General features: G+C 39.2%; 5 protein-coding genes and 1 non-coding gene across 10 annotated transcripts; 2 read left to right on the top strand and 4 right to left on the bottom strand.

Annotated features, from left to right (window-relative positions):
* Positions 1-3,683: 3,683 nt before the first annotated feature.
* Positions 3,684-23,654, top strand: GINM1 (glycosylated integral membrane protein 1). The gene is made up of 8 exons (XM_054399110.1): positions 3,684-3,776; positions 13,659-13,718; positions 13,877-13,973; positions 17,107-17,255; positions 19,170-19,326; positions 20,096-20,226; positions 21,648-21,811; positions 23,546-23,654. The coding sequence occupies exons 1-8, from the start codon at positions 3,684-3,686 to the stop codon at positions 23,652-23,654; spliced, it is 960 nt and encodes a 319-aa protein (XP_054255085.1).
* A 4,401-nt stretch (positions 23,655-28,055) lies between these two features.
* KATNA1 (katanin catalytic subunit A1) lies at positions 28,056-47,167 on the bottom strand. Of its 2 annotated transcripts, none has more exons than XM_054399299.1 (11): positions 47,103-47,167; positions 42,379-42,553; positions 40,944-41,101; positions 38,415-38,598; positions 36,793-36,914; positions 35,526-35,631; positions 35,024-35,182; positions 33,791-33,917; positions 32,117-32,251; positions 31,725-31,851; positions 28,056-28,364 (listed from the first exon to the last, which is right to left on the bottom strand). In XM_054399299.1, exons 2-11 carry the CDS (start codon positions 42,547-42,549, stop codon positions 28,166-28,168), a joined length of 1,488 nt encoding a protein of 495 aa, XP_054255274.1. In that variant the 5' UTR covers positions 42,550-42,553; positions 47,103-47,167; the 3' UTR covers positions 28,056-28,165. The 2 variants fall into 2 exon arrangements, with proteins under 2 accessions (XP_054255274.1, XP_054255273.1); XM_054399298.1 differs by having other exon boundaries at positions 47,107-47,116.
* A 318-nt stretch (positions 47,168-47,485) lies between these two features.
* Positions 47,486-47,556, bottom strand: TRNAG-GCC (transfer RNA glycine (anticodon GCC)). The gene has a single exon. It is a non-coding gene; the product is annotated as a tRNA-Gly (tRNA).
* Positions 47,557-52,789: 5,233 nt separating this feature from the next.
* Positions 52,790-67,179, bottom strand: LATS1 (large tumor suppressor kinase 1). 2 transcript variants are annotated; one of them, XM_054399309.1, is made up of 7 exons: positions 66,798-67,179; positions 62,599-62,749; positions 59,333-60,858; positions 56,310-56,892; positions 55,111-55,293; positions 54,760-54,866; positions 52,790-53,406 (listed from the first exon to the last, which is right to left on the bottom strand). In XM_054399309.1, exons 1-7 carry the CDS (start codon positions 67,146-67,148, stop codon positions 52,894-52,896), a joined length of 3,414 nt encoding a protein of 1,137 aa, XP_054255284.1. In that variant the 5' UTR covers positions 67,149-67,179; the 3' UTR covers positions 52,790-52,893. The 2 variants fall into 2 exon arrangements, with proteins under 2 accessions (XP_054255284.1, XP_054255286.1); XM_054399311.1 differs by having other exon boundaries at positions 59,333-60,855.
* Positions 67,180-74,549: 7,370 nt separating this feature from the next.
* On the bottom strand, positions 74,550-84,176 carry NUP43 (nucleoporin 43). The gene is made up of 8 exons (XM_054399066.1): positions 84,057-84,176; positions 83,504-83,626; positions 83,189-83,266; positions 82,121-82,298; positions 78,187-78,322; positions 76,906-77,057; positions 76,123-76,245; positions 74,550-74,815 (listed from the first exon to the last, which is right to left on the bottom strand). The coding sequence occupies exons 1-8, from the start codon at positions 84,174-84,176 to the stop codon at positions 74,601-74,603; spliced, it is 1,125 nt and encodes a 374-aa protein (XP_054255041.1). The 3' UTR covers positions 74,550-74,600.
* A 6,344-nt stretch (positions 84,177-90,520) lies between these two features.
* PCMT1 (protein-L-isoaspartate (D-aspartate) O-methyltransferase) lies at positions 90,521-116,452 on the top strand. 3 transcript variants are annotated; one of them, XM_054393841.1, is made up of 7 exons: positions 90,521-90,782; positions 102,993-103,097; positions 104,235-104,266; positions 106,117-106,221; positions 109,569-109,689; positions 114,318-114,403; positions 116,241-116,452. In XM_054393841.1, the coding sequence occupies exons 1-7, from the start codon at positions 90,521-90,523 to the stop codon at positions 116,418-116,420; spliced, it is 891 nt and encodes a 296-aa protein (XP_054249816.1). In that variant the 3' UTR covers positions 116,421-116,452. The 3 variants fall into 3 exon arrangements, with proteins under 3 accessions (XP_054249816.1, XP_054249832.1, XP_054249824.1); XM_054393857.1 differs by lacking the exon at positions 102,993-103,097 and having other exon boundaries at positions 90,686-90,782; XM_054393849.1 differs by lacking the exon at positions 106,117-106,221 and having other exon boundaries at positions 90,686-90,782.
* Positions 116,453-131,644: the final 15,192 nt, after the last annotated feature.

Genomic DNA, 131,644 nt, shown 5'->3' with positions numbered 1-131,644 from the left:
GAACTCTTCATTTGCACTCTAGTAAGAAAGCATAACACTAACATAGGCCAGGCTTTTATGATTAATTTTAGTAATTAAATAAATTAAATAATAATTCCCTTAGTCTATGTATTGGCTTTTGAGTTCTAATAACCCATGCCTATAATGAAGGTTCAAAATAAAAATCATAGAACCATAGAATAGTTTGTGTTAGAAGGGACTTTAAAGATCATTTAGTGCCATACCTCCCCTCTCCTCCCCTACCATAGGCAGGAACCTTTCACTAAACCAGGTTGTTCAAGGCCCTGTTCAACTTGGCCTTGAACAGCTTCAGGGGGAAGACATCCACAACTTCCCTAGGCAACCTGTTTCAGAGTCTCACTACCCTCACTGTAATGAATTTCTTCCTAATATCTAGTCTAACTCTACCTCCTCAAGCTTAAATCCATTCCCTCTCATCCTATCACAACAAGCTCTCGTGAAAAGTCCCTCCCCAGATTTCTCCTAGGCACTCTTCAGGTACTGGAAGGCCACTATAAGGTCTTCCGGAGTCCTTCTTGTTACCCATGTGCAATACTCATGTCCCTCTGCACAGTCCTCTCCTGTAACCAGTCCCCTCCCTTTCATGCAGATCTTCACATGACCTGCACACATCCTATTTCAAATCTTCTTAGACTTATTTAATGACTGCATATGTGCATTGAACTTTTGGCAGTTGGCAAACTTCTGATTTCTTTACAATTCAAATAGGAAAATCAAGCATTCTCACCCTAGCCCACCTTCTCTTGATACTTATCATATCAAGTGACACAATCCAACTCTCCCTAAATCAAGGTAGAAGGAATTAAAGACCATGATCCAATCCAGCTCTTCCTAAGTGAAGCTAGAAGGATTCAGAGATCATGATCTTGACTTTCACAGCCTCTGCTCATGGGACTTGAGAAGAATGACTCAGTATATCAAACAAGAAGTCCTGATGCCAAAGTACTAAGCAATCTGTCTGCACACAACACACAACATCTTGGCCTATGTTCTGTCAGCAGGCAAGGACTAGTGTGATAGAAGGTGGTCAAGGCAACATGAGGTTTGTGCTTAATGAAAACAACAAAACAGAGATTTACAGTTCTCACAAAATGACTGTTCATGGTCACTTTAAAAGTCAGGAACATAATTTCCACTTTTAATACAAACCCACTGAAATACAGCATATCAGGCACATTCAAGCAGTAGTCAACCTCAGTACAAAATACTTTAAAATGTTACATCATTTAATAATTACAAATGTCAGGGCATCTTCACCACTGTCTGAGCTGAAAGAGAAAGCTCTCATGCTCCCAGCCTGTCCCAGCACTGAGTAGCTATTGAATCATCCAAGGACTGAACACTTGTGAAACTGATCACAAGTTATTTTATTATTGTGGGGAATTTTATGATTTACATCAAATGAAACTGTTATGATATGTTGTGCTGTTAGACTAATGAAAGTGCTGAAATTTGGGGAAAAAAATTATGCTGAAAGAATTTTTATTGCACAACTTTTGCAATTTTAATTAGAATAGGATTGAAGAAAAGGGGGTGTGAAGACTGGGGCAAAATGAAAGAATGACAGAAACAAAAAATGGAAAGAAAACATTGCTTTGTAGGTAGTTTACTAGGTAGCTTACAAAAAGAAAGTTGACAAGGAATTGGCATTCATGTCGATTCATTGGCTGAATTCCTTGAGATCGTCTGGGAAATCACCCTAAATTTTGCTCAGTTTATAAATTCTGTGGTTCAGCAGTCCTTGCTTCCCTGTGTATTTATACACTCTGATACCATTATTTATTATGCCTCAGGTACATTTTGTAGACATTTTAATAATAAATCTAACACAAAAAACACTGTAGTATTGCAGTTTGTGTTTGCTCATCTAGGATTTAACCATCCTGTTGGGAGGTAACCCCCACTGATTTACATACAGAGTACAACTTTATAGTTAGGGATTTAGGTAATTTAAACTTCCACCACCACATGTAAATGACTACAAGTACTGACACAAACTATAATTTTGTAATGGCAACTCCATCCCTGAAGACTCTTATGTGCTTAGGAGATTCTTCAAAACATCTGTTGGAGACCTGATGTACCATGCAGTTTTCTGCCTCATGCGGCAGCACCATGAGCAAATCGTTTACCTATGTCAATTTACCAAACACAACACATTAAAAAAAACAAACAAACACACACCAATTTTAAGGACAGGTGTAAGAGAAACTAGGTAAACTATGTGATGGTAACGAGAGGTGGTAGAAATTAAGACATCAGAGTTTTTATCCTTTCTTCCATTACTTATTTTTCTGATCATAGAAAAGACAGTTAAACAGCTTTATTTTTTCTAATCTTTAAAACAGTACTAACTACTGAGAATAAATGTGTTTATAGATGAGATATTTAAAATTTTTACATAATGAAATTCACTTCACAATGTACGATTTTCTTAGGTCTCATTTTCTAATGCCTTGTGTCTTGTACCAGAGGTTTATGACAGTGTCTTGTGAATGCAAACTGCATATAAAATACTAGTTTTCCATGGGTTTTATGATTTCTGTTCACTATCAACCAAGTAGAAGTCATAGAGCAATATAAAGTCAGGCTACAGAATGCTTCAACAAGACATCTAATACATTGCCTTGCCCTGGCTGTTGTTAAGATGTTTGCCACTGTTACCTTTAGATTTTTTTTTTTCTTGCTAACAGATAGAGGCAATCTTTCTTGTTACAAACAAAGTGCTTCTATCTTCGTATCCACCACGGACTTGGAGATCCAGGTTGTTTCCTTTCTCTTTCATGGTTTTGACTGCTGATTGTCTCCCTCCATTTTCTCTCCATCTCTTTAAAACTTTATTATGTGCTTTCTTCCTTTCTGACGACTCTTTCTGCTCTCCCCTAGAGTACGCTGCCTTTGCTTTCAGGAAACCTATCTTGCCATGCGATGCTCAAAACTTAGTCTGGAATGACTCCCGCAGGTGATCCTTTACACACACACAACAGGTGAACAACTGCAAGCGTCTTATGGGCGTGAGCGAAGTAGGTTGGTTTGAGGAATGTACGTTGGCCGTCTCATATATACCAGTAATTACTGACATTAGCTATGGAGATAATTGTCTTATTATGCAAAGTGCTTTCGAAGGTTGTCATCCTCTATTAACGGTACCGGCATTTGTAGGAGAGGCGCGTGTCCGCTCGTTACTCTGCAGCGCCCAACTTGGGATCTGCCCGCGGCGGCGGGACAGGGACAGGGGCAGGGGCAGGGGCAGGGGCAGGGGCGGGGACACGGCCGGGCAGGGGCAGGGGCAGGGAGGGGGCCAGCCCCGCCGCTGTCGCTCCCGGCAGCGGTCGCAGCAGGATACAAATGTAGCTGTTTCTTTCGCTAAACTTTTGCTCATCTTCCGAAAAAAAGGTCATTCCCGAGCCGACACCCGCCCTCAGCGGGTTGCTGGCAAGGTGGCCTGGACCAGGGGAAAAGCCGGTGCAACGGCCGAAAGGCTGTGCTTTACCCTCGGCCGGCGGTTGTAGCGGGGAGGAAGGAAGCGATTTGGCACAGACCAGCGCGGGGCTGGTCGGCGCAGCCCTTTCCCACCCCCGCTTCCTCCCAGCCCCGCCCAGCCCTCTGCCGCCTCCGCCGCTTGTTGATGTTTCACTTTGTGTTAATTCCCGGGTCGCAAGATGGAGACGGCGCTGGGACAGCGAGAGCTGTTGCTGCTGCTGACGCTGGCCGCCGCGCTGCTGGGCCCGGCCGCGCCGCTGCAGCTGGGCCAGGTACCGACGGGGCCGGGGCGCGGTGGGGCCAGTTCCAGTCCCGTGCCTCTCCCTCCGAAGGGTGAGCAGGACGTTGCCGGGGCGCTGGACGACGGCGCGGGCATCTCCTGGCAAGCAGGGGCGGCGGGGCGGTCGTGATTGCCTCGGCCGCAGGCTGGCACGGCCGGGCGGGCGGCATCACCGGCGGGAGCCGCTGGCGCAGCTAGAGAAAGCGGGCGAAGCCGGTAGCACCGAAGCAGGGTGTCCCGGGTATGAGGGCTTTTTCCCAGCTGCAGTGCTTGGCAGCCTAATATGCAACTACTCCTCCGTACAGTGCACTTGACCAGCTGCTCGCGTCCATTTTAATCTAAAATGTAGAGAAACGGTACAGAAGGACAAAACCATGCATCTGCCACAAACTCGGATACCATGCACGTAATATTTGTTCCCTCACTTTAATGATTAAGTTAGATAGGATTCGGTATGCAGATAAATATCTGACAGGTTGAGAGGGTGATAGTTACTTCTATCCAGGTAGATGTATTTGTATTAGAACAGGCTGTTCACGGAGGTGGTGGAGTCACCATCCCTGGAGGTGTTAAAAAAACGTGTAGGCATGGCACTTCAGGGCATGGTTTAATGGGCATGGTGTTGTTGGGTTGATAGTTAGACTTGGTCTTAAGAAGGCTTTTCCAACCTTTGTGACTGTATGATTCTATATTGTATCTTTAGGCTTGTCTACCCACACCTTGACAGATCAGTGCTATAGAAGTACACAATGCATTAGGTCCATGTTTTCTCCTAGTGATTTCTGTACTCTTGAATGGATCCAAGAAAAGGATTCTTCATCTATTTGCTATCTTACAGGGCATCGTGCTGTCATTTTTTTTTTTGTCTGTTCCAGTACCTATGCTGTATCTTGGTTTTAAATTAAATGTGATTTTTTTTAAAGAGTGGAAGGAGGTTTTTTGGTTATGTCTTAGGAGATCATCTCAGTGGGAATAAAAAGAATGTGCTGTGGTACTGCAGAGCTTTGACCTCTAGAATTACAGAAGAGAACTGGGTACTTCTATCAGTACTTGAATCATGAAAAATACATTCTCTAATTGTAATCATGAACTCTAAAGTGTGAGACTGCAAAGAGAGAAGAGCTATGTTGAGTTTTGTAGTCAGGTGTCTAGTAAATGTGAAGTTGCTGTCACGTGAATAAATTTATTATGGCTTTTTTTTTTCCTCCAGAGTTGTTTTCATTTAAGTAAAATGTTTCCAAGAAAGCCTGACAGAGGCTTTGCACTGGCACATCCTGTATTGCAAAGCAGGATTCCTGGGGTTGCTTCCTGGTTTCTGCTTCTCTGCGTGAGCATTTGAAGGAAGATCTGCTTTGCTCTGATTTCAGAATGTGGATCCCTATCTTCAGACATCTATAAAAGTGTATGAGTGCTTGAAGTCAGGTGTACTAAAGAGAGCAGAGAGAGCTTAATCCTCAGATAATTCATTCCTCTGAGAAAGGGAGTGCTAGCCTGAATTTGTCTAAAGACACATGAAGTGACAAGGGAATTGTTTACATTCTACCTGGAAACTGTCAGGCTTTCACACCAAAACCTTAACTCAAGAGCATTACAGTTGTTCATCAGAGCTGGCAGCTGTACAAGATGTGGGGGTACATCTGCACCTGCTATCTTTGGATGTGAAAGCAGGAATGAGCATTACACAGAGGCACCATAGTGGTTCTGTGGAAGCCAGCTTAGGCTCAGAAATACAGTTGGTATATTTCAGTAACTGGGGTGTAATGCCTTGTGGACACAGATATACTGTTTGTGGGGTTGAGTTTGTTCACTTGTGCCGTACTGCTGAGGTGGTCTGTCAGCTCAGTTTTTGCTAGTTGGAAGCATCTGCACTTTTTTAGATTTATACTGGTGTGGTGGCATAAATATATGCCAAAAAGCTCCTTTAAGAGTTAAAAAGGGAACATACACATTTTAACTTACTATTTTTTCTTTTTAAACCTCACTTAAAAAAATAAATGCTTTTCCTCCTGCACTGTTTCTTTTTGTATATACAGGTTCGTTTTTGATGTAGAAGGAACAATGCATCTTGAGAAGGTTTGAGTAGAAGAATTGCTGGGTTTTGAGCATGAGCTGCTTTATGGTGGCCTAGTAGGAACAGAAGTGCCTAGGCAGTGGAAATAGGCAGAGCAGTAATGCCACACTCACAAGCTGGCTTCAGAAGCCATGACCTTGATGACAGCGGGCGGTGGGGTCAGAATCATGCTATTTCCTTTCCTTTTCTTTAGCTAGATGCCACAGCTGTGCCATCTACAATTCTGTGAGCCCACTGGCAGCACCATACTGAGAGTTTCACGTTTGGCAATTCCTCTGTGTGGTATTAAAGTTTCCCTCAAAGCTCATGGCCACAATGTTACAGGCACCATACAAGACTGTGGAAAAGCCTCGAAACACTGGAAAAATGTTTTGTAAGGCTGAAACAGATTTGTTCAGTTCCAGAATGTGAATGTCTGCATTGTTTCACAATAAATAAACTGGTTTGAAATCTAGACTTTTATTTTTATTTTATTTTAAACATTAGCATGTGTGTTTTGATTTTTTCCTTTCTCCTCCTGAAATTCTGCTAAACAAAGCTGGGATACAGATTGATTAATATTGGACAAAGTTGTTTTATTAAAAAAAAAAATTAAAAAGGCAGGGTATGATGCAATAAGACAACTAATTTTCACATTAAAGTACCTCGTTTTCCTGGTGCAAGGTCAGGATTTAGGGTTTGTATTTTAAAGTATTTTTTTTAATGTGCTGATAGGAGCTGGCTAAAAGCACAGTAGGCTGAATGTGAATGCTGTGTTGTTTGCTTACTCTGCCACTTGATAATTTAGGTTTAGCAGTGTTCTTTCTAATTGTCTACCAGACAAGAAGTCTACCAGACTTCTTTTGGGTTTTTTTTGGTTTAGTTGCCTGGAATACATTGTTTTCAGCTTGTTTGCTACCACAATAATCCATCTGTGTGGATGGATTATTTCACAATGGAAGAAAGTAATTATTACATCAGCATTTGAGCACTTAGGCAGTCAGAGCAATGTAGTTTAATCAAAGGAGAAACTTGTCAGTAGTGACATAGTTGCTTTCATCGTTTTATGCTGGTTTCTCTTTTAAGAGCCTGGCACATGCTTTGAACTTTATGCCCACAAGACCTGACATCGTCTTTTCATGTATATTTGATTAAAGCTGTATGGTGCAACCGTATCCCAGTGAGGAACACTAAATATTCGCCTTTAAAAATCATGATCAAATAATCATAGCTTGAGTTGATTTAACAGGGAGAAAGCAACGTCAATTAATTCCAGCAACATATGTAGGGCAAAGGAAAGGTTAAGCAGTATTGTACTAAGCATCATCATAAGGCAGGGAAGAAATATGTGTGCTTGTTCAGAAAATAAAAGTAAAGCAAAACCATTGTGTTAGATTTTTATATTAACAAAGATGGTTCAGCTTTAGATACTTAAGGATTTCATTTTCTTACCCTAAGTATCGTCATGCAGTTTAATAATACCAAACCTTATTGGAGGTTTTATACTAAAATTTTGTAAAGTGGGAGGGACTAATTGTCACCCTGCAAACTTATTTCAAACTCGTACCAAGATTGTCTTAACTCAGTCATGCCTGATTGCAGTTAAGATTCATCCTACAACATATCTTGGTGTCAAGTCTGATGAAAGAATCACGGGAAGCACAGGCCACAGAGCCCTGGATTGCAAATACACTATTTGGAGCCAGTTGGCCATCTAAGTGCCAGGACTCAAGTGTCTGGGTGGTAGTTTTGTTTTGTCTGTTCACATGCTTTTCCCCCATAATCTCTCTTTGGATCTAGAAACTAGTTATTAGTTTTTTGTCTATTTCTTATATGTTTGGCAGCCTTCATTGGGCTTTATATTTTCCTATCACAAACAGGATATCCCAATAGTGCCTGTGTAATAACTTCGAGGGGATTGTCTGTCTTTCAAGTCTCTGTACAGCTGGCCATCTTGCAAGGCACTATGCCATCTGTTCCTAGTGCTGCCTGCTCTGCTTCCCACAGACCTTCCAGTGCAGAAAGAGCCTTGTTTGCAAGACATCAATAGAGAACAGCTGTGCTTTGAGTGGGCTGGAGGCTAGCAGCCAGAACTAATGTGACTAATGCAGTCGTGTAGGACTTATCCTGTACTGAGAGAAACTACATGGTGCACCCTGTCTTGGGTACCCACTGCCCAGGGAAAAAAAAATTCTGTGATTCTGTAATCAGATCAGTTTGAAGCTCCTGCATGATAAGATCCAATAGCTTTGTCTTATGGAGCATTTTTCACGAAAGGCTAGTATTAGGTGAAATGTGCTTTGTGGATTGTGTGGCATTGGTATGGAGAGTCTTTAAGAATTAATGACTATTCCCTTATGACAGATGCTTTATGTTCTTTGCTGCTATCTTTTCCCCATCTTGCTCTTCTGTTACTACTGCGATTATACTTCCCAAGTTAACAGTCCTGGGTTCTGTTTCAACACATGGTGAAATAGAAAGGATTAGAAAATAATCACTACCTACTTATCTCTGTAGATCCAAGTTCACAAAAATTTATTAGTTCACTGTGTCACCACACTTTTGGTGACAGCTGATGCTGTCCTTGTACAGAATGACATACATTTCTGCCAGAAGTGCTGTCCTCTTTACAGTAGCCATTACCATTTTAAATACTACTGCCGGAGCACTAAAACAGTGGTAACAAATCATGGGAAAGCTCCGAAGAGACATCTACATCCTATAACAGCATTAAGAATGATAGGGCCATTTTCAGTGTAAATTGGAGAGTTTTCCATGAAGGCATTCACCAGCACAGCAAGGGATAAGGTGCTGTGAAAGATGAAAGGGGTATCAATGGCAAGCTGAAAACACAGCCTGATTTCTAGAGACCTGAATTTTTTTTTGGGGCTGGCCTTTGATCTTGACTGTTTCAAAGTGCACCTTTTAAATTACAGGACTGACTGAAATGTATGTGGACTTTCATGATATTGTTAATAGTGAAAAGCGTAATGTAAGTCACAGAAACAAGTTTTACGCTAGTAGTTCAGGCTTCTCCAGAACTTGACTGAGGTCTTGCTCTCAGTGACTTTGTTATTACAGACTTGGCTTACTGTGCTTTTGATACAGGAAATCAGTATGAAGGTTTATTTACTTCTCTTTGTACTAAAGCACATAGCCACAAGATGTATTGATGAAACTACAACCACTTCTCCACCCCCCTTCCCACAAAAGTAACAAGTTTTATTGTGGTAACACAAAATAAGTTTTTCTCTGTGGAAATTAAAGGATGTTTTTTAAGTCTCTGAATCTTCAGCCCTAGGATTGTAAAGGTAGATATCTATCACTGGACCCTTTCTAGCAAGTAGGGCTTGTCATTTTGTCATGAAAACATGGTACCAGAGTGATTTGCCTCCCAGTTTAGTAGGAATGAACATTTTAAGGCTCTTGAGCACTTACGAGCAGATATCAAAGGGGTGCCAACTGGGATTGTATTAACAGGGAGAATGCTGTGCCTCACCCACTCCCTGGTGTGGGTGAAAGTGGGTCAGCTGGGATGATGCTCTGCTCTCCTGTGAGCTGCTTACAGTAGTCCCTTCCCCTTTCCCTTATCCCTCCCGCACGACTTTTCATTGTGTTTGGCATGCAGCCTGTGGTTCTTGCCCTCATGTAGATTTTGGTATGGAGTGTGCAGGGTCAGTAAGATTGGCCACAGAAGGACTTCTTGAGTTTTGGGAGTGGCACTGCAGGAAAGACTAATAGGAAGCCAAAGGAACTCACCTCCAAGGAAGGATTAAATTACCTGAGAGCATTAGCATAAAATTAGGGAGAGAGAGCTGGAGGACTCTTATTTTCCATGGGAAGATATTATGAAGAGTAATAAATGACTTGATCATAAATTACTGCAAGGAAGCTCCAGGTTTGACACTAGCAAAATTTTAAAGGTAGCTGAGTACCAGAGTAAATAGCTGAGGAGAGTGTGACACTTTTTGGAATTCACTGGAGAGCTTTAAGAGTAAATGCTAGGCATTATATCAATGTAGTTGATTTGACTGGAAAAGTTGCTCATCCCCTCAGATGATTCTATATCAGTTCAGGAATGTTTGGAGCAAGAATAATTGAACAGTAATTTTTTTTTTTTTTTAGCACCAGAACTTTGAGATCTATTTGAAATATTTCTTAGCGAGGCTGGTATCAAGTCTTGTGAGCCTGCTTAGTGAAGAGGCAAAACAAGAACATGAGACAACTCAGGAGAATGGATGTACAAAATATGGGAAGTTAACAGGAAAATTTGTTGGATCTGAATCATGAGGTGCAACAAGACCAAGTGCAAGGTCCTGCATCTGGGTTGGGCCAAGCCCAAGCACCAATACAGGCTGGGCAGTGACTGGCTTGAGAGCAGCCCTGAAGAAAAGGACTTGGGGGTGCTGGTGGATGAGAAGCTCAACATGAGCCACCGGTGTGCACTTGCAGCCCGGAAAGCCAATCACATCCTGGGCTGCACCAAGAGAAGGGTAGCCAGCAGGTCGAGGGAGGTGATTCTCCCCCTTACTCCGCTCTGGTGAGACTCCACGTGGAGTACTGCATTCAGTTCTGGAGCCCCTATTACAAGGAAAGATCTGGACGTGCTGGAACATGTCCAGAGAAGGGCCACAAGGATGATGAGAGGGCTGGAGCACCTCTCCTATGACAGACTGAAAGAGTTGGGGCTGTTCAGTCTGGAGAAGAGAAGGCTCTGAGGAGACCTTTCAGTATCTTAAGGGGGCCTACAACAAAGATGGTGAGGGACTTTTTAGGGTGTCAGTAGTGATAGGACTAGGGGGAATGGAAAAAACCTAGAAATGGGTAGATTCAGACTGGAATTTTTTTTCACCATGAGGGTGGTAAGACACTGGAACAGGTTGCCCAGGGAGGTGGTAGAATCCTCATCCCTGGAGGTTTTTAAGGCCAGGCTGGATGTGGCTCTGGGCAACCTGATCTAATATGAGGTGTCCCTGCCCATGGCAGGGAGGTTGGAACTTGGTGATCCTTGAGGTCCCTTCCAACCCTAACAATGCTATGATTCTATGAATGTGAACAGACTGGTCATGGGAATGGCAAGGACATGGGTTCTCCATTTCATGTGGACACAAAATTGCAAGGGTCATGGTGCAGCTGCTGTAGTGGAGTATTAATCATTGTTCTAAGTTAATGAGTAGCTTTATGAGCCTTTGCCATTCAAGACGTACCACCACCTTCTGAGATGGTGGTGAGGATGGGCATCTCCTAAGGAAGTGCTGCAAGTGCAGGCAGACCATACAGCAGAGCCAGTCCAACAGCCTGTGGCCATCAGATCAAGTTGCTTTCTTGCGACTCTCATGCTTGTCTAGCTCCTCCTTACTTGTTCAACTGATGGAAAAAGTCTGGCAAGAAGGGGGAATTTTCCTGCTACTTTAATGAGCTAAATTAGCTCAGTGTCTCGGGCATAAATGAGGAGGAAGGATGATGTGTGGGAGAGAGGCAGCAAGCAGTTAAGCTTCTTATTTGTCTGTGTGCTGTGATCTGTTTTTGTAAGTTTGACAGCATGGAAGTGATCCACTGAAATATTTTAATTTCTTAAAGATGTAGTATACTCTTCAGTTGCAAATTTTAAGTATGTATCAGAATTCACGACAGTGCTTATGGATACCACATCAGCAGAATTGACTTGAAGAAAATTAATCATCAGGTGTATTGCTTACTTTGTACATCTGATGTTCAATTGTTTAGCATAGCTGTCTTGTCCTAGGCCTTTCATTTTCAAATAAAGCATTTGATTTAAACAATGAATATAAGAATTTTTAAAAGTAGGGGGGATTTTCCTTTTTTTCAGCAGTCGTTTCCTTTTTCTTGTAATCTCAGTGAGTCACTATGTAGATGTTGAATAAAGGTTGCAAAATACTTTCAGTGTAAAAGATGTCATCTGAGGCTTAAAATCTGAAAGACTCTTAAGACTGCCAGGAAAAATCCATCTCTTGTGACCTTTGAATTTCCAGAAACCAGAAAAACCCAGGAAGTGAAGATGCAAGGTTTTGGAAATCTGTTAAACTACTTGCTCTGCCTGGGGGGTTGGACCTGATGATCTCTTGAGGTCCCTTCCAACCTCTGATACACTGTGATACTGTGAGAGTGTAAAAAAACCCACACGGCTCTGACTGGTAGAACTAAAAAAGCTAGCAGTTTGTTGAGCTTTAAAAATTATTTTTTAATATACATAATTCTTAAAACAAGAGAAGAAAATAAGTGGTTTGAGGAAATTACAGGATGGCAGAATAGATTATATCTTATGATTGCATTATTAATCTGGTTTATATTTTCAACCATAGAGTTCCAGTTGTCTAAGTAAATTGGTAATTTTCATTTACTTTGAACAGCTGGGATGTAAATGTTGAAGAACAGTCAGTCTGAACGCCTGGTTCCTGGAATGGGCATGGAGAAAAAAGATTTCTCTTTGGTCTCAGTGGCCAGAGAGTTTTCTCACCGATTAGACAAAAGTGTCTGAAACATCAGTAACGAGTCATTTCCAACCAAAAATTTCTGCTAGATTTTAAAGCATGCTTCTCATGATAGCAGTTTTCTGATGAATTGGATTTGCATGTTGGTTTTCAGTTTTTGGCAGTCCTGTCTACCTGCATATACTGATTAACACCCATTGTTTTAAGGACTTTATTACGTTATAGTCACACTTCAGAAGCTCTCTTCCTGAACTGGGACTGTGCTGTGCTATGTTCTGTATATTTCAGGTATTTTCTGTCTGACAATCTAGTGTTTCATAAAAACCCAAACAAAAAGCCTTTTCATGTATTTAGATTTTTATTTTCTTATTTTTAATTTGGAGTAAGTTCAGTTTTTTACTGGGACGTGGCTCACTTCTTAGCTGTTAGTTGTAAAACCATGACTCCAACATTAGAGCTAAAGAAGATACTGAAGGTATGGCAACATTTTCCAGAGGAAAATGAAATGCTATTAGAATAATTTAATGCTCCCCTGTGGCAAATAGGGAAGAGGTCACCCAGGAAAGCAGTGTGGCAATCATTACTTTTGCCGATGTGCAAGAGACATTTGGGGTTTTTAGGTAGACTCATAGAATTGTTAAGGTTGGAAAAGACCTCCAAGATCATCAAGTCCAACCATAACATAAGGGCGGGCCCAGGGGATTTAGGGTCCCATCTGCAAAACAAGGGGAAAATGAGAGGACAGAATGAGTGAGTTGATAAATTACAGGGTTTGAAAGACAGACACTAATCCCCATTAGCTATCAATTTGTAGGTTTCCCATGTGGCATAATTTGGGAATGATAACCAAAGAGAAGAAACAGGATTACTGCTGACACTGACAAAACAGTGTTCTTTAGTATAGGCTAAGATATATTATATTTTACTTCACCTTGAAGACTAAGCGGAGTGCTTAAAAACAGATTTACAGAGAATCTGATTTTTTACCTTGTAGTGTCTATTATTTTTCAGCTAAAATGAGAGATTTCTTTTCAATTATATCCAAGTGACACTAGTTCTCCTGAGATGTTAGCTTGATTATTATTACCTTTAATTAAATAATAACAAATCTATACATAAGGAGATGCAGCTGTCAGTCTTTCTCATCAATCCTCTTTAATAAAAAAGAGGAAAACCTTAAACAAATCCTTACATGATAAAAAGTAAGTATATTCTTCCTTCCTTAGTCTGCTGGGTAGAAATCCTGGAAATGTGCTCTGGAGATTGTACATTTGTCATTCTGCTGGGACAGTGTGTGAAAGCTGCCTGTGGCCTGGAGTGGCTTATGAGTTTCCTCAGAAACTTACATCTATTCCCACTGTTTTTTTTCCAGGAAACAATTAGAGTCAATGTTCTGCTGTTGAAAACCAATGGAGAGTTGCACAAAGGACAGGTTTGTCCAGTTTTGCTATTTATTCAGTGAATTAATATGCAGTGAAACAAAGTCTGCATGTGGATACTGATGTCAGTCAGTATGAAATGTGTTCCTCTGGGAACAACTGTAGCATAGAGCCAGGAACCATATACTTACACTGTCTGATTTTCTTTCAGGTTGTTTTTAACATCAGCTATGTTAATGGACAGGTGTATCTAAATGATTTTCCTATGAAAAGCGGGGTTGCCCACATAACATGTCAAACAGTCATATGTGAGTATGCTCTTTTTTCCCCTGCCCTCCACCCCTCGGGTGTTTGGCTTCCCTGTTATCTAGTAACTAAAGCTTACAAAGACTATATGTTCCCATACTCTGAAAACCTGAGTATTGCAGAAGCAAATAATTTCCAAAGGTAGGATAATTTTGCTACTAAAATGGGTGGGAAAAAGAAAATCTTACTACCCTGTTCTCAAGTTGCATTCATATTCAAATGGTCTGATATGAAATCCAGAGTCTGCCTATCTTTTCAAAAGAATGTTTTGCACTACAAGCTAGACAATGTAAACAGAAGGATGCAACTCCACCCTGCTAATGGCTGAGTCCCTAGGTTGGTTGGCATATATCCAGAAGGATATTCAATAACAGATGTATGAATTAGTGTTAGGAAGATCTTTTCATTATCTTACTTCTGCATCTATTGGACAAGTAAGGTTTTGCCAGATAGGATATTATAGCAAAAATATTCCAGTTTTGCTAGCATCCAGCAGTGGTTAATGACTTTGATTTATCTTGAAACTGCTATTTTTATCTTCTTTTTTATATTTTTAAAAAGACCAGATAGTACTGTGATTTTTTTTTTTAAAGATACACAGAATATACTGTATAATTAATTAAACAAAGACCATTATGCTTATTTAAGTTTCTGTTGTATTCAGAATGATCTCTTGATGGATTGGGTGCAATCAGTTTCTAGCTTGCTTTTTGAGGTCATTGTCTCCTTACAATCAGACACCTACTTAAAAAGTACTAATGCTTTTTCTAAATTGTTTCTCTGAGCCGTGACCTTAACCCTTCCTTCCCAAGCATGCTCAGTCATAAATTTGACACCATTTCTTTTTTGGAGAGGGAGGGCACTAATTAACTTCTCTTTTCCTGGGATTGTTACATTCCTATTGTTTCTATTTTTAATATCCTAGGGAAGAAAAACATGGCAAAATGTGATTTATCTGCAAGATAGTTGACGCCAGATAAACAGACACTGTTTTATTGACTAATTCTGAGAGATATTGAGTACTCTACTGTACTTCCTATTAATTTCCCAAAGCAGAGTTGTATAGCTTGCAGTGATTACAAACATGAACCTGAAACAGTGAGAAAAATACTGACTTGACCTGAGAGCTAGGAACCTTAAACTTGCTATTTTGGTGTTTGGATCTGAATCCTTAGCACAGTACCTTTCTCTGTTACCAGTAAACTAATGTTTGTACTATTTACTTACTAAATCATCAAAAACAGATTCAGATCATGTTTGTAAAATGCTGAGGGAATATCAAGATACTTGTTACATGTTAACAGAAGGGGAAAGCCACTCCTGAATGTATTGAAAAACCAAACTTGAGCCAAATTTGCATGCTCTTGAGTAAAGACCAAATTTCTTGAACAGTATTGTCATGGCACTTTTGTCAGATCATGCCTAGCACCTATATCCGCACTTGAAGTTCCCAACAAATGGAAAGTGTATCTGAATGTAGTGGGGACTGAGCAGCCTGATACAATGAAAGGTTGGGACCACAGGGAGTTTCAGCTACTTGGCATCTTAGTAGCTTTGGTCCTTTAATGTATGCTTGCTGCTGTAAGTCAGAAAACATTCATGAAACAGGTTGGAGCCCTGGCTCATCCCTATAGGGAAGGTATGCAAAAAAAAAATTAAAAAAGTTCTAAAATAAGAAAAATAGCTTTAATGAGGAAAGGAAACCTAACACAAAAGTAATTGAGCACCTAAAAAAACCCACTGGTCCAGCCTTCCCCTGGGTCACCTCTTAGGCTCAGCATTGCAAGTGACACAGCACTAATGGCTTAGAAACAGGGGCTGGTTCAGTCTCAGTTCATGTACCTTGCTGTCTGCATGCTAGAGAGATCTGACACCTCCACTCTTGCACTTCTAGTGTGCTATCACCTGTAGCAAAGGTATGGTAGTTGGGAGAAGGATACTGAGTGTGGGCAGAAACAGCAAGGGTAGAAAGGCAGTTCTCTGTGTGCTTGTGGAATATTAGCTTGTTGAAATAGCTGAAAGTTTTTGGGTAGGATGAGAGTGTGAGGTGTTACTGGTCACATAAAAACGGAGCAGGGAGGTCAGAAAACATATGAGCAGACACACCTTGAGTAGCATATGCAGCGTGTATGGAAAAGAGCATATTTGTATTGAGAAGATAGGGAGTGTGGTGCAAATCAAGGTGTTTACACAGATGGCTGGCTGAGCTGTCACATTACTCTGAGGAACTCTTTTGGACAACTTAAATAAGAGTGCAGCAATAGTGAAGCCAAAGAGTGCTGCTTAGAGTGCTTAAATGCAGACTTCAAAGGCAGGGATGCAACATTGTTTGCAAGGTCCCACAGTGTGGGCGTAGTACAGCAAGCTGCTGTCTACTGTGTTACAGCATGAGACCTGCTCCAAGTTTGATTTGGTGATATACTGATTAAAAAATCATAGCATCTGTTTTACCAGTTGTCCAGATTACTGTCACTTATAACAGCAGTTATTGAAGTGTTAAGGACATCAACATAGACAAAGCTGGTCTAAAGAACAGGTCCTGTGAGGAGTAGCTGAGGGAACTAGGTTTATTTAGTCAGGAGGAAAGCAGGCTGAGGGGAGACCTTGTTGCTCTCTGTAAGGACCTGAAAGGAGGATGTAGTGGGGCAGGCGTTGGTCTGTTCTCCCAAGCAGCAAGTGAAAAGATAAAAGGAAACTGCCTCAGGATGCACCAGGAGAGGTTTTGAGTTGGAGATTAGGAAAAACTTCTTAAATGAAAGGGATGTTAGGCACTGGAGAACACGCTGCCCAGGGAAGTAGTTGAATTATCATCCCTGGAAGTATTTAAAAGACACATAGATGTGGTGCTTAATGACACGATAGAGACTTGATAGAGTCAGGTTAATGATTGGATTCAATGATCTTAAAGATCTCTTCCAGCCTAAAGAAATCCATAATTCTATGATTCCGTAACACAGACTTCTGTAGAACTGTTCAGGCATCTCTGGTTTGATGTTAGTAGCTGTAACAACTTTTCCACACACTAAGTGTGCAAAAGTATCTATGTCAGAGTTGTGACTGTTTTCCCCATGCTTTTATACTGCTTTCTGATTGGGGTGGTTTCTCTTTGAAAACTGTGACATTGTGTGTTAACAGTGGAGAATGGAGACTGGGATAGCTTACCAGATCAGCGTCTGGGAACCGTCAGTGTTCGCATCATGGTTCATGAGTGGCCTTTGGCATCCAGTTCTGATTTACAGTTGATTGTCATTCAGGAAGAAGTGACAGAAATCGATGGAAAACAGGTAAAAAAAAAAATCCAAACACTTTGCTTGTTTGTGATTTAGGAGAGGTTTATATATGTCTGGCTGGTGATTAAAGCACCAAGTATTTGTGCTAACCAGCACAGTACTGAGGGAGACAATACCAACCTAAGTTGTGTGTACAGCAGCAGGGGTGTTTCATGAGGCAGCTTCAATTTTTAATGTTTCTATTCTTCTTTTAATAATTGTTGGATGACTTTCCTGTATGCTTGTTAAAATATCTTTGTCACATGCTCTTTCAACACATGCATTTATACAAGTGAAGTCAGACTCACAAGCAATACTTAATCTACAAACTAATGTACAAAATAAGTAAAATGGCATGGGCTAGTTCCAAGTCCTAAGGTTTCCCCCCATTGTTTATTCCTAGCTAACAAAGCATTTCTGGCATGTAGCAGGGGGAATAACTTGCAGCAGGCAAGCTCTTGAAAGCAGGTGGGCTTGTTGTGAAAACATGTAAGATAATAAAATAATTTGAATAAATCTCGATAGTGAACATGGATTTTGAGATGAACAGGAAAAAAACCCCACCAAATTCTAACTGTATTTTCACAAATACCAGTGAATGTGAGGGGTTACAATTCTAGCTGAGATTGAACTGTGCAGAACTGAGTTCTCAAAATCACCTATAAGGTAGAGTTGTTTTTCCAACTGGAGAGGTTCTGCAGAGGAAATACAGCTGCTGAAATATAGCAGCAGAAGTGTCAAATTTTTGTTTCAGTACATGTTTGCCTCTTACATGTGGCCAGGCTCTTTTGAAGCTGGCTTATGTTCTGCTGCCCGCATTCCCCCTGCCCCCCCACTTTTTTTTTTTAATAAGGAGAATGACAATAATACCCTTGATCTCCAATTAATTGTATGCTTTAGCTTATAGTATGACATGCATCTGCATCATGTCAAGATTTTACTCTGTCAATGAAAAATCGCACTGAGAAGTTTGAAGCTTTTCTATGGAGGTGCTTTTCCCACTCTTAGGAGGCTAATGTGTCCTGGTTTGAAGCACAACAGTTGTCACACAACAGCATTGTTGTACTTCAGATTTCAAACTAGACAGCAAAATCAATTTCAGATTTTCACAGGGAATTGGTAGGAACAACCAGAAAGCTAATGCTGTTTCCTTAGCTGTTCCTTTAAGACAAAATCATTCAATCTTTCTCATTAGCTACCAGCTGAGAGTAACGATCATCTCTTTCAGTGCATTGTTCTGTGCATCTTCAAAGCAAAATGAAACCATTGGCCTATGACTCTGAAAGCATGACTGAAACTGTATCAGATGCTGCATTGCTCTTTTCTTGGTTCTATTTCTATGCAGCAGTTACAGTTATGGTCACAAACACTCTGGATTTCTGTCAGTTCTTGGCCTCACAATGCAGTTACTGATGTTATGTGACATAGGGGTTATGCCGAATGCATTCGCTGTAAGTGATGAAGTGATTTTTAAGTGAAATGGGTCCAGTGCATTGCTAGTAGAAGAGGAAGAAGAAAACTGTTACTTCAGTTGTTGAAAAAAAAGCCACATTATTGCAAAAGCAGAAGTGTCAGTCTATTTTCAGCAACACTTCCAGTGTTTGCAAGTGTACTTTCACTATGTACTTGGGTTTTCCATGCCCTAAAAATGCTTCCATGAAGGCAAATCATAATGAACTATGCAAGACTTGGTTAAAAGCCCATGGAGTGACTGCCACATGCTTTTGCACGGAGAGGGAGTCTGTTCAACGTGTTCTAACGTGGCATAGTCTATAGAGCTGTGGTATGTAAAATCAAAGAATACTAAATTTATGTTAAAACATCCCTGTGCGTGGGTTGGAGTTTTCTGTGATGCATTCATTTTGTCTGCCAGCCTGCTTTGCTCTTACCTTAAATTTAGTAATATCAATGTGTTTGCATCTCTTGTAGGTTCAGCAGGAAGAAGTAACAGAAATAGATATTTTAGTAAAGGACATGAGAGTACTTAGACATTTAAACTACACTGTTCCTTTGAAAGAGAGCATGCTGTATTCCATCCCAAGAGACAATGACATCTTATTCACACTTCCCAGCCCCTCAGGAAAAGGTATCTCTCTTAGCTGTTACATAACATTTTTATGCATGGTTGATGCATTGCTTTACAAGGGTGAAAAAGCATCATTATTCCTGTTTTACATAGTGAAACAGTTTATTCATTAACAGGGGAGTGTTTTATATGATTTTTTGTTGCTTGTTTTTTTTTTTAACACCTAAATTCAACTTTTCTACATTTAGGTATCTTGTTTGTTTGTTTCCAAATCTCTTCTCCTTCGAAGCACCTGGTACTTGTCAATCTGCAGCCCAGGCATCTCACAGGAATAAATTGTGCTCTCAGTGCTATGCTGGAAGTTTTTCTCAAGTTCCAGTTTTCCCTCAGAATGAAAGAAAACTAGAGAGGAAATACCTGTCTGGGTTACTTCCAAACTAAAAAATAGTTTTATGTTCTTAAACTTGGCATAACTTAAATAAAGAGAAGTTATTTGAGGTCTGAATCTTATTTCAGTTTTGTTTAATCAGAAACTCTCAGGGGGATGTCATAGGATATTGATATTTTGACCTAGTTCATCATGTTTTGATCTGGAGACAGCTGAAATTTACAGCTAAGGGCACAGCTGAAGGCTACACTGAAACACTGCTTCTCGCTAAGTTCATTAGTCAATTAAAAAACCAAACCCAAATCCAACCAAAACTCAGCCTTCTGCTTCTTTATGTAAATGTGCAAGAGGTGTACTGTAAGTATAGAAATGCAACCTGTCTTTGTTTTCCTGAATAGCAAGTCAAATAAAAAGCAAAAACTAAATATAGCTTTTCTTCAGATAATCAAGATCCACTGCAAACTACTAGTCAGTACCTCATCCAGCAAGCAGAAACTACAGTAGATGAAGAGACATTACCTGGGAAGTTACCAGAGACCCCTCTTAGGATAGAACCTCCATCTTCTTACAAGGTAGTTTGGTTGTTTGGTTGTTTTAATTATTAGTATATAACTTTTAAGATTGGTTTAAAGCTAAGAACTTCAAAGACAATTTTTCCCTTGTTTTCCCAGAGATGAAATGCTTACAGTTTGGTGACACTTCTAGAAGGAAAAGTTGTAGTAACATACTGCAGATAAACTGTAATACTGAATAACATTCAGCTCTGAGGGAACAAACATCCTTCCCCATTTTTAGTATTGCCTACAGAAACATATACAAATACTGTATCTTCCTCCTTTGTGGATGTTTACAGAATAAAAGAAACCCAGCATTGTTAGGATTTAGGTAGTGGGTTCTCCTCATGTAAAGACCAAATGCATCCATTTAAAGATGTTAAGAAAGTATATTAACATTCCTAGGCCTTTGTCTTTGGTCCTTTAATTTGACCAAAAAAAGCAACATAGTGTGTAATAATTCATTTCTAGATGAGAGAACTGCCATTCCTACTTAGCCTGCAACTGACTTCTCAGAGTACTGTTTTGAGGCTTTATATTTGTTAAAGACTGAGATTTTCTGTTGTGCAGCGAATCTGATTGTGACTTCCACAGAAGTCTTAAGAAATCCCCATAGCCAGCCACTAAACCCAAGACTTTTACAGACATGCTCCAGGAGATTTACAAAAAAACTTTCTAAATTACCCCTTAGCATTGAGAAATTATTTTTGGGTTGGTATTTTTACTTTATTAGGAATCAAATGGGTTTCTAAATCTTCCAGTGTTCTGACCTTGCAGATACTTCAGGAGAGCAAGTTGTAATATTTACATTATACCACGCTGAGCATTTATAACAATTTCAAATACCATTTAGCTTTGTATGGCATAATTTTTTCCTGATTGCTTGAGTGCTTACCCCTCTGGGATATGGGCCAGTAGTCTCACCCCCTGTAAGAAAAACAGTAACAGCTTGAGAAGTTTCAGTTCCAGATATATAACGATGGTCTTGATGGCCTCCTCTTCTGTGCATGAAAGAAACACTATAACCTACTGTTGAGACAGAAGGGCAAAAATAGTAAGCTGAAAGCTACAGCTAGGCTAGAGAAGGTGCTCCTGGGCCCTTTCCCTGCTGTATACTACCATGATATCATATCTATGCCTAGGCTGAATAGCTTACCCTTCACCTGCTCTGTTCAAGTGTCCTTCTATTTTCCAAAGCAGCCTTTTTTTTAAGGGAGCTCTGCTAGGACAACCAGAAACCCAAACCATCACCTCTTCCAAACTTTGTATAAGGAAGAGGTCTAAGTCACCAGTCACTTCCACCCTGCCTTTATGTATGTTTAAGCATACATAAACTGAAGTAAAACTGTCACCATGTAACATGATTCACCAGCAGCTACAAAAACTGCACTTACTGTATTTTGCAACCTACCTTTTAATTTTTACCTGTTTGGTTGCAGGTGATGTGCCAGTGGGTGGAAGACTTGAGAAAAGGGTTGTGCAAATTCTGGTTTCGATCTTTACCTATTTTCTTTAGTTTGATGGAAGTCACTGTAGTTGGAGTTGTTGGAGCAGCTTTTATTCTACAAGCCTTAAAGGTGATTTTCCCTTCCTGTGAAAACAAGTAAGTAATTTTTGCTATTTTTAATCCTATGATTAAGGCAAAACATTTAAGTTAAAAAAAAAATCTTTCAAGAAGCAGCCCCATTCTGTAGGAAGACGGTGGCAACAATTCAGTGAAAAGGCTGCCAGTAACTTTCTATTCCAAGTGACCTTTTGATGCATAAGCATTTCAGAGGAGTGTGGGAAAATCTTTCATTCAAAGTGTCTTTAGCTTGGCTGTCAGACAGAGAAATTTTTATCAAGTCTTCTAAGGGCTACATTGTGAGACAACCATTAACAGAGCTCCATTAGAGAAGGAAGGGAAGGGTAGAACTAGAGCTAAAAAATTCTAGGAATTCTAGATCTTTTCATACTTGTACTGTGTTGGAGGTTGTATAGTAGTTATGAAAGGCCTCAGATTTGTCTTTGCAGATTTGTATGGGAATTCTCCAAGAATGAGCTAGCTCTATAAGCAGCTTCCAAGCCATAGTGATTAGTGCCAGCATTGGTGGGAGGTCATAAATAAAGCTGATCGCCTGCAGATGACTTTATCCACTCAACTGGTGTGTTACCAGCCACACCAGTAATTTTTTGGAGAAGCAAGCTTTCAAAACAAGGGGTGGAAAGATGAATTAGTAACTGCAGCTAAGAAATATGTATAGATAGAGTGCTGGAATAGGAAAGTGTGTACATTTTAAAAGCAACCCAAGTCAGTTCTGGAAGATCTAACCCCTAGAGAAATGACTTCTGTACATCCACCCAGGGCGACTAGTGGCCTTAGTCCTTCTGACAGAGCTAGAAAAATGGAGGGTTGGAAGATCAGGAAGTTTGGAAACTGTGTGTACAGTTCCCTGGGTATTTCACAAAGTGTGCTGTCAGATTGGAATACTTCTTGTAACTAACTTGTCAGAGTGGAAAAAAGGAAGAAATGCTTCGTACCACTCACACCAGTAAATAGTTTAACACTGCCACATGTGAAACTTTGAAACAAGCACTAGGAAAGATGTGAAACTTTGAAATAAGCACTAGGAAAAAAGTTCTAATCCCCATAAACTGTTCTGCTGTCTGATGACCTGTCCATGGCAGAGGTCAGTACAGAGGGACCACCTTGCAGTAAATTCTCTTCAAATTGGAGAAAATGGAGCTTGTGCATGGTTTGTCAGAGCATTTCAAGAAATTTTAACACTGGAAGGGCAGTTCTCTCCTTTTTTAAAAAATAAAAACAAAACCAAAACCCACACAGTAGTTTTCTTGCAGCCTGTATAAAGTGGTCCTGTGAAAAGTGGTGAAAGTTTAATTCGTGATCATAAACCATTAAGGACGAGTTGAAGGTCTCATTTGGTGAATGACACAGATGCAAGTAAGAATCAGGACCTCATCCCAAGTCATTAATGCCACTCTGCAGTACACTGGTAAAACTAGAGATTTAGTAAGTCTTAGAGAATTAGGTGCAAGAGCCTGACAAAGTAGCTCTTGTTGACGGACAGGTTTAAGTTTCTATGAGAGCGAGCATATAGATCCTACACTGCTGATATTTCAGATGCAGAAACTGACTGAAAGCACCCTCTGAAACCACAGCTAGCACAATTTGGAACCAGCTTTCCAACAAGTTTTCATTCTAGCCTCATAAAAGAGGTATTATGACAGTAATACATACTTGATGCGTCAATTTAAACTAAATTTGAGAAGTTTTATTTTTAGAGTGTGGAATGGTTTTGTATATTGTTTTCTAATGCATGGTAATTTTACCTTTCAGAGGCATCCTTCTCCTGGATCAAGTCAGCTTTGTACCTGTAGTTACCATCAGCTTGCCTTCAGACCTTCCAGACAGGAAAAATAATTTAAATGAGAAAGTATGTACTTAATACTGTGTTTACTTTGGAATTCCTGTTTTTTAAAAACAAATTTTGAGTTGACCTGAAATTTGGCACTTGATCTTAATACCTTGGTTGTTTTCTCCTAAGAAAACTAAGTCAGTTGATTAATTGGTAAAGGCACACTTAGGCCGAAGCCCAAAGCGGATATCCCTGTGCCTCTCAATAAACATGCAGCCTTTTCAGAAGCTTCAAAATAAAACAGCTTCCCACCTTGAGGGCTACCATTGGTTTTAACTTCTGTGAAGTCACTTTTCCACACTTCAGACAGGATGCTGACTGCTTTCACCCCCACAGACAAACCAAGTTGGCTATCCTGAATAGCAAGATGATGAAATTCAGAGTATCCTGAAGTCTCCCAATAGAATTCTTCAGAAAAGGATGAAGGAGTATCACAGACATCAGCTGTGCCTGCAAGCCTGAACAAGGCTGCCCAACCTGGTTTCAGGTCTTTTAGGGTTGAGTGTGCCTTGCAAGGAAAATACTTCTACCAAACATTTGGTTTACTCAAGTAATTCGACATTTTATATATGCAAAACAAAAGTGAAAAAGGCAGATTTATATTTCAAGCACTTTAAACTTTTATGGCCCCTTCCACTCATAAAAATTGTTAGCACTTGTAAACAATGTGCTTTTTGTATCTGTGACAGCAGTACCATGTGAAGTTTCAAAAAAAAAAAATTTTACAAAAGTATTGGCTTACTGTTGCTAAGTAGGCCCAGACTGCCCATCCTGATTTGTACTGGTAATATTTTTCAAATAAACATTTAAATTGTTTATATTAGACTGCATTCACGTCTGCATCTGTATCCAGCACTTTGCCAAATGAGTTAGATGCAAGGTACTTAGCTTTTTGATATTTATTTATGAAAACTGTCAAAAGAATGACTAGGAAAAAAGAAAGATCCTTAACTATGCTAGGATCACCTTTAGGATCAATTATGATTAAATTTAATGAGGCCTCATAAGGTATTCAGATACTTGTCCTTACTTGTTCCTGTCACAGACAGGAACAATTGTCTCACTAAATTAAGAGCACTACAGTAGTAGAAGAAACATTTCTAACACTGGCTTCCATTAACAAACCAAACAAATCTCAAAAGAACCCACCAAAACATCACCCAGCAGCACAGTGTGGTATACCTCAGCCCAAGGTAACACAGACACTGCTGAAACTTTTTAAAAGTAATTTTATTCTACGGCCTTCTGGGTTTGTACTTTGCATTTACTTCCTCAAGCTTAGTGTCATTAGAGTGTAGGATCCCAAACATCTGCCAAATACCTAGCTGAGTAAGGATGATGTGTCACAACTGGCTGCATGCTTCAGGCACGTGTGGAGCAGCTGCTCTGCTGATCTGGAATGAATGACTTGCATCCCTGGAGCCCCTGGCAGTGCTTTCCAGACCATACCACAGGAGAGACACCATAATGATAACAACCACGTAAGACAGAGGTGATGCTAGAGCTACAAAAGCATCTCAATTAAGAACATCATGTAGTGAAAAAACACGTGGCAGAGGGGGTCCTTGTCATCCCTGGCTAAAGGAGGAACAGCTAAGACTGTAGCACAGGCAAAGTGACTGCACAGACAAGAGCAAGTCTTCAACCAGTTGTAGACAAATTCTCCTTCCCTGTATGTGGAAATTAACGTTCTTGTGACTTTATGAACATAACCCTGGCCCCTTCACTAACACAGAACTAATGCTTTAATGCACAAGGCTGAGGTTTAGTTTCTTTGGGAAAAAAAAAAAAAGTAGAATGGACATGAAACACAACAGTCCTTTCTTACTGCACAAGCACAGCGTGAATTGAATCACAGACAGAAATGTGGCAGTTGTCAGCATGTGCTCTTTGCATCCCTACTTATGAAACTGTAAACCAAGCACCTGTACAGCAACAAGGAGATTTAAGTCTAAACAGCTGCAACATAAGTGAGTGGTTAAGCCTGAAAACTGCTAGTACTGCTCTACAACTTGGCTGATTTCCATAAGCTAAACAATCCTCTTCTTACTGCATTCTACAAAGTTAAAAATCACAAGCAAAGAAATCTTACCATCAGGTTAGCAAAATTAAATGAAAAAAATAGTACAAATTTTGAACACAGTAACTGACGTTCAACATTGCTGTGCTATGGTGCTGGAGCTATCAAACCTCAAAAAGTTAAAGCACTTATGTTTTGCTGTAGAGTGCACATGGTTTTCCCAAGTTCTAAGTCTCATGACTTTCAGCTGGGACCACTCTGAATCATTTCAAAAGCCAATTAAAAAACTTTTACAACAGCTAACAGAGTTGGGAAAGAGCAACTGTCCTGCATGCCAGTTATAGTAGGTCCCCTTTTCCCAAGACATGAGCTGACACAGATACAGGTGCCAGCTGGGAGGAAGAAAAGGTGGGGGAGAGTCACTAAAAAAAACCCAACAAACACCATACCCCACCTGAAAAAAAACCCCAAACAAACAAAAAACTCAAACAACAGAAAAAAAGGGGGGAAAAAAAGAACAAAAGGCAAACCCACAAAGCCTGAAAAACCCCACCTCTCAACATACCCCAAAACCCTGACTCTGTAGGATGACATTAAGATTTTAGGAAAGGCAACATCTCTTAGCTACTCATGAACTGTGGCTCTCACCATAGCCTTTCTGGTTCTGTTGCACCCTTGGAATGTCTCTCTGCCTTTACAGAGTTAAGCAGTGCTGGCCCTTGCCTTGATACAGGAACTCCACTGGAGGGGGAATATCATCATGCTCTGTGGTTCAAAACAAAAATTCCTGAGCCATGAATTTGTTGCCTCCCACTTTTTCCCCTCTACCATGTATTACATAGGTGTTCACTTCATTTAGAGTAAGCATGGCTAGTTGAGCTAAACTAAAACTACTGCTGTTAAAGCAAGGTTTACTTTAGAAAGTCTCAAATTATATCACACTTTTGGTCTAATTATTCCTACTGAACTGCTTCCAAGGACTAAAGCTTACCTAGTTTCCCTTCTTATTCAGGTGACAGACAGGGGTATTTTGGTTTGCTGCAATTGATTTATGAGAAGAAATCTGCAAAAGCCATACACTTAACAAGCAAACAGAAAAATAAACATTAAGAGTACCCACTTCTTCAAAATACTGCATATTTTTATTAACTCTTGACACATATATGGCTATCCTTTTGAAAAAAAAGAAGTACATTTGTTGTCCATTTTGGGGAAGTCTATAAATGCACACACAGGCATACTCACCTGAATTTCTTCCCGATTCCTGGATTCATCATGCCAGGTCCACCTAGGGATTTAGGAGCTCTCAACACTGTCTGCACGTTGGTGTCCTACTAGCATGTCTTATCATGAGCACTGCTTAAAGTCCGTTTTCAGCATGTTCAGCTGTCACTCATTGCATAATGGTGAATTTTAAGTGGATAAACAAGATATTCACGATAACAGTATTTACACAAATGTGTACTTGGGAAACATTTGCCTTCTACTCAGACTACAACTTTTCATTAGCATTTGTCCTTCCCATCTGCCTTGCAGCACCTGAAGAGACACATGAACAGGAATTCCACAGCAAGTTTTGTACTTGTATCTGCCATCTGAGACAAGTCTAGACATACTTGATTTGTGGTAAAGCATGAAGTTGAGCTGTAAGCAAAGCTACAGCCAGCTGCTCTGAGATGAGCTAGCAGAAAGAAGTGTTTCCAAAATAATAGATGGACAGAAATGATAGATGTTGTAATTACAATGACTACTGTTGATCAAAATCTAAAATTATGACTTAAATGGTTCCTGTAGAACCATTCTCAGAAAACAGCTTCTACATTCCACTTGTCAAGTATGTAAAAAGAAAATTTACATCTTATAACCATCACTGCTGGCTGCACAGAATTAGTTTACACTGGTTGGATGTATTTTGACATTCGTTAATAAAGAAGTGATGATCTTGCCCTTTGCTTAAACTTCACTTGAATCTATTGACTGTTAGCAGTCCCAGGGTTGCTGTTCCAAATCTCAGCTTTTGTACAGGTTGTATTAATACCTCAGAAACAGGCTAAGGGTAGAATTCTCTAGATGTACAGAAGTGGCTGGAACGTTTTGAATGTTTACTGATACAAATAGGAATCCCACTTCAAAGAGAGGGGTCAACAGTACCTACAGCTCCAACCTATACATTCACAACTAAATGTTAACCTACAAAATATGATCAGCTCCTCAAACTTCTGGCCTCAATAACATTCAAGTGTCTTGTAATAGCGCTTTTCAAGGGTAAACCTTTTGATGCAAGAGTTCGATTATTAGGTAATTTTAAAATCTTGAAGCTCAAAGCAGCTATCTTTCACATCTGAGAAAAATTAGTAACTTTTGAGTTAGTTCAAAGAGAGCTAGAGAAAATTTGCATTTTAAAAAAAAGATTTATTTAGACATCTGTTGCTCTTAAATTACAAAAGTAATTGCACTGACACTAGTTATTACTTGTAAAGCTGTTTTAAGATGTAAAGTGGCTTCTTCAAGATAAGACAGCTCAGCAAGATCCAAATTCAACTATCCACTTCTCATATTTCTCAATGTCCGCAGCAGATACAGATTTAGAAACTTTCTTCAAAGCTATTTCAAAGTCTTCCATCGTTGTTGGCATGTGCATTTCATCTCGGGAAAGATTTCTTATTTCTTCCGGTGTCAAGCCTTCAATGCGCCTTCTCATAGCCATCAATGATGCATCTCTGCCAAGCATGGAAAAAAACCCAACAGTTACTCAATACAGGATGGTGAGTTCCGTTGTTTGAAAGGCTCAACACAGCATTCCAGTTAGGCTGTTGCATTCAAACAGATACAGTGAAGAAAGGAAGATCTCCAATCGCTTGTACAACCTACAATACCATGCTATCAAACATGGATTTACCCTCACTGGATTGCTGAATAGCTACTATTCATAGGCAAAACTGGTGAAGACTGACTGGTTTATCTGATGCCACTGTGTGCCTGTGATGCAGCTGCTGCTTATGGTAGTTTTAAAAAGGAACCAGGCAAAGTAATGGCTTCACTCCTCTGACATACAGACAAAGCGGCTGGTTGGTTTTAATTGTTTCCTGGTCCAACTTCAAAAGACAGAGGGTTGGTCAACAGTACTTAGTTCCAACCTAAACATGCCCAGCTAAACATTAGCCTACAAAACGTGTCCAGCCCATAGCTCCTCAAACTTCTGTATTGTCTTTACAAATGTGTCTTTCGCTTGCTGCACCAAGTTTGACTGCATTTGGATTTCAACAGGAATAGCAGGAGGTGATGAGCTGGCAAGGTGACAAACTGGTAACAGTGAGAAGACTAAAGTTCCTGACAATTCTTTGGTATGCAGCTTGTATCTTATTTTGCTACTTATTCTGTCTAGTGGTAAAAGAGATAGGAGGATAATCCTGGCAATATCACAACAGTGTATTAAAGGGTGAGAATTCAAAGAGGAAAAAAAAAACCCAAAACTTATACATTGTTTCCTAGGAAGATTTAGAAAGCTGGTTTCAACATGTTCTGTTTCCATTCTACAGCCTCCTGGTAAAAGAAACCATAACAGACAAGAATCATGAGTTTACTAAGTAACTGTTAACAATTAGAATTTCAAAACAAGCAAAATAAAGTTGCTTTGGTGAGCTGCATGTTCATCAAATATCACCATGCTTTGCTGTTACATTATCATTTGTGAACTAAGAGACAGCATTACACAATGGGGTGTGGGAGCATCTAGTTTGCTTCCAGAAAGCAGTTTACAAAAACCAAACCAACCAACCAACCAAAAACACACAAAACCAACCCACCCACCCAAATAACCACCATACCCAAAAAATTCAGTAACAGCTGCCACCACTGTCTCTTTGAAGAGTCATTTTAGTGAGTCATTCCAACATCAACTCTCAGTGCTTTCTCAAAAGCCTAGAGAAGCAGCAACACTATATTCAAAAAGTAAGAAGCCACCCACTGGAACCCAGAGGAGAGTCCGTTCCCTTACAAAAGCCTTTCAACCTTCACAACCCACTCAAAGCAAAGTCAGATCATACACACATCTAATGTGCAGCTTCCATTTCCTGCATATATTTTAAAAATAAATTTTCACCTTAATTTCCCACAGTTAGTATGCCAACTGTTAGGAAGTGTACTGTTATCTCTGACTGGTTTTCACTTTGGCTCAACAAACTTTGGATTTCACCTCAGATTCTTCAAGAAAGGAGTACAATTTGAGGAAACTGCAGTGCTTAATTTTTTTTCTTAAGTTATGCTTGTGTCACTAGCAAGGACTACTGAAGAGTCTACAAATTTGAATTTTACTATGCTTTTATAATGTGAGTCTGAAAACGCAAAAACATTTTAGAATCAGCCATGTGTCTTTTTTTCTGAATGTAAATGAAACGATCATGTCTAAGATCTGTTTTACCCAACACCATTAACAAAGTGCAAATACACAGGCTCATCTGAGTACTTAGTAATTTCAAATCACGGACATCCAAACCCCAGTTACTATTCCTGGTTGCTGCCACCTCAGTCGTCTTTAAGGAAATTGCCACAAATGAAAGACTCCTATGTTTCTTTGTGGGCTTTTGCATTTGTTTGCTTGCTTACTTTTGTTTGAAGGGGCTTTTTTAAATATTATTTGTACAAATGGACTTTGATTAAAAACCAAAAAGTAATCCTCTGTGTGTGTAAACCTATATAAAATTTATTGAACAAAATTACAATTATTCTGACTTTAACACGTGTACTGCTATCCAGGATAAAATTAATTAAAAACGACACATACTGAACAGAGGAGACAAATTGCAGCTCATGTGCACAAAGTAGAAAGCCAAATAAATTCTTGTTCATTTAACATGAACATATTACCACAAACTCCTTTCAGAGCACAACAAACACCAAGACTGAGCAAAAGAACACCACAAATTCATCTCACAAACCTACAAATGAAACAAAGTCTGCACAACACTGATTCAGAGCAACTAACATACCATTATTTTCCCAGACACCGTGTAAGGATGGTTCAGGAAATAGTACTGAGGCTTCAAACTCTTGGTTCAGCCTTAAGCAACTCTGCTGACAGAGCCTTTGGTGGCAGTTTTATGTACAGACTACTTGGCATTCATCCCTGCAGCACAGCATACTGTCCTCTCAGCTATGCTGACAAGTGTTTGCAGAGCTGTATTAGGAATCAAGGCAAGAAATGAATCTGCATTTAAGGAAAGTAATGAGGAGGTTGTTTTAATCCAAAATGGTTCTCTTATCCTGTTCAAAGTACAGCCCCACAACAGTGGCAGTGGCACAATCAGGAGCTCAAGCCTTGCACTGCCACACATTTTGGTGCTACCTCCAAAGCCTGAAAGCAGTTACAGAGGTGCTTATCAGATGACAACAGCATCTTATTAGTCTCTTAAAAAAATCAGTCCTTTCCTTCCCCCTTTTCAAGTTTTGAAAGAAAAGAAAGATTGGGGGAAGGTTTAGAATGTATTTTTAGTTGATTTTTTCAAGAATCTATAGAATATGTCTGCAAAGGACTGTATACAAACAATATTGAGGAGCTGGAAGTAAACAAGTCAGCCTCATCACTAAAGCCAATGTGCTGAGTACAAAGCTCTCCTCCTGTCACACAATACAGCTTACCTTTTCTGTGTCATGAGGGAAGAACATGCCACATTTTCCCTTTAATTGTCCTGGCCTCTGCCACTATCACCTCATACACATAGATGTTCTGCTGAAGTAGTGTAACCTCAATGCAATGACTTGCAACTCTACAAGTTAAAACCTACCAACCTGTGGATATTCCTCATGCAAGGAATTTGGTGTATATGAAAGAACACTGAATTTTACCTAAATCATACCTTGCTTAGATTACTGTGTTGCAGCTGCTCTTTATCATCATCATTATTTGAAAATATCAAATGGAAACGTAGGTAAACATTAATGAAGTACTTCACCTTTTAGCCATACATAGAAGTTACAGTCTGGTTTTATCCAACAACTTCAATTATGTAAGTTAGTTACTTTACGAATAGTTCTCAAGTGTTTGTAGCAGTAGTAACACAAATGATGTACTTTTAACATACCTGCACACATTGGTAATGTCTGCACCTGAATAACCTTCCATTTTCTCAGCTATATTTGCAAGGTCAACATCATCAGCCAGTTCCAACTCTCGCAGATTTATTCTTAGGAGCTCCTCTCTACCTTTTGCTAATCAGAAAATAGAAAATTGAGTCTATACCATTTGCTTTTGGAAGACAAATAATAAACTGAAAGATAAGAGGGAAGAAAAAGGACAGTTCTTGCTGCAAAGGTAAATGTTCAATATTTAGATTTAACCTGGTCCTGAATTAATAAATTAATTTGCACACATGTATCAATTGGATTTTTAAATCAGATGATCAAAACTAAAGGAATATTGATAAAGTTTAGATTTTAGTCTTTTCAAATCAACCCTCTCCCCACATCTTCATACCTGATGGTAAAGGAATGTAAATTCTCTTTTCTAGTCTCCGTCTTAGGGCTTCATCAATATCCCAAGGAAAATTAGTAGCAGCAAGTACCATGACCATCTTGGAAGGATCATCATTTTCGGTAGCTCCTCCAACACCTACATTGGAGAAAAGTAAAAACGTATGTATGTTTAGTCAAATCTCATCTATAGAGAGAACAACATCCATAACTGTATACAATAACAAAGCTACTCTGTTGCAGTTTAGTGAGCCCATATGCAATAGAATTGTTAAGTACAACAGAGCTCAGCTTTTAATCTACACAACAGCCTGCAAGTGAAAAGATCGGGAAGTTCCCCTCTATCATGGCTGGAACAGTTTTACAACAGTTTTTTATATTTCTGACATCACAATGTTTGAATTTTCACATCAACATCTTGTAACAACACATGAGGAAAAAAAACAACCCCCCAAAATACAAACCCAAGCACCACACCAAAACCCAAACATATCGCCCCCTCAACAGTATTCACTAACAGCCATGAGAAAGCAGCATTTACTCCCCTGCAAAGTTGCTTCACTTCTGAATTCAGGCTAAATGTTTCACATGTCAGGTGAATTTTTACAAACTACTAAGAGAAATGTTTAAATTTGGTGGACTGAATCACAACTTCTCAGAGGCAGAGAGAATACCTCAGTCTCTAAAGTACTGTGAAAGAGCTGCTGTATGAAGAAGTTAATTTCATTAAACTTGCTGTTCTTTGCATTTACTATTTTTTGCTTGTAGGATTGGGCTGTGGAATAGCCATTGTACCTAGTCTGCCTGAAAATCTGCATATGACACACCTTTTATGAACACTCAACTACAAGGACTTCAAACAGTTGCTACTAATAAAATTAGTTTAGGTACATACTTGAGTTATGAGAACAGTATTACAGCTCTGCTACTATTTAGAGACAAACATAAAAGGGTATCAACATCAGAGAAGCAGAAATAAATACACAAATCTTCTGACTCATGGAATTCTATCACATATTATTCCAGAAATTAGCACTTCTTAGTCACTCCTTTGCCTCTCCCTGCTCCACAGCGTATAAAAGGGATGCCTTTATAGTAGCTTTGCATGGTGTTACCTATTTTTAAACACTGCAGGTTAATGAAATACTGACCAAATAGCTGTAATGAACTCGGTGTTTTAAAAACAAAACCCAACTCTCCCAAACACTTCAGTGCCTCCATTTTCCATTTGTACCTTTACAAGAGAAAAAAAAAGAGACCCTAAAGTGTAATGATTGCCTTTGAAGTTTAAATTGGAACAGGTGACAGCTCTTTTGAACCACTTTTTACTTGATTTTGGAGAAGTGAGAGATATCAAGATAAAGATTGAAAAAAAAAAAAAAGGCAATTAATACAAGATTTTGGAACTGAAGAAGAGAAAAAGGTATTTTCCACTGAATCTTAATTATTCTGGGTCAGTAATAAAAGGTCATTACTCAGATGCTAAATGATTGCTAAATAATTGGTATCTTTTTTCCTTCCACACTGGCAGTTGCAATAGTATACTTGTATCTTTTCACCCCAATTTTAGGTAAGGTTTTCCAAAAATTTCTTCCGAAGAATGAAGTTTTGATCTATTTTTTTTCCCCTCTCACAAGCTTCCTCCAGTCCAGTAGTGCCCAGCAATCAGGTTATTTACCATCCATTTGAACTAGCAGTTCTGCCTTCACACGTCGACTAGCTTCGTGCTCCTCTGACGTTCCCCTGCGACTACAGATAGAGTCTATCTCATCAATAAATATAGTTGTTGGAGCATAAAATCGAGCCTAAAGAAAGCAAATGATCAAGCAGAAACTGAAATGGCAGCATATTCACATTTAAGAAACAGCAGCATATTCAGAACTGAATAATGGTATGTTTACCCCAATCAATCAGCTCCTAATTATCAAACAATACCTAACCTTCCCCCTCTTTGACTATTGCATACAACTATAGAGCAGATGTGCATTCATTAGTAGTATCTGAGCACGTCAGTTTTTGGAAAAGTATCGTAGTTGTTCATGCTATAAACAAATATTTAATAAGCTAAGTGCAGTTTTACACATTTGGAGCAACATTTATAGGTGTGGAAGTCATCACAGAATGCTTGAATAAGAACTCAAAGCTAGGATAAACATTAAGCTAGTGCACTGAAATAAGGAACCTGTTCAAGAGGCAGGTCAAAAGCAAAGTAACTCTAACCTTTCTGAAAACGAGAGATCAAATAATAACAGCTATTTTCCTACAGCAGTTAAGATGCTGTGCACTGTGCACATGCAATTTTGATTGACACTGCATGATATCAACTCATTTAATGTGATCAAACTATATTGTAAATGACATTTTCTGACTTTTCTGACTTCTGTAATCACAGCTCTACTGCCCCCTTCAGTACCGGCCACCCTAGGTAACACCGCATGTATATTTGGTAACACCTGAAAAAAAGACTATGTATTCTGAGCCATTTTCAAGTTTTACGTGCTCTGAAGCCAACTACAGTTTGGAAGTCCACTTATTTTACGAACGAACAAAAAAACCCACCCACAACAAGAAAACATGCACAGCCTAAGTAAACTTTCCATCCAGAAAGTAATTAAATTCCATCTCCAGTTTACATGAAAGTATGTTCTACAGCATTCATCAGCTTATAATGAGCTATGCCTAATGTAACAAGCCAACCCTGAAAATAGCAACAACCTGATTTTTCAGTATTTATAAAGCTATTTAGGAATAACCAGATCTTGAATGTACATGTCCGGATCAAAAAGCCCTGAAGTGTTAGAAGCCTGGAAAGCTGTTTATGTATGCTATGAATTCTAAACTATGGCAAGGCTTCACTGTTGCAGAAGCAATTCTACTTATCTCACTATCTATGCTCAGAAACTCCAATCACCATTTCAAACAGTAGACGAACGAGTTTCTCAGATTCTCCCCTGTATTTTGAGGTAAGTGTGGAAGAAGAAACATTGAAAAAAGTTGTCTTGCATTCTGTGGCTACAGCTTTTGCCAGGAGGGTCTTTCCAGTACCAGGAGGACCAACCATCAGCACACCCTATTGAAATGAAGAAGAACCATTTTTAGTAGAAGTATCAAAACACAGACAACCACATTATCAAAACAATTCTAAAATATTAAAATGCTATAGAGAAACTTCTCCTTAAAAAGTTATTCAAAGCTAAGCAATTAATTACTATTGCTTATTTGCAACAACATAGCTGAAGACAGAGTGTATTTATCTGAATAACAACTTTATTTTGTTAGTACTTTTACCGTAAATAGTGTCATTACAAAGTGGAAAGAATTTAAATAAACTCTAAAACACCTGAAATTTCCTGTGCCATCACGACCCAGTCTCAGAATCCTACACATGATCAAATTATTAGATTTTTTCATACCTTCCACGGTCTTCTAATTCCCTTAAAAAACTCCGGCATCCACATCGGTAAAACTACAGCCTCCTTAAGCAACTTTTTGGCTTCCACCAAATCAGCAATGTCATCCCTGGCAAGAATGGAAAGTTATTTGACAGTTTCAGACAGGCTGGAAAAGAATCAGTCCACAGCTGAAAACAATATGCAATTAAACTTACTGTTATGTTAACAGCTCTTTCATAATTCAGGGAAATTAGTTGGATTTATTTATGTTCTAGTGGCAAAAGGTTATGACAACTACACTGACATACAGCTAGTAGATTCCAGTTGGATGCAAAAGCAATGAGAGACATTAACTATTTCTCTAGAAATTGCTGTTCTTATTCACAGATAGAATAAGCAGAACATGGCAAGTTGGTTAAACTTCTGCTAGTTACAGATGACGCTTTCTTCTTTTGCAGAGATTTCAAAACATATCTATATAACTAATTTCAAAGCTGAAGTTATAATTTAAGATTCAATATAAAAACTGAAACATGTATTTGCATACTGAACTGAAACACATGATAGTTGTAAGCATATAGTTGTTTGTTCAGCTTGGGGTTCTGTTGTTTCATTTGGGTTTGTTTGGGTTTTTTTTAAGCATGCTTCATTTGCCAGGAGATTTTTCCTCAAGTAATCCTCATAAAACCACCTAAGCTTGGAAATATTTGGAATACAAAGTAATATTTGTATAAGGTTTAATATTTAACACATTTATGTAAAGGTACTGACACATGGCTACATTTCATACTGGCAGTCCCATCACATCCAGCAAGATTTCAAAGGGTTCCTATACTGACATAACTTCTTTGTTAATCATTTTTTTATCTTGGTATGCTCCTGGGTAGCAAAACATTTTTTTAAATGAAGAGACACTGGCAGACACTAGAACCTTACATCTTGCAAAAGAGTACCTCAAAAAATTATTTCAGGACTCTTAGAAAAGTTTGAAAAGCTTTGCATAGTCAGGTTTGAGCAATCTGATCTAGGGAAAGACATCCCTGCCCATGATAGGGGATCGGACTAACTGATCTTTAAAGGTCTCTTCCAACCTTATGATTCTATGAATCTATGGGAGGAAAAAAATACTCTAAAAATATTCAATGACAAAAGAAGTTTACTTGCCTATTTAATGAGTGAAGAAAACCTGTAGGTACTATTTGTATGTAAGCATATGCTAAAAAACTTCATTCTTGTCATACTTGGTAAGGGAAAAAAACAAACAACTGGAAGCACTATTCAAACTTACCATCGAATGTTTGGGTTCTGAGAAATTATATCTCTTTCCAAGGCTTCTACTAAGTCTTTATCATATCCAGTACTATCAAATTTCTTTGGTTCAGGCTCTGAAATCTCAGATGTGGATTTGTTCTGCATATAAAGGATATAACAATGTAAATACATAACAATGGCTACACTACTAGTGGATTTTTACAAGTCCACAGCAGCATCATATTTCTAGAAAGTAACAACATAAACCAGCAAGAAAATTACAAAGCATCCATAATTACTGCTACACTGCAGGATCAATGTAGGTAATCAAAACTGCATACACCTATCCCAGTGTAACAGTGCTCACCTCTTCTCCCACAGAAATCAAAAACTGAGACAACAGCTGGACAGGGGAAAATGACACATGAGGCTGGATCAGAAAATGTCATACTGAGCTAGAGCATCTCAAATCCGGTGTCGTAAATATACCATATATATGGGACAAAAGGCAAAGCATATGTAGGATGCACAAAGGTGGTCTGTTGGAAAACCACAGAAGTAAAAAAATAGCTAATTAACTGATAAAGAAACATGGAGAAGATCAGCATAGAAGCAGCTCTGCAGCAGAGCAGACACGAAGAAGCTAGACAGTTCAAAGGGTGCAAACAGCAAAGACCACACAATTGAAATGAAATAAAATGCACTAGACACACTCCATGTTTGTTGTTTGTTTGTTGTTGTTTTTTAATATACTTAACAGCAACCACTGGTGATGACAGAACTGTAAAAAAGAAAAAAGACATATCCCATCTGTGTGCGTGTATGTCCTTAGGCAGACAGGATTATCACTCAAACACAATGTAATTTAGCTCCTAGTAAAAGTAGTACCTTACATAAGTAAACAATTCCACCTTGTAGTTTATGCTATACCCACAGGCCATGACATCTTGCCACAACACAGGGTTGCTGAAACTAACAAACTATTACATAGATATTTGATTAATTCAGTGTCTTCAGTATGATCTCTTACTCTGATCATCAGCTAAATTTTTGGAGATCAGAGCACAAGCAAAAAATAAAGCACTCTGACTGCAAAGAACAGATCACAAGATGACAAATAATTCTATGTTGGGGTTTTGTTTGTTTTAAACTGAAAAGAATTTGAAGCTAATACCAGATCTCAACAAACTAATAAGTAAAGGTCTCTCTTTAAGATTTATTTAGTCTTGAAATGCTTCAAACAGGTGAGTCAATCTCAGTCTAAAATACGTGAAAGCAATTGAAGGACCAAGCATACCCCATTTGAATGAGCTCCATCAGGGTCTATTTCAGTAATTCAGTGGTATAATTTTAAACAACTATTTGCAAGTTTCAGTAAACAAGCCCACATTTACCAGCTCACTCCCAGTTGTTTGTTTGTTTGGATTTTTCTAATTAATTCATAATAGTAAAGCAAAGATACCTTATAAGGTGAAATACAAATCATCATGCTGACTTGAACAAAATAAATACTTTATAGCTATCTAATTTTATAATACTGACTCACAGAGTGGTAGGGGTTGGAAGGGACCTCCAGAGATCATCTGGTCTGACCTTCCATTCAATATTAAGAAAGTAAGACTGAGTTTCTTAATTTCATCAATTAATTTGCAAGCTTACCTTTTCCTCTCTTCCTTTATTTTGTTGATCCTTTTTCTCCCGGCTGCGGACTGCCTTCCCTTTATCATTGGGATTTCGAGAGGATGGACGGTGAGGGCCTCTGACAGCTGCACTTATACGATTATTGTGACCTCTGCAATCATTGCACTGAGCAGACTGACGTTTTCTGGGTCCTGGTGAAGTTCTAATTAGTTGTAACACATGAAAAAACCTTAGCATAAAGTCACTGGTAAGTACTACATAGCCAAATCAAGTAGTTACAAACTGAAAAATGATTTTGCTCAAGATAGAAAATTTATACATCAGAAACAAGACAGATATTTTTAGATAGTCATTAAAAATTCATTTTCCCTTTGCTAGAAGCTCAGGGATCCTTTGCTTAACAAGTCCTTTGCTTTGCATATTTCCTAACTAAAATTAATCCTAGCATTATGGAGCTTAGAAACAAACAAAAAAAAAACAGAATAAAAAACCAAACCAAAACAAAAACAAAAAACAAACTCCCCCTCCCCAGAAAAAACCCCAACCAACCCCCCAAAAAAATAAACAGAAATAAACAGAAGTCCCATCCCAGTATACTTGCTCCTTAGTCACAACGATTCTTGCTTTCCTAGCCAAAGAAATTTAAAGGTGTTTGGGAATGACAGTTGTATTTTCACTTCATTTTCACTTCTTGGGGAAGAAAATATGTATGAGGCCTCTAGTTGTTTGAAACTAGACTACTTTTAGAAGCACAAATAAATAAATCAGTATCATGACTGTATTATGGATTTACTTTTTTATTTAATTCAATTTCTTCTGCAAAGAAATCCATTACTTTCAAGGAGTATACTCCATATGCTTTCTGAATGGGCCTTCGTAAAAATCCAAAATTAGTAATTTATCAGTCAAATTTAAGTTCAGGGATATCTCTAGAGAACAGAAAATGGAACACTGATTTGGAAAGTATTTACTTGAGCTAGAAGATTCATTTTGACATATCATTCAAGTTAACAGGATCCAATACCTTCACAAAAGTTGTCTTTGATTCATGGCAGCAAATTTGTCAGAACTGTACACACCCCTTCAGGGTGAAATGCATACTGAGCAACATAAATATGATAAGACCATAAGTATTAAAGTCCTTTCACTCTCCAGGTGGAGTACCAACCTATAGTTGTGTTTCTGCACACCTAGCTACCTCTGAATTCCACCCTAAAGCTCAATATAGAGGAATAGTGTGATTAGACATCAAATTTCCACCTAAATTTGTGAGTTCTCTTATTTCCATATAGGTATTCATAGCGGTTTTCCCAATTCAACATGGCCCGAGCTTTTACTGTGGCTTTTCCATGCTACCACTACTCAGTACTTCACCATCTGGCAAGATAACAGAAACAGTTCTCTCAAGCCTTGCATGTTTTTGGAGACATGAAATCTTCTCTAGAAAGTTTCAAAACATTAGAAAAGCTCTACTTCCCAGACTATTCTTCCAGAAGTTTTGAATGAAATGGGCTAGCAGCGTTCCAAAGTCATCAAACGTGAGAAACAGAAACTGTGTCCTCACACAAGGCCCATGTCTTTCAGAAGACAGGCTTAAAATAAATCAGTTAAAACAAAACATAAAAAAGTACCCAAAAAGACTGAAGTTATCCTTCTGCAAGAAACAGCTTGTAAGTTCAAAACCTCAAAGAACAGTTTGACAGCACAGTTAAGCTGATCTAATCGGCACTTTCTGTCAAATTGCACACTCCCATGCCTGCTTTGCATGCATTCCTGTTCCCTCCTTCCTGCTACCACTGGCATGTATTAGAATTTCCAATTAACCAGTTCAGAGAGCTAATCTCAGGAAAACCAAACCAACAACAAAAGCCAAACACAAACACTAGCCCCACATAACAATGTCTATTTTCACCAGTCTAGCATTCTGAAGCAGCTAACAATGCCAACAAAGACAAAAGTGAAAAATAGTCAGGCCAGTGTGGAGGGTAAGACCGTCCTTTTTAGCAGTGGTTACACTGTCAAACCACACTGCAAGGTGTTGAGTTCACAGACATGAACCCAGCACAACTCAAAATTACTTCTGAAGTAAGACTTGGCTGCAGTTGCTTCTTCCTACCCCACCCCTTCATCTTGTGCTAGCCTAACTGGTCAGTTCATGAAGGACATCAGGGAATCGCCTTGCTACACAAAAGGAACTGAACATGGGACATTTCCAGGTTTTACTGTTACTCTGATAATATGTGTTCATCCTTTTCATATCAGCTACATGCAGAATAATTTTAAAGTTGATGAGAAGACCAACTCAGGAATAGAGGCTTCCACAGAATGGCAAGTTTATCTTAAGTCAGGAAAAAAAACAAAACCAAAAAACACAAGATAAAAGCTCCAGAACATTCTGACGTAGGCTGCCTCCTCCACCGCAAATAGTAGCAAGCTGCTGGTATATTACACACCTAAGTTCTAGAAAAAAATTACACACGAACATGTTGAAGTCAATGCACATTTGCCTTGATAGACATTATTTTCAGTCTGCAGGTTTCCTCTTACCTTCGTTCAGCAGGTACTGGCAAAGACCAGACCTCTGCATCATGAGCAGGTAATTCTTGCTGTGAAGCTTTCAATGGAGTACTGTCTAGTTTAAAACTCTCTAGTGTTTTCATTATATCTTTCACATGCTTAGCTTCCACACTTATCTCCTGCCAAACCTGATAAAAAAAAGTGAAAAGAAAAAAAAAGAAAAAGGCAAGTAAGTTTGTAACAGTCCTCTGTTCAAGCCCGTGTAATGGCTGGATGGATTCCATAAGGTCCCACAAGCTACCTGATTCTACTTCAATGGACAATAATGCACATTGGATTTTAAGACAGGTTTTCTGCCTTCCTTATCACATTTGAAGAACAAACACAGGGATTTTGGATTTAACACCAAAGGGATTTTTGATAATTTTCCATATTAAACACGCATGACAAAAAAAGCACAACTTAAGATGGAAGGTCAATGAAAAAAAATGATGGTTTGTGTTAAAGATAAATTGACATAGTAGCCACAATTCAGTTTTTATTAAGGATCTATGTCACACTGATAAAACATTGAGAGGGAAATAAGATTAAGCAAAATGACACCAGCTTAAAAAACTTCAACATAAGAGCAGCACTGACTAGCAGGAAGCTGACAAGGCAGAGTATACTGGCTTTCCAGGGCTGTGTTCCATTGCCTGTTTTGTCATTGTCATAAAGACTTAAGTCTATATAATAACAAAAAAGCCTATAAGAATGTCCTGGTTTGAGTTAGAACAGAACTGATTCTGTTCAGCAATTTTACTTTTTCAGCTTAGCCTCCCCTCAGTAACTGCACTTTCTGATATGAACATATTTTTGCACGGTGTCTGCTTCTTTGAGTGGTAATACTGATGTTTCTAGTTAGAAGCAAGGATTGGTAAGCTCACTGCTAAATCTCATGTATTATGTTAGGGGTGCAGAGATTGCACCTCAGCTGATAAACTGACCAATGAGGTATTCCATTCCGTATATATAATTTTTGGTTTAAAACTGAGGGATTGCAAAGGTCAAAGTTTCCTTCTTCCTCTTCATCAATGGCTGGTGTCCAAGCAGGGCTCTGTCTGTTCTGCCTACAATCATGATCCATGAATTTCAGAATCCAGTTCCTGAATCTGGATCCCATCTGACACTTAGTTGAAACTTCTGTCATCTGAGGGGTCGGGATTTTTTTTTTTTTTGTCATTAAAGTAGATTTAGTTTTCCCATTCATAAGTCTCTCTCCCTTAGTCCTTTCCTCTTCCCTTTAGGAAGGGAGAGGGATTAATAACAGAACATTTGTCACCCATTTAGTGGCTAGCCCAGTCATAACCCTTGACAAAGAGTTCATCAGAGAACAGTGTTTTCATACTTTTGCTTACTGTAAGACAGGCAAGTTTTGCTACTTAAATGCTTTTGCCTCAAAATGTCACAGAAAAGTACTATTTACCTGTTGCCATTTCTGCTGCAAATAGGTATCTCTGACAGTGTAGAGGTACTTATTCATTTGGTCAAGAACTCCCTGGTAGTAGACCATCGCAGAATCGTAATTTCCCAATAAAGCATATTCACGAGCCAGCTTTACATTCTCACTGATCATAACAAGACTCATGTTCAACATGAAGCTGAAAAAAAAGATAAAGGAAATACTGAGGAAAAAAATAACCCCCAGATCAGAAGAAATTTTTGCAGCTCTTTTCATATGATTGTTACTTCATTTGGCATATCAGAATTTGGAAACAAATTGGTTAGGAAAAGGTCCTAGAACAATTGTTATCCACATAAAACCATAATTGTTTCTCTACTACTGGAAATGAAACTCTTCACTTCACAGAATTGTTTCATGCAATGAAGATTCTGCTGAAAAGCACATACGCAGGTTTAAGCGGACTGTTACAAGCCTTCTATGGCCAGCTTGCACCTTCCTAACATCTTCATTTTTATACTTAAAAGGAAACTCCTTAAAACATGTTGAAGCTGCTAAATTATCACTGAGAGATAAGCAAAGGCCACAATCAAATATTTAATTTTATTTAACATATTGTTAAAACCACACTACTTTTCTCCACTGCTAGCTTGCTTTATTTTTTTTTAGCAAACATCATGGACTGCAACCACTTCCACTTTGTAGCATTATCAGAATCTGTGCTTTTTGATTATTTACATAAATATAGTAATAAGTGGAAACAGTAGATTTATTTTTTTAGAGTCATCACTGCCCATGGAGCAGTCAACCTATATTCTTATCTGTTACTTATATATCCCTTCCCTTTCTTCTCCAAGATATCTACACTGCATCCACTTGCATACCAAGAATTTCCCCACTCTCCTCCTAATTTACTAGAATCAAGCACAAACCCCATTAAAATAAGCAAATAAACATGCCTGCAAGAAAGCTGTCTTGCTCTCATTTTGGTACCTGTACCCAGCACCAGTAAGAAGCAACTGCAGACATGCAATTACAGCTAAGCCCTGGGATGAAGCATACTTGGTACAGATCAACTATTTAAGGAATGTAAGAGGTACTAAATTCACATGCGCAATAAACAGACTTAAGACTGAACACATTTCAAGACCAGGTCAGGGTCAAATTCAGACACATTATCAGAGGTTTCAGAAGCCACACTCTGCACACGCCAGACAATCCATTGCTAAAATAGATATCTAGAATAGGCTAAAATAGATCAACCCCTCATTGTGGAGCGGCTGGTAAGCACAAACTTTCCACTCCTTTTTCTGTCTTTTTCCTAAGTAGTTTTATATGCATGAACACACAGCTGATCCATTCCTAAGCCAACATCACCTGCTTTTTGCCTGCTTCCTCTTCCTTCCCCAGTAACCCTTGAAGCAGATAGTTGCTGTGAAAAATTTCAGCCCAAACAGCAAACCACTATCAGCTACAAAGCTGAAGACAGGCCTCTGACAGCCCACACCCATCCACGCAGAAGGGGCCTGTGGGGTTGAGTCTGGAAACCTGCACTATATAATCTCACTCTGGCCAGTCTTGCTGAGCTGGCCACAATGTCTACAAGCTGATAGAGTTAATGTGACCAGTGCCTACAAAGACTGCCTTATCCCAGGCTAATTAGGCTTTGGAGACAGGGTTTGACATGTGAGTTTTGTTGGATTTTACCTCAGGGGAAAAAAGCCTGAAGATGTTTGTCAAATGCCATATGGATCATCACAGAGATATTACCAAAGTTTCCCCTGTTATATTTAGGAGCAAGCTTTTCCACTCCTGCTCATCCTACCAGATACACCTGTTTGCCTCTCCTGAGAATTAAAACTGATGACTAACACTACTGAAATCACAAGTTGAGCAAGATGCTAATAAAATCAAGTAATAGCAAGTTACTAAAGCCAAACTAGACTTTCAAATAGAGAAATAAATAATTCTATTTTTTTACACTAAATGCTGTAAAACAATCGAAGCAAAACAACAATTCTGTTTAAGTATCCGGGGGGGGGGGGGGGGGGGGGGGGAAACAAGCTTGTAAAAGTAACTTAGATCTGGAAATATGTATATAGCAAGAATAATAAAAAAAAGTCCTAGTCCTGCAAAGGCTAAGTCAGAAAGGTATGAAAAGCTCAGGACCAAAATAGCAGTATTGCACATACAAAAGTAAATGTGATTTTTCAGGTGACAAAAGAAAGAGAAACTAAGGACAAAAATAAGAAATGCCAGGAGTCTATCCATTTCATCAGTGGCACAGAAAATGCAAGAGAATTTAGCTTAAACTAGAAAAACAAATTCATTTGTTGCTTCATGGTGAGTCATAAAAGCTTGAAGTGGCTTCTGAACACAAAACTCTCATGTACAAGTGGGGCAGAAAAAGCTGCTGGCTCTGCTTATGTCTGGACATGCCACTGCTGCTGCCACCTGAATGCTGGCAGGGTTGGAGTTGATACATTAATGCAGTTCCAAGACAAGGGGAAAAAAACGGAGTTAGGAGTACTAATTTGAAGCCAGTTTAAAATTTGCAGCAGAAAGTCGTCATAGACTGTGGCAGCTCAAAGTAGGGTGCAACACTCATGTGGGAGAGGTGTGAATATGCACAAATCCAGAATTAAACCATACCTGAAGGAATTAAAATCCCACAAAACTAATCCTGTACTACTTAATTTTGAAAGTATTTACAAATGCTCAGTACTATCACGTAACAGGCTGTCAAAGCAGCAAGACTGCACTTATCAGCTACGACCTTTCCATGAATCATGCTCAGTGAAGTTATCAAAGTTCTAACAGCAACTGAAATAGCAACAAGCTCATAAAGTTTACAGTGAACAGGATATAGGGAAACTAACCCAAACACTTTGCCTTTCTAGTTTAATTCCACACTGTGTACAGACACACTTCACAATAAGAACACTCTGTACCAGCTGTGAGTATATATAGATTCTCTGAAATTAACACAATCGAAAACCACCAAATTAACTCACTGCTAATAACAGAATGCACTTTATCATTTGCTTCCAAACACCTAAAAATACTTCCAGAAACTGGAACAGACCAGAAGGGCACTGGGGGCTGAAATCTAACAAAAGTTCCAGATATCTACAACTTTTGAGTAGGAGGCTTTGTAACTTATTTTTATATTTTATTTTTAATATAACAGCCTGGTAATCATCAAGAAAACTCTGGGGATATGTCATGTTTTCCACAATGACTTTAAGGAATTATCATAAGGAACAACTGTAAGTAATTCTGCTTGTATTCATACGTTAGAATTTGGGAAGCTATAACTGAACATATCTGAAACTAAATCAAATTTCATAAAGAAATCCCCCAGGACTTTAAAAAAATAAAAGAAGAGCTCAATGTGCAGATGTTGAGGGGGCAGCTATTCTGAGGAACCCATCAGGTACTCTGCTGACTGAGAACAGCACAGGCCATACAAAGAAAACACTTTCAAAGAGTCCTTCAGTCCAAACTTAATGTCTGAACTAAGCCAAAACTTTAATTCTGGCAGGGTATGCACGTTTCCATTATTTCAGCCTGCTATACAGGCTCTGACATTAAAGCAACCACACAAAATTTGGAAAGTCCTCTCAGCAAGCCAGAAGAGGAAAAAAAAAAAAAAAAGTAAAAAAGTAACAGCTTTGAGGAACCAATTTCTACTGATTACATGATGGCCTGTATCACCTCCAACCTCCGCTGCAGCTTTAATACCCTTTTTCATAACATCCACTCATAGCAACATTTGGTATCAACAAGTGCTGTGTTAATTACTTGGAAAAGAGAAGAGTTACCAGACTTTACTGGATGCTAAACAAACTGGTTCTCACTCATTTACTGTATTTAACTGTAACGGTAGCAAAAGAAAAAGCACCAACAACCACAAACATAATCATATCTAGCTGTTGATAAAAAAAAGATTAAAAAAACCCATTAGATACACTGTTAGCAGATGATTTTCTGTTTTCAAAGCTAAATCTTTCTAAAGACTTCAAAAAAAATCATATTGCTTACTCTCTATTATATAAGAGCTGCATTCTTTTAGATGGGTAATGTTTAATTAACACATTTCTCAGAAAATTTAGAAGGCTCTGCAGCAGACTGGACACCCAGAATTGATACCTACTACTTCTCTCTGAAGAGAAAACTATAAAAGCCTACTTCAATATGAAAAAAGCAAAGCAAAACAAACCAACAAAAAAACCCCAACTAACCCACAAAAAAAAAAAAAAAGAGTAGAAGGAAAAGGGAGAAGTACGAACCAAAGCGCTCTTTAACTAGCGCCACCAGTGCTACAATACGGCAGCCCACCTAGTCTGACTCCCCAGTGGCAGGGTGCTGAGCAGCCAAACACCTGCAAGCCTTGCGATGAGTCTTGGGACACCATGGCGATACCCTGTACGGCTCCGAGCACGTGTAAGCTACAGCAGGGGCCTGAGAGCGACGAACACGGTGCAATGGTCACAGGTGTCATGCCAGCAACGACTACGGCAACTCACTCTCCAAAGCAGCGCCGGGTCCCTGCGCTCTCCTCCCACCCAGCCGGACTAAGAAGTAGCAGACTCCCCTCAGGGGTGCCCACGCCAGGCGGGGCACAGGCGTCGCCCCTCGCCTCAGGCCGAGCAGGGGAAGCACGCAGCCCCGCGAGGAGGGTGAGGCGCCCCACAACTGCCACGATGTGGGGCGGCCTCCGGGCGGAGGGGAGCCCGCTTACTCACTTACTCCTCCTCAGAGCTCGGCCCCACGGCAGCGGCGGCAGCTCCCCGCAGCCACGACCCCTCCGCTTCTTCTTCTTCTTCCTCCTCCTCCTCCTCCTCCTCCCGCAGCGCTAACACTAACTCCACCTCCACCCTTACCCGCCTCCCCTTGCTGCCGCCGGCAGTTTAAAAGCAAATCCGGCTGCGTCACTTCCAGGCTAGCAAGGCTGTAGTGTGTGTAGGTCTCCACAACCGGGCTGAGAAAATGTTGGGGGGGTGTGTGGGTTTTTTCGCATTATCACTGACAGCGATGAGCCTTTTTATTATTATTATTTACGTATTAGGAAAAAAAAAAAAAAAAGTCAGAGAGAACGATGGACTTAGCGATAAAAATGTAAGTCCTTTGCATTGGCCGGGAATCGAACCCGGGCCTCCCGCGTGGCAGGCGAGAATTCTACCACTGAACCACCAATGCTGACAATACATCCAGTTTCCACCTTCATCAGTCGAACCTGAGAGAAGGGGGGCCTCCCCTACACGACCGCGAGCGTTCAAAGGGCCCGCCCCGCCACGACCGTTTGAAAGCTCGCAGTCTAAGGTATCCGCCCTGCCGAACGGAGCAGAACTAGGATCGATTCAGCCATTACTTTCCATAATTCACAAATACGAGTTTTGCCTAATGAACAGTACGTTATCTGTTTTTATCAGCGTATCCGATGCTTTGCGAGCGTCTTCAGCCTTAAACTGTTACAAAGGGTGTTGCTCTATGACAGAAAAACCTCACATACTACCAGGACTAGGAAAACCAGATGCCAGGCTCAGGAAGCTACAGAAAGCTGTCCTTGAATATAGTGCCCCTGATGGAGCAGCAACTTAGCGCCCAGTCTTAAATCGATTCAGCTGCTTAGCAACAAATAGGATGTAAAGACTAGGCACAATGCAGCTCATTTACGATGGTCCCTTAGGGTGAACTCGAGAATCCCTGCAGCATTAGGCTCACCTAATAGGGTCTTTTAATTAAACACACGGATTCTTATCCTTTTGCTCTTATATTTTTACCCGTTTAAAATGTTAAACTGACAGTTCCAGTCTATTCCTTTAATGACCGATCAGAATCATTCTGGTTGGTAAAGACGTTCCATTAAGTTCAAACATTAACTACCATGTCTGGTGCTAAAATGTAATTTAAAATAACCGTTTCTACATTAAGAAAGCTGTGAATGAGTGTCTCATGCTCTGCCACATTACTTGGTTGAGAGCTGGAGGGACTCCTCGAACAATGGCACTCTATTTCAAACCTGTTCCCCTATAAACCCAACCTAGAAAAATTAGGATATAATGCAGCCTCTGCAGGAAGACCTGGTTCCTGCAGCAGCAGTTTCAGATGCGCAGTTAAAGAAGCAACTTTCTCGAAGACAGTTTTCCCTACTAAGGAGCATGAAAGCTGTGACATGTTGTCATATCTCTCTTAAAGGAGAGCTTGATGATGCATACTTTATGTATTATAACTAAGATTTAATGCTTTTGATTAAAGAGGCAGCAAAGGACAGAGAAAGAGCACCAAGAAACTGAAGCCCACATTTTCATGTTCTATACTTTGAGAACAGGTTACAAATAGTTGTCATCTCATAAGTACAATATATTTATGATATTAAATATATGGAAATTTTAAAATAATCAGTAGTACTGTTGCAGCATAAAGGAGACTTGGAGTAAAGGGGTGTGAAGGGAGGAAAAAAAATTTAAAAAGGCATTTTGGCAACTTATGTTTACATTTTGTATCTGATTAGCCAAAACAATTCAAATTTGAATTTCTCAAAGATTTTTGGTTTTTTTTAAATTACCCTAGCAGGTGTTACACTACAGAAACTGATTCTGAGAAAACAAGAACAGTTTCTAGAACTCAGGAAAGCCACCAATTACCAGTACCGGGTAATTCAGTTAGGCTGTTCTGGTACAGACTGGAAAAGTCCAACTGTAGTACCGGGGTACTGACTGGAACACTCAGCATAAAAAATCCACATTTTTTTTCCCATGAATATCAGGGGATTTAGAGATTATGATCCAAGCCACTATCACATAACCCTATAAAACCCAAACATACCAATAATCAGAGATCACATACCACACGTGTAGCTGGATTACAGGTATACAGACACCTGGCAAAAAGGGATGCCCATGTCATGACAGATATGAAATACAAGTACAGAATACTAATGCAACATTAAGTTTACTACCTAGGTATGTAATAAATGAGTAATTTGCTTAAGTGGAATTGTGCAGTGGTTTATGTATTTAATTGGAGGATCCAGAAGAAATGACAGTCAGAAGGGTATTATAATACAAAAAACACCACATAATATGTACATATACACACATGGAATATCTATATAGGTATATAAATCCATAAACTTGAGTACTGCCTTGATCAAGCGCGTCTTAAGGCATTCAAAGATTTTACTACAACATTGACCAAATTAATTATCTTTTTGCTTTGGCTGAATTAAAGCAAATGTTAAAGATCTGACCTGAAACACAAAAGACAACTGAAACCAAAGCTTAATAGTATCTCAATAGTATCTGTGACAGCAGCCTCATCTAAGAACCCACCACTGCACTGCCAACTAGCCAAACAATATTAAAGGGAGTCTAAATAAATCATTCCCACCCATAGCTTTGCAACAGCAGAAGATACATGTCTTAAAGAGACTTTCTAGCTATAGATTCTATTACAAATGAAGTATAGAAAAGATACAGCAAGAGGGCCTGCCCTATGATAGAATGCCACTGAGTATCAAATAGTATTTACAGTACAGTTATAGGATTATAGAACATTTTATAAATACAATTAATATGTATACAAGGGCACATAAAAGAGAAATTTGTTTTCATGCTTTACACAGTAACCTGAAAACTCACTGCAGTATTCCACAGCTGCTGGTTAAGAGCCTCTCTTCTCTACTGCCTGTACAAACCAATCCCTATCATAGGTCACCATTGAAACACCCATGTTTTAAGCAGCAGCTATGAAGAATCTCAGCAGACTGGATCTATATATGAAAAATCAAGTTTCAAAACATGGGTAAGGCATAGCACGTTGGAGAATTGTGACAACGTTCATGTCTAACTTTCTTGGACTTGAACACACTGCATTTTTGCAAAGAAATACATAATACTGCAGCATATAGGTGGCAAAATTCAAACAAGGTATATTACAACTTCTAACACAAAGTAACAGAAAATGCCAGAAGCATCTACCAAATTCTACAGATATGAGCTCTTCCAGTATTTGTTTTAAAATAATAATATTAAATATTTCAGTACTTGCACTTGTCCTTGAAAGACTCAGTAATTTCCTCTAATAAAAACAACTGGGTTTCCTTGTATAAAACTACAGTACCTTTACAGGTAAACACATTGGCTAAAGATCAATTATAGTGTTAAACAGGAATATACTGTAAGATAATGCAGGCAAAGAAGAAATATTCAGATAAAAAGGCAATTTTAACAGTCAGTTTAATGAAGAACTCACAATTTTCTCTGCACACTTCACAAATGATAAGGCAGGCTTGATTAAATTACTTTTAACCAGTAATATATTATACTTTACTCCAAAACAAGTAGACCAGTTTTACTGGAATACTTACTATGACAGAGAATAATCTTTAAAGTTTATTTACATGGAAAATCATCTTTTTTACATAATATATAAAATGGAGTAGTTATACACTGCACCCATTTTATAGTATTTAAGCTAAATGAAATCTTAAACTATCTCAACAACTGCAGAACAGGCAGACAGAACAGGAATTATTTTTATTAAGCTACAAACCCATTTTCAATATAGAAAATAACTATCTGCTTGAGAGAAAAAAAAAAGTTTCATAACCATCTTCTAACCATGATAAGAACTTTACATAGAGGAGTGAACTTTCACAAACATTTTCTCCTGTGACCAAATCCATTTAAGAAGTTTCCCTGCTGCCAACTCTCTTCACTGCAATTCATTCCTCCTCCAACTATGCCAAAATAAATAATTTTTTGAACCATACTGGAATCTGGATCACTCAAGTGAACATGCTTACAAAGAAGAAGCCTCCAAATGCTAAACACCAAGCAGTTTTTTCACTGATCTGGTACTTAGCACAGTATAACTGACAGTTGCACTGGCACAAAGAGAGGCACTGAACTGGAGCACAGGAAGGGGACAAATAGCCAGAAGTACATGAGAATTTCTTAAGCCAGTTTGATGGGAAAAGTAAACTCGTAACTGGCGTTTGCTGCAATAACTCCCATTAACACCGAATTACTGAGTTTTCGATAGTCACAATGCCAGTGCAATGGCACAAGTAATATTTTAAGAAAGCTATAATGCTTACAGACATCATTAGATTATCCATTGGAATTCAGTTCCAAGGAAAAAGGAAATGTTTCAAAAGACATGAAGTTCAGTAATATAGTGCATTTTCTTTACTACTGTATTAGCCCTCAGGAGAAAGGTGGAAAGAGATAATGTAATTCTGCCACTTTTAACTCCTGGTCTTGTCTCACAGAAGCTGCTTGGAGGGTTGCCACCCTGCCTGTTCTCACCACGAGACCCAAAAGGCTGAATCCTCATCTGCTGCAGTAAATTCTGAAAACAGTAATGCAGAATGCAGCAGACAGCCATAAGTTTCTAATTGTGTTCTGGTTTGGACTGTGAAAGATGGACCATTGATGGCTCAGATGGATTAGTGTGTGACATTTCTCCTCACTGTTTGTAACTATAAGGGGAAATTTAAAGCCCAGTGAAATTGGTCTACACAATAGTCTAAAAAGCCGTAATTTATAATCTTTTCCCATTACTATCTCAAACATAATAAAGAAACTATTCTAAAATTTATTTTTCAAACTAAAAATTACCATCTAAAGCAAAACTGTACACTTTACAGTTTGGTTGTACTCAGAAAAATCAAACCAGATTTCAGAAAATGTTTCTCCTAAAACTTTTTTCTCATCACTACAGAAATGATGACAGGAGACAAGTTGTTTCCAAGTGAGCGGTCCTGCTTTGAGAGTACGAGTCATATGTTACAGCATCACTAATGTAAAATTAAATTATTATTTAATAAAAAACTAGTTCTAATGCTTTATCACTTTACAATCATTATAATAAAGATGGAAGCTTTCTCATACCAAAGCTGAGACCTACCACAGCAGTTGGAAACAGTAACCAGATAAATGGTTCAGTTTTTCCAACACTATGAAGAATTTGCCTAAATACAGTAAGAAGTGAAGGTACAGCAGCTTTTTTTTTTTTCTCTCTTTAGAAATGTATCAGAGAGCTTTATTGGTGTAAAGTAGGTTTTACATTTGGTCAATGCAAAGAATAACTGGCATTAAGAATTCTGAAGCAGAACTTTGTTTTCTAAACTTATTCAGTATATGTACAAATAGAAACCAGGCATCATCAGAGGAAAAAAAGAAAAAGAACACTATTTCCTATTTTGAGTACTTAGAGTACAGAACACTAATAGTAAAATTCAAGTGATTTTCTTTTTTCATCTAACATCAAATCTCTTCAAAATTAAACAATTATCAATGCTGGAATAAATTAATAATTGAGAAGGATTTCCCTGTATTCTGGGGAAAACAAAATGTACAGAGAGGGAAACAGAAGATGCAGTTTTCTCAGTGTTTAAAAAAAAAAAAACAAAACACAAACCTGCATGCACATACTTATTCTAGCAATCTTCTCTCAATTCTCTTACAGACTTCTCAAAAATTGCAGCTGCAAAATATGTCTATTTGGGCTTCAATATTTATTCCTCTACTAAACATAAACTAGGTCACGATTTTGAACTCCTCTACCTGCCTGTTCTTCATCATCATCATCTGACTGCAGTTCTGAGTTTTGGGAACTACCATACTCATACTCAATGGGCTTTGGATTGTTGTATGGGTAGCCATTGTCATCAAAAAACCTTCGGAAGGTAAACTCATAAAAAGCATGTTCAGGATGTTTTCCATTTTTGTACCACCCATTAAGTGTATCATTTCTGTTCCCTTCCTTATCATCATCACTCCACAATTTATCTGGATCAACTGGGTCAAAGTTTGATGTGTCCGTAGGATGAGCAATTTTGGGGATGTAGAAAGCAGCCTGTCGCCGCAGATCGCTTGAAAAGTCAATTGTTTTAAAAAATGGATGAGCTTTTATTTCATCTGCACCATTTTTGCCTAAACGATCCTCTGGTCCTCGGCAGAGTTTAATAATAAGGTCGGAGGCTTCTGGAGTCAGTTTAGCTTGAGGTGGAATATGAAGTGCAGTTTGCCAGTTGATAACCTTTAAAGCAAAAAGAGGTATTACTCTATGTACAATTTCATAAAACGGAAAAAACACAGTGAAAATGTAAACAAGACAATAAAAAGCCTCCAATAGTCACAATGCAATTATTCAACAGGTTTAAGTTTTCACACTAGAGGAAAAAATCATGAACCACAGAATGCCAAATTGGAAGACACCCCAGGAATCATCTGGGTCCAACCTTTCTAGATGATAGTGTAATTTAAATTACATGGCCCAGTACCCTGTCAAGCCTAATCTTAAAACTGACCAATGTAGAGGAATCCACTGCTTCTCTTGGGAGATTATTCCAATGTCTAACTGTTCTCATTTTGAAAATTTTTCTTCTGAATTGGAATCCCCTCAGGAGTAACTTGTGCCTACTAGCCCGTGTCTTTTCCATGTGACTGCTCATAAAAAGCCAGTTTCCATCATCCTGGTAGTCACCCTTTATGTACTGGTGAAAGCTGTTCTTTCAGAAACATGAAATATTTTGTCCAGAAATCTGGCAAAATCCAGGTAAAATTCATTCACATTCCAAATCTAAACTAGAGCCTGGTACTTCTAGAACTCTCCTGCTATAAACCAGCAAAGACACCATAAAATTCAGCATCTGGCACTTGAGATTTGGTACACAGATTACAATCCTGAAAAGAAGTGGAGGGAAATGGATTTTGATTTATTTTATAGTTCGGGAAGATTAACAGATTTAAAATTACTAAAAAATGAAATAAAAAAAAATATTAAAAAAAAAATCAATACTACACTACATTTGAGCCAACTACTATTTTGCAAATTGAATGCAGCTTTGCAGAAATAACCCCTTCAGAAGACTGCTCTGGTGGTTTCTCTGAAACAATTGGGTTTCAGCAAGGAAGGGACCAATGGCTCTGAGCTGCTAGTAATCCTGAGCAGCCACAGTCATCTGCTGCTTCTCTACCTTTATATGCTGAGAACCTGCAGATATATCACTAAAGGGAATCCTCTGCAGGTAAGCAGGCACAGAAGTTAAATAGTGGACAAGGAACATTCAGATGCTAGAAGAGAAGAAAAGAAAGTGAAAATAGTAACTGAGACATGCAAGAATTGAAAGGGAATGGCTAAGATCTGAAATGTGATTTTTTTTTTTTAGTTAGCATGTTTACTGCATGATCAAATAAAAGTTATGAACTTGACTTTTGATTTTGCTTTACTGCTTAAGTACACTGCTACAGTGAAGTTCAAAATTTTGTGTTTTTATGACACGTCTGGATAGAGTAGCACTCTCAGAAAACACCTTTGATTCAATTACAAAGACTGTGTAGATTTCAAGCTTGTGTTTTCACACTGTTAATATCAGACTTTTAAAGTTACCTTCATTTGTGTTTCCAGCGGTGTCTGTGCCAGGAAGGGAGGTTGTCCCACTAACATTTCAAAGAGAATTACTCCAACACTCCACCAGTCACACAACTGTGTGTAACCTGAAATTAAGTCAAAAAGAGGTATTCAAAGCTTAAGTATAATTTTAATCTTGTATTTCTAAGAATAAAAAAGGTCCACAAGAGAATTCTACCCAATACTTGTTTAAGATTTCCACATTAACAACTACTTATTTTTTATCAAAATAGTATATACTTGGGAAAAGTGGCAGTGTAAGAAAGTTGAAGCAAGCTACCAGAGTTATCAGTTACTTTGCAGTAAGGGTGCAGTACAAAAATGCATTACCTGTTCGTAACAATACCTCTGGTGCAATATAATTGGGTGTGCCGACAAGGGAATGGGCCAGACAGCGCTGATGCTGACGTGCAGCCCTACGCTCAAGCGGCTTCAGCCGATCTCCACATCTGCAATTTGCTGGATCACCCCACTCACTGCTGAAATCCATACTGTCTTGACGTACATGATCACCTATAATTGAGCAAGAAAGATACCAAAATTGGGGAAGATTACTTTAGTTCTTATCTAGTCTGAAATTTTGTGTTAACATTTTTTGTTACTACACAGACTCTTCCAGCACTCAGTTTGTGAGCTAAAATGATCATCAACATCAGCATTTTGGCTTTTGGCGTATGGATTTTAGCTAATTTTTGGGGACATTGGGTTTGTAAGTTAATTTTTGGCATAAAGATAAAGTATCAAGTTTAATCTTGTCTTGGTTTTTCCTTAATATAACCAAATTGTGGATAGAAAGGTGTTATATTGTTATTGCTGCTATGTAAACAGACCCCCCGCCCAGTATTTAAAGCTTCAGAAAATCAAATCAGATTTTAAACCTTCAACTTTTCTCCAGAGACTGTGTCACTATCTGGCCTAAGGTAAAGGCCATTTTGATAAAACAAGTCAAAATTAACTTCAAAATTGTTTTTGAAAGTATGTTCTTATTTTTTAAAATTAAGACCAGGTTATTAGAAAAATCTGTATTTTATCACTCTCAGATGTGTGAATTTTTTTTTCCCTTTTTTTAGCTGCTGTTTTAAGTAATCAAGTAGGATTTTTTAAAGCCTACTTAAATATTTCTCAGAATTCAGTAGGTTGCACTGAAAGGAAGCACATAAGACACTCAGACCTTTCAGCAAGATTTTCAACTACAATTACATTTAAAATACCTGTCCTATCTTCAAAATAGAGTTAGGGCTTTTGTCTATGTAATTCTCTCCAGTGCTGTGATTTTCTCTCTCCAAATTTCAGAAACCACTAATAGAACAAGCTTACAGCTCAACTCATTCCTTTTCCCTTAAGAAATCAATTCTCACACCTACAAACTTGCTCTAACTGAATGTTACTTTCTGTAATGTGAGTGGTGTACAGACATAGTTAGATTCAAGAAGGAAAGCAGCACAGTCATCTTTCTACTCATCTATTAGTTTCTGTCAAAGAGTGAGACACCAACAAAGTAACAAAGAAACCTTTCATATTTCTCTTACCACTCTGGTAATATTTTGAATCGTGGGTCCATCGAAAACCTGTACAGAGCCCAAAGTCAGTCAATTTAATATGTCCATCCCGGTCTATCAAGATATTATCAGGTTTAATATCTCTGTGGATGAAGCCCATTTTATGAACACTTTCAACCGCGCAGGTCAGTTCTGCTGTGTAGAACCGTGCCAGATTTTCTGGAAAAACACCCATTCTAATTAGGAGACTCATCATATCACCTCCTGGAATGTAGTCCATTACAAAGTACAAATTGTCCTTATCTTGGAATGAATAGTACAGGCGAACCACCCATTCATTATCAGCTTCTGCAAGGATATCCCGCTCAGCTTTAACATGAGCAACTTGATTTCTAAGCAACACATCTTTTTTCCTCAGAGTTTTTGTTGCATACAGAGCGTTAGTATCCACTTTTCTTGCTAGGCAAACTTCTCCAAATGCACCGACTCCCAGGGTTTTAATTTTTACAAACATCGACTTGTCCATTTTAGCTCTTCTTAGCCGAATATAATTAGACTCTTTCTGGCACAACATTTTCCTCATTTGATCTCGAGCTTCTGGTGACAATCCAACCTGTGCAGCAAACAGAATTAAATCTGAAGAGTGAACAGTACTCTTAATTCTATTAGAAGGCTTAAACAAAGCAAACCAAATACTTATATGCAGCATGGGAATAAATTCTTAAAGGGGTTTTGTTTTGTTTTAATTTACACATCAGGATTCTATGAAAACATAGGAGTGATACAAAACAAAACATCATCACTTTCAACAGCAAGATGCACCAGGTGCCATGCACCAGAAGGTTCTTGAGAAAGGAGTATGTTCTCAAGAACAGAAAGGGTAATTTACAAACTACTGATAAAAACCACTGCAAATAATACTTATTGGAATAACAGTGTGCATCAACTGCCTCCCTGATTCTCTTTTCAGAATTAAAGGAAACCAAGACTTGACTAGGAGCACTAAATTGCTGAGGATTAACTAAAGAACTGCTGAAGGAAAGGCTTCCACTTTCTAGACTACCTGTAAAAGAAGTCACTAAACTTTCTGACCATGTCAGTGGCATTTCAGTTGCAGGCTTACGCAGCTCTCACTTTCGTCTCTCCCTGTGTAGCTACACAAACCAGACTGACATGGCCCTATTTTCTACTCTCCACACACATTAAGCACATGCCTCTGCGATGAGCTAAGACATGGTCTTACCTCTCATCACATAACCCATCTCTTTCTAACAGGACTTCTATCACTCCCTCTGTACTGCTCTTTACATAGCAACTAGTAGAGCAATTTCTTTGAAGTGGCTAATTCCTCTCCGTGGTATCAGTTCTTGGCTTCCATCAGTACACATATACCCTGTCTTGAATGAACACCCCTGATACTCTATAGCCAACATCACTAACATTTTGACAGCTCAAATGCTCACAGGCCACACATAACTCATCACCAACAGCACGGAAATCCTTAGCTACAAGAAACACATTAAGTACTCTCATTTCATTCCAGCCCAGGCTCCTCCTAGTTTATTTTTGCTGGATTCAATTCCTTTAAAACACCATTCAATTCCAGTGTCAAAAAAGCTGTACTAATGCTTTCATGTAATACTTATGCTTACAATACTATGGAACACAATAAAGTAAGAACGGAAAGTGAAGTTTTCAATTCAACATTAATTACAATCTCGCATTCCTCAAAAATATTCAAAATAAATTCATGCTTAATTTTGATGCAGGATTACATGCAAAGCCCTCTAAAAAGGTATCATGCTATTCTTAATAAATACTGTTGCTCCAGGATCTTACTTGTCTACACAGGGATGGAGGCTACAGAGTTCAGGAAAGCTTCCCACACCTTAACAGTTTAAATCAGCTGTTAGTGAAAGTGAAAAGGAAAGAGAGAAGACTAAGAATGAAGATCTAGAAAAAGTTCCAGGAAGAAATCTTGCTAACATTTACATATTTGTCATTAAGCAAACACTTAAAAAGCACTACTGCTTACAGCAAGAATTTTCGAAGAGTAAGAAAACACAGATTTTAAAAAACACCACTTCTGCAAAGTGGCATAAGCCAAATACATTCTTTCATAGAATAAATCAAAAGATACATCATACTTATGTCAAATCTTCAACTATAATTGTGAAGAAATAAATATAATACATCTCAAATTTCCATTTCTGAAAAACTTAATTTCACTATTTCTTACTATTTTGTCTTTTGAAATGACATATCTATATGCACATCAGTTCCAGTTTTCACCCATTTGATTTGGTTTAATAGAACACTGAAATTCCAGAGAGAGATCACTTATATAATATAGGCATGAAGAAGTTGATTTTGCAGATTTTTACTAATATCTGGTTTTTATTATCCCATTCAATTACCCCTTGTTTAACTAGATACCTTTGCAGCCTGGACTCTAAAATACTTAAGCACATGGTACCATGTTGTTTTCATTAAAGAACAAAAAAAAAAAGCACAAACCAAACTGATTTCTAAATATCAATTTTTTTTGATTTGAACTTCAAAAATTGGAAACAACTGCTGAATGTAAAAGGTATCACTGTTTCAGCAACTATATAAATGTATTAACCAGTCTACTAACTTGTCTCTACAGTATTTATTTTTTTCATTTAAAAAAATCTTGAAAAATACTGCATAACTCCATCAGGATTAAACAGAATCCATAACAAAAAGCTATGAGCCATGTAGTCGAAACTCAGTTCAGACAACAATGATTTTGTTTCTGCTGCTTTATCATACAGACACCAAATGAACTACATTTAGATAAGCAAAATTCATACTTAAAATACTTAATTTCTAAGAAGACAATGAAGTACATCAAGTAATGAAGAGCTTGCCATATTTCAAACAAAAGCTAAAACTAGACTTCAATACCACTATATACAACAGTATTCTATTTAGCTGTACTATTTTAGCACTCTACAATTAAGACATAGTTCTTAAAATTAATATGGCAAACATTCTAGTCATAGATTTAGATAGAAGGAAGAGTTTACCCGCATCATTTCATTCTCTAGTTGTTTTTTCCGATGCAAGCGCTGCTGGTGGGACTTGAGTATATTCTCCACGTGCTGCTCCATGAAGAATTTAAAGGCTTGAGGGGAATAGCTTTGAATGCGAGACTCTCTTCGTTCTTCATCCTTCTTGTTTTTTCTAACAGGAACAGGTGATGTTGTGATCTGTTTCTTTTCTTTATCTGCTGAATCAACACATTCATAGTTCTTCTCATTCTCATCCTCCTTGGATAAAATAGGCGGTTCTTCCTTGTTGAGCTTGGGTCCTGTCTCATACAGATTGACAGAAGGATTTTGGTGCAACAAGTGTTTTGGGTAAGGTGGTGGAGGACCCTGGTAATTTGGAGCCTCTGCAACAGAAGACATAACTGCCATATTTGCAGATGAACTCTCAGAGAAGGGAATGGTCTGAACAGTTTGCACCGGTTGTGGCATCCAGGACGGGTGAGTGGGCGCTAAGGCAGTCTGTAGCTCTGGTTTTAACACACGCATACTTTTTACTGGTTGCTGAATGGGAGCTGGTGTTATAGCTGTTACTGTTGTAGCTGAAGGCTGAGAGCTGCTAGAGTGACTCTGCCTACTTCCATGATGGTTGTTGAAAGAATTTGACCGCACAGGAACATTGGGTTGCCACGCAGGCAAGTCATGACCACTGCCAGATGATGACTGTGGTTGAACAGGGGAAGGCTGTGACCAGGATGCAGGTATTCCAGCTACATTTGTGCTGTAAAGTTCCATGTTGTGACTATTTCTATTTGGCACCATGATTGCCTGAGGAAGATTCCCATTGGTGTACACTGAAGGAGGAGCAGATCCTCCTGCCTGCATCTGTAATGCTGTAGGACTCTGCCTATTAGTTGGATTCATGGAATATGGGGGTGGTTGGCGACTCACTGAGCTCCCAGACACCACATTCTGGTGAACTATGAATTCTGCCTGACAATTGCCATTTTGCATTCCTGCTCTTCCTGATGGAAAACTAAATTTGCTGTTGGCGGAACTCTGCATGATTATTGGTTGCCTGCCAATGGGGACAGCACTCATGCCTCTCTGACCCTGAGCAGAAGAGTTTATGGGCGGAGGATTCATTGGTGGAGGTGGATAACTATCCTGCCATGCTCCTGGTGGCACTGGAGAAATACGGGAGATGACATATTCCATGTTTCCGGAGTAGCGCTTTGTTTGAGAGTTTGGTTCCCAGGAAGGAGGTGGAGGAGTAGTTCCCTTGGGAGGAGGTGTCTGTCCTCGAGGAGGTGGAGGAGGAGTGACACTCCTTATCTGTGGTAGAGGTGGAGGGTTCACTCTTTGTCCATTGCCAGGATGAGGCTGAGCAAATGCTGCAATGCCAGATCCAGATAAGGGCCTTCCTACATCAGGCTGAGAGCTGGGACTTTCTGAGCGATAAACTACACCATCTCCCAGGGAAGGGCCGTGCCTCTGAGGAACCAAGGACTCCTTAGAACCCTTCCAGCTTTGCTTGCGGTTAACTGATTGCTGTACAGTCCCTGCTTTTACAAGGAGAAAACACAGCACTTGCATTATTATAGATTATTTCAATTTACTGCTTTGAATATTTTACTCTTCTGCATTAACTACTACAGAAACAAGAAGTGAACTGACATAGCACAAATTATCTCTGTCTAGTGATATACAGCATGTTATGGTAACATGCTCAGTACAAGATACAAGAATAAAAAAAAACAAAAAAAGAACTGCAAAGAAACCATAGCATTAGTTTTTAGAAAGCAACTTTCTAAAGATGCATTTTGCTTCAATTACAGATGCACTCAATTCTTAATTGAAAAAGAATGGTAATATGCAAAATTAGGCATACTATGTATTTCTAATCATGCATACAAGCAACTTTCAGAAGAGATGTTCAGCACAAAGGCAAAAGAGCAACAGCACAGAAAACCAAGTTTAGTCACATTGCTATTCCTTCCAGTTTAACACTTTATTGTAAGTGTTCTTAAAATTTAATTGAAGCTGTAAAATGAAATAGCTCACTTACACCCTTGTATGAATACAGTTCATGCAAAATTGCCATATTTCTTGCATGTGACATTTGACTAAGTAATTTTTTAAGTTACATCTTGATGAATAAAAGCGTTGTAGATACAGGATTAAAATTGTATGAATGTAAAACTCAGAGCCAAACTCTACTACATATTTGATTTTCAGACGTTATTTTGCAGCATAGAAACAAAATAATATGCAAGGAACTGATAGTGCATGCAGTGTTTCTACAGTGATATTACTGAAATACTTGTAAATGAGTACAGTGCTGTAACCACTGAAAGTCTTCATGTGGTTACTGTATCTTCAGTAAAAGAATCTGTTAATTATCTTTGCAAGCTACAAGGAAAGCCTTGGCTAAATGGTGGCATTTATCTAGCAGCATCATACAATCACCAACTAATCATGGACTAAATGAAAATAATGCTGTACTTTGCTACTCCTGATTACTAATTTTTCCTCATACATATATGGTCGATTTAAAATGTGATTTAAAAAAGCTAGCAGCTCAGCACTCAACTTCCATCAAATAAAAGTTCAGTACTTCTGCTGCTACCATTTGTTTAGGTGTATGCTACTAAAAAAAGGCAAACACCAGGATGTATTAAAAATGTGCTTGCGGGTGTTAAGAGAGCAACTACAGCAAGCAGCAAAATTGTTAACTCTGTTGCTATTAAAGCTATAGTCTGTCTCCTAAAGTCTATAAAAACATGAACTTTGCCTTAGAGATCGTACAAACAAAACCTGGAATCAAACAGAAAATTAAGGAGGCAGAAGGATCCTGAAACAGTACATCTCAACATCCAAATACTGTAGCCGTATGATATATAAATACATATACACACAAAAAAGACACAGAGGCACAGAAGTATGCATATGTAGTACTGCTGCACGGGAGAATGTGTAAAAAAAGGAGATAATTAAATAAAGTAAGAATTCAGAGCTCACCACTGACTTCTAAATATCACCTGACACCAAGAACAAAATATGGGCATCACACCAATGAGGAACAAAAATTATTAAAATGAGATCTAAATGCCTTTCTTTGTGTAAGATACATACAATACTACATCTACAGTTATAAAATGAAATGCTTTAAGAAATTCCTGTCAAATGCATCTATCCTTCAAAATAATTACATTATATACTTCAGATCTATTTCTCAAAGCAAAAAAATGTATCTCAGTATTGCCTCTGTCAGTGAGTTACTGAATTACCATGGATACACCTACCTGGTGGCTTCATACCTGCATTTACAGGTCTTGCTGCTGCTGCAACCATCTGTTCCCGACGAGGATCTTGGTAGCTCATTTTACTTATAAATTCGATAGCAGCTTCTATACTACGGTTGTTAGTTTGTTTAAGAGCTTGTATGACCATATCCTAAAGAAAAATTATTAAATTCATTATAAAAAAACAAGCAAAAATACCAAAAATCATGATTGTTTAGCTAAATATTGTCCAGTAATTTTACCAAAGTACAGAACTGATTTATCTCTAACAAGTTTATTTCTAGAGCATTTTCTTCACAACAGATCCTCCAAAACACTAATACAGTCTGGATCTTCAGGAACAAAATGATAACTTGTAGCATTGATAGCATTGTAGTTTGACATATAAACTGTGTCACTACATGTTGGGCAAAGTTTGCTTATACGCACTGGTACGCAATACCCAGGTAACAGGGAGTTATGTGATGAGTAAGAGGTCCCTTCCAATGTAAGTTAGCCCATGAAGGACGATAGAATTGTGGAATTGTTTCAGTTGGAAAAGACCTCTGTGATCATCAAGTCCAATCATCAACCTAAGACCATCATAGCCATGGCCCGAAGTGCTGTGTCCACACGTTTCTTGAATGCTTCCAGGGATGATAACTCCACCACCTCTCTGGACAGCCTGTGCCAATACCTGACCACTCTCTGTAAAGAAATTTTTCCTCATATCCAATCTAGACTTCCCCTGGTGCAGCTTGAGACCATTTTCTCTTGTTCTATCACTTGATGCTAGGGAGAAGAGCCCAACGCCCACCTCACTACAACCTCCTTTCAGGTAGTTGTAGAGAGCAATGAGGTCTTCCCTCAGCCTCCTCTTCTCCAGACTAAACAATCCCAGTTCCTTCAGCTGCTCCTTATAAGACGTTTCTCCAGGCCCTTCCCCAGCTTTGTTGCCTTTCTATAGACACACTCCAGTAACTCACTGTCTTCCTTGTAGTGAGGAGCTCAACACTAAACACAGTACTTGAGATGCAGCTTCATCAGTGCCAAGTACAGGGGCAAAATCACTTCTCTATTCCTGCTGGCCACACTATTCTTGATACAGGCCAAGATGCTGTTGACCACCTTGGCCAACTCAGCACACTGCTGGCTCATGAAGATACCCTAATCTGAAATTCAGAACTTGGGATTTGACCATTTTCCTTCAGTACAGCATGACTTTTTGTTAACTAATTAGCTAAGAATTCTTTCTGAAGACAACAACATTTTTGGCAAAAATGTCATGGTTTTGTGGTATATTTAGGGTTTATGTTCTTAGAGATACAAACACAACTTCTGATCTGATGGCCAACCCCAACTCTGTAAAATGGAAAATGAGATTGACAGAGTCAAATTTTCCCTGACTTGAATGAGATATGACTCAAGCAGCAGAAGCAGAATTTCAGAGATGGTTAAAAATGAGGCACTGCTCTCCTAGCCATATTGCATGGGATTTGTTCAGCTGACTCAAGTCTGAAAGAAATCCACAGCATAAATTCCCATAGTCAAGCACAGTCTTTAGTGATTTGTTATGGCCATACTTTACCATATCGAAGCGATCAGTTCACACTATGTTTGAACAGATTACCTACATATGACAGCATTCACCTTCCACTAAAATCAATGGGATATCAAAGAAGGCTCAGAGGGGAAGTAGTATCAATTTCAAATTCAAATCCGCATTTATACTTTCATCATGCCTGTACACATTTCTAAACCTACAAACACAAAACCATTAGAAACAATAACTAAATTCAGTGAACAAAAAAATCTTTAAAAAGATTTTAAAATAAATTAAAAAAATACATAAAGGTTGTTGTAATTGCAACTGTTGCAGAAAGCAGATAAAAATTCTGACCTCAGCTCCTTCACAAGACAAGTTATTCCTGCAACACTTCCACTATTACAGATAGGCAAGACTGATCTGTTGCAAAGAAGTACATTTTCAGCACTGGTATGCTATTCTACCACTGCAAAGAGACTGTCATCCAGAGAATTTAATTTCCAATTTGAATATACTTTTATAGGACCCATCATGTGTTTCTACCGACCAACTTTAATTTTCATCTTAGTTTCACAACTGAATTTATTTCCTTTTTAGTCAAGCATTTCTGCAATATACAAACCTAAACCCACAATTTGACATCACCAAGCCAGAAACACAGAATTTCAAAGTACAAAATCAGCAATATTTTGAGATAAAATTTAATTCCTTCTCCACTAACCAGAGGATGCAAGTAAGAGCCAAGGGATCTCTGTGCCCTCTAGATGAAGAGCAAAAACTTTGGTCATCTAAGTGACATGAAGTACTCAATGTCTTGAAGAATATCACCTTACAGAGAACACTGAACTTTTATCCTAATAAGCAAGAGAGATTTCATGGAAGCTGAAGTCGTTTTTTGGGGGGGTTGTTTTTTAATAAAATTTAAAAAAAAGTAAGTCAAACATCATGAACTGCATTCTCCCATGATTACTCTAAGTATATACATTGCTATCTATATACACACCTGATACTGATAGGATTCTAGTTGTTCAGCTTTAACCCTGAATAGAACCTACTACTTGAGGGGTTGGGGGAACAACCAGAACATTTGTTACATTTGATACATTAAAAATAAAAAGGAAATGGTAAAAATCATCTGCTTACAGCTGACTAATATAGCCCAGCTATGATCCTGTCCATAAACTATGCTCAGCTCAAAATGCATTCTCATTTCATTCCTACTGTCTGTCTCTACTAAACCCCCTTGCCCAAGAAAAATACATTGCTACTTCAGTTGTATCTGCTCCCAGTGGTGCTCAGGGGCTAACACCAGATGGACTATCACAGCAATACAGCTGTGTGTTAACACATAGCAGAAATGGCCTATGCTGGCACTGCTGGAAAAAATGTCTATATAACCACAAGTGCCCTGGGAATTCACGCTTGTATCCACAAAGAATAGGAGCAAGAGGCTTCAAGCTACAAAGGATGCAACAAAAATATCAACTTACAATACCTTAGAGTAACTGGAGTTTAACAACTAATAAACTAAAATTTATTATCCAGCCACATAGCATTTTTTACTTTGCAAAAACAACTGCAGATTCCACATGTAAAAATGGATCTGATTTTAAAAACCAACTAAACAAACCAGCAACCCCAACCTCAGCAACAAACCACAGAGGAATAAATTACAAAACCATTTATCATTATAAAATCCTGGACTGTGTACATAAGCAAGCTAAAGCAAAATGAAACACCAGTATCAGCACCTGATACTGTGACATTGTAGAAGAAAAGCCAGACAACAGTTTTGGGGAAGCTCACTCTTAGTAGAGGTAGATTTTTCTGCAAATACCAAAGCATCACAGCCAGCAGAACTCCCCAGCTGGTCTATTACATAGTGTCCTAGTAAAACCACAGAAATTGTAAAAACTTCTTATTCCTGGAAACCACTTCTCAGACTCCTTTCAGTTATTAAAATGATTCAATGGAAGTAAGTTTAATCAGTGATTAAAAAAAAAAAAGATTATTTAGTTTCCTGTATTTATAATGAAAATAACAGCAGAAAAATTACTTATGTCCAAGGTTTTCTAGAATCTTGTCATTTTTGTCTTCACAGCATACTGCAGAAAAGACACTCTGCAACTGGTTTTGTAGCATACCTTGTTATTTTATCTGCACCTGACAAAGCGCATAAAGTAGACAAATTTCTTATTCCACAAAATTTGAGTGTCTATAAGCCACCGATGTAGAAAGCTCATTAAAATTAATTTCTGAAGTATTGGCACTGTCTTTCAATTTAACATGGTCATATTTACTCAATATTTTAATTAAGCACAATCCAAAATTACACTGATTAAGAGGCAAAAATCATTGTTCCATAGAGTTCACTTCTCTGCCTTAAATGATCTAAATAATTAAAACAATCTACACCTATATATAAACTGCAGAAAATGGTTTAAAATAGAAAAATAAAACCCCAACAGTCAAGCCTCACTAAATTCTATTCCTTTTCTTCATTCCCCCCCATTACTACCAGTTTCACTATGTCCTAATTACAAATCTAATAGAATTTGAAGAAGCTATTTTGCTTATGATGTGCTGTTCAAACATTCCATGATCAACCTCCCCTTCCCCCCCAATATGTACTAATATAATTAGAACAGCAATTCTTGAAAATAAAATATTCCACCTCATCAAAGCCAGCAGCTTGTAAGTCTTGCAGCATTTGTCGATTAACTTCTGATGTTCCTTTGACAGCTGAGGTTGTCTCATTCGCAAAAGGCAGAAGTGAGTTTCGTATCTCCTGCAAAACTTTATGATATGTCACAAACTTGGGGGGATTTCGGCCTTGTCTAGGATCTTCAGATAACATTTTGCCCATGCTGTGATCAGCTTTAGCAGCATCCGAGGGTTTAGGTAAATTTCTGAGGCTCTCTCGTATTTCCTGTAGCATCTGCTGGCTACTGCCAGTATAGCTACTGGCAGGAAAAGTCTTAGGCCTCATTTGTCTATAACCTTCTGGCTTCTCACTTCTCTTCATGAAAACATGTATATATGCAACCTCCACCAAAGACTTGCACACACCAAAATTCAAGGAAGACTGAATGGTATTTTCAGAACTTGTGAAAGCAGTGGCTCTTCACTGTGAAATAGTGCTTCCTGTAGTGCTGCAGTTTCTATCCTGTGAACGAAGCAAAAAAAAAAAATCCCATTATGCATACAGCAGCTAAAAATCACAATGTAGCATTGGTGGCAGTGAAAGGTACAAATGCAGCATTGCCCTTACAGCTATTAAAAGCATGCTAAACTCCTTACTCAACCTAAATTACAAACTGTACCAGGCTTGTAACAAGTCTGTTACAAAAATACAGCTCAGGTGCCTCAAGTCAAAACGTTCAGTCCTGAATTACAAGGCATGTGGACAGAGTAAAAAGGAACCTAGTCTGGTGGACAAAGCATTTAAAAGTAGATACGTACTGATGTGTGTGCTACCCCATCACTGCTCTTTTGCCTTCCCTCTGCTGGGTGTTGTGGGTTCATCACCCACCGCTTTCTCCATCAACACTCAGAGCTGAAGGTGCCAACTCAACTACTTGGTTAGCTAGGACATGGACCAAATACTCTAGCTGTTCAACAATTCTGACATCAAGATCCACAAAGAGATGGAGGTGAGAATTACAAAGTACACCAGTAAGAGGATATAATTACCATGATTTTATCCATTCTTTAGCACACAGGCATATAAAAGGTAAACACCTGCCTAGCACATAGCACGCAACTTCATGATTTCTTGTACCACTGGCCATTTAAACCTGTTCAAGGATTAATTTTTCTACAATTACCACAGTCTCTTAGCTTGAGTCTCCTTGAACTAGACTTTGCAAATAATTTTAAAATTTATTTTACATAAGGGAAGACGAGAGCAGGGGGAAAAAGAAAACAAAGACCATTTAATCAAGCTTTTTTTATTGTAACATTATTTAACAACCCAAGCATCAAATTCAGTGAAAGCGTAACTGTGACATTTGGTAAGGGAAACAGAAATTTCCACCAAAACCAAATAAAAAACATTTGCATTTTGAAAGCACTGACTCACCAAGGAAAGAAGCCTGTGTCTGCAGAGAACTCGAATCTCTGCATTCATGCTCTGGACTAGAGAGTACTGTAACTACCGTAAATGATATGGCAAAGGACAGAGCAACTAAAGTGAAACACTGAAGAAGTTGCCGCTTTAGAGTATCACGAAATACAGCTTTTTACAGTCTCTGCTGCTCCAGAGGAACATCAATTACAAAGATAGCACAAGATACAAAAATTCCATACATCAGCATCGTCTTTTCCTCACAGGCAACTTGAAGAATGGTAAGCTCAACTCACACTGTGCCTTTACTATATAATGTAACACCTAACAGTAGCAATACTGAAATGTTCTTATTTTCTTGTTTCTGTTTCTCAAGCGTTAAACTTATGTATTCCTAGTTTTCTGAAGGATTATTTTTGAGGATTCAGACAACTGCAAGCATCTTTTGTCTCTTCAAGTAGTGGGTAGGTTAAGTGTTTCTTATACTAGACAGGAATTAAATAACTGTCTGTTTTTGACAGTCTACATAAAAGTCACTCTTGCAGGTTTCGCTTCTATGGTATTTACACTGTCATAAACCAATGAGTGATTCACTGAATGAGGAAGAATATGACAAGAAGTTAATAGGAAAATTAACTTTCTAATACACATGCCAATTACATTAATTAAATACACACGCTACCCACATATGAATAAAACCCTAAAGTTTGAACTAATACACAAATAAGGACTGCATTAAAAAAAACACAAAGGACACTCAATCTCATTCTCTTTGAAGAACCACTTAAGAAATTATATAATTTCTCTAATGGAACTATCTAAATCTTAGGTGCTATAAGGCCACCCACAAGTTTTCTTTGCCCTCTGACAGGTTTGAAACCCTATGCAAATTCAAATTGGTAGTTAACATTAAAGCTTTTTCCTGCAGTCTGGTAGCACATAATTCTTCAGTACTCACTGAGTAAGGAAAAGATCATGAGCCATGTAAGTGAACTTTAATAATAAACAGCGAAGTTTTGCTCAAAACATTAAGAAATTCAGATTCATCAGAAAGTACAGCATGAAAGAATTTAAAATGTTATTTAATTTTGGCCACTTTCAAAATAATTTTCAAAACATGCCATGTTTAAAACCATAGTGAAAACATTTTATCAAAACCAATTTTTCCAAAGAAAATGGAGTAACTATATTTAGACCATTTTACCAGCTTTGTAATGGATGCTCCTTTTCTTCCCAAGACATCTGCTTCAAAAGACACATGTTGGATACCTGAGCACAAGGATATATGCTATCACCACTTGAAAGAAACATTTGTGTCCAGAAAAGTGAAACTATCAGAAACTCATCCCAAAATATAAGACAAGGCTAAATACCTTGGTTAGAGGATTCTAGATGACTTGCTCATTTTCAGCAAAATTAGAAGCAACGAGTACTTCACCATTGGCAGTTGGTATTGCCCATGCCATATACATACCTAGTTACAGAAGTTATTTCTTTTAACAAGTTCCAAAAGCCTGGAAATCAGGAGAAAGCTGTTTTGCACCTATGTATTTTACCATCATTTCATCTAGTATTTCAATATTATTACATGGCTACACCATAGGTAGCTGAGATAAACAAATGTAACACCCCTAAGAGAAATCAAGGTTAAATCAGCAGGACATTTACACCATAAATGAGGAGACCTAGAGTCTACCACCTAGGAAAAAAATAAAATAGTTTGTGCTTTCATTTCTTTAGGTGCAAGACTGAGAGAACCTCTTTCTTTCTAAAGTGCTTTAAGAAGTTTAGGACAAGAGATATCATTAAGCATTTGATAGTTGTTATTTTTCTGGCAACTTCAGTATAACAGGATATGGACTAAGCAGTCTTTAAAAATGAAGCTGCACTTGCACGTAATTTTTTTCAGAAACAGAACTTTACCGGTGCAAACCAGTCCACTTATCTCCCACTACTTACTAGTAAGTAAGGCCACACAGACTGAATTAAGCAAAGGAACTTACTCATACAAAGTTACTTTTTTTTGGTGGGTTGTTTCTTTTGGCAGCAGTGATGGGTAAGCACACTTTGATGTGTATGTGAAACTACAGTCTAAGTGCTCAGAAATCCAATTAAATTGGCCTTCCAGTTTAATGAAGTACAAGAAAGCAAGTATAACTACAATTCACCTTGCTTTACATATGAACCTCCAAATTCAGAAGTCACCTCCTCTCACAGCTATTTGCAGTTTTAAAGCAACAGTCTCAGTAAGAAACTTATCTCAGTTTTGTACTTCTAACTAGCAAACACAAACTGATGTCCATTCCCCCTTGCAGTTTTCTGTTATTAAATGCAATGATAGATTTTTTAGTTAATGCAGTTGTTTCTGCTGATGAAGTTCTCAATTTCCTTAAAGGAGTTAAAACATACAAACAACAAGTTTTTTATTTGTTTTCAAAATACAGGGAGGAAAAGTGTTTTCCTCTACAGGTCAAACTGTAAGGAAGAAAAATACTTGTATTTTTACAGTATAATCATGAAAGACTGGTGTTAAAAACAGGCATTTGAGTGAAAGTACAGAATGGTTACATAAAGTTGTTAATAACTTCCAAGTTTTTCTGGGGAAAAATCCCCAACAACACAACTTTGTAACTGATCTGTAACGTTTCTTATCTCAAAGAGTTCTGAACATACTTTCAAATACTTGTATTACCAATTAAGTATTGAATGCCACACATTGATCTATTTTGATTCCCATTCTCATATACCTATTCTAATAACTTATTTTATACATCCTCACAACACTTCTATATTCAGGAAAAATAGATGAGGAATTTGGGAACTAAAATAAAGTTTCCAGGGACTCGATTCAAATCAACAAAAGGAAGCCATTCAGATAACGTTATACCATAAAGCAATTTGCCAAAGGATGTATTTCCAACGCTAAAAGTTTGCCTAAGATGAGGAGAAAAGCGGACCCTGAAACTAGTAAATAAACACAACTACACGCAGTCAAGGAAGGGTGAGCTAGATATGACCAGAGGCTAGCTAAACACTGGGAACACTGTGCACTCGGTCTGCTTGTTTCCATTCTTAAGCTCTGCTACCTCCTTTAACAGGATACATCTCTTCCTATGTACAAACGTATTCTTAATGATCCTCAACAGCTCAAGCACACGTGAGAGTGATCTTTATGACTACCAGCAAGACAGCCACTGAGGACCAAAGTGTAAGCTACGCTGGCACGGACAGGTATCAAAGCAATTCCTATAGTACAATAAGACCCAACGTTTCAAGGGCCATCCAGATACGGAAGGTTTCGGCGCCGCTACCACTGTCGGGCATACGACAATCACGAGTATCCCGCCTCCATCCCACAGCACCGCGACACCTGCGCTCCTGCCGCCCAGCCAACCCCAGGCCGTGACCCGAGGTCGATCTTCTGCCAGCGCTCGTCTGCCCGCATCGCTGGTGCTCCCCACGAAGGCCGGTGGGATGAGTGCGGCCAAACACCCCCGTGGGGGAGGTGGGACCCTTGTCCGGCAGTACAAAGGCCCAACCAGCCCCGCCGCACCTCCCAAGGAGCCTTTCCCTGACGAGCGACAAGCTGCCTTCTGAGGACCAACTCCCGGCAGGGGAGTAAAACACAACACGACCACATCCCGGACGCTCCCGGGGAGGGGTAAAACTGGCCCAGAACCCCCCCGGTCCACCGTCCCAGAAAGGGGTCGTTATCGTCCCCGCGCTCACGGTCGCGCCCCGGCCCCTCACCTGCAACCCGTGGCCACCCCTAAGACCTGCCACTGCCCCCCTCCCCCCCGCCACTGCGAAACAGTGGATTTACCTGAGGCAAGAAGGCGGCGGCGGCGGCAGCGCCCCGGGCGTGGGCGCACAGAACCCGGCCCCGCCCGCACGGCGACGACCGCCACGGCCCTCCGCAATGCCGGCAGCGGCCTCTCGGTCCCTTCGCCAGCGCCCGCCGCCGCCGCCACGGGCCTCTCAGTTCGGCGCCGCCATTTTGTCGGTGTCTCCGCCGCGGAGGGCTTCCCGGATATGGGTAGCTCCCGGCCTGCCTTGCGCGCCTGGTGCTCCCCCGGCAGCTCTAGCCCGGGTGGAGCGCGGCGGCCGTTGGTCAGACCTGCACCCGGGAACTCAGCCATCCTCTGGGCCAGGTCAGGCGGGGAGCAGCTGACCTGGGCAAGCCTGCCTGGGGGAAACCACAAAACCCACCCCGAACAGACTCCCCCGCGCCGCTGCTCGGACACTGCTTTTTTCTTCTATGAAAGTACCGATCTCAATGGATTTCTAATAGGAAAATGTGTTGCCGATCCCCTGTGATCCGTAAGCCTCCAGATTCGTTCTGAACCAACGTGTGTAAATCACCAGGAAGAAAACACCATCAATTATCACTCAGAGGCACATTCCAACCGTTTCTTTTCAGAGCGCTGCATTTCAAACAAACTGGGAAGCAAACTTTGATACGCTGACGAGCCTCTTGGCAACCCCGTACGTTCCTGTATGAAGGGAAGACAGCCCAGGCCCCAGATCAGCATCCATCTCCTTCAGCAAGACACGCAAAAAATCCATATCAGGAAAGGTATTTTTAGCACTTTAAAAAAAGTTATTCTTGCAGATGTGGAAGTAAAGTACACTCTAAAGCAATTTTGATAGAAAATGCCATGTAAAACCATTCAACTTAATCTGCTGCAGCCCAAATCCCTAGGTTTCCTTACACCCTTCAGACCGATCATAGAATTGTCAGGGTTGGAAGGGACCTCAAGGATCATCTAGTTCCAACCCCCCTGCCACGGGCTGGGACACCTCACACTAGATCAGGCCACATCCAGCCTGGCCTTAAAAACCTCCAGGGATGGGGCTTCTACCACCTCCTTGGGAAACCTGTTCCAGTGTCTCACCACCCTCATGGTATAAAACTTTTTCCTAACATCCAATCTGAATCTACCCATTTCTATCTTTTTTCCACTCCCCCTAGTCCTATCATTACCTGATAGTCTAAAAAGTCCCTCACCAGCTTCCCTGTAAGCCCCCTTAAGACAGTGGAAGGCCACAATAAGGTCTCCTTGGAGCCTTCTCTTCTCCAGACTGAATAACCCCAACTCTTTCAGTCTGTCCTCATAGGAGAGGTGCTCCAGCCCTCTCATCATCCAAGTGGCCCTTCTCTCGACATGTTCCAGCACATCCAGATCTTTCCTGTAATAGGGGCTCCAGAACTGGACACAGTACTCCAGGTCTCACCAGAGTGGAGTAGAGGGGGAGAATCACCTCCCTTAACCTGCTGGCTACGCTTCTCTTGATGCAGCCCAGGATGTGATTGGCTTTCTGGGCTGTAAGTGCACACTGGTGGCTCGTGTTGAGCTTCTCATCCACCAGCACCCCCAAGTCCTTTTCTTCAGGGCTGCTCTCAAGCCAGTCACTGCCCAGCCTGTATTGGTGCTTAGTTTTACCTTCCTGCAAAGGTGACTGTGTGTCCACTCAAATTAAATTAGTAAGTCAGACCAGTATCCTTGTGCAAAACTTTTTATTAAGAAAGAGAAAGGGTTCTCTGCAACAAAAGGTAGATACAACACTAATCATAAAATTTAACTTTTCAAAGACTGCAACAAACTGGATGTGAAATTTTGATTGTGACAAAGAATGTGTCTCAAGTTTAGAAAGTCTTACTCTCACACCTGAAAACAGCCAACACATCTGTCAGTTATGACCTCTTAACTATTAAAAAAAAAATCCTTTCTGTTGAGCGTTACCAGCACATTATCAAGTTTTAGCTTGCAGCATCTGATGAAGCTGTAAATACTGTTACCAAAATGCTAAGATTCCTACAGAACCTTTCACATTTCACAGCTTTAACGGTTTTTCTTTCCAATTCTCATGAACATAGAAAGTTTTGTTCCCAGAAATATATAAAAAACTCAGTTTAAAAAACCCCACCTCTCTCAGCTGACATAAAAAAGGATTTCAAAGAACCCTGTAATTTGCCCCTAGAATACTTCAAAAATATCCTTACAGTGTAAAAAACCAAAACATAACAACAACCCCAAACCAACAAACAAGCCAAAGAAAAAAAAAAGGGAATTTATCTTGATTTTGCTTTGTATGTGGACATTGGTTTAGAGCAAGTATCTTGCCCTAGTTACTACTTTCCTGTGTACCAAACCCATCAGGCACTGGGGGAGAAATTAACATTATAATTATGGTTTCAACATGTAGTATAAAAGTTACCCACCCTCAAGCATCAATGAGTGACAGTAGTCAGAATCTGAGGTACTTTACATTTCTTCTGCAGTACCAGGGCCAAGCTGTGGACCTTTCCTCCACATGCTGATAAGAGACTAATGAGCATCATTCAGAATGAAGCTGACATCGCCCAGTAGCTGAAGGTGACAAATATTTCAAAGGGCTACTGGAATCATTTCATGCGAAAATTTGTCTGTTTACGTAAATAGCCTCTGCATCAGTACCATATACTAGGCATGGTCCCAAAACATCTAAAGTATTCACAGACAAAGTCTGATTTGGAATTAAGTTGGTGATTTCCATGCGGTCTTTAGTAGGATCGTTGCTTAGCCAGGCACTTACTACAGACTGATTAATGCTACTGTGGGTAAAATAGGTAGTACTTCTTCCTCCTGAAAGGAGAGGGAAAGAGGGAAGAGAGGAAAGTAAATTCCAATTTAGTTTATATTATTCTCAGAATTTGGAGAAACATAGTAGGTATGGGACAGTCACAATGGGAATATCACTTTAAGTTAATTTTCAGATTGTTAACAGTTAACAGATGCTGTTGTCTCTTTGGCAAAATAAGGAAAATACAACTATTTTTAAAAGCCTCAAACAAGTCCTTGAAGTGATTACAGAAACCTGCTACCAGTTCCGTCCTCAGTTAAGACAAACAGGTCAGAACATCTATGAACTCATCTCACTAAAGAAAAGTCTACAAGTTTTTCTAGCCAGAGACTAAAGCAAGGACAGATCTAAGAACAGAAGTCTGCTTATGTAGCGTCTTCCTATATTTGGGGCATCGGCTTTGCTTTAATAGCACTTACTCCCTACCATCCCTTCTCCCTACTTACTCTACATCAGGTGATATGCCTGCATTTGAATTTTCCCCATGTAACGTTTTACATTCAAACTGAAGTCTTCTAATTCGAGAACTAGCATTCAGCAAACAATTAACAAGTGGCTGAGGTGGTGCTAAGGGTCATATATTTAACATACCAGAAAACACACAGAGTGCAACTTGAATCACTTATCCTACTGTTTCCCAATACAGAACTGTGCTTTGAATGGCAGCTTTGAGTTCAAAGGCAACAGATGACATCTGAAAGTTTCCCCACTGTTTACAGTCTTAAGTAGTAAGCAATTAAGCAGTTTTTGTGACTAGAATGTGAAAATGTTTGTGGTTACATTAAGTCAGTATGGTATGTTTAATTAAAATCCTACCATGATACAAAGGGATCCATTTTTATTAATCAGAAGTTCCAATCATAACCTTGAATTTTCCTAATAAATTCATAATTCCACTATCCTATTAACTTATAAGTTACTTTGTTATTACAATTTTATCTCCAAGACTCAAGATAGTAATGTCACCTAGGCTGCCTTCATGTCTTATCTGGATACCATTTCTAGGTGAAGACGATCCATCTTTAAAATACCACATGTGCCCTTTTGCGCACTGAAAGGAGTACAGCAGATTAAAAAATACATAAATTTACAAAACCCACCAAAAAAACAGACCACAAAAAACTCGCAGAACTATTAGCCTTACAGGTAGTTTTCCTGAAGTGCCTATCAAGGCTTTCTTTCTAAAAAAAAATAAACCAGCTTTTAATTTTCTACCTTAGGATAGTATTATTAATTGGGTCACATGAAAATATCGACTTTATGTTGCCAACTGACAAATTCAGTGCAGATTGACTTAAAACATTCTTACCTTGATGAAGAAAAGATGGTTTTTCAGCTACATCTGTGGAAGTATCCCAGTGCCATAAAGATCCATCTTCAGAACATGTAAATAAGTGATCAGGGTTGGAGGGATGGAAGTGAACTTCCCACACTGGAAATATCAGATGAAACAAAACAAAAACAAAAACAACAAAATATCAAACAGAACCACTTCAGAACAAGTATCAAGTACTTCCTTCAGTGCATGATGTGGACATTTACTTAAAAACACCTGGGCCTACACCAAAACCTTCCATTCTAAGTGTGTGAGTAGGAGACCCAAAACCCCATCCTTAGTTGTTTACTACAGTTTTTGTTCCCCTGGGAGAGAAAAAAAAAAAAAAGAAAAAAAGAAAAAAAAAAGACTCTATTTTGCTGCATTTTCAGTACTGTGAGAATTGTTAAAGGTTAAAATCTTATCTGAATTCTGACATTCAGCAAAAAGAATACTGTCTCATGCAATCTTCCCTACTATTAAGTTTCAATCTTGACATAGCATGCATTCCTTCCCCGCATACACATTATTATTTTGTGTCTAAGTAACAGAACTGTGAAAAAGATATTTAAGCTGGTAAAACCGAACATCAAGAAACTTTTTCACTCCTTAAATATAACAATGGCATTGCCAGGAAATTTTCAACACAAAATTAATTGCTATCTTGTTCACAACTATGTGATTGTTTTCTATCACATGTACAACAAGTAATTTTTTACAGAAATTGGAAACTACTCAGATCCAATTCCCCTGCCCCTCACCATTTCAGATACTTACTTTCTGCTTCATGAGCATTAAGCAGGGACACTGGCATAGTATCCTGTCTGATATCCCATATACTCAGCATCCCATCCTGGCCCCCTGTGGCCACAATATGCTGCTGATTGGGATGCCTGTCCACACAGTGCAGTGGAACTCTGTCACCTGTCCTGCAAAAGGAAAAAAAAACTTCAACATAACAAAACCCAAAAAAACCCATGAATTTATTATTCAGCCTGTTTTCTCCTTTCTAATCTTTAAGAGCACTGACCATCAAGTTAAGGGTATTGATTGCAACTTCAGTTCCTGTAGCATCAGTGATTAAAGGCTGAAGCTACTGGACATCTACTGGAAACTACAGGTATGGCAATAAACACGAAGATACAATTGGATGAGAATCAGGTTCTGTGCCCTGTAGTATACAAGCATACTCCTTTGCAGGAGTGAGAAAACCTTGCATACAAGTAATATTCTAAATATACCTGCAACAGTAAGAAGGTTACTCAGGAATTCATGTTATAATTATGGTTACAACATATGCTAAGATCTACAAAGGTAGACTGGGCACCAACAAAACCAGGTACCTAAACAACAGCCTATTAACAGCAACATAAATGATTATACAAACAACAGGATTTGTATCTATCTTAGCCTGTTTTCTCACAATACCTTATAAAGCACATAGTTATCATGCACATACATTTCAAATGCTAAAATCTTTGTATTAGGCCTGTGGAGAAAAACAGATGTAAAGAATATTTAATTAGGAAAAGAGTTTTGGATTGAGGGTTGTGTTTCGGTTGTTGATTTTTTTTTTTTAATTTAAAAAGAGCAAATGTAGAAGTCCAATAGTCCTTCAAGAATTAAATCATAAAACAGAACACCTAAATACAATGCTCAGCCTCAATACTTTAGTTTGAGGGTGACAAAGCACTGCAACAGGCTTCCCAGAGCAGCTTCTTTTGGAGTCTCCTGGAGACTTTCAAAACTCGCCTGGATATGTTCCCACGTAGCCTGATCTAGGTGTAACTGCATTAGCAAAGGGATTGGACTAGATGATCTCCAGAGGTCCCTTCCAATTCCTACCACTCTGTGATTCGGTGATAGTAATTCAGCCACTAAGCAGAGTCTGGTTTTGATTTTTTTTAAACACCAAAATTAAACACATTTTATTAAAAAAAAAAATAAAAAAAATCAGTAATTTATCATGCCATTGTCAAGAAGGTATGAATGGTTTAAATCAGCTTATACAAAGTAGCTATACTTCTCAGTAAATATTTCAAAAAATTAAGGTCTTACAAAGAAAATATTTGAGATGGTTCATTTCTTTGCTGTCTGAGGTCCCATATTTTTAACTGTCCAATTGAATTTACTGTCAAGATTTCAGTTGTGCGAAGGAAAGTCAGAGCATGGAGCGTACTGCTGTCTGCATTGTCTGCAAAAGAGATGAGGAAAGCATTCAGGTAAACCTGTGGAATGCTAATGCCCATCTAATTATGACAAAACAACTCTTTTTAGAAAACATAACACATCTGCTTAAACATGGTTACAACCTCTCTCCATTTCCAGGGGCAGAGAGTGACAATTTTAAGTCTTGTAAGGGTACCTTGTGAGAAAGGAGCCCTTGCCTCCTATAAGAAACATTACTGAGACAATTCTGTAAGATTTAATTAGCTTACAGAACTAGTTGGTGATCTGCAAGATTTCTTTCTAGTTCCTAGGAAGAGGAATCTATTTAACCAAGTCCATGGCTTTCATAAGAGTTTTCTGTATGATAAGTCTCTTGCATCCACTGGCAGGAGGCAAGCTATGGAGCTTTTCATGATGCTTTTCTTCTTTTGAACACAAGAGACAGTAGCTCTGGCTAAAAACATTAAGCAGTTGTATATGTAAGAACTTAATTCACCAACTTTCTTTAGACCTTCTTCAAGAACTATCAATGTGATATCTATTCCTGCCTCTAAAGCCAAACTGGAATTACACTCTGCTTGTCAATAAGTAAACGGTAAACCTCTTTTTCAGGTCCTTTTCTGTTATAGACCACCCAACCAGGATGAAGAGGCAGACAAAATACTCTGTAAGCAGCTGGGTTAAGTATCATTATTGATTGCCTTTGTTCTCATGGGGGACTTGAATTTACCAAATACCTGCTGGAAATACAAAATGGCAGAGAGGGAGCAGTCTTGGAAATTCCTGGAATGCATGGAAGATAACTTCCTGACAGAGCTGGTGAGTAAGCCAACTAAGGAGGGCACCCTGCTGGATCTGTTGTTTGGGAACAGAGAAGGACTTGTGGGGCATATGAGGATTGGAGATCTTCTTGGGCACAGCAATCATGGAATAGTAGCTCTCCATTGTTGAAAAAGGAAAGGAGGAGGTCAGTAGAATTGCCGTCTTGGACTTCAGGAGGGCAGACTTAAGTTTGTTTAGGAGACTGGTTGACAAAGTCCCTTGGGAGGCAGTCCTGAAGGGCACAGGAGTCCAGAAAGGCTGGACATTCTTCAAGAAGGAAGTCTTTGTGCAGAGCAGGTCATTCCCACGTGCCAAAAGGCTATCAGGTAGGGAAGAAAACCAGCCTAGCTGAACAGAGAACTTTGGCTGCAGCTCAGGGGAAGAAGGAGAGTTTATGGCATCTGGCCACTCAAAGGACTACTAAGATGTTGTAAGGCTAAGCAGTGAGGAAATCAGAAGGGTCAAAGCCCATCTAGAAAATAATTTGGCTTCTGCTGTTAAAGAGAACAGGAAATCCCACTACAAAAATATTAGCACTCCAAAGAGTGGTGGTGAATGGAACTAAATTCAGTTGGCAGTCTGTCATAAGTGGTGTTACCTAGGGTTTAGTTTTGGAGCTAGTCTTGTTTAATACCTTTATTGATGATCTGGATGAGAGGATCAGTAAGTTTACAGATGACACCAAATTGGGTGTCAGCGCTGATCTGCTCCAAGGTAAAAAGGCTCTGCAGAGAGATCTGGACAGGCTGGACTGATGGTCAAAGGTCAACTGTGTAAGGTTTAACAAAGCCAAATGACAGGTTCCGCACTTGCGTCACACTAACCCCATAAAATGCTACAAGCTTAGGGGAGAGTGGCTGAAAAGCTGCCCAGCAGAAAAAGGCATGGGGGTTCTGGTTAACAGCCGGCTGAACATGAGCCAGCAGTGTGCTAAGACTGACAAATAGCCGAACATTATCCTGGCCTGTATCAGGAATAGCATAGCCAGCAGAAGTAGGGAAACAATTGTGCCCCCATACTCCAGCGCTACTAAGGCCACACCTTGAATACTGTGTTCAGTTTTGGGCCCCTCACTACAGGAAAGACACAGAGTTGCTGGAGTGTGTCTAGAGAAGGGCAATGAAGCTGAGGAATGGCTGGAGAACAAGTCTTATGAAGAACAGCTGAGGGAACTGGGATTGTTTAGCCTGGATATTGAAAGAAGGTTGTAGTGAGGTGGGGGTCAATCTCTTCTCCCTAGTATCAAGTGACAGGGAAGAGGAAATGGTCTCAAGTTGTGCCAGGAGAAGTTTAGATACGAGGAAAAATTTCTTTACAGAAAGTGTGGTCAGGCATTGGAAGAAGATACCCAAGGAGATGGTGGATCACCATTCCTGGAGGTGTTAAAAAAAAAAAAACAAACATGTAGACACGACACTATGGGACATGGTTTAATGACCATGGTAGTGTTAAGCAGATGGTTAGACCTGATGATCTTAGAGGTCTTTTCCAAAGAAAACAGTTCTATTATTTTATTCTATGATTCTGTAACTTCAGGTAAGCTTCACTCACCAAGTCATAGGTATGATTGACTTGCTTATAGACCACTTCTGTTTTAACATTCCCTTCCTGTTTCCCAATTAACATACATGCGATTTATTAACTGTTTAATGTGCCAACAAATCTCAATGCAAAGTCTTTCTGCAATGTAATACACAAAGCACGCATTTTCACATGGTACTATCGAGTGAGCACTAAGAAAATTAACAACTTGAATGCTGCACATTATTAACTCTGTATGCAAGCATCTGAGTAATTTCTCAGCAAAGAATAGATTTTCTTTGCAGATACCTGCTTCCTGTAAGTTATCAAAACATTCTACTCTATTAAACTTGTACCAGAGCACTTGTTAGTATCTGTATAAAAGTAAAAAATTAAAAATAAAGTAATACTTTTAAACTAGTGTTTTCACTCCTCAAAGGGGAAATTACTGTGTTTTGTGTGCATGTGCTAATAAAATCTGCCTCATGCTCTGCTACTTAAAAAAAAAAACAACAAGAAAACATAGAAAGGTTTCCTATAGAAATTCTCAAGGAGCTTTAGTAAAGGGCTGTATGCAATTAATAGGATTTATCTTGTGTGTGTATATACAGACATGCACACACAAGTACTCCATCTAGAAATCCCAGAGCTCTTCCTTCCTTAATTGGCTTATCACTGTGTAAATTCCTTCATCCGCTAGAGGAAAGATTTTCCTTGAGGAGAAACACAGGTGGTGTGTCAAACTAAAGTTTCAGGGAGAAAGTCCTGCTTCAGTAATGCTACTATCTAACATGTTTACTGTCCTTGAAATTATTTCTGCTTTTAAGTTTCATTTCCAACAGATGCTACAAACTTGCATTCTACTTCCATGAGACTAGCATGACAGAAGAGTTGGGAGTAACCAAGTTTTGACAATTTTCACAAACACCTTTCTCTATCACATAATCTGTGACTTCAGGAAATGTGGAGCTTTCTCACTACAGGAGAAGTGATCACTGTAAGATGTGGTATCTGACAGAATGGGTACAAACTGGTTTCTGATTATTTTCCTTTAGACACAGAGAAATAGTTTTTTGGGGTTTTTTGTATACGGACACCATGACAGTTAATCTTAGTAGTGAACTGAAATTACCATTTCACTGACCTCCAGTTATGAAGACCTTGGAATGCAATACTTCTTGAAATCTAACCATATTTCAGGCAAACTGTCATTGCATTTAACAATTCTAGATGAAACAGAAGCCTACAATGTTAGCCTTGAAACTTCTCCATCAGCTAATACATTAACTTGCAAATACCTGAACATTAAAATACATCTGAAATATCTGAAATCTGCAGGAATACAGGAATAATCTGGAGCAAACACATTCAACTTGCAATATTTAATTCAGTTCTCAACTGCCTTGTTTTGTTTTATTATTTGAAAAGCTAAAAATTAAACAAACCACATCAAACTAACCTAAACAGTTATTTCACTTACCTATAGTTCTTACTGCATCCTTTTGGTCAGCTCTGAAGAGATTTATTCTACCATCTTCTCCAACAGTGACAATTTCTGGGTTGTTGCAGATGACACCAGTACATGCTGCGCCACCACAAGATATTTCTTGATCCACGTGATAATGAGCTTTCTCCCACCGCTGGTTAGCAGATAAAGTCTAAGTAGTAACCAGACATAAAATTCTGTTGTTAAATAATGACTGTGAGAGACTAAAGTTTATGCAATACTCACAAAACCAAAAACAAACTCCAGAAAAGCCACACCACATCACAGGAATAAGAATCTCCTGTACAAATATGAATCAAGAGATCTAAATTTTCCTCAGCTCCTGAGCACACAACCTTTCGATGAAACACCAATTATTTCTTCTCTGAAGCCCCTTTTTCATGTGAGCCTGAAATCAGAAAGAATGGCAATCTATTTATAAACTAGAATTATCCTCTTAATCTTTCCTCAGGCCAAGGGAAAAAGAGGTGGAACCTTTACAAAATACAAGATCAGACTTAGATTTTGATTGCAAGGAATTTAGTTTATTTCAGGTTTATTTATATCAAACTATTATGACGCATTAGTCTTTACTGTGTCATTATAAATACGTTACAAAGTCATTACACATTTAGTTTCAGTGATTTATAATCAAGACAAAAAGACTATTGAGTTTACATACCTTCCCTCACATAACACTCATAAGAAATTCAACACGAGTCTTGCAGTTCAAGAATGAAAAACTCTAGTAATGCAGGTTAAAAATAGTATTATTTTTAATTGTGTTCTAAAAAATGCATGTACAAGCCCATTAACAGCCACTCCCCAAAACAATCTACACAGATACATACTAACAGATACCCCAGTCTATCTGGCTCTGGGATCTAATTCATGTAATGTGTGAGCAAAACGAGGTTTTATTTATAGGTATAAAGCCAAACCTTTTAAAATTTGGTTCTGGTATGGGTATGTTTCTTGATTTAGTAGTTTCAATATTACGTTAAACTCTAAGTGACCTGTATTACAGAGAACAATAGCTTAAAGCAAAAGTGAGTTATTTACCTGGTTATTTTGATGATGACGGAATACAGTTACAGTTCCTGTTGATGAGGCAACCACAATTCTCTCTTGATCCAAAAACTAAAGGGAAATAAGAAACGTACTATTAGTTAACGCCAGTACAGAGACGGTTAATTTTTTTAGAGTAACATAAATTATTCATAGGTATAGTAAAAAGACAAGCAACCACAACAAAACATAAACGCACAAACTAATACCGCTTGTTTTCTCCCTCCTTCATTTTGACAACTGCCGCTTACTTTCTCCTAAGTGACAAGCCCTCAGAAAACATGGATGTGTTCAACACTGCTCTTTTACCTGCATATCCATGACATCACCATCGTGCCTGATGTCACACAGCAGCTGAGGTTCTGCTTGAAATTCGCCATTGAGGCCCGCGTTTCCAACATCTCCAACAGACCAAATCGAGATCCTGTTATCCTGTAGGGAAACGACACCAGCAGTTTGACTCGAAAATGCTTTTGAAACTATCTAACAATAAGCCAGCTTGGATGTCACGGTCTTCTCCTGTTTGTTACAGCTAGGGAAAGCAGTAAGCGGCAGGCCGCGCACCGCCCTTCGAGAAGCTGCCACCGGCCGCAGGAAAGGGCTCGCCCGATGGGATAACCCTGTCGAACACGGGGCAGACCCCGGCTTCCTGCGAAACGCGAGCAAGACACATTCAAAGGAACGCCCAGACGGGCAGCGCTCGCAGCAAGCTCCTGCCCCAGTCTCTCAAGCAAAGTAGCGGAGGCTGAAAGGGCCGAGGGGGCAGGAGGTGCCGCCGCCGGTCCAACGCCCCGGCGGGAGAAACGCGCAACGCCTCAGGTCTCGGCCCTCCCCCCGGCCCGCCCGCTCGCTCGCTAGCCACCTCGTTGTCCCAGGAACCGGTGGCGAAGACGTCAGGGGGCTGGAGCGCGGCGGCGGGCAGGGGCCGCCAGCGCGTCTTACTGATCTTCTGCGACACGAACTTGGCGCACACATCCTCCATGGCCGCCGCGCGCCAGCTCCCGCCGCTGCCGCCCGCCCCGCGGCACGCCTGCTGATTGGCTGCGGCGCGACGGCGAGCACGGAGGGACAGGCTTGGGGCGAGCGCACCTGGACGGTCCGGGACCGAGTACAGACGCGATGCACGGTGGCGGCCTGCCCGGCCCTGCCGTATGTAGCAGCCAGCAGCTGCTGCCGTTTAGCGTGACGGGCAGGCCAGCGCTGGCCGTGCCCCGTCAGCCCCGGCCGTTCTCTAACCGGCAGTTGCGGGATGCAGGGTCTGTGTCCCTTGTCCTGGGGTAATGGCGTGACGCCGTGGAGGAGCCAGGGGGTCGACTGCAGCGGAAGGAGCCCGGCCTTGCCCGCTGCAGGCTCGAGCCTTGCCCACACGTAGGGCCAGCCACTAATCTGGAGTGTATCGTCTAGACTTTATCTACAGAATCGGGTCCAGGAGAAGAAATAGGAAGAGGTGGATTTGCCAGTGTATTTAATCTGTCTGCTCAGTTGGGCTATCTTCCCTCACCAAACGTTACTCGTATGTATCATCTTTGCAAGGTAGCCAACTTTTTCTCTCAAAATCAGTGACTTTTACACCAGCTAATAATCTCTGACCTAGATTCGCTTTTCAATAGCCTTAAATAATGCTCCGTCAGATTCCTACTTGTACATTTTTTTGGTCCCAAATAGCATATTGAATCAAACAAGGGCATATATATATCTCTCCTTTACCACATTTCACTATTACACTAAACTATGTGATAAAGTGGTCAGAATCTAGTTGTAAAATGAGCTAGAAGCTGACATGACTACGTTGCCATTTCAGAAGCTGGGCCTATCTGCCCAATCACTGCAGTGCAGTAAGGGATTTTCTCGGGAGCACCTTCTTATTTTTACAGCCTAGTTTTCTACTGCATTTTTTTTCTCAGAGCTGCTGCTGCCATCTCTCTGAGATTCTGTTAGGTGGATTTATCAGCATTAACAGCAGTGGCTTCTTCAAACTTTCACCACCTGTGTTAATGCAGTTTGCCTGCTTAAGCCATCTGTCAGGTTTTTTTCTATGCAGCATGCTTGAGTCCCTCATCAAATCTGCTAAGCCGTTTTGTAATCCTTCAGATGTGATACCAAATCAGTGATATTTTATATGCATTATGCATCATTTCAACTTCAGCTGTGAGGAGTATCTTATTTTTTATCATTATACAGAGGAATCCAGCACTGAACATATTAATAAAAGCTGGATGCTATTATGTTCTACCATACTGCAAGCCTTAAAGCAGCTTTGTTGCAGGCTGCAGCAGCATAATTATTCTACAGTAGCCACTACCTCTGGCACTCTGTATTAAGCTGCTAACAGCAATCCTGCAAGTCACTGTCAACTCCAAGGGTATTTTCAGCTCATTCTCCTAACACTTGTGAGAAAGGTCAGTAGGCAGCTTCACAATACAGCTACAGCCTGGATAGCTGAAGGTGGAAAGAGATAATGCTTTGGGATTATTCAAATGTTTTATTAGGTAAATAATTTTGTTGGTTATTTTGTGATTTCTGTGTGTATATTTTATCTTGTGTTCTTGGACATTTCTTTCTTTACTTGGGATTGCTTGCTTAAAAGCATTTGGGAAGTATTAAGGGGAGTAGGTTGGACATAGAGGTTTATTTTCATTATGAAGTAAATCACAATTTTTCTTCCCTGTCTTACATGAATTTTTAAGAAAATGTTGGCGGCATGTTATGTGATGGAGGTGAGAGCTGCAATGGATTTAGGACTGCTTTATAAACCTTTACATATATATTTTGTGCTTGATCACTAGAAAAGATGTATGCTGTGTTACTATGTCATTTCAGTGTGACAGCAGATTTAAATAAATAAAAGGAGGAAACACCGGGAGAAACTATGCCTCATCAGATATTTCTGAGGTTGTCAAAAAAGGATGTTAAGTCTAGAAAAAGCTCTTAGCATCAAGTCCAAACATATTAGCTGAGACAACGAGGAGCGTCTATGGATTATCATTAAATGTGGCTAAAACTAGGAGTGTGAGTGAAAGGGAAAAAAACTAAAAGCATTCCAGTCTCTGTCAGAGCTTAGGGGGCCTGGGAATTAAGGCACTTAGTACATCAGTAGATGTACTAGGGCAGGATAAAGCCAATTCTAAACTTATTTGCTTATAATCTACTTTCCACCATTTAACATTCAACAATATTTTAAGAAAGTTATTTAGAGTTGTCCAAATTATATTTACTACTGGCTGTAACTCCTGGAATTGTGCCCAGTTTGATCTCTTGAACGAGAACAGTTTCTTTGCAGAGTACTGCAGAGCAGAGTGCCAGGGTCCCTAGTACATTCATAAGCCTTGCGTGTCCTCACCTGGGGCTCCCACCTGAGATGAGGCAACCTCTCTTGGCCTGAACTGTGTTGTAGGAGGGCCTGTGCCCAGCTATATCTCTGACTTGGTGACTGGCTTGACTTGGGGCCTAACTTGTCACTTTGCTTTTGCTTGATGGTAAAACTATTACTGTCCCCAGCACTGCTTTGTGTGGCTACCATGGGATGGTGGCACTGTCTTCCCTGACTCCATGCTCACCTTTCCTCATGGAGGTGTCCCAGTCCTGCTGATCCCTAACAGGGAATGTCACTGATGTGCCTGAGTCCTTCTCACCTCCTCTTTGAGTTCTGGGGGCTGGGAAAAGAAGGATGCTGAGTTCAAAATAACATAAACTTCTAAAACAGAAATACAAAATGAATGTACACACCAGACTGGCTTAAGGTTACAGGAAAAGAGATGAGATGAAGGAGAGTGAAAGCAGGGAAAGGACTGAGTGTAGGTATAGAAGGCAATTGGTGTAGAGTTTGGGACATAACTGCAGAAGTGTTCGGAAGGAACATTTCACAGGGAAATTTCTGCATTATGCGGAAGCAGATGGGATCAGACAGTGATGATCAACTTTTCATATGCTTTTTAAAGTTAAAGTATTTAAAAAAATCTAATGGGTTCATGAGGTGGGAGGAAAGGGATGAAACAAAGAGCAGCACAGAGGGGTTTACACATATAAATGTATTTAACTACAACTAAAGGATTGAGATGTGGGTGAATGTGTGAAAAAAAGGCAGAGATCTGATGTGCTTACAATTAGTGGGATCTCCATGTCAGAAAAATTAAGTGATGGCCCACTCTGGTGGTTGGCACTCCCATGCTTCTTTCCCTAATGTTGATGCACCATCTCCCTGGAGAGCCTGCATAGAATACTGCACCTGTAGAAGATGGAGGTGTCTGCACCTTAGAGTAGGCATCCAGGGACCAAGGTCATCACACTCATTTGGACAAGAGAGAGAAAAGAGGATATAGGAATGCTGAGTGTCAGAGCAGACGAAGAGGCTCCATGTGAATGCTGATGGCCAGAAAACTTTTTTTTTTGTTATTCTTGTTTTTTTTCTGTAGTGTAGACTGTCTATGTTCCCTTTAGTTTTATCTTAATGTATATGCTCTTCATGAGTTTAAAAAATAGTTACAGAGCACAAAGAGCTAGGGACCTTCATGTTTATTGCACAAATGGGTTCTTCCGGACACTATTGGTGCATATTAGTTTCTCTGGACCCTTTAAGGCAGCCCCTTAAAGCTCCTGGAAGCCTGCAGCCCCAAATGCTGTTTCTTTCACATGTGCCTGGTATCCATCCAAGACACCCCAGATATCACTTAGGAAGGTTCACAATTTTGTTCTCATTCTCTGAACAGTCATGCCAAGAGATGGCCAGTAGGTAACATGCAGTCCAAAAGTGCCTAGGCAAGTCTGCAAGTTCCTAGGATATAAAGATGAGGTCGTTCTCTGTGCTCTGTGACAAGATTAACAATGTTTCAAGCTAGTCTTGGTTAAGTGTTTCTCTTGTGTTTCTGGTCTCCCAAGGGGGTAAGTATCCCTGGAATGGTTTTAAACATGGGCCAGGTACTTTCTTGCCAACAATCTCTCTATGTGAGACCAACACAGTTTTCCTGCATCTGAGAATATAAAATATCTAGTGCATTTAAAACAGAATTATTTTTCTGTGTGTATTTTTACAATGTCTGTCTGTTCTCTGTACTTGCTGCCCTTTGGGAATTCCTCTAAGTCCATGGCTTTCCTTCTCTCCCAGCCCACTGGATGTAACAGGGAGACCTTTTATATTAGAGCAGATGGGTGTCTCTCATGGATTGTAAAGTGGTTGCCAGATCATGGTTAGAAGTTAGATGGAAAATACAGAATGAAGCACTGCATCTGTCTCCAGGATTAACAAACAAGAAAGGTCTGGGAAGTTTACAGATGAGACCTGCTATGTGCATTGGGCAATTGCCAGATTTGCCATGGACTGAATTCTATCAGGAAAAGCAGATTCTCACCTTCACCTCATTTCCATGACAGGATGGAGTATATATGTTGTATGGAGCTGAACAGGCTTATCCCTTCCAGGATGGGACAACAAATGACTATGTTATCTGTGTCTCCCATTGTAGTATGTTAGGTTATGTGTGTCGTTGTATCAGGAATGTTTTTAAGAAACAGTAGAATATTTTACATTATATCTGCTGGATGATACTTAATTTTCTCTAATGTTCATACAATGTACTATTGATAAGGCCTACCTATTCGTAGTTACATGTCGCTATTCTCATGTTTCAAAAGCAAAGAACTGAAAACAATGCTGTGTGGTATCAAGTAGATGACATACCTGTGCTGTTGCACCTTGTTAAGAGAGGAAGCACTGTCAAATTGCAGTGCTCGTTTGCAGGGACCAGAAGGGGGCACAAATTAAAGTCACAGCACTGGCAGCTTCCTCGAAGTTGTCCGCAATAATGGCATTTGCTTTCCCTTAAAAACGATAAAGACACATAGCAGGTGAAAAATTATTATTGATGGCAAAATTAGCCATTAAGGAATTTAGGAGTACCCAGGAATACCTCGTGACTCTAGGAAGTTAATTCTATGGTTTTCTGTGCTATATTACAGGCTGTGGGAGGAACCGGAGATGCTGCTTTTCCCTTAAGATTGCTACTTCATCGCGTGAGAATGCCTATGCCGTGACAGAGAAATTACCACACTACAAGCATCAGTTTGTCATTTATTAAGTTCTGAGTTACTTTGTGAGCTAGACAACTTTTAAAAGGAACTTTCTCACTGTATCCCACCATGACATCACACCAGCAGATGCTATGGGTAGATCACAGGTCCTCTGGCACCGCTTAGCCATATGCGCAGGTGCCAACTCTCATAACTTTTCTTCTCTCCCCATTTTTTGTGTTGTTTTCCAGGTCTTCAGTCACATTTCTTCCCCCTGGCACCCCACTATCACCTCACCCTCCCTTGCCGCGATTGCCGCCTTGGGGGTAACTCCTTCGCCGAAGCCGCAAAGGCGGCACGGCCGCCGACGCACCAGGGCCAAGTCACCAATAGCAACTTCCAACACGTAGGCCTGGCCCGCGCGGGCTGGCCGCAACCAATGGGCACGCCTCATGCAAAACAACGCGCCGCGGGACGGCGATAGTTGGCTCCGTCGCAAATGTGGCGGAGCGCGCGCGCTGGGCCGTTGCAGGGTCTGGCGGCGCCTCCGTAACCGACAGGTCGGGGCCTGATTAGAGCTCACCCCCCTCGTTTCTTCGGTACGCAGCATGTGCCGTCTCGTTTCACGAAACCGGCTACAGTCACCAGAGGTGGAGGGAGTGGGGATGTGCTTCTTTCGCTAACTCATTCATTAACGGAGCTCCTTTCAAACCCGCACTTACAGATACGTCCCGAACTGATTCCCACAGCCCCGCTGCTTTCGGAGCGAAGGCTGGGCCCAGCCTGCACCGCCACTGCGGGATCAGCACCGTGAGCCCTGCAACCAAACTCGCGAACCAGGATCATCCGCTGAGCCCGCGCGACTGGTGCCCCAGGCCGCAGTTGTGGGGCGGGCTCGCGCTACCGCCACCGGGGCTCGGGCCACGTGTGTGCTCCGCCCGCGTGCCGTGTGTGTCCAGTGCATCTCCGCAGCACCAGCGCCGTGCGAGTGGCCGCGGCTCACTGCAACGTTAAGTGCGCTCGTGTTGTTATCGGGTGCTCACAGTTAGACCGCGAGAGTGTGGGGCTCGAAGCCGGTTTCCCCGAGCGTGCTCCTGGAGCAGCGGAGCGGCATTCTGATCACCCACCTCTCCGCCCGCGGCCTCCAGACATCGGCGGGACGGGAGAGGACCGGTCCCTGACGGGCGGCAGCAGACTAGCCCCTGAGTCCCCCGCCCGCGTGGGGATCACCCCACGCGCTAGCTCGGGGGTGGTGGGCGCGCATGCGCGGGGCCCAGCGCGGGCCGGAGGAGCGGAGGCGGCGGCGGCGGCAGCGGCTGGAGCATGTCGGGCGCGCGGGGCGGTGGGCGCGTGGCCCCTCCCCTCGACGGGCGCGCGGCAGCCGCAGCGGCGGCGGCAGGGAGGGGAGGAGGAGGCGAGGAGGCGGCGCCTGTGTCGGCGCTGGAGGTTGTGTCCTTCCTGGGGAAGCTGCTGTGCGCAGTCGCGGTGCTGAAGGCGGCTCTGTACCTGCTCCGCCGAGTGTGTCTAGCGATGGCCTGGAAATCGGGAGGCGCCAGCCACTCCGAGCTCATCCACAACCTCCGCAGTGAGTCCTGGGCTGGGGTTCTGGGCGGGCGAGGCCCCTTTCGTCTCAGCTGCGGGTTGTCCGTTACCGGCCACACGCACTTCGCATTCCCGCGGCGCCCGCCCAGCCGCCAACTGTCAAGAAGCGGCGCCGGCGGGGGGAGGAGGCGAAGGCGGCGCCCAGCCGGGGGGTGTGTGTCTGAGTGTCCGTACGGGTCCCTCCCGGGAGGGGCACGGCGAGCGCCTCCGCCGTCTCGCAGCTAGGCGGAGGGCGGCGGCCGCTGGCGCAGCGCGGGCCTGGGCTGTTGTTGCGGGAGGAGATGCGGCGGGAGGGGCTGCGCCGATGGCGGTCCCGAAGGGGAATCGCTGTGCGGTAGCTGTGGTTGTTACCAGACCGCCGCCTCCTCCCCTCCGTTCCCGCCCTGTCGTCCTCGGCCGCAGCGGCAGCTCCGGATGGCCTGTGATCCTCCCCACGCGCCGAGCTCGGCGTCCTTTCTGCCGGGTCAGCACGCCCTCCGGGCGGTGGGCAGCGGCGTCCTGAGGCCCCTCGTGGGGCGGTCAGGGGAGCGGTGGTGTCGACGGGCGCACAGCGGCCGTCCTTCGGTCTTCCAGGCCCGGGCTAAACGCGGTGACACCTGCCCGGGTTTGGGACACGCGGAGAAGAGGCCAAGGTTGTATTCTCAGGGTGAAATGGGCGTGTGGCAGCATTTCTGCTCGTGAGGTCCGAAATGTTCGCATTTAACTCCAGCCTCGAGTCGCTCCTTTCGAAGCGGTGGGTTGGGACCTATGGGAGAGGAGAGGAGCTGTCGAGCAGACTCTTGCTGCCCCCGGACTTAGCGTTTTGTGTCCTTACCAAAGGTTTGTGCTGTCCCCGTGCTGAAGATGGAAGGTGTTGGGCAAGTGCGCTTCCTTGATCTTCTTCAGTACATCCTGAAGTCTGCAGGGTTCGTTTACCTGTGTTCCAGGCTGAGAGTACAGGTCGATAAAACCCCTCTCTATTCAGAGCTTCTGTTTTTCATATTAGCCTCGGATTAAGCCTTATTAGGTGCGCTTGTAGTGTCTCTTTTCTTGGTCTACCTCATTCTCTCCTCAAGTCCATGTCCTAGATGTAAAAAGATGCAGAGTCAGAGCCTGCATTGTGGCAGTTGTCTCCTGTCTTAGTGATGCCACAGATAACGCAGCTAAACAAATAATTATTTTGAAGACATAGCAGCATCATCATCTTTGCTTTAATCTCCAGTCAGCTTATGTGGTCTTTCCTCACTTTTTGCCACCCTTCTGAGAACTCTTCCGTCCAGTAGAGCAGTATGTGTTTAAGTGACTTTCAGTTTTGCTGTAAAAACTGTTTAACACATAGGCAACAGCTTGTCTAGTTATGAGAGTTGCAGTGTGTTTTGTTTTGGTTTACAACTGCAGGGGCTGGAAACACTGTTTTAGTGAAAGTCTGTTCCCTTCCACAGCAGGGGAATACCTTCTGATGTAAAAATGAAATGTATCCAGAAAGTGATTATTACCAGAATTGTCTATGGCTCTGAGAACCTGAAGGCAAAACTGATTTCTTTGTTGAAGAAAACAATGACTGTTTTTCAGCACATGGAAACTGTTTAGGGCTTTACAATAGCAATGATAATGAAAAAGCTAAACCCTATTATAGTTACTATGCATCAATAGTAGTCTGGGAAATTGGAGTCTGTAATTTCCCCTTCTGTGTTTCGCATATGTATGCCAAAGCATTTTGAGTGGTGTTAAGTAGTGGAATGGAAATAAAATGTTGTGGAGGCATAAAGGCTTTTGGTCTTGTGGCAAGATTGTGGTGTTAACATCAGTGAGACTCCTGTGGCGATGTAGGGCTCTATCAGTGTGGAGATGCTGGATGATTAAGACTGTAACTTTGAAATAGGAGTTCTCCAAGAAAGGTGATGCCTTATTGCTGAAGTTTGAAAAGAGTTTAGAAGAAAGTACTATTTCCTATAATATATAATTCTCTTAATTATTTTTTTAAAACAAACTTAGAATAATTTGTTATAGAAAAACTAAAATGTTCTAGAGAATTGTTTTTGAGTAGTAGGTCCCTCACTGTATTTTTTTTTTTTTTTTTACTCTAAAGCCAGATTAATGGCATATAATTTCTATCAGTCTTATGATAGAAGTAAGAATGCAAGGAAGGTGAGGGTAATTTGATGTTGTCGGAGTGTTTATCCTGTGTGTGACTTTGTAACTTAGTGTATATAATTTGGTGTATATATGTAATTTAGGAAGTAATGCTCGTTGTCGTGACATGGTAGGTTTTCTTCTACAGCAGAGCCTGGTTGAGAGGTTGCTGGTGCCCTTAACACCTCAGGTCTTCTCTCAGCTGTGCTTACAGAACTGCTTGTGAGGGAGGCTGCCTGTCTGGGTTGCTTTCTCATTATTCTGCTTGTGAAGCATTAAGGTTTAAACTTCTCAATATCTGCGAGATCTACGATTATAGTTAGAGAAGCAGTGAACTATGTGTGTGTAAGTGGACTGAGAAGAATGGGAATTTCTTAAACTGCTTTTGCTTCCAAATGAAAACATAAATAGAAAACTGCTGAGGGATACATATTCTTTTTATTTAAAACAACTATAAGCATTATTCTTTATTGTAAGTTGATACTGACAGTTACTAATGCTTTTATTTTCTTGAATAAAATACTTTAATTTCATAAAAACATATTAACATTTGCTTGCTTTACTGTTGCCTTAACTATAGAATGAACTTTTTTATAATGATAATTAGATATTAGAGTAGTGGTAGGTGCTTTTATGTATTTGCATGCAGATTTAGGCAAATATTCTTTACAAGCCTTATCTTTGCCTTCATGTCTTAAAAGAGGAACTAATGAAGAGGGTGCTGGAACTCTGCATATTTTTCCGTGCATAATTAGCCACAAGTTTTTGAAGAATGTTGCATGACTTCTTGTTTTGGTGTATTGATTTTTAGTTATTTGTTGCATTGCAAATGTATTCTTGTACTCTTAAGTTGAGGCATCATAGATGTACAGTTCTCACATACATAAAATAAATTGGTTTAAATGGCAGTCTTTTCTTCATAACAAAAATGCTGTTGTCGAATGTACTGTTTCTACAAGGTGTTCATCTGCTTTGTTTTCTAGTGATTCTTGAAACTACTAATTTTAAAATGCTTTACTCTCTCTATATATATTTTTCCAGCATTGAAGCTATTAAAAAAAAATTCACCTTTATAGAGTAATTATTTCGATCTTTGCTTCTTCCTAACTGAAAAGACTTGAACGTGTGCCTTCAAACTTGAGCAGACTTTCCCCCTAAAAAAATTAAATGAAGATTTCTAGCAGGTGATGCTTCTAGGAAAATGATGCGAAGGTTATTGTAGAATTAGAAGTCATGCTACACATAGAAATAATTGACTGTGTTTAAATATGTAACTCTGACTGAAGTTTATTTTTGTTATTAACCTATTGCATAGGGATGCTGAGAAATCAGGAAAAGACTGGGTAACTGGTGACTTATTTACTGTTATCTTGTTTGGTTGAAGATCTTTGGATTCCAAATTTGTATCATTTTCCCTTCCTCTATCTTCAGTCACCCATTGGCCTCTTACCTCACTATTGGGTCATTTTGATCTCCTTCTGCCTTCAATACTTGAGCCCTTGTCAAGTCCTGTTATTTTGCATGCTAACATCTTGGAAATCAGCTTTTCATCCCCATCTAAGTTAATAAAATTTCTTTATCACACCTCCCTTTCTTTCCTTGAATCAGTATGGTAGGCTGCTGTATGACAATCTTTCTTTATTTATTGCTCTGATCATGCTGTGCCAATGGTGTTGCAACCACATATACATGATTTTGAATCCATGTTTCCAGGTGCAAGCGAAGGTGATTTGACTGTGGCCGCAGTGTTGCGTACTGTTGTTAACCGTCTCTGGTCTCGTTCCTGCTACGCTCTCTTCTTCATCTAATAAACTTGTGTCACAAAAGTTAGCAACTATAATTTATGAGATACCACAAATTCTGTATAATTTTGTGCCTTACTTGAGACCAGATTCCTAATTTTTCAGTATGAATGATATTTCAAATTGGTGTATTGTCAGGCTTTCAGAATTCTGTTGGCAGACATACTAAAGATACTTCTCCGAGCATTTTATTATTTAGATGCTAAGTATTCAAAAATGATGTCTTGGCAAGCTTCATTGTGGTGAAGGCTTACATACAGTAAATCTACGTCTTTGTTTCAGATTTCTGATTGCTAAGGACTTGCTAAATTTATTTGGGAATGGCCATGAATAGGAAGGCTTTAACCATACTATCTGCCTTTCTGTCCTTCCTCCTTATTAGCCACAAGCACTCAACTCTATTGTCCCTATCATTAAGTTCCAGGCATTCGTAACACGCCCTAACGCAGAGGATCACCTCAACCTCTCCTTCCAAAGGGTTTGTAGCCATCCATTGCAACACTCTAGTTGTGTGAGTTATCCCACTACATTTTCATGATGGTGCACATCGGCTTCCAGCTCCTCCTGTTTGTTGCCAATGTGTGTTAGTGTGGATGCACTTCAATTGGGCTAATGGTCCTACTACTCTTTTGTGGGAAGAAGCCCTAATCCCTACCTGACTGTTCTCAGATGCTTCCATTGTTTTGGACCCATCCATGATCCTTGCATCTTCACGCCAGGGAGGCCTTAGAGTGGCATTCCAGTACATGAAGGGGGCTACAAGAAAATTGCGGAGGAACTTTCTGCAAGAGCTTATAATGATAGAATGAGAGGGAATGGACTGAAGCTGGTAGAGGCGAAATTTACAGCGAGGGTGGTGAGACATTGGAATAGGTTGCCGAGAGAAGCTGTGGATGCCCTCTCCTTAGAAGTGTTCAAGGCCAGGTTGGAGAAGGCTTTGAGCAACCTGGTGTAGTGGAAGGTGTCCCTGCCCATGGCCAGGGGGTTGGAACTAGATGATGTTCAAGGTCTCTTCCAACCCAAACCATTCTGTGAATCTATGTATCTGTCCTTGCCACAGCATGGCTTTCCATACCCAGCCTCCACTGAGGGTAATCACATTTCAGATGTGCGTAAATTATGCTTACGTTCTTAAGTGGTTTTTTGTTACTGGCATTTTCTCCCCCTTGAATGTTAGACAAGGTGTCAATATATTGTTAAAAACGTATCTGTTCTTTCTTTACAACAACCCTAGAATTCAGTGCAGTGAAGCCCAAGTCCTCGTTCAGGGGAAACAAAAAAAAGAGCATGTTTTTGGATGATTATTTATATAACAACACTTTATAATCAGTCATTTTAGTGTAAAAATATTTAGTTCTTATGGTTCATTGAATAAATATTTATTTCAGTTAATCTCTGAGTTTAATAGCATCCTATTGTTTTATCTGGCAGGCTGAAGCTGCCTAATAATCTGTAGTGACATGGAAACAAGTTTGCAAATTTGTTCCTCACCAGTCATTACAGTTGCTTTTGGAGTTAAAAAGATGGAATCTGTGGTGTTTTAGCTTCAGTGTAACTCCTAAGCCTTTTCTTTTAATGATACTGTTTCTTTCATCTTGTAGTATCAGGAGCTCACTAAGAGCAGTTAGTAAGCTTGGAAAGAAAAACAGAATGTTCATGTTCTTCTGAACGTTTGTTTCTCTGAAGTCATGTAGTCATGTTTGTTAGTGTCATTGTAACACTTGTCGTTTGTTTGTTTTTAATTTAAATTACGAAATGATTGCCAAAACAGAGTAAGTTCTTTCAGAGCTTGAGACAAGTAAATGTTTGGTATGACATCTCTCCTGGACTGATTAACTTCTGAGAGCTTGAATACTGCAACATTGGACTTGAGCCCAAAATAGTTTTAAAGGCTTGCAAAGTTTAAATCCAAAAGACATGGTCAAACAAATACAACTTTAGGAAGTCTTCCTTATTTCTGCTAGTGTGATGGCGTTGTGTCATTTTGTCCTAAAAGCTGGGATCATTTTTTGCTGATCTTTTGATTTTCCTCAGCTTTTGCATAGTAATATTGCCTGATTTAATGAAACCACCTTCATAATAATAGGCTGCTCATGGGGTTGGTCTGCTGGTCTTGACAACGTTGGATTTCTGAAGACAGATCAGCAAAGTTGTTGCATGGAATCTGCTCAATAATGTGTAATACGTTCAGCATCTACCTTTCTTTAAAGATCTGCTAAAGCTGTTGAAATAGTCTTGCTGTAAGTCTTGATGTGAGGAGAGTACCTTATCCATCTGTCCTATGCATCTAAGTTTGTCTTAATCTCTTTAACAGTTTTTAGTTACTACTGATGGTTGTTGGTGCTTTGTATTCAGCTCTTCAGTTTTGGCATTCCATGTGACTTGTGAGTGAAGTTCAGCCCTCTCAAATGTAGAGAGATCAAGATGTGCTTGGAGGTGAAGATGCCCTTGTCTGTGTACAGTTGAAGTTTATTGGAATGTGCAGTTCTAGTATTGCAGGCTGAACCCAACCTTAAGGTTGCTTTCTTCTTTAATATACTCCCAAAAGCTTCTTCACTCAGATGCAGATGATACAGATTTATATGATTTTTTTTGTGATAAAGATATGCACTGTAGGACTATGAGGAAAGAGCAAGCGTGCCTTCCTCTTCTCCCAGAGGAAAAAAAAATGGTTAGTACTACGTTTGCAACATTGACATACAGTATGAAAGAGTAATAAAGCTGTGGTTACATACGTCTAAATTAGTTATCTTGCAAACTTTCACACCCATGAAAAAGAATAGAGCACTCTTATCTATTATACCAAAATGGACAGGTTGATTTTGAAGGTGATTGTTATTAAATAGGGAAGGAGTACCCCCATGAAATAGAACTGAAATTTTGGAATGTAAATTCCTATTCAACCAAATCTTGAGGCTGTATACTAGTTGTGTTGAACTTAGCTTTTGGTTTCTCTGTGGCTTTTACCTCTGTGTGTTTTGAATAGAATTTAGATGCTAATTAAATAGGGAGTTTTGTGTGTTTGTTTTTGTTTTGTTTTTTTAATTTATTTTACCTCTTGGGATTTTCATGGGGTTTGATGTTTGTGTTTAGTTTCTGGACTCTAAGACTACTTCTGATTGACCTTACTTTCCTCGGTCTTTCTGTTCTCACATATGTGAATAAGAGACTCTCAGGTGATTATTTTCAGTTAACTGTATGTGACATTCTGTTTGAATAATGTATTATTGTGGATCCAAGTCATAGTGATAACAGACATGCAGCTGAATGGTTGGGCCAGATACTCTTAAATTATCATGAAAGCACAAGAGGCTTGCATGTATGAGCAGTTAAAAACCCATTGTTTGCAAACACCTAGTTTTGCTTTGTTTTGAACAAAGAGCTTCGTACATTTTGGGGGCAGTGTTCTTTATTGGATCTTTATATGCTAATCCATAACTTCTTATTCAGACTTTACTCTTCAAAGTTGCTAGTTCTTTTGCATGTGTCAGAGATGTTTGGAAACTTAGTTGTTGCTTGAGTAATTTTGATCTAATCAAGCTGTATGTGTATGCACTGTGCCTTAAGATCTCTGTATGATTTAAAAATATCACTGTTTAGGTGAAAAGTCGTCTTAATAAGTCAAGCACTCTGCTGTTGTAATGGGGAAAGTAATCTGGAGAGAAACTGAACTATGCGAGTGCTGAAATAGTCCCACAGTAAATGCATGAGCATTTTATTTATGTAAAGCCAGCAACAGGAGATGTTTGAGTAGCTGTTTATAGTTTGTATAGTAAGCTTATGTGATGGATATTATCACAGTGCAATGAGACATCTTTTTTCCAATCTGGAAGCTAGTATTGCTGTAAATGTTGACTGCTAGTATTTTACAGTTTTGTTGGAAACTTGTTTGATCAACGGTCAGGATACCATCAGTGGTGTAGGCAGTTCTTTGACAAATAAGCACTTCAGTAATGCATTTGCTAAATAAAAAGTTAGGTTCTTGTGCGAATCCATGGAGACTTTTCAGACTTAAGCTCTTTTTTTCCTTGCTCTCTGACAGCCCAGTTTCCCAGGTTACATTCAACAATGGTATATTTCCACCTTCAAATCCAAAGACTGCACTGTGGACTCCTTTCCTGTTTTCATGGTGTTATTTGTAGAAAAGAAGCAGATGAGGGAGAGTTTTCAAACCATGCTCCAATTATGTCAAGTTATCATTGCTGCAGTCTCTGCACAGAAAACTTGAACTCTGCAGGCTGTGCTCACTTCAGTCTTAATGCTTATTTTTCAGTTTCAGGCCTTTGCAGCTTAGGAGTTTTGTTGATATCACTCTAATAAACAGAGTTTACTTTTGATTTTAAGTTGAAGTTGGTGTGGTTTTGTATTAACTTTTGCTTGTAAACACTTCATAATTTCATATTCAAATTACTTGCAGTATTGATTATTGATCTTCAATTCAATCTCCTTGAGTCTTCTGTGCATGTTATCATTGGAAAGGGTAATTGGCATTTATTAATAAATTACTGATTATTGTACTTTTTTTTTTTTTTGACATTTAGAGATGGCATGAAATCAGAATGTCATCTTTGAAATATAAACTTTTATTATTGGCTCTTTTTCTTAGGGGATTTACTTGTTTTCTGAACTTAATTAGGAATGTGATAGAGGTTTGTTCCAGACAGAATTGAGATCCTGTCAGTTGGTCATCCTACTGCAGGAAGGAAAGGACTTTAATTGGAGTTTGGTACCTTGCAGTTGTTGTGTTTCTCTATATTCAGCCATGAGACTAAGAAAAAGTATTTTTGTTATCAATAGAAAAAAAAATACTCCAAAGTCAATACTGACTTTAACGTTTGGGGCTTGATTGCTTTTCTTATCTCCTACCTAAAATAATTTGTTGTCACTTTGGAAAGTAGACAGTCTATGGGGTGATAGTGTAATGCTTTGTAATTCCACATTCTTAGCTGAGAGGGTATATTTTTTATGAAGGGAGCATTATTCAATTATTGAAGTGCATGATTGAGACACAAGATCTGGATTCTCCTACTGGGGACTCTGAGTATGGGTAACTTGCTTAACTTCATTGTTGCTGAAGAAGAAGATGACACTAACCAAAACCAGTTCAGCAAACCTGGTGTTTGCTGAATGAGAGCATCTTGAATGTTCAGTATTTGTAGAATATTATAGCTACTGTTTTCAGTTTTTATTGGTCACTTGCTTGTTGGTGTAAGCATCACACTTGATAAAGTCATATGTACTTTGGCTGAAATGAAGTTCTGTGCTTTGTTTTTGTGGCGGTTTGAGGCTGTGGTTGCCTTTAAGGACCAAAAACTTAGAGAACTCCAGAGGGGCCAGTGTCCAGGAGGTGGACCAGAAGATGTATTTCATACCCGTGAGTCCTGCATCCCTATAAACTGGCTGCAACGTCCATTTTATTCCCTTTTTCCTCCCTCTCTCCTCCTGGGAAGGATGCCCATGCTCTTATCTCTCTTGGCGGGGAAGGGAGGCCTGGTGTTAGCCTTGGCAATGCTGCCAGTTGGGCCTGGAGCTGCCTAATTGGGGGCTGGAGATGCCCAGCCAAATTTTGTGCTGCGTCACAATGGTGTGGTATGGAGGGTAGAGGGGGGGCATGAAGGCTTGGGTTTGTTAGCCTGGTTTAGAGGGAGGTTTGTGTGAAGCTTTGGCTTAATGAGCTTGTGTATCAGGCTCAGACTATTGGTTTTAGTGTATCTTATATACTTTGCTATGCTTTGTACTGTTGTATGTAGTTGTAAATAGCATTTCCATTTAAACTTTTCAATACTATCTAATCCTTTGTGTGAGTGATTTTTCTTTTGCCCCTTTTGGAAGAGGTATAAAAGTAATCTGTCTTGCTCTAAACCATGACAGTTTTGCATAGACATCCACAGTCTCTGATAAAGAATGTTGATTAAAAAAAAAAATTCAAAAGTATACTTTGGTTAAACAGATTGGGAGAAGAATGGATAAAATTTATAAGTAAAGTAATAGAATGGAGGCTGACTAGAACTTACTTACTGATACTTTTTTAAGTAGAAGGATGATGGGAGTGGATGAGAGAATTGTCAGGCATGGAGCTTTGTAAAAAGGCAAAAGTGGATCATGGAAGGTGTGAAAGAAGTTTGGAAGAAGTCTGCTGTTACAGCTGTATAGAGGGAAAACTAGAGGAAGTTCTGAAAACTAGAGGAGGTTCTCAGCTTTACAGGGCCCTGAAGTTGCTTTTTCCAGCTGGAAGCTTGATCTGTGTATTCTCTGCATTTTTTGTTTTCCCCCAAGACACAAAAGGAAAGAGAAAATGGCTACCTATAGCTTCTAGATGTATGCATCTATCTGTACAATACACAACTTCAAGGACTAAATTGCTAGTGTAGCTGTTTCTTGAGTACTTCTCAGCTGCTGCTTTTTGATCTCCCTTCTACTCCCCAAATCTTGATCCCTTCAGTGCTGTTATAGTAATCTTTGCTTATTCTCCCGCCTCTCTTTTCTGAAGTACATTTATTCTAGAGATACGAATTTCTTGGTGATACCTAATGAGAATCTAATATTAATTTTTATTTTTTTCCCTCTACCTTATTCACAGAACTGATATGCAATGAATTTGAAGTGGTCAGGGGAAATAAATTTGTTTGGTTGGTTTGGGGGGTTTTGTTTGGTTGGTTTGTTTTTTTACCTTAGTTTGTCAGTACCAGTATGTTAATGGATTGATTTGTTTGTTTTCTTCTGGGGTACAGTTTTGCTCAGTAAGTAAATTTAGGAAGTGCTACAAATGCCTGCTGTCTCGGATTAAAAGACTTTCATTGAAATGAAGAGTTTATCTAGAGGTGGAGTTTGAAGTTCTGAATGAAGTCAAAGTACAGGATAAGTGTAATGTGTGTACTCTCTGAAGGGCATATGTACTAGAATAAGTCTAGAAAAAAGAGTATTTTAGAAATAATTCTAAAGAATATTTTTTTTAAGAGTTGTTCTTTTCCTTAATAATTTTGTAGTATATTCCTTTTGCAGTTCTATTTGATACTATGTCTTCAGACCAAAAAGCAAAATGTTTCAGAGGTTTACTTTGTTCTCTGAATTCAGTCTTCTCTTTTATAGCATAACTGAATTCTGGACATAGGTAGTAGGTAAGAAGACAAAAAGGGGTAGGTAGGAACAAAACAAACAAAAAAACCCCGACCCCCCCACAATAGAAAAGAAACAACAGGAAGTCCTATGACTGGTAAATGCAGTTGGGAGCACACTATAAACAGTCAAGGAAGTCAGCAGAAGTTAGTCCAGGCCTTAGCACAGGTGCCTAAGTATTGGTAGTACTTTAAAAATCACTGGTGTGACTCAGTTAGTCTTTTTATTTAACTGCGTTTTGTGATAGGTTTTAGAAGTACTCAAATTATCTTGTTTTCTCCTTTTAAATATAATTTTCCAAATAAATCTTCCTTGTTTAAAGTAAGTAGTTCAATGAATCAACCACATTTGAAATTTCATTTGTAGTTTATACTGTCTTTTAATGGAAGTGATTAATTTCTTCCATTTGCTTTCTAAAGTATTTTGTTACTCAAATGTCTCTTCAGAACTTTAAAAAAAGAATTATCAACATGAAAAGAACTTCAATAAAATTGCAATAAAATGGCTGCACTGGACAGTGCTTCTGATGTTTTACATGCCTGTGCATTTACATTTTATTTTGAAAAGTGAACAAAGATTCAAAGTGGTTTATATTAAAACTTTTTGGCCTCATTCTGCCCAGCATAAGAATTCTGATTCTCTAGGAGTTTCTGTACAAAAGGTTATTTTTTTTCTTTTGCAACACAAAGGAGAAACAGATCTTGAAAATAAAATGGTGAGGAAAGATGCTGCAGCTTGACATTTCTACCCCCCTTTTGTATATTTTTTCAATAGTATATTTTTCAATAATTACCTATCTTTTTAGAAATATCAAGTATATCTTGTTTGACGTGTAGAGTAGTATCATTTTTTTGCTTGACTGTGTTTTCAGAAATATCGAAGGTGTACGTGAAGCTGGGATTTTTTTTAGAGGATAGATCTTTGCAAATGGTCCCTACTGTCCCATCTGTAACTGCTGGGAAAGTCTTCTTGAAAGTTCACTGGCTTAAGTGATGTTTGATTTATGGACTGCAGCTTACATTCTAGTATGCTGAAGGTTAGAGTGTCAGGGAGGATAAGGTAGCATGATTACGAGTATTAGGAATATATTAATATAATTCACATACTCATGCATTGCAGAAGAGAAACAACATATTTGATTTTATTTATTTGTTTATTTATAGAAAATGGAATAATCAAATCAGACAAGGTATTTGAAGTAATGCTGGCTACAGACCGTTGCCACTATGCAAAATACAACCCTTATATGGATTCTCCACAGTCTATAGGTAAGAAAGAAATATTACAATCTTGTAAAAATGATTGAGATTTGTTCTAATTTATATATGTTAAGAATGTGAACATAATTTTTATGTTTTTCAATTTGAAGGCTTGTCTGTGCTTCATTAGTTTATTTGCTACCTTTTAATTAAGTGTTATGGAATGCAGTTGGCATACTTGGATATAGCAAGTAGGAAGATGTTCTTTAGTCAATATTAGTGTGTAAATATGTACTTTTTTTTTTTTAAACCACAGCAATTTGTGGTGGTGCAGCTAATTTTTAAACACTTAAAAATAATTTGTATCCAATTTGTCAGAAACAGTCTCTTTACAGAAATGATTCAGCTGAAGTTATTGTGGAGTTTCTTGAACCTTTAGATGAGATTTCTTTTTTTAAGTATGAAAATAGTCTTTACATAGGAAGATCTGCTGAAAGGTCAATTGTTTAGGACAATTGTTTCCCATCCAGAGCCCAGTTTTATCTTTCCAAGGCAGGAGAATCAATTATGCAAATATACTAATTTTTTTTTTCATTAATTGTGGATGATGAGAACAATGAAGTGTAATAGGATTTTTACTATTTGTATAGGAAAATTCTTGAATACTTAATGGTGGATGGTGAGAATTATGAATTGTATTGGGATTTTATTGGTTGTATATGAAAATTGAAAAATTTTTCAAGATGCATATATACTCAAAAAGCTTATATATCTTCACAGAAACAATTATAGATGGCTGTTCCTCTGTGTTTTCTCATGGGTTTGTGCTGTTTAGAAAACAGATGAGGTTATCACCTCCAGAAGTTTTTTGTTCTCCACCACATCAAACCAACAATTAGGTTTTTGCATAGGGACTTAGTGAAAAAAGCATTATGTTATTCTGTGGTACATTACTCTTCTGAATTCAATATAGAAACCTCTCCCCCCACCCCCAAATTGGCATGGCATAGCTTTCAGATAAAGTACCTTAGCTCACTCTGGAATACTAGCACAACCTTTGCAGGGTGTGTGTGTATGTATTGGGGGCTGCTGTAGTGCCCTAAATGAAGGTGACAATGAAGGTATTGCATTTGCAGTCAGGGTAATACAGTTTATAAGGTTATCTGCACAATGTTCAGTGTGTTCGTTCTTTCTCTTGTTTTGCAGGTTTCCAAGCAACAATCAGTGCTCCACATATGGTAGGCTTTAAACTTACATGATGAGTATAGGTGATTTTATACACATGAAAATGCTTCTGAAATAAAATGCTTATTCTAGCAAATTTGATCAACAGTTGATTGCCCTGGTGCTGTTGTGAACAGAAGATTAAGCCAGGCTTTTCTTGGACATGCCCAGTGAAAAGATGTGGTGTAGTGCACAAAAAAAAAAGGCAGCTCCTGAAATTGTGATTTGTTTCTAGAATGAAGAAAAGGGTGCACAGAGTGTAGAAAAGCACTAGAACAGGTTTTGCAGATTGTGAAAATTCTGTTCTTTCATACACAAAGAAACTGACTAGACAGAGCTCTTGGCAGCCTAATTTAAATTGCCCCTATTGTGAAAGAGGGTTAGACCACAATTTCCAGAGATCCTTTCCAACCTGAATTACTCTTACTCTATAGTTTCTAAAAATACAAAAATTCAGGAATGGATAACAGTGATATCTGTGTTTACAGTGATTACAGCTGTAATGCCTTTAATTCTTTGGACAGGGAAAAAAAACTCAAACACAGTCAGCCAACAACCCAAACAAACAAAAACCCCCAACATACCTATATATCTCTCTCTCTATGTGTGTGTGTGTGTATATATATATATATATATATGCATCTCAGTATACTGAAATGCAAGTTTTTTGCCAAGTGATTTGAGGCTAGGTTATTCATGACAGTGTTAAGAGAGGATTTCTGTACATAGATGTAATACAAACATAATTTTTCTGTGTTTCTTTGTGTGAGATGAAGGATGAATAGATGCATATGTTTTGTTCTTTCAATGTTTGGAAAATGCCAAAACATAGTAAAAATCTGCTTCTCTTGACTAAAAACCGCCTAGTTGGGTTAGAATTAACTTACCAGTCTGAAAAAAAAAAAAAGAATTTTATATGGAAATGTTAGCCATTTTATTCAAGGAAAATCAGAGAAATAAGTATTATAGCTAGGGGAAAAATATATATTAATATTTTTTTCAAAATTTTTACTCAATTAAGTAATTTTTAATTATCCCATGCTTAGGACTAGTAGCATATGAAGTCTTAGAGCAAAAGGAAAATGCATTGTCTAAGCAAATGTTAACCATAAATATTGTAATTATTTATATTTTCCTTGTGTGATGAACTAAGCTGTAGGAGTGCCGTAATGGCTATGTCTGCAACATTAAAGAACAAATTGATTTTTTTAGTATGTGACCTAAGCTTAGTTTATGTACTGGTCCACCACACAGGAAAGCAAAATTTGGTCAGTGTGTCAGTAGACCACTACGTTTAATATATATGCCTGTCTATCTGCCTTTGTAAAAGACAGCTTCTCTTTACTGCTCTTTGATTCTGCAAGTGTGCAGGTAGTACAGGAGGTAGTTTTAATAGCTGCTTTCATTGATCCTCCAGAGCTGCTGTCTTCCTACTTTACCTCTGCCCCAGCTTGTTCAATGTGCATGGCATCATAATCAACTGAATTCTTTATGGGTCCTATACTGCTCGAACAGTAAGAGCTGCCAGTCCTGAAAAGGATTAAATTGATTTATGATGTCTCTCTCAATAACTATGTGTAAATTGAGTGTGTGCTAGAATCTTGAATGATTAGATAAGTTTATATCTATACTGAAAGGAAAAAAACTAAACCACACACAATTTGTTCAAATCAATGAAGTAACAATGATTATATCATATATTATACATATATTATATTTGTAGTTAAACCCCTGCTGTTTTTTTGTAATAGAAAAGAATTCTGAAATGTTTTAGATGAATCCTCAGTGTATTCCTGAACATATAGTGGGTAAACCAGACACTTAAAATATTTTGAAATTTTCTGTCTCTGTGTTCTTTTCTCAGCATGCATATGCTCTTGAACTTCTGTCTGATCAGTTACATGAAGGAGCCAAAGCACTTGATGTAGGATCTGGAAGTGGAATCCTTACAGCGTGTTTTTCGCGAATGGTGAGATACTTAATCACTTGAGCATCAGAACTGCTTGAACTGCAGCATAGCTCTCAACTAAAGTTAGGAGGGGGGTGTGAAAAGCAACCTTCCTACTGCTCTCCTGGTTATCATTAGCACCCATTTCTCACCCTAGCTGGTATTAGAGGAAAGGGTCCAGTAAATCATGTGATGATGAAGGAACTTCCTAGAGGGAAGTATTTTTTCTTGATTACATTTTAGTGGTTGCATTATAGCTTAAAGGAAGAAGGTGTTTGTCTTGTCCAGCCCGATTTTTACATTATCCTGTGTGGCTATGAATGTTCTCATTGTGATAAATTGTTGTGTCTTCCAGCTCTGGTGAGAGCTTAGTGAGACCTGAAGGAATCCGGTTTCCACATGAAAATATATTGTGTGTATGTAAATTGTCTTTGAATTTAACTTCTTTCTTGTTACTATATTGCGTGAGCATCGCTATAAGTATCCAGTTAATCTTTTGTCACTTAGATATTAATTTATACCCTTTTAATTTATATCCTTCTGTGCGTAGCAACCTCTTGGAGGTTGTTTAACCCGTTTATAAGGAATTCTCTGCAGTTCCACCCTATCTTACATTAGGAAGAAAAAGATGCAAAAAATAGTTTTCTGATGGTTGTAAACTACAGTACTGTGAGACTTACTTATGTTGTGGAATAGTGCCAGTTCTTCCTTTTCCATTCCAGAATTTGTAGTTTCTTTGTAACAAGCAAAAGACCTTCACTAAAATGCCAATGACCTTTTTTCCTTTTTTTTTGTATTTCTGAGAAGTTCATTTGGAATGTGATGATTTATATGATGAATTCTCACGTGGTTATTTTTCTACTTACTTTTCTGTTTTCATGGACTGATCTGTGGAGTCTGTGATCACTTCTAGTTTCCTATGTTAGGAATTAGATAAGAATGTTTAGGACTAGTCAATACAGTAGAAAAAGTATTTAATTTTTTTGAAATGCTATCTGCAAAATTAAAAATAAATAATCATAGTTGAAATAACTAAACTGCAGTTTAAAGGAGATCTTAGAAGTCACTTGTTCAACTTTCTACCTATTATTTTTAGTGTAACTGTGTAGTCAGTGATCAAGTGCTGATGGCATGCATGAGAGCTCTAGTCCTACAGGTTCTGAAACTTCTGTCAGTTTTGTGCATTTCTCACTACATTTTGTTAAGACGTGCTAAGTTGTGGTTATGCAATTTTTTCTGTTGAAACAGCTACATAAGAAAAACTGAAAACATCTGCAGAGAAATCACAATTACTACAAAAAGGAAACCTCTTTCCAGTTTTGATGAATTTAATCACACTATATTTTTATTGCCATATGAATGTCACATTCCTCTTCTGAATCCTCCTTGGTGGTATGCTGTGGGGAATGCCTTACAAACGTGTTTTGTGAAATACAGGGTAAATGCTTTTGTTCAGTTTGATGCATTACTACTGTGCAATATGGATCTTGTTTCATCCATTTTAATGGACATATATAAGACAGTAAGTACTGCTCTGACTCTCTGTACAGCTCTTTTTAACTCTTTTTAACTCTTTTAAGTATCAAAATCTTGAAAGAAGTGTATTACAGGGAATCATGATAAAGTGGTTTCCTATCAAAATTCAATTGGGGATGTGCTTACTACATCATGTGGATGTTGCTCCTCAGTCTACTTGAGGTCTAGAATTAATAGCTCTCATTTGCGACACAAGCACATTGATATCACAACATCTTTACTCCTATGATGATAATTTAATTTGTGGTACTTCTGGGAAAGTTTTATGTTGACTTAGACTAGTAAAGCATCTTTAAGGTTTTTGTTTGGTTTCTCGTGTTAAACTGCTGTGATAAACTTAGAGTTTACAAAACTTAAGTTTGTTTGCTTTTAAAGGTTGCTGGCAAATTAAATTAATTTCACTTACTTCATTCTGCAAGTACTGGAATTATAAAAAGAGTGAGATATATTTTTATTCCAAACACCATGGAGATCGCAAAAATTGTGCCGTTTTGCTATTGTCTTGATTGCACACGCTTCAAAGTTTCAGGACAAGAGACAGAGGTAATTGAGGAACTAGCATAATGGACAGAGACATGCAGCAGGAGGCTCTCTTACTTTAGATCAGGCTATTTCATGCTGTGACTATTTTACTAAATTTTCATTTCTGTTGCATTAACCTTTGTTGAACTACACTGAATCCTTTGCTAGCCTCTGTTACAGCTGATTGATAGGTGTTCCTCCAGATAGCAACCTACAGTTGTCATAGTGAAAATTTGCCATGTGTCTTGCCCTGCTACAAAGGCTAGGTTGGTGGTCTTCCCCTTGAAAAAGAAAAAATAACACTGCTCTTTGGATGTTTTTTAACATAGGACTTTCCCATAATAAAGACAGAAAAAATTCTCCGTGATATTGATAACCAGTTGTTAATTTTCCTTGTCTTAAAATGAAAATGTCTTACATTAAAATGTAAGATACAGAAGCATAATCAATGCATTCAAATGTGTCCAAGGACAAAGCTGTTTGACAACATGGACTGCTAGGACATACTCTGCCTTTGTGGGTTTTTGAACTGGATCCTGTTAAAAATGTCCACATTTTAAGATTTGGATGCTTTTTCCCCATTCTCCAAAACTGGAATATTTTTTCTGGAATAAAGACACAATTCTAGAAGAAATATCTGTAATAGAGAAGTTGTTCTTAGTAGACCTTTCTCCTCTCAGAATTCATTGATCTTCTGTGAGTTATGAGCTCTCAAAATTTCTGCTCTTCCTCTGGAAGAAAGCTGTGAATGTGAAAGTAGATTCATGAATGCAAGGGTTGGTGGAAGGCAATTTATTCCTCACTTAACTGCTGCATTTGCTTCTGAAAGAGTAAGACTCTTGAGATAATCTAGAATAAAATGCATGATTTACTATTTTCCTTGAAGTAAGGTCTTCTCTAGGAAAACCTTAATCTTTAAGTAGGTTTATTCAGCATAGAAGGAGATTAGTTCTAATCTTTGTCCTTGAAGTTGTTACTTTCTGTTGCAGGTAATGTAAACACTCATGATCAAATTTATCTTCTAAAAATTCAGAGAAGTCTCCACTAATAGTGTAAGTTAACTGAGTCATACCTCAAAAAGGATGACTTTAACAAGCATTTGTAATCCTGTATTGACAAACTTCAATTGCCAGTTGCTTCTAGCAGTCACGTCGTGTCATTCCAAGAAGTAATTTCAGTAGCATTGGGAACATATACTATCACTTTATTGTTTCTGATTTCATTTTAGAGATATGGGCTCAGGAGATAGAAATACTCATTCTATAAAATCAAACTAGCAGAAATTATTCAACTGTATATTTTTATTCCAGGTTGGTCCCAAAGGACAAGTTGTAGGAATTGATCATATCAAAGAACTAGTAGATGACTCAATAAATAATGTCAAAAAAGATGATCCCACATTGCTGTCTTCAGGAAGAGTGAAACTGATTGGTGAGCATCAGACTGATATACTTACTAATTAAACTGATATTCTTTCTAGCCTGGTTGAAAATGACTGGAATTGGATGCAATTAAAAATTCTAATTTAAGAAGTTAACCAAAGAAAGAAGAGACAAATGAAAGTTTTAAAATCTGAGTCACCTTTAGACCTCTGAAAAATATCATCTTCACACAGTTTTGAGAATATTCTTAAGAATGTGTAATCATTCTATCACAAAAGCTAGATAGGGAAACATTTTATGTGAAAGTACTTTACATGCTGCAGGTTTGTCATGTTAAATTTGCTATTTAAAATTTGGTTTGAATTCACAACTTTTGTTGAAAAAATGTACTGTCATCTAAATTTGAGTATTTTAACAAAGTTTTAACAAGCCCTATGAGGAGTGGCTGAGGGATCTGGGGTTGTTTAGCCTGGAGAAGAGGAGGCTCAGGGGAGACCTTATTGCTGTCTACAACTGCCTGAAGGGAGGCTGTAGCCAGGTGGGGGTTGGTCTCTTCTTCCAGGCAACCAGTGACAGAACAAGAAGACACAGTCCCAGGCTGTGCCAGGGATGGTTTAGGCTGGATGTTAAGAAGAAATTCTTCTCAGAAAGAGTGATTGGCCATTGGAACGGGATGCCCAGGATGAAGTCACCGTCCCTGGAAGTGTTTAAAATAAGTCTGGATGAGGCACTTAGTGCCATGGTTTAGTTGATTAGATGGTGTGGGTGATAGGTTGGACGAGATGATCTCGAAGGTCTTTTCCAACCTGGTTAATTCTGTGATTCATACTTCTGATACAGTAATTGAAAAAGCTGCACAGACTCAAGTGGAAAAAGCATTAGATTAGCAGTATGCATCATCAAAGTGTGTTTCACTTAATCTTAAATTTAACAGTATTTGTATGATAGGGAGGTGATTAATTGATAGCATAATACTTAATCAGAGTTACTGAGAGGAAATAATGCTAAGAGTATAAAAGGACAGTGAATTGTCTTTAATATTTTTTTAAAAGTGCTATTTACTTTTTTTTTTTTTTTTTAGTTTTTTTAGAAGCATAGCTGGCAGGAGGAAAGTGTTTGCTTCATTATAATTCTATTCACTTTGAAAAATAAAGTTCTGTGTTGTTTTGAGGCTTCTTACCAAGACTACTTGGAAACATTATTATAATACAATGTTTGGCTTTTACCTTGATTACCATTTTGATTCTTGGAATTTTTTTAGTAAATGAAGGAATTTCCAAATCTTCTTTAACTAGAGCACTGAACACATATGCTTGTACATGTGTATAAAATGCAGTGTCCCTCACTGAGAATACTTACACCTTAAACTTTCTTGGAAAAGAAATTCTGCTGAGACTGTTGAGGCTGGAGAGGGGGAACGGAAGATAATTGCCATTGCTGCTGTACAAGAGCAGTTTGGATTTATGCTTCTAGTTATGCATGAAACAAACTGCTCTTGGGAGTTTAGAATTCTAAGTAGACATCATCCATCTATATTATGTTTGTGCAGCAGGATGACTAAGAGGGTTTTGAATAGATTTGTTGTGAGGTGTATTTTTAAAAAGTACAGCTGGACAAGTAGCACTTCTGTGAGTTAAGTGGGATAAAAAAAGAGTGTTTCAAATGTGCTGGAATTGGATTCCTGGGAACTCTTTAATGTGGAGTTAGAATCCAGACAGAGCTGGTGGGTTTTTTTTAAAAACAAAACAAAAATTCCCAACAAACACTCCCCTCCCCAACATGCAAAAAAAAAAAAACCCTCAAAACCCTGGGCTAATTGTTGATGGGACCTGTATGAATTAAGACTGGGAATGTTAGTTGCTTGCTTTTCATAAGTGTGCTTGCTTCAAACATTCTCTGTTGCTCTGTCACACCTCGGATGTGCCATAACTGCATTTCAAAAGCATCAGTGTTATTTTGGGATGTCTCAGTAGCGGAACTGCACTGAGATCTTGGCAATAGGAATGTTTAGGTGTGTCTATATGCATTTGTGGGAATTTTTGCCTTTTTTTTTTTTTTTTTGGTGTGTGTGATTTATTTTGGGATTTTTCCTAAAATCAGTGTGGTATTTTTTGAGGTGAATCACTCAATTGTTTCCACTTACCACACTGACTCACGTGAGAAACAATGAAATATGTTTGATATGTTAATGGGTATAGAGGATATGTTGATGGGTATAGAGCCAATAAGACTAGAACTGGATCAGAGTGATCATTCTGAAATGCATATGCTGCATGGACATAAAGTTCTCAGCAAAAACTGTTCTGCTGTACACATTTGCTTCTATTGTACTGCAGTATTTGCTGATGCAGACATAGCCAGAGGGGATGAGGGTATTCTCTCCACAGTGAAGTAATTTTTATTCTGTTTCTGTGCTCACGCTACAACTCTGTATGAAACCGGTCTGCATAGAGACACTGAAGGCTTCAGTACCACGATCAGCAGATCAGGCCTAGGTTCAAAAATGAACTACAAACCCTTTTAATATCAGAAAATCCTAACACTGCTTCTCCCCTCATTGCCACTCACCACTGTGATTACTTTGTTAACAAGCTGCATGTAACTAGAGATCTGAGTAGGATAGGTTACTCAATATGCAATTAAAAGCACAAAATTTGAGTTGCTGTTTCCCATTAGGCATTGGATAATAATTTGTCTCACTGAATATATGAATGCCAACTTAACTTTTTTCTTTTTTTTTTTAATGTTCTGAGTATCTAAAAGCTTGTTCCCATTGTGGGTAGATATATACCTGACTGCTGTAGCCATGGCAGTTTTTGTAGGTTTAAAAGGGAAGAGCAATGCTATGCTTGGTATGTATACAGGAGCATGTTGAGACTTTTTTTTTTTTTTTGTCAGTGTGTGCTGATTCTGAAAATGGTAGCTTTAGTTCAGATTATTGATTCAATGAGCAAATAGTTTAGATGTTTTGGGTTCTTTTTACCACCGTCAGTGATAAGTGAAGTGATAAGACATGCAGAAGTCACATTCAGGTTTCCCTGTACAGTGCACAGGGTGCGTTTTAGTCTCAGGTTACATGCATTCTTCTTCAGAAGACAACTTAGTTTCTTTCACAGCTGTTTCTTCAGCTTGGCAATATTTTGCCAGCAGTACTGGAGATCGCTGCTTCTAATGCCTGCTGCTACATCTTGGGGAATGAGGGTCTGTCTCCCAGTGTAACTAAGATCATTCAGAGCACTGAAGAAGTCTTTCTCCATTGCCTTCTCTGATGGAAGAGCGGCTTGATACAGTAACACATCACTACTTCCTCTTTAGAAGAGCATTACAGTGCTACTGAGGTACAAGCAAATATAAATGATGTACCTGACCACATTGAAATGGTTGTTCCAACAGAACCCACTTTGGTATAGGCAGGTAGATTAAGCCCTGGAAATATTGGAACTTCCATTACTGGCAATAGTAGTAAAAGCTGACTTAGTGGAGTTGGTAATCAATAGACATGAATTCTCTTGAAGTATTGGTAATTCTTGCTTGGCAGCTTCTGCTTGTGGCCCTTGGTTGGAGCTTGTACTGGTCAGAATTCATGATGAGAAGAAATAAGTCTCAGCTACTGAAAAAATGTGCTCTCTTAGAGCACTTATGCTTGGGGTATAGAAGGTCCTTGCAGGGTCTTGTTTCAGGACCTAGTATGAAAGATTACAAACTCTGCAGTTTTAATTGTTTCAAGGAGATGTCCAAATCTTCCTGTATACTCTTGGATATCTAAAGGTGTTACTGTCCAGGTGACCTGCTATGGCCACCATGTATTTTTTCTGCCTTGTGACTTGTTGGAAGGCAAAAAGTTGACAAATTTTCAGCCTCTGGCAGGGCCTTAGCATTTCTTTTGATTCATTCAGCCTTTCCCATTCAAGCTTTTCCATGAGGTCTCCACCAAAGCTGAAGCTGCATTGGTAGCCCTCTGAGTAGCATAATTACTCCTGACATTTTCCAAGGAGCCACCTGGAGCTTTAGCCACAGGTCTCAGGTGGCTATCCATGTTAGTCCAGCAGTTGTCTGCAGGAAGAGTAGGGAGACCAACCTGCTGGCAAAGGGGGACACATGGGAATTAGTGTGGTACTGCATTTGTATATGAGTATGAGTGTGGATTTTCATTCCAACCAGTAGTGGTTAGAGGGGTGTAGTTCATGTGGATACTTGCTTTGTCTTTTCCTCACCTTTGGAGTCTTCTGCTATGTGCTTCCGAGGTTTAATGCTTTAGTCATATGATTTGCATTATATTTAGAAATGGTGTGCATGAAAGCAAGGCAAAGCAAAGTGTATGTTTAAAGAGGGCAAGTGAGAGGAAAAAGCACTTGCATTGGAATGGTAGGGCACATAAATACTTAACTACCTCTTTTGAGTGGACCATATGTCTTCAAGAATTTTAGTAATAAATCCGTGCTTTTTAATTTCAGGTGCTTCAGCAGCATTTCGTATTTTTGATAAGTGTCTGTATGTATGTACAAGGGTGTTTTGTTGCTTCCATTTTACAATTGTGTTAATATTTTAAAATTGACTTCTTCATGTTATTTCTGCTTACCAGAATATTAGTTGAAATCTGAGCATAGCTTTTTATCTGCCTACAGCTGTTTCTCCACTCCTTTTGAAAACGTTTTTTAAAAAAGTGTTTTCTTGCAGTGGGAGATGGAAGAATGGGATATGCAGAAGAAGCTCCCTATGATGCCATTCATGTAGGAGCAGCAGCACCAGTTGTGCCCCAAGCAGTAAGCCTTTATGTTTCCTGTGTGTGATTCAGTAATTTCTTAGCTGTAAAGAGCATTTCTACATACATATCGATGTAACGTACTTGATAGACTTGTACTGCTGGGAGTATCTCTGGGCAGTGTGGTATTACTGTATGGTGTGGGGTTTTTTGTTTCTGTTATAATTGGGCTTCTGGTAGGTTTGCAAAAGCTATGTGTTCTAATAACTCTCCTCTAAATGAATATGTTTTAAAATTACTTTGTACACAATCCTCTATTGCAACAGTGAACTGGAGCATTTTATTTAATAAATTAATTTGGTTTTGTCAAACACTGAATTACAAAATTTTAAGTATTTGTTTCCCAGCTGGAAAAGTAATATGCTCAGCTGGAAGTACAGACAAGGCCATGTGTTTGTAGTTTTCTGAGTGAATAGGAATATATGATTTTGAAATGCTAGATACTAGTTAAGATTGGTGTTGTGGGGTTTGGGGTTTTTGTTTGTTTGGTTTTTTTTATTTGAATTTTAATGAGGGATAGTGAGGAACTGGAGATCTGAGGTGCTATAGACAGGTTAGACATTTCCAGACTTTGGCTGTTGTTTTATTTTTTTGTTTGTTTTATTTTGGAGTGGATGTGTGTGGGGAGGGTCCTAGCAAAGTGCTGAGAGATGAGAATTTAAAAGGGAATTTAAAGCTTATTAGTGAATGAAACAGTTCTTAATTATAACTTCTGTTAGTAATAGGGATTAAGATTTTATTATCTTTTTGCATGGCATCTGGGAAGTACTGAATTTTCCTTGAGGCTACTGTGATTAGAATCATAGAATTATAAAATGCTAGGGGTTGGAAGGGAATCTCAGACATCATTGAGTCTGACCCCTCTGCAAAGCAGGCCCACTTAGGGCAGGTCACACAGGAATGCGTCCAGGCAGGTTTTGAAGATCTCTAGAGAAGGAGACTCCACAATCTCTGGGCAGCCTGCTCCAGCACTCCATCACCATCACAATAAAAAAAAAATGTTTTCTCATGTTGAGATGGAGTTTTCTGTGATTGAGTTTACGTCTGTTTCCCCTTGTCCTTACACTGCGTATCACTGAAAAGAGACTGGCTTCATCCTCCTGACAGCCACCCTTAAGATACTTGTAGACATTGACAAAGTCCCCTCTCAGCTTTCTCTTCACAGCCCTAGGTCTTTGAGTCATTCCTTGTAATCCTTTTATTATGAAAGTAAAGCAAACATACTAGCATTTCTTTCACTTACTTTTACTTGTCACTTATCTTACGTATTTTCAGACTAGTTTCATAAAATGTTTTTCCGTTCACAGAATGAAAGAGGAGCTGTTGGGCAGTAAGCATATTGACAACTTAAGATCATTCTAGGAAGACTTTTTTTTTTTAAAGTCACAAATCTCAAATCTTATTCTGAGGGCTGAGGAGGAGATCAGTTACCTGAAAAATGGTAGACAATGGGCCTGTACTGATTCACAATAAATATCTAACAGTTCAAACTAGCAGTTTAAAAAGATTTAATGTACTGTAAAAATAATTAATGATTTACCTATTTTTACCCTCTTATATAGAAACAAAACCTGCAAACAACCCAATTAATCCAATTACTATTTTACTGATTCCTTCTTTTGGAATTGTATGAAATTATGGTGAATGTTTCTGTAATACCATGTTGTGATACTCTCATTTTCAGTGCATTGTTTTTTTTTTTTTCATACTCAAGTTGTTACCTACTGTGTAATAGTAGATAGATAAATTGTGGCAAAGCTATTAATCTAATGTAACAAACTTTGGATCCAGCTTCTCCAAGTGGCTGGTTACATTCTAATTTTTGTGTTGTGTTCTAGCTTATAGATCAGTTAAAACCTGGCGGAAGATTGATATTACCAGTTGGCCCTGCAGGGGGAAACCAGATGCTTGAACAATATGACAAACTAGAAGATGGCAGTGTCAAAATGAAGCCTCTGATGGGAGTGATATATGTGCCTTTAACAGATAAAGAGAAGCAATGGTCCAGGTGGAAGTGATTTTCTGTTCCACTTACTTCTTCCACACACACACAAGGTGAAAGGGTGTGAATTTTAAGCAGATAGATTGCAAGGCCTGTCTTTGCTGCTGTCATTGCTTCCTGCCCTTCCATACTATGAAAAATGACTCACTCTGCATTACTACATCACCTAAGAAGGTTATGCTGAGTTTGAATTAATTTAAAGGCAACAGAAAAATATTGCATGAGTTGCACTTTGTCTTTTTCAGACATTTTCTTTAGTCTGTGGTTGAAGTTTCTTATTTGTTGTTTTGAACACAGCATTTTCTGAATTTAAACTTCCTTTCCAATGAATTTGTTGTAACTAACATGCCCAGTCATTAGGGTAAAGTGTAAAATACTAGTGAAGAATAAATATTGTTTTGTCCTGTAAGTTAGCGATAAATGGATGTTCGTTATTTATTTTTCAAAAATGTCACAAATGGAAAAAAATCTTTGCGAAGTCCTCTGTGGAAAATAGAGATAACCTTGTGAGCACTTTTTCCTGAAAGCCAAAGTAGCAGCAAGTGGAGAAGGTAATCTGTTGTTCCATAAAGTAGTTCAGTAACACACAGAAAAATTCTTGGACATGTTATTCAAAATCCGTCATCTGTCTCTGATGTGAACATATTTGTGTTTGCCAACACAGCAAACTCTAAAGGCCTTTCTAGATAGAGGTGATACACCTTCCAATTTGCTGAATGAATGGCCAGTAATGTAGACATAACACAGCTGTCAGCTTAAACCATGCTAGGCATTAGTACGCAAATGAACAAAGCTGCAGTTTTGCTTCCTGGCAGAAAATGCTTGTGAAAGTATTATCTGTGTTGATGAAGTGCATAGATGTGTACCAAGTTCTGAAAACAACTCTTGAGCTTTATAACTTCTAACTTTAGGTGTTTCTGTTTTCCCCTTGATCTTCTGGAGCGTAGCTTGTAATCAGGATATAGGAATATGTAGACATTAAGCTGTGAAAACTTCCATAAAAAACACAAATATAGCAGTTTACTGCTGCTTACTTCAAACCTCACTTTAGTGTTTCTTAGCTTACTGTATAGCCATAGCTAATGAGTTACTGCAGAGTTTGAAGCTTGTGAAGCCGCCTTGTTGTTCAGATGTTATGTATTTGTTATACAAATTAGTACTTTGTCCTCAAGTATTGCCCATATTCCCTCAGCTTGGTACTCGGGGGTTTCCTGCCTCTTGTAAGGCTTCGGTAGCCTTGCTTTGTGGTGGACTTTATTTGAATTTGGAGTCCATACTCTGCTTACTCCAGAAAAGAGACTTTCCTTTTCCAGAGAGGTTTTCTAGACACTTCCACATTTCCACCTGATCTGATTATAGTAGCAGTTGAGAGGGTTTTTTTGTAGCAGCAATGTGTGTTCAGTAAACAGTATGTATATGAAGAGTTTCTGGAATGATAGTGGTTATCCTTTCGCTGCTAATGAAAGTGCTGTATTAAGAACTAGAATTCTAAGGCCTTTGCATCTCCTCTGTGCAGTTTTGTTTTCTGTGTTCTCTGCTAGCTCAGGAAGAACCTGAGCCTTCTTCAGTCATTATTTCAGGTTCTTTTCCCCAGATTTTCTTAGCAGTTTCTGGTCCTTTATGGAATACTTCTTGGTTTCAGTTACTGTTTTTAATTTAAGTGTTAAGAATATATTGATGTTATCAGAAAAGGTAAGTGCTTAGCCTGGATCACTCCCTTGATCACTTCAGTGGCATAGAGACTGTTTCTTGCTATGTACATTTGAATTGGGTTCAAACTAGGAAATGTCTATTAAAGGAAGTCTCAGAAGTCCACTTCTTGTAATGTTTATTTTTAATTTTAATTATCCTTTCTGTGATCTGAAGAAAATTCCCATTCCCTTCTTGAGGACTGCTGTCGTTACAGGAGGCCACATCTGGCTCTTTTGTTTTTCCTTGTTGCTGAGTTCAAAGTGTGTGGTCAACCAGCTGCTGCTAAGGAAACTTGTAAATATAAGTTAATGTTTGTAAATATAAATTAGCATTTGTAACCTATGCTAGTGCATCCTAGATTTCAGTTTATCTTGCCTAAATTGACGTAGACCTGTGAGCAGAGATCACTTAGGAGACTCCTCTGAAGGAGCCTCTTTAAGTCTTTTTGTATTTAAGAGCTGTAATGTATCAGAGACTCTACATGTTTTTAGAGTAGCTCAAGAATTCTGTGCATTTAGCTTTTTCTCTTCATTTACATTATGTGATGAAATTTTGTTCCTAATGCAGATGACTGTTTCATCATGGAATTAATATTTCTTTACACAATACAAAGGGTCAGCCAGCAGCGTTTTCCTAGGCTAGCAGACCTCCTTGTTGGGAAGAAAGAAACCACATGAATTTTTGTGTAGCCATTCACATGTTGGAGAATTTAGTACAGTTCCTTACTAAGGTAAAGGGTGCTCTACAAAGCAGCACAGCAGTGACTTGATCTCTAAGTGGTTTTTGAGGTCAAACCTACCCTCAGATGTTTTGCATCATTCTTCACTATGTAAACCTAGAACTTCTAGCAAAACAAGACCTGGACTAGCTGGAAGGAAAAGACTCCTTGGATTTTGATAGACATTGTGATGCAATATTAAGAATCTTATTTTGTGAATATTATTTGATTTCTTTAAATCAAGCCCATAATTTTCTAGCTTGGGTTCAGCTGCAGTAGTATTTTTAAGCTGCAAATGTTAGTGGGAACCTTCTCAAATGTGACACCAGGGGACATCTGGAAGTAGAATATGCACAGGAACCTTATCTCTGTTAAGAAACGAAATGTGTTAGTGCATCTGAGATCCAATGGTAGGTGCCCATTTTGGGTGAGTACACTTTCACCAAAAACTTCCCAATTATTAGTTGTTGTTTTTTTTCTTACTGATAAATAGGGAGAAGAGAAGACCTGTTGTGCTGCACAGTTAAGAACACAGCTTGTTGGCTACTTTACTGGCAGTTCTTGTGTAAACTAGGATATCTCAGATTTTTACTTGTCTTGTGAGAGTTCATTTATGAGTTACATGGAAAAACAATTTAAAGAATCATAGAACTGGTTAGGTTGGAAAAGACTTTGAAGTAATCGAGTCCAGCTGTTAACCTAGCATTGCCAGGTCCACCACTAAACCATGTTTCTCAGCACCACATCTACATGTCTTTTAAATACCTCCAGGGGATGGTGACTCAACCACTTTCCTGGGCAGCCTCTTCCAGTGCTTTACAGCTCTTTCACTGAAAAAAGTTTTCCTAATATCCAATCTAAACCTCCTGTGGTGCAACATCAGGCCATTTTCTCTTGTCCTATCACTTGTGACTTGAAAGAAGAGATTGACGCCCACCTTGCTACAGCCTCCTTTCAGGGCGTTGTATAGAGCAGCAAGGTCTTTCCTGAGTCTTTCTTTTTTCACTGGACTTAACAGCTCTAGTTCCCTCAGCTGCTTCTCACAGGACTTGTTCCCTAGACACCTCAACAGCCTTGTTAACCTTCTTAGGACCCACTTCAGCATATTGATTATCTTTCTTGTACTGAGGAGCCCAAAAACTGAGCATGGTATTCAAGGTGCAGCCTCACCAGTGCTAAGTACAAGGGGATGATCACTTCCCTGCTCCTTCTGGCCACACTATTTCAGACACAAATAAGACAAAAAGACACAAATAAGACAAAAAGAATGTAAGGAACAATTAGCAATCTTGGATTTTATTTCCAAAAGGGCAGCTGTCTTAAAAACTTCACATAATCATAGAATTGTCCAGGCTGGAAGGGACCTCCACAGGTCATCTAGTCTGACCTCCCTGCAATCAACAGGGACATCCTCAACTATATCAGGTTGCCTAGGGCCTCATCAAGCCTCACCTTGAATATCTCCAGGGATAGGCCTCAACCGTCCTCCCTGGGCAACCTGTTCCAGTGATCCACCACTCTCATAGTAAAGAACTTGTTCCTAATATTCAATCTAAATCTGCACAGAATCACAGAATATTAGAGGTTGCAAGGGATCTCCAGAGATCAAGTCCAACGCCCCTGCCAGAGCAGGATCACTTAGGGTAGTCTGCACAGGAATGCATCTAGGTGGGTTTTGGAAATCTCCAGAGAAGGAGACTCTACAACCTCCCTGGGCAGCCTGTTCCAATGCTCTGTTACCCTCACTGTAAAGAAATTTCTCCTCATATTGAGGTGAAACTGTTCAAGTTTGTATCCATTGTTCCTTGTCTTACTATTGCGTGCCATCGAAAAGAGCCTGGCCCCATCCACTTGACACCCACCCCTCAGATTTGTACACATTGATGAGATCCCCTCTCAGTCTTCTCAAGACTAAACAGCCTCAGGTTTCTCAGTCTCTCTTCATAGGGGAAATGCTCAAATTCCCTCATCATCCTTGTGGCTCTGTTGGACTCTCTCCAGCATATCCCTGTCTCTCTTGAATTGGGGAGCCCAAAACTAGACATAATACTCCAGGTGTGGCCTCACCATGGCAGAGTAGAGGAAAAGAAGATCCTCCCTAGACCTGCTGGACACATTTTTCTTGATGTACCCCAGGATACCATTTTCCCTCTTGGCCACAAGGGCACATTGATGTCCCATGGAGAACTTGCTGTCCACTAGGATTCCAAGGTCTTTCTTTGTGGAGCTGCTCTCCAACAGGACAACCCCTGTACTGGTCCATGTTGTTATTTCTCCCCAGATGCAGGACCCTCCACTTGTCCTTATTAAACTTCATGAGGTTTGCCTGCTCTCCAGCCTGTCCAGATCTTGTTGGATGGCTGCACAGCCTGACAGGTGTCAGCCAACCCCCCCCCCAGTTTTGTATCATTAGAGAACTTGCTGAGGGTTCTCTCAATGCCCTCATCCAGGTCATTGATAAAGATATTGAACAAAACTGGACCCAGTACTGATCCCTGGGGAGCACCACTGGGCACAGGCCTCCAAGCTGACTCTGTGCCACTGATGACGACCCTCTGAACTCTATTGTTGAGCCAGTTTTTAATCCACTTCATGGACCAATTGTCTATGCCACATTTCGTGAGCTTTTCTACAGGGGTGTTACGGGAGACAGTATCAAAAGCCTTGCTGAAGTTGAGGTATATGACATCCACTGCTCTTCCTTTGTCTACCCTTTTGGTCATGGTTTTGTAGAAGGCTATCAGATTAGTCAGACAGGATCCCCCCATGGTAAATCCATGTTGGCTACTCCTGGTGACCCTCTTTTCTTCCATGTGGTTAGAGATGACCTCCAGGATGAGCAGCTCCATCTCAGGGATGGAGGTGAGGCTGACTGGTCTGTAGTTGCTTGGGTCTTCCTTCTTGCCTTTTTTGAAGGCTGGAGTGACATTTGCTTTCTTCCAGTCGTCAGACACCTCTCCTGTTCTCCAGGACTTTTCAAAGATGATGGAGAGAGGCTCAGCAGTTGTATCAGCAGCTCTCTCAGCACTCGTGAATGCTCCGCATCAAAGCCTATGGATCTGTGTGTTTTCAGTTGGTACAAGTGATCTCTAACCCAGTCTTGACTGAGTAGTGGAGTGTCCTCCCCCCAGTTCTGCTCCCTTGCTTCTAGAGACTGAGGTTCCTAAGGGCTGGTCTTAGGAGTAAAGACTGAGGCAAAGGCAGCATTCAGCAACTCTGCCACCTTTGCATCATCAGTTATATCTCTCATATCATTCAGCAGTGGCCCCACCTTTTGCCTGCTCTTCCTTTTGTCATTGATGTCTTTGAAAAAGCTCTTCTTGTTTTCTTTCACCTCCCTGGCAAGACTCAGTTCCAAGAGAGCCTTGGCCCTTCTTGTTGCATCTCCACACTCTCTGACAGTATTTCTGTAATCCTCCCAATTGACCAGATCTTTTTTCCACATATTGTAAACCTCCTTTATCTTTTTGATTTTTTTTTTTCCAAGAGTTCTCTGCTTATCCATGCAGGTCTCCTGCCTCCCTTACTTGATTTTTTTTTTTCCCCCAAGGGAATACATTTTTCTTGAGCTTGGAGGAGGTAATGTTTGAATATTAATCAGCTCTTTTGCACCCCCTTTCCTTCTAGAGCCTTAGCCCACTGGATACTTCTAAGCAGAGTTTTAAAGAGGGCAAAGTTAGCCCTCTTTCTACTACTGCATTAGTAGAATTTATTTATAAATATCATGCAAAATTTACCTTCGCTGATAAAATGAAATGATAATGACACTATGACTTTTCTGAGAAAAAAACTGCAGCAACTGGCCTGGGGCTGTTACACTATTCCACTTACCTGTACATACAACATGATTAACCACCCTTTTGGAAAATGTATTTATTAGAAATAGTTTAATATGCTTCTGCTTAGAAACACTTTACTCAGTGTTTCAAATGCCTCTGATGAGCAAATTATCTAATTTCAATTTAAATTAGCAGGAATTTTTGTCTGGAATTCCTTAGGCTATGTAGAGCAATGATTAACAATTTAAATTTTAAATTTTACTTTGTCAGAAAGAATCTCTGCACAAAATATTTATTCTGCACAAATGCTTGTGATGTAACTGATGTAATAGGGTTGCAGAGGAAATTCCTTGTCTTTATCATTTTAGCCTACACTCTCAATTTGATGATTGATTGTAGCAAATAATAAATAGTACAGAGCAGTACCTTTCGGGATCAATATGCTACAAGTCCAACTATTACCTAGTTATCTTTAAAATTACAAAGGGAGAAGTAGTTAATTGCTGAAACACTGAGTAGATACTGAAATTCAGAGTGTAACCTAATATGAATTAGGTGATGTATCAGAATGGGAAAGTCAAATGTTACCTAATGACAAGAAAACTGAAGTGGTTCAAAAAGAGTTGAGTTACAGATTTCAGGTAAATTTATAAATACTCGTTCAAATGTTTAATTTTAATGCTTTCTATTAACGAGGTGGAGATAGATTGCAAAACTTCATGACTTACTGGTCCTAAACTCCTGTTATTTTTAAGACTTAAGATTTAATTTTTTTTTTTCCATAATGAACTCTTACATTCACCTGAAATTAGATTTTCCTACCCATTAGATTTTTCTAAAAATGCTTCCTGGTTTGGTGTTGGATACTCCAAGTGGGAAGTGTGGGATATTCCTGTACATGTTTTCCCTACTACCAAGCTGAAATTTTTCAGACTTTCTTAAATTTAACTTTAGAACAGTAATTTTGAGTTAATGACTTCTGAAATTTGCTTTGTCTTGAGCTATAAGGTTGCTTTGGTGCCTCAGTTGACAATGTTAGATGACTCATTCTCTTGCTGTAATTCCAAGAGCCTGAGAAGGACTACTGTGATGACTTAAAGCATATATATGTATGTGTATATGTATGTACGTATGTTTATTAAGTGGGAGCTAGTAAGTGAGTTGTAAGGAGTGCCTGATAGGATTTTTTGTAAGAATCACAGCAAATACTTGAGACCAGGAAAGGGAGGAAAATACAAGTGATGTAGTAGATCTTTCCTGTGGCTCTAGAGGACACCAGGGTATTTTTGACAAGGAAATAATCATCTTTTGAGTTTCCTTTCCAGCATTGTAGCAGGATAGATCTGCTGGGCAGATAGACAAGTATTGCATTTTTAACAGTGGTTGAGACCTGGTAGATTTCATAGTTTGGCAGCTTCTGACACATACAACTGAAGATCAGCTGATGCTGTTCTGCAGTATGTACTTAAGCCTGCTAGCTGTTCACATTAGGTGGAAAGCCAAGAAGTGAGACCTGCCTGATGGTCTAAGACTTTTCTGTGACTAATATGTATAATCCAATAGTGCACATATAAGCTCAGCTTCTCAAAACAGTAAAAAATAAATGCTGCATAATTTTAAGACACAGAGACATCATGCATTGTTCTGAGCTGGCATGCTGTTCGATTAAACGAGTAGTGAAGAACAAATGAAAAATACCTGTTCTAATAAACAGACTATAAAAGTGACATCTAGGGTATACTTCCACAAACATTATTATGTGGTAAGGAGTAGCTTAAAACAATGCAATAGGCCAACAATTAAAATGTCAGGATCACTTACTTGAATTCTAAGTACAGATAACCATTTTGTGAAAGAAAAAACCCAAATAACCCAGACTTCAAATACGTGAAGTGCATTAGCAACATTATGCAGAAACCTTGTCAATGTCTGTGGCTAGGTAAAGTTGCTATGTTTAATATTTTTAGGGTAATTTTTCTTATTTGTTTCTTATAATTTTTCTTATGTGTTACAATTTCTCAAGGACCTAATTTGGGTTTAAAGGATTATTAATTATTTGTCACAGTAGAAGGCCAGGCTTTTACAAAGCTATGGGATGAAAATCACATCAGCAATTAGGTGCATGAGACTAAACCAGCAACAACAGGAGTCATTATGCTTTTTGAAGTTGTAAAAAATAATTGATGGAAACATGAAGGATGAATGAAGTACTTGTCCTAAGTTCACTGGCACTGCATTTTAAATTGAGCATCTGATGTTCATTTATTTTTATCTGTTGAAAGGAAGCAAATACCCATTCTGTGAAATAGGCAGATATGGAGAACTTCCAAACCTCTGGCTATAAATGGATTTTTTTTTTTTTTTACCCCTGCCAAGATGTGTTCTTCCCCCTTCTCTTTTTCTTTGTGGTCTGTAATTACTACAATTCTCAGAAGCTGTGTGATTAGTACCTCACTGTTAGAAGGCAGTGCAAAGTGCAAAGAATGCAAATATTTATCACTAACAAATGACAAGGTTTGGATCCCAGCTGCATTAGATAGAAAACTAGTCATTTAAGCACTGGTTGCAACAGCCTTTTAATTGTTTGTAAAATGTTTTGCATGCTGTCATTCCATGCTATATGATTCCTGAAGGATAATACCTTTGTAACTTCAAAGCTTTTGCTTGCTGCATGTGATCTTTTTTTTTTTTGTGGGTTAGTTTGCATGATAACTGGAAACGCTGTTGTGTATAGAGCCAGCAATCACATTAGTGAGGTTTTTCTTAATTTGGTGTTTGCTTTGGCTAATAAGAATGATGCACCCACTGTAAGAAAAAATACACCAAACTCATTGTGAGTTTATAGATTGCTTATGGCTTCGGGGAAAAAGACAAACACCTCTGAATTTTCCAATATTCATAAAGGTGCAGTGCAGAGGTTTCAGATTTGATGGAATTTTTAATATAAAGTTAATGCTTTAGAAATATTTAAATCTCTAATACATGATAGTTTCACTGTTGGAATATGGGTTCTATGGGTTTCCTGTTTCAATGTGCTTTTAATGTCCTTCAGGAATAAAAGCCTGCGTTTTTTAGTTTCTTCGTAATGATGTAGAGAGACTTCCTGGTATGTCCTCTCTCCTACCTGAATCTGCCTCCACACCCCCACACACTCACACCCCCCACCCCCCACTCCTGATTCTGCCCTCACTCTTTCCATAACCTAGGCCTAATTTGACATAGTTCCTTCAGGAGACAGTTGAGCTGCTTTGCGAAATAAATAAAGTAGGTGATACAAACTGCATGACACTGGTGTGAGATTGTGTTCCTAGCTTTCTTGAGAGACTGCAGCTGAAGCTGAACTTGTGTTTTTGGCAGCTACAGAGAATGTATTTTGCCAACACCCTGTCTAGTAAGTTGGCTTCATTTCTAGCCAGCATGCAGCTAACAGTTTGGATGACAGGTAGCTGTGTATTGAGCTATGCAGTGTGTGGGAAGTTCATTAAAGTAAATAGTCCATTAAATATAAACCAGAAGGACCCATATTTCACAGTACATCACAGTATGAAGCAATATGGGATTGCTGTTGCCTTTCCATTGGTTTGGGGTTTTGTTGTTTGGTGTTTTTTTTCTGAAATGCTTGAAGGGATTATTCTAAAGTTATGCTGAAGTGCATGAGCACTTAATGTAACCTGAATCAATATCAAAACATTTAAAATGGGATTTCCAAGGGAAGGAGAAACCTAACAGAATGTGTTTTCTTTCTACAGGGATGAACTGTAAAAGCTACATCATCTTGACCCAAACATAGTGTTACAGTGAACTGCTCATCTCCAGTTCGAAAAGCTTTTTGAAAACCAACAGCATTGCAGCTTGTTTTGGACTTCATTATACTGTTGTTATCAGCATGGAAAAGTGTGGTATTTGTTTTATTTTTTTAGATGCTCAAGGCAAATCTGATAAAGAAATGGTGGAAAGTTTTATGTGGGCACTGTTTTGTTTAACATGCCTTTATTTTACTTTCATCTGTTCAAAGTGATTTTCTGCAGAACTGCAGATAAAGACCTTCAGCTTGTGAACTCTAATTTTGATGGGGGTACTTGAACACTCGCTTCTCTTGTCTCCTGTGTCCCTTGGTAAAACTGCTTCTGTGCACGTTACGACACTACGTAGGTAATACCAGGTTCTCCGTGTTCCGATGTCTGCTAGACACTACCAAAAGGAGATGAACTTCCTTTTTAAGCTTTTGACGTGGTGTCATAGACTAGCATGTAGTAGATACAATCAGCTGCTTTATTACCGTAAATCCAGGCATTTGTATATAGTAAACATCAAGACATCAGAGGTGGGTGGCCACTCTTATCAAACATTACTGTTCAAGTTGGTCACGACAGACAAAGTTTCCCTTTCCTTCTAGAATTAATCAATGCAGTATTGAAATTCTGTTTTGGTTTATAGCTTACTACTGATATGATTGTGCTGGTTTGAGGCACACATGGATTTAACTCCCTAAATACGATGTGAGCTGTGTCCCTGTCACTGAACAATTTATGCGCTGCTGCTTTGCTAGATGAAGTTAAAAGCTAAGGGAGGAGTTGTGTGCCTGTGTGGAAGGTAAGGATCAGTAGTAGACTACTGCGATACGTGTTGCTAGATTCTTGGTTAAAAAAAAAAAAAAATCATCCACCCGTTTGGTTCTGAAAGAAAGTTGCTTTTGGCAAAGCCATTTACTCTATTAATATTCTCGTTTTTCTAACTGGGCACTCAGAAACATTTCTGGCTTTTTAGAAAGCCTTGTTATACAAGGAAGACACGATACAAGCAGAAGGAATAACGAATCCTGGAGTCCTAAGTACAGATAGAAACATAGTTGTTTTCATATAGAAGAGTAGTTGGAAGGCTATAAACCTTTTTTCCTACCCCAGGTTTTCTGTTTTGGTACTGTGAAATGTCAACAGCAAATTGCAAAGCAGTACAGTAAGGTAGGCTGCTTTCGGAGAGGGGGCATGTTCGTCTTGAGTCATCCTGCTCAGATTTGAGCAACCAGGAATAGAAGTAAACAGCGTGTTATATTTTTTTTTAATGGTAAAAAAGACTATAGAACAAAATAACTTGCATAAAAACAACCCATAGTGATCACTGCAAAAATATATTTGACTTTTTATGCAATAATATTGTGATAGGATAATTCTTGAAAGCACAAAGGTTAACATGCAGCAACCTCTGAAGATGAAAGAGGAACATTCTAAATAACCTTCTTTTCGAAGGTCAGCCCCATCCTATTCCCATGTAAAAGATACTCATCACTTAATTTATTCAGATGCTTGGAAGTTAAAGTACCACCTCCTGACTGCAGCCTGGGAGCACATACACAAGATTAATCTTATAAAGGAATTAATATAGTGTGTATTCTAGAAAATACAATTCAGAAAACCCCATCTGCGTCTGACAAATTTGTACTAACCCACAATCAACTGTGAATCTAGTTCTTGATGTTGAAGTGAAATACCTTAAACAATGCATGCTAAGGTTCAACCTTTTGGTCACTGTATCATTCAATTTCAGTTCAGCTTTATTTACATCTTCTCACTATTTTAATCAGTTAAATGAAGGATATGAGCTCATCTGTATTCAAATTCTTGTCTGGACACAGTGTAATAAGCTAGCTTAACTTGGAAGAGGTGATAAAGCTGAAACCCCGCAACAACTTTCTGATACAGAACCACTTCAGGAGGTGTAAGACTTCAGGGACCAAGGCTGTTTGGGATTAGTGCACCCATTCCACTGAAGGGGTTTGTCATAGTCAAGGTACTCACACAGAAAGAAGTATCCAGAAGTAGCATTTAGGAATTGGAAAATGAAACCCCTTCCATGATGGAGCAATGGTTCTGAAGTAAAAACTTCTTGGAGAAGATGACAAGTTGAAATGCAGAAGCTTTGAAGAGCTTGAATAAATGCTGTGTGAACTGTCTGAACTGCTACTTTGCCAAATAAAATGAATTAAGAGGAAGCTGGATCTAGGTGTCTGTTTGGTTTTCTGGGGAGTTTTGGCTTTTTAATTTTTTTTGTTGGGTTGGTTTGTTTGTTTAGTGGGTTTTGTTTTGTTTTGTTTAACCTTCACTGGACTTTACATGTGCAAAAAGAAAGCAGGCATGAATAGAAATACTGGTTTACTAAATGACCACAACTGTGTGACCATTTTGAGTTAATGTATTGCAGCAGTTACCAAGCCCAGTGATGTGTTTTTGGGAGCAGGCTGGATGTGCAGTCTATGAATTCTACTTGCCATCTCTTGTTGAACCCAGCTGGCTAGGAGGGTATGATCTGCTACTTGCAAGGCTATGCAGGGATTGAGATTTATCTTTTTTTTTTTTTTTTTTTTTTAAAGAGATGCAGTGATGCTTCACTAGATTGTAATGATCACCTGCAAGAACAGATTGTCTGAATTAGAGATAGTGACTTGCCCAGTTGGTTCCAGGGATCAGGCAGTAGAACACTCCAGGTTTTGCACAGAGGATCCAAGAGCCCATACCTGTGTCTTGAAAACCCACAAACAATTGTGGGTGCTCTGCAGAGGAGTGCAGTTTGGTGTGCCATGGGGATGCTTTCTGTTTACATAGCAGGAATTACATGTTTGTTTATTATTTCCCTTCAAACTAGGCAGCTAACTTGAAGGCATAGAGACCATTACATAAGTTTTCACTTTTTTTTTTTTTTTTTTTTTTTTTAATTTGGGGCTTTCTTTGATTTTGTTGTTGGTTTTGTTTGGGGTTGGTGGGGTTTTTTTGAGAGAAACTAGTGCACAGAGTGTGTGCACCAGCACTGCTGGTTGAGGTCACCTGGATGATTCCTGAAATGCTTTGTAGTCAGCAAAATGGGCAATAATGCCTGGAGCAGTGAGCTCTACTGGTAGGCTCTGGAGCATCCAGCTGGCAGCAGTTCCCTGTGTGTGTGCAGTGTTTTTGTGACAAGGTGGCAAGTTCTAGGGTTTTCGAGTGCAGAGGGGCTGTGAAATTAGCTGTCAATGCAACTAAACTAAAATACCCAGAGAAAAACTCTGAACTTGCTGCCAGAAGGGTGTTAACCCATTCTTAAAACAGCAGGGGGTTCTTCATTTCAGTTGTTAATGTGCCCTGGGACACACTGTCTTTGATTAAATGCAGGTCACAGAAAGACGGTATGATTGCAATTCTTTATTTTGCCATGATGCAATGGTGCCAAGTCATGCAAACCAAGCTTATGATTTGTATCTCTAGTTCCATTTAGCTGATTTGAACATACTATGATGTAGTTAAAATGATCAGTAATATGAATTACTGTTCTGGAACCCTTGTCCTTTGTGCCAAAGAATGTGGAAGAGGTATTATGCTGAAGTGAATGAACAGTGGTCCTGACTCTGAAAAGAAGGTGTGGTGCAAGTACAGAACAAAGCAACAACAAAAAGAAAAGAAAAACAAAACAAAACATAGAAGGGAAGTGCTGCTTCATGTGTGCAAGTGGATGCAGGAGATGATGAGGTCTGAAATTGGTCTTTTGTATTTCAGGATGTCCAGACTTTGCACCTTAGGAGGGGTAAATTAGAGCTCAAATGCTGTGATACGCAATAGATGGATTCAAGCATATGTTGTAAGTTGGTTTTGTGGGTTCATACAATTTGCTTTTGTTGGCTTTACTTAAATGTTTGTCTGTCTGCTTATAATTATACAAGGTTGAAGACCAGTTGTGGAAGTGCACAGACACTCTTAAGGTATCATAAACGCTTTTGCCTTTACTATATGAACTTTTGCTCTCAGAGTACCTGGTGGCAAGATCTTGGCTTCTATGACTCAGGTTGGTGGAAATCAGTTTGGGCTGAAACTTACGCAGGCAGAGATCCTATAAACATTCCTCTGCCTGACTGGTTTACCTCACACATTTCATCCCAGAGATACTTGGATGCTTTCTATTCCATGTGGTAGTTTCATACACAGCACAAATTCATAATGCAGCTGATGCATTCTGAGTTATCCTGTGAAAGGCTGTTACTGTTCTCTCGTGCTCTTGCCAGGGTGTTAATTAGATGCTCAGCAGCAGAACGTGCTTGGGAACTAAAATCATATTTATTTAAACTATTAATTGAATGGACATAGTTATTGCTGAAATATGTACAGAGGAAATGCAGCTGCCTGCTGAAAATTGCCTGTAAGCTTCAGGAAGGAGAAATGGAAAGAACTCTTTTTGTGTCTCATCACATGAAATCTGAAAACTTGAGGGACTAAATCCCTTGAGTTTTTAACAAAACTGTTTTAGCAACAACAAACTATTTTCATAAAGACTGTTGATGGAGTTTCTCAAGATATCACTTTGATCTTCTCATGTTTGTTCATAGTCCAGCCATTTTCTTACATGCTTCTGAAAAAATCAACCCAGTAAGATACCCCAGAAAACATTCCCTGATGCTACTGAGAGCCTAAAGTCCTTTTTTCAGCCATATATATTCCAGCATATATATTTGTATCTTTATTATTAACAGGTTATATTGTTTACCATATTCTGCCAAATCCTTTTTTTCAATCTAATGGAGAAGGGTTGTCTGAGGTTAATCAGTAACTTTTATTTCAGGTGCCTTATGGACTAGGAGGATACTCTCAAAGGCCTCTGGTGAAGGAAATATGTGATTCAGGGAATCTGCCTTGGCTAATGCTGTGATTAGAGTGCTAGAAAAGCTTGTCTCCTCTGGTTACAGAGAAAAGTTATTTCTTGTGCACATACAAATCTATTTTTGGCCTTACATTTTCATTGTCTGACTTGTTTTAAGTAAGTACTAACTGAAAAAGACACAGCAAAGGTACTACTTCCCCCCTCTCCCCCTCCCCCCTTTTTCTTCCCTGTTTACAGCATGTTTCCCTTCCTCATGTCAAGCCACTTGTTTCATGGGCTCTTTCCTTCCTTGCTAAATATTACGTGGCCTTTATACCTGTCAGCACTCTCTGAATCTTTTCTAGTTTTTCCCTTTGCTTTTACTCTCTTGGCTTTTACCACTAGAACCTGAAAAATCTCAGTTCCTGATGCTCATGAAAGCAGTAAGTGTAG

Source organism: Indicator indicator, chromosome 2, assembly GCF_027791375.1.
Source record: "Indicator indicator isolate 239-I01 chromosome 2, UM_Iind_1.1, whole genome shotgun sequence".
Lineage (NCBI taxonomy): Eukaryota > Metazoa > Chordata > Aves > Piciformes > Indicatoridae > Indicator > Indicator indicator.
The sequence above is the reverse complement of the archived record's forward strand: the minus strand, read 5'-3'. Positions and strand labels throughout refer to the sequence as shown.

Bases quoted from the DNA above. Each gene is read 5' to 3' on its own strand.
- KATNA1 (XM_054399299.1), bottom strand. From the start codon at position 42,549: ATGTTGAACATGAGTCTTGTTATGATCAGTGAGAATGTAAAGCTGGCT. The intron at 41,102-42,378 runs GTAAATAGTACT...TTTTTTTATCAG, and splicing joins TGCAGCAGAAATGGCAACAG to GTTTGGCAGGAGATAAGTGT. The intron at 28,365-31,724 runs GTATGTTAAAAG...CATGCTTGGCAG, and splicing joins GACATTACCAATGTGTGCAG to AGATGCATCATTGATGGCTA.
- LATS1 (XM_054399309.1), bottom strand. From the start codon at position 67,148: ATGAAGAGAAGTGAGAAGCCAGAAGGTTATAGACAAATGAGGCCTAAG. The intron at 55,294-56,309 runs GTAAGAGAAATA...GCTCAATTATAG, and splicing joins TTCAAAATATTACCAGAGTG to GTGATCATGTACGTCAAGAC. The intron at 54,867-55,110 runs GTAATGCATTTT...ACTTAATTTCAG, and splicing joins AGAGGTATTGTTACGAACAG to GTTACACACAGTTGTGTGAC.
- NUP43 (XM_054399066.1), bottom strand. From the start codon at position 84,176: ATGGAGGATGTGTGCGCCAAGTTCGTGTCGCAGAAGATCAGTAAGACG. The intron at 82,299-83,188 runs GTAAATAACTCA...GTTACTACTTAG, and splicing joins GTCATCATCAAAATAACCAG to ACTTTATCTGCTAACCAGCG. The intron at 77,058-78,186 runs GTAAGACCTTAA...TTCCTTTTGCAG, and splicing joins CCATCTCAAATATTTTCTTT to GACAGGTGACAGAGTTCCAC.
- PCMT1 (XM_054393841.1), top strand. From the start codon at position 90,521: ATGTCGGGCGCGCGGGGCGGTGGGCGCGTGGCCCCTCCCCTCGACGGG. The intron at 90,783-102,992 runs GTGAGTCCTGGG...GTTTATTTATAG, and splicing joins GCTCATCCACAACCTCCGCA to AAAATGGAATAATCAAATCA. The intron at 109,690-114,317 runs GTGAGCATCAGA...GTTTTCTTGCAG, and splicing joins AGGAAGAGTGAAACTGATTG to TGGGAGATGGAAGAATGGGA.
- GINM1 (XM_054399110.1), top strand. From the start codon at position 3,684: ATGGAGACGGCGCTGGGACAGCGAGAGCTGTTGCTGCTGCTGACGCTG. The intron at 3,777-13,658 runs GTACCGACGGGG...TTTTTTTTCCAG, and splicing joins CGCCGCTGCAGCTGGGCCAG to GAAACAATTAGAGTCAATGT. The intron at 21,812-23,545 runs GTAAGTAATTTT...TTTACCTTTCAG, and splicing joins TTCCCTTCCTGTGAAAACAA to AGGCATCCTTCTCCTGGATC.